The sequence below is a fragment of the Arvicola amphibius genome, chromosome 11 (genome assembly GCF_903992535.2).
Source record: "Arvicola amphibius chromosome 11, mArvAmp1.2, whole genome shotgun sequence".
Lineage (NCBI taxonomy): Eukaryota > Metazoa > Chordata > Mammalia > Rodentia > Cricetidae > Arvicola > Arvicola amphibius.
In genome coordinates, this window is record NC_052057.2 from 31,458,139 (window position 1) to 31,602,317 (window position 144,179).

A 144,179-nucleotide genomic window follows, 5' to 3' on the forward strand; every position below is an offset into this window, starting at 1 on the left:
CCATTAAAGTAATTTTATGAATTATGGTCATAGATGAAATATAAATGAGAATTCTCAGAAAATATATTAAATAACATTGGAGCAGAAAATTTTCATATCTGAGAAAGAAATGGCTATGTACTATTAAGAGGCATTGAGAACACTGCATATAAGAGCAGACAGAAAAAACCTACATTATATTATAGTTAAAATATTGAGTATATGTTACAAAAGAAAGATATTGAAACTTATGAGAAAAAAATCACATATAGAGGCAAACCCATAAAAATAACTACATGTTTTTCAATAGAGACTCTAAAATCCAAGAGATCATGGAGAGATATATTTCAAATGTTGCATTTTTAATATTTTACATATATTTGGGGAAAGGCAAATGATGGTAGGTCCATGACACAAATGTGGCCATCAAAGGACAACATGTGGATGTTGGCTCTCTCCTTCCACCATGTCAGGCTTCTGAGATGTTAAGGAGGTGACCTTTTAGTTAAAGCAGTTATGAAGGCCAGAGTTAAGTTCCCAGAACCAAAACATCAGCATTGCTTGTCTTCTCTTATTTATATATCCTGGATGTTATGGAGATAAAATTAAAAACATAAATATGGGCCTGAAAGTAAAGCTGAGACTGGGGAATGAAGAGGTCTGTTGAGTTGTGGAAGCAAGAGAGACAAATTTGAGAATGGGGGTGATCATGCTGATAATAATAAGGTATCTTTGTGTTAAAATACCTCTTGGAAACTCATTGTTCAGTACAGATGAACTTACACAAATGAGCTAGCTTGTTAGTGCCTGTTCCCCATGGTGAGATGCCAGGTTCAGCCTTAATGAAGTGGAGAGAGAACCTTGGTCCTTACCCAATTTAATGTGCCAGACTTTGTTGACTCCCCCTGGGAGCTCTTACATATAGGAGGGTGTGGATGGGCAGTGGACTACAAGGGAAGCTGGGGGCACAGGAGGAAGGGTAGGGGAAAGAACTCTGACTGGAATGTAAAATAAGGAAAAATAATGATAAAAGAGATTAGGCAGGGTAGTAATGGCACACGCCTTTAATCCTGGCACTCAGGGGGCAAAGGCAGGATGATCTCGGTGAATTTGAAGCAAGCCTGGTCTACAAGAGCTACTTCCAGGACAGGCTCCAAAGCTACAAAGAAACCCTGTCTCTGACAAAATATAAATAAAAAATAAAAACAGAAACAAAACACAACAAAAACAAAAAGAAAGAGAGAGAGGGGAGAGAGAGAGAGAGAGAGAGAGAGAGAGAGAGAGAGAGAGAGAGAGAGAGAGAGAAAGGGAGGAAGGAAGGAAGGAAGGAAGGAAGGAAGGAAGGAAGGAAGAAAAAGAAGGGAGGGAGGAAGGAAGGAAGGAAGGAAGGAAGGAAGGAAGGAAGGAAGGAAGGAAGGAAGGAACAACAGAACTATAGATCATCTAGGCACAGGTTCATGGCAAGGAGATACTCAAGAGTACTGAGGATTGCAAGGAAGCAGCTCCACCGGGACAGAAAAATGGGGGCCTGGGGACTGAAGGCTGTCTGTGGGGTGCACATGTCAAGTGCATGTGGGCATAGGCATTTCTGGGCCAGACCCCATGCTGCACTGAACTGCAGAACACAGAGTACATGTCACATGGTGACCCCACATAACTCCAAAACAGCTAGAGTTTGAAACCGCGACCAGGATTCCAGAACCTAAGGCTCCCTCAATATTTTTTTTTCATCTGACGAGTCTAGGAGTCCTTCTGATGGGGCCACAAACAGTAGAACACACAGTCACTTAAAAATTGGTCCTCACAAAGATATGCTCAACTAGCTCCAAAGGCTTCTAGGTCTGCACACTAGGACTATCCATGTTCCTCATCAGACAGTTCCTTTCTTTTAGCAATATTGTCCCTGATCAGTTAACTCTACTCATCACACCCTCCAGGCTGTACTAATAAAAGAATTTAGGAAAGGTCAGGTGCAATTCCATAATGCCACCACTCATGAGGAAGGAGAAAGTCTGTGAATTTGAAGTCATGTGATCAGGGCTAAAGGGTGAGACCATGACTGAAAACCAAGCAAATAAGGTGGACACAGTGACAGGCATTTTAAATCCATGCTGTTCTGAGACAAGGAAAAAAAAAAAGAGAAATGTATATAGAACTCAAATAAAATTCACTCAATACATAATGTACAGAAAATACCAGGTTTTATTATTTTTCTTCATAGTAATATTATCAACAAATTTTAACATTTATATATTTATGTTTGAACGTACTTTGCTAATATTCTTAGCAGGTTTGGAGAATTCTGATTTTGAACAAGAAATGCAATTTTAATTTTGAGGTTCAAAAATAATAGTACATATATATAGTAGGTGCCCCCACGATGTAGTGGTTTTCAACCTGTAGGTAGTGACTTCTTTAGGGCTCAGATGACCCTTCCACAGGGCTCTCATATCAGATATCCTTCATATCATATATTTACATTATGAATCAAAACAGTAACATAATTAGAGTTACAAAACAGAAATCAAATAGTTTTATGGCTGGAGTTCACCACGTATTAAAGGGTTGCAACATTAGAAATGTTGAGAAGCAATGACGTGCATAAAATTAACAAGGGTTTCTGTTTTATTGCCTTTGGTCTTTATAATACTTGATGTCTTAACTAAATTGCGATAATAAAAGAAAGAAATAAAATGGATAGACACATAAGGGGATGATATTGAATTAGCATTATTATGGCTAATTGATGCTATATGTAAAAGATCCTATACACTTCACCAAAAACTGTTTAGTACTGAATATTTCAGGAATGCATGAGTATAACAAGTTCAACATACAAATATCAGGAGTTTTACTATATGTCAATAATGATCATGCTGACAAAATAATAAAGCAATTAAGTCTTTCAAAAGTTTAAAAATACATTGAAATGAACTTACTCAAGGAAGCAAAAGACTTCTATGATGATAATTAACACTATAAAAATAAACAAGATAGCAATAAAATATGAAAAGACATTCTACACTCAAAGAATTTGAAATCTATTATGAACATTACTATTGTACTGATCCACACACTCCTATTTAAAATGTTAAAGTTCTTATGACATTTTTGGAGAAAACAACCTCCCAAACTAATTGGGAGTCTCAAAAGATCCCAAGTACACAAAGGAATTGTAGATTAGAAGAACATCACTGGATGTATTGCTCTATATTGTTTCAAGTTATACTACATAGCATAGTAAGAAAAATGGCATATTACTGGCAAAAATATCAACATGTAGATAAATGGAGTAGAATATAAGACCTAAAAACAAACTCAAGAAGCCACAGCACACTGATTTTTAATAAAGATGCCATGCATTGGAGGAGACAGCCTCTCTAAATGATGTCTCTAGGAAATTTAGATATCCAATTTTAGAAGAAATGTTCAATATCTCTCAAGTTCTAGGTCCTTAATTGGAAGTCTGAAATTCTGTTAGAAGAAACCACTGCAAGATATAGACATAAGCAAGGAATGTCCAATTGCTGAAGAGCACTCCAAAAACTCAGGAAATAAAACAGAATTGACAGATTGAATTTATGTGACTGAAAATCTTTTATACAGAATATGAAATTACTAACTTAGTAAAGAAACTGCCCACAAAATAGGAGAAAATATTTGATAGCCATATATTTCAAAATGATTAATATACAGGATATATAAAATACACAGACATGAATATTTTGAAAACCAACTTAATAAATAAACATAATAATAAATAAATATACAATTTGCAAAAGATAAAGTAAAAATAGTCATTCATCCAGAAAAATGATAAACATTCTAAAGTAGAAAGGAAAACCAACACTGTGATCCAATTTCTTCAAGTCATAGTGAATACCATTAAGAAAATAAAGAATAACCAAGATTGGCGAGGATGCTTAGAAAAAGAAACTTTCTGTTGTAGAGAAGGTAAATAAGTGAAGGTTATATGTAAACTAACACCGAGCTTACTTTTTTTTTATTTTAAACTATTTATTCTTTGTGCCTCTCTCTTCATGCATCTCAGCCCCATTCATCTTCCCATCCCTTTGTATCCACTCTCTGCTCTTGCAGCCTCCCCTTCCCCACATAAACCGAAATTTAAGAGGGAAAAAATGAAAGCAAAGAAAAATCTCATTGAAATCCTCATTATTGAAGCTATATTGTGACAAGTAAATCATGCAGTACAACTTTTTTTTTTTTCATGGTAAATTTTTTATTATTTTTTTTTCCTCATGGTTTATTTTTTTTATATTTAAAAATTTCCATCTCCTTCCCTCCTCCTCCCCCGTCGCTCCCCTCCTCCTCCCCCTTCCCTCCCCTCCTTCTCCCCCTTCCCTCCCCTCCCCTCCACCCATACCTCCCCTCCCTCCCTCTCAAGGCCAAGGAGCCATCAGGGTTCCCCACTCTATGCTAAGACCAAGGTCCTCCCAACTCCCCCCAGGTCCAGGAGAGTGATCGACCAAGCTGAGAAGGCTCCCACAGAGCCCGTCCATGAAGAACAATCAGAGCCCAGAGCCATTGTCCTTTGCTTCTCAGTCAGCCCCCGCTGTTTTACTTATTATTATTGTTCTACAGCATTTCCCCCTTATCTAATTAAAAAGGAAGCTTTTAACTTTAATATACTAAGATTATATACAACAAAAACAGTTATCAAGAATATTGCACTTACAATATCCAGTCTATTCGTATTTGGCAAAATAAAGAAAATAATTTATCATCTATCTTATCATTGTGTGTACAAAGTTTTATATCTCATTTACCTTTTACTAAATTTCTATCTAATTTACTAAAGAAGACTATTATTATCTAGTCTTGAACTTCTTCAAAGCCCCCAACAGGGTGAAATGTTACCTAATGACAAGGATCTCAAGCTTGCCGGAAAGTCACCCAAAGACCCATTGTAATTTTGTGGAATAATTCTTTTGTACATGGTAAAAAATTTGTCAGTTGAATTTATTTGATAAAATGCTGATTGGCCAGTAGCTAGGCAGGAAGTATAGGTGGGGTGATCAAACTAAGAATGGTGGGAAAGAGAAGGGCAGAATCAGGAGTTGATGGCTACACTTAGAGAGAAAAGACTGACACATCATACTGGGAAAAGGTACTGCCACGTGGCAGAGTATAAATAAGGATTATCGGTTATCTTAAAATGTAAGAGCTAGTCAAAAATAAGCCTGCACTATTAGTCAAACCTTTATAAGTAACCTTAAGCCTCTGTGTGGTAAGCAACTGCCTGGTATTTGGTACTTAGATAATCTGAGACAGGAAATTTCAGCCTACTGTGGACCTACAACTGTTTGTGAATGCGTGTGAAGACCACCTTGATATTGAGTAACATCTTTGATCACTTTTTTTTCTGTATATTTTGAGACAGGGCCTTTCCCTGATCTTGGTGCTCACTGTTTTGCTAGACTGACTGGCCAGGTAGAGCAGAAGATCTTTTTCTCTACCTTTACCTTTGGTAAGAGAATCTTTTACGTGTGTCAAGGCTCTTTTTTGGTGAGTAATGGGAATCCAAATTTAAGCTTTTAATCATACATGCAGGCACTTTACTGGCTGAGCCACTTCCACAGCCACTAATAACAAAATTATTTCATGACAGCAATAGCCAACATTTTCCCATCATGCCTATCTCAGGAAATAATCTATGTTACAAACTTAAAACATTATATAACTACAAAATCTGCACATATAAGCATAATATAAAAAGAAAGAGCTAACATTCTTTCATTTAAAACTTAAAGTAGTTATAAATTAAAAAATTATAAATTTATATATAATTATAAAAATAATTTATGCTTTTTTTGACTAGATTTATATTGCTAAGTACAATTCTATAACCTAGATTTTATATAGATTGTCAGTGACCAAAGTCATCAGAGAAAGGGGTAGCTTTCTATAAATAGCATGATGAAGAGAATGGCTGTCGAGACTCAGGAAAAAAAAAAAAAAAAAAAAAAAGGTGGTTTGGAAAATGGTGTTGTAGTCATTAGCGAATTTACCTGAATAAATTCGTATCTGCAGTGAGAAAAAAGTTTGGAGATTTCTGGAAGATAAAAATATGTACACATGTCAATAGGTAGAAATATACTTGTTTTCCAAAAAAGCAGGAAGATAACAGAAGATACATCACTGTCTCCTAGTGAGACACGAAGCGGTGGTTTGTGACCAGGACTGGTACTGATAGGCTACTGAGCCTGTGTTTCCTAACGACATAACGCTGATGGTCTCATGGAGTGGGAATATTGTTAATACATGTTGAAACTTGACAAAGGCGATCAAAACGTAGATGACTGCTTTAAAACTAGCTTACTCTATGGCATAACTTAGTCTCCAGAGCCCTGCTTTGTCAGACTTTGGGGTAGTAGAGACATCCAATAAGTGTAGAGGACAAAATTTAGTATGACATTGTTCCTATTGGAAGTTAAACTTAATTATTCTGTAAACCATATTTAGACTTCAGTTTGACCTAAACTTTATTTTAGCATCTGTTTACTTATTAATAAAAAGGAGTAATAAAGTCCAATACATGGTTTGTAGTTCAAAAAATAGAGAAGATGAGACAATATGTAAATGTTCTTAGTGGATAACTTAGGGTACGTCAATTCTCAAATAATCAGTAGCTTTAGTAGTTATAACTGTCTATTTCTGACGGTGAAGATAATGAAATATTGTACAAAATATATTTGCTTGAATATAAATTCCCATGTAGCATTCTTGATCATTGATGGAGAACATATAATTACAGTATAAAGCAATTATAGATAAATAAAATAATCACTCCAACTACATTTAGAAGTCAATGACTTCATAACATAATGAAGTTGGAAACAGTAGAAGCATTGAACTGATGAACACATCCACATTACTAAGAATTTTTTGATTAACAAAAATAATTAAATACACACACCATTGCCTTTTAATTAAAAAGATAATCATGTTATTTCATAGGCCTCTTGAATTACAACAAACATGATAGTTTTATTTGCCCACTAATGATGTCTGAAATAAAATATTTAACAATTAGAAACATAGTACAAATACCTGTAAAGGGAACAGAATATAATTTGATGTCATGTACTTAACACCTAATTTGTTTTAAGGTTTATAGATGGAGTAGTGATAAAAAAAAACCTCTCCTCTATGTTACTAATATCATCTTCACATCTTTATCCTTGTTTATAATGTCTTGTAAGTGATTTGTTTTAAGGTTTATAGATGGAGTAGTGATAAAAAAAAACCTCTCCTCTATGTTACTAATATCATCTTCACATCTTTATCCTTGTTTATAATGTCTTGTAAGTGACATTACAAACATTTGTTGGAAAGAAGGTTCCAACAAAATCAGGACTTGAAGAAAAACGTGAATTCGGACAAAGTGAGCTGAGATATCATGACGTCTAATTCACTCAGGTAAATACAAGAGTATCTGAACATTCTAGGCAGGAGGAGAGGAGGAGAAAACAGCAGGGGTGGTACTAAATGACTTAGAACCTATTACTATATAAATAAATATTGACCCTACCTTTAAGACAGGAAATGTGAGCAGAATTGATGCTGTACGTGATTCTAAGTTCTGTTAGCTGATGGTTACCTCTATTCACTACTTGGAGAGAGATTTCAGTATTTCACAGGGAAGGACAATGAAGGGAATATGCTTACTCTCATAAGTCAAATTGCTGGAAGTTAGAGAGACCAGTGAATGCTATTGTAAAATAATGAATATATTTAAAAGATAGTTGCCTTGAGAAAAAAAAAACGGAATAAATAATGAAAAATTCCATTCACACAAAAGTGTAGAGACTACAAACTACACGATATTGTAAGATAGGTAAACAGTGGTTGGCAAACTGTCAGGAGTAGGAAGGTTTCAAGTGTGAGATTGCTAAGAGACACGAATGAGCAAGACGTGGTGTAACATTTCTATTCTTTTATAATTTTTCTTGGATTTATATATGAATAAAAAGTTACCAAATGATTCAAGTTAAGTTTTATACTATTTACTGTATTTCTATACATACCTTCACAACATAATTCTTTTTCCAAAAGTATAATGGTGGATGAATAAATGGGAATATTGGTAAATAGTAAGACATCAATCTGTAATATGTATTTCATATTTTATATTATGTTAAATTATTAAAATAAAACATCAACTGTAAATTTTTTATCAGGCCCAAATCTCTTTCAGTGCTGATATATTGACACATTTAATTTCCAAATACTGTCAAGATTTTTTTGCTCACTTCTACAGTTATACAATGGTTCATGCTTTAAATTAATTTTTGTATTTTAAATTTATGATAAATTCATATTTTTCAAACTGTAAAGATTGTGCAGATACTTCCTTTATTTTTATTCAATATTCCTTTGCCATAAAATTTGTTTAGTCATAACATATTGATTAATATTAAAAAATTAATTTTGGTACACTGTTCCAAAGTAAAGCATGCACTTTAGTTAGATTTCAACAGTCAATTTTCCAAGAATATCTTCTTTATACCATTCCAGGTTTCAGTTCAAGGCCTCATATACCCTCCACATTTCTGATATCTTAAGCATCAGTTTGTTCGAAGCCTTGGTTTTTGTAATTATGAGGGTAAGGATTGCTACTCGGGACTTGGTTGAGTGTCCTGCAGTTTGGCTGTTTGATATTTTCTCTTTTAACAGGTAATATGATCTGTGGGAGAATACATGAGGTTTTCTATTTCATACTACAGTTTGAATGACTGCACGGATTTCTACTGAAGACATTTTCCTTTGTCCCTTGGAAAAACTGACAACTCAGCTTTTCCTCTGATAAGTCTGTTCCTTAGATTGGAATTTAATAAATGTGAGAACTACATGGAAATACTACAAATATTCTGTTTTACCTAAAAATTCATGAACAAATTTAAAGTTTACTGGTAGATTGTGTTAGTCTAAGGACACTTAACTACTTTCTGTACTTATTTCACATTTTATATGTATATTTTTTCTGTAAAGCCATTGTTCTTACCCATGCATTGGTTTATTTAGTTATTTATTCAAATTATCGAGGAATCATAATTGTCTATCCTAAATGAATGACATCATTATTTAGACACATTCTCAAATTGTCAGAGTTAATATTGACTTTCCCAGGTGTAAATTTGATATATCTCAATCTTTCTGTGTTTTCTGTTGTTGACTTATCTCAAACTCCTGAGACCATAGATTGTTTCAGGCTCATTTTATTTTTTATACAAAACAGGCTTGGGCTCAGCTATATCAACTATATCTCCAGTTTATTGTCCCTTCTTTTGAAAGTTTGTTCTTAGAAGGTATTAACTTGACAGTGGGTACACACTTTATTCTTGGGATTCCATCATTTCTATTTCTAGCTAAGCAAACAGATGGTGGAAATCCATGTATACACTCTAGTGACTTGAATAAAAATAGTTCCTATAGGCTCAAATATTTGAATACTTGGCCCTAAGTTGAAACTTTTTAGGAAATATTAAGAGCTATGACTTTGTTGGAAGAGGTGTGTCACTGGTGGCTAGATTTGAGGTTTCAAAAGGCTGGAGTCAATCCCAATGTGCCTCTCACACCCTCTTTCTCCTAAAAAAAGATATGCACTCACAACTTTTATTCCTTCTCCCATGGTTTTGATCTGCCATCAATATCTCTAACCCTCTAAAATAACAAGCTCTCTTTTATAAGAACATTAATCATGGTGTCTTGTTACAGTAACAGAAAAGCAATTAATACATGTATCGATTAATGTATTTGTTAATCTTTCTGTATGTGGACACTCTAGGCAGTGTCAGGGTGAGCTCCCTTTTGTGGTGATGGTCTGAGGTTGGAAATCATTGGTTGGTCACTCCCACAATCTCTTTTCCACCCTTACAGGACACACTGTAGGTGAATGGTTATGTGACTGGGTTGGTTTCCCAATTCTTCAACTGGATATCTTGCCTGGTCATAGTAAATGGCCAGTTCAGGCTACATATCTGCTATTGCTTAAAGTCTTAGATGGTGTTATCCTTGTGGATATCTGGGTGTTTTCCTTTTACCAGGTTTCTACATCACCCAGAAATGTCCCACCCCACTACAATCATCTCTTTCAGTACTCTCCTCTATTCTTTCTCCACTGGATCCATCATGTTCCCATCCTCACATTCCCCCAATTCATACCGGAAATCTGTTCTATTTCTGCTTTCCACAGAGATCCAAGTATCCCCACTTAAGCTCTCTTTTTATATAGACTCTTTAGGTCTTTGGATTGTAGATTGATTATCCTTTGCTTTACAGCTAATATCTATCCACTTATAAGTGAGTATGCCATGCTTGTCTTCCTGGGTCTGGGTTACTTTACTCCAGATGGGTTTTTTTTTTCAGTTCTATCCATTGGCCTGCACATTTCATGATGCCATTTTTTTTAAACAGCCAAATAATCCGTCATTGTGTAAATATCCAACATTTTCTTTATTCACTCTTCAGGGTGTTGGCTTGGCTTCTGTTTTCTTATTTTTACAAACACACACACACACACACACACACACACGCACGCACGCACGCACGCAACACATACATATATATTTACACTTTCCCTTCATTAAAGTTTTGTTTCTAGGTTTGACAATGCTTTATGAGATAGCTATATGTGTTCTGCACAGAATCATATTTTTACCCCAATTATTTCTTGCATGCAAGTCTCCCAACCCCAACTTATAGATTAATTAATCCTTATTGCTCAGGTCTAAAATAACATGTAAATAAAATCATATTTTAAACAGCCTTTGGGAGCTGATTTCTTTCCCTTAACAGAGTTTATTGAAGCTTTACGCATCCTCAGTGGGAATCAATAGACTACATTTTTATGGCCTGCCTAGTTAGGACAATCATTTTGACGTTATCCAACTTATATTCTGAATGATATTGGGCTATTTTCAGGCTTGAGTATCAATAAATAAAAGAGGAATAAGCTATGGTACGCAAACTTGCATTCAGTTGTTTCTAATTAACTCAAGAAAATTCTACGGAATAACATTTATAGTTATATGATGAGTTCCATTCATTTTTAGTTATTCTTTTCTACAATCATCATTTTAGTGAAAATTAAATTTACACAAACCATCATGCATTTAATGGGACTCAATAAATTTTGAGATTTCACTTCACCATATAACAAACACTAAAATCATAACTTAAAATATTTCATGCACCCTAGAGAGCACTGTTCTCGTCGTCTCCTCTCGTTTCCTCTGCCACATGTTCACAGTTCAATCACTGTTCTGACCTCACACCTCCCTAGATCAGCTCTACAGCACCATGCACTTCATCAAGCGCAACAAAACCTGAAAATCTGATATTTTCTCTTTGGTTGTTGCTCCTCAGCATGGTTTTTTTTTTTTATTATTTTGATTAATTTGACGTGTGTGTCAATTCCATTCTTTTTTGGTACTTTTTTTCTGAAAAAAAAATCTAATACAGTCAAATACAGTCATTATTAATCCCTTTGTTCAGGTACTTTTCCTCAGATTTTCTTCTTTTGTTATGTGAAAAAAGAAATATTAGCAAATGTATACATAATTTCGTAGATAGACATTATAACTTCCTCTAGATAAAATAACAAAAGCATAGTGGTTATGGTACAAGGACTATTTTTTTAACCTACAGCTAACAAAGGTCTTATAGTATTTTACACAACTTGGAGAAGTATTTGATGCTTCAAGTAATGCTCATGCTGCCTTTCCTTTCTACTTATATAGTGGCTGTAATATAGAATCTCATGGTGACCTCTGGTACTTTCCACATAGGTTCAGACTTAGAGCATCTCTCCATTTCTTTGTCAGAGTGTCACATGTCTCTAAAATATTTGTTGAAGATTTTTCTCAGGTTTAAATTATAATGAGCTTTTCTTTTAATATTTATTAATAATTACTTATACATTTCATGAATATGTTAGATGTATATTGGAAATCAGTTACTGATATGATGAAGCTTTTTTAATGCATTATATTTGTGAACAGACAAAATTTTTATAATTCTGACTTAAAATGATTTATATTATATATAACTATTTTTGTCTTCTCTATTATTTTTTACAATACATTCATATTTGCAGACAAGTCATTATCATGCTCATGACAATAATCGGTCTCTCAGTACTGAATCCCTCCAGTTCCTCGGAGCTTCAGTCCTCCAGTGCTCTGCCAGGGCCCTCTGGCAGAATATTTTAAGGACTTTGCTTATTGACATGTTCTGATAGCCTTTCTTCCAGAAGAGTTATAGTTTTAAATTTCACATTTAATCTTAGGTCCATTTTGTTGGTCTTTCATCATGGTATCAAATATATTCTATTACCGTCCTATTCTCTTTGCTTATATTCATTCTAAATAAATATGTGCTTCAGTCAGCCTTTGACAAATACCTAAGACTACACCTCAGCTCTTCTTACTATGACGTAGGCTCATGGAAGAACTGGATTTTATCTTTCAATTTGCTTGTTTTTGTTTTGTTGATGCTAAATTGTTCTACGTTCTCAATTCCTTAATGAGATTTCAAAAAAACTTTCTCAGTTTTTATCGTCATTCACGTAAGCAACACTTAGAAGAAGAATATCAATCCTACCATTTCTTCGTAAAGTCACATCAATAGATACCGAGCAGATCTAAAAGTAAACTTTGATAAAACACGGCATCCCGTTTTATCAAATCAATCAGTGGGTTGAACAAGTTATAAAGGTGCTGCTTTGGGTTAGGTAGTCTAGTGCTCAAGCTTAAGGTTCTCCTTGATTCTCCTGGTGTATTTATATTCATAGTTTTGATTTTTTTTATATGTGATTCTATATACAGCATGTTATCCTTAGAAAAGGTAATTATCCTAAGTAATACTTTATGACCTAGTGGAAGAATATGGATAATTCGTCTAAACTGGAAACTGGCATCCAGTAAGTACATACGGTTGTGTTCTATAGATCCTATCTTGGTAAACTACAATGGAAACCTCTTATGAAACATTTTATGGACAATGTGTCTTTTCTTCAGTTCTAATAAGTCACATTAAGTTATTTATTTCTTCAAAAGTTTAGGAAAAGATGATTTAAAATATAAGAAACAACAGGAACAAAAGATTTAAATCATTGCATTTCATTTCTAGAACATGCTAGGGCACTCTTTTTTTTTTCTAGTGTTGTTTTCCATAGAGTTATGGCAGTATTGTAGATATAAAGATGCCAGGTGAGCCATATAGGTTCCTCTAAGACCGCTACTTGCTAGGCAAAAAAAAAGAAAGGATTTGATACACAATCATATGCCGCTCATAGTGATTTTTATTATATGCTACAAAAGTTTATATTAGAATTCCTTCTCTTAAAATAGAGGTACACAGAAGTCTCCCTCAACAGTGTTCATTTTTCACACAATCACTAGGTTGTCTACTCACTACAGAACTATATCTGGGAAATGCTTATTTTTAAGATTCTATTACAAGCCGGGCGGTGGTGGCGCACGTCTTTAATCCCAGCACTCGGGAGGCAGAGGCAGGCGGATCTCTGTGAGTTCGAGACCAGCCTTGTCTATAAGAGCTAGCTCCAGGACAGGCTCTAAAGCTGCAGAGAAACCCTGTCTCGAAAAACTAAAAAAAAAAAAAAAAAAAAAAGATTCTATTACAAACTCTGAGACAATATACAGACAATTTTTCCACACCCAAACACCCACACATCCACGAACAGTTTTTGGAAGTGTGAAATGGGACTTCCTGGTGATATTTTAACATTTTATTATGTAACTGTGTTTGAAACCATTGCTGATGCTGTCACTGCTAAATCTTCAGACTTTATTTTTTCCAGGAAATAAGTGTTATCCTATTATTTGCTCAAAATGCCAGCACTATCAACTAACTGAAAGAGTGGTATCTACATCAGTTTAGATCTTTAAAAAATACTTAACTCTCAAATTTGAGTCAACTAGTTCAGAAAAGCTTTTATTAAAGTATTTGAGAAGGTAAATTAGGGTGTTTTGCTCATCTATGTCGTAAGAAACATCTACTCAGAAATGTATGAAGAGATAAGATTCAAGTCAGTGTTCTGTGGCTGCTGTTGGGCTTACTGTGTGCAAGGTAGTTTTTGAATAGTTGTGTTCTTGAATGCTTTCGTAAGAAGTTCTGTATCAGTTCTAGAGAACCGAGGTTTTAGGAATAGTTCAGTGTAAAAGGAGACTTCTTGTTCATTTCCTGGCCTCTCAGACCCGAATAATCACACAGAAACTATATGTTTAGCCTATTAGCCCAGACTTCTTAACTAACTCTTACATCTTAAATTAACCCATTTCTATCAGTCTGAGTATCATCATGGTGCTGTGACCTACCAGTAAAAAATTATAGGTATATGTCTCCTTTGGCAGCTACATGGTGTCTCCCTGACTTCACCTACTCTCTCCCTATACCTCTGTTTGTATTTCCTGCCTGACTTTATTCTGCCTTGCCATAGCCCGAAGTATTCATCAGCAAATAAAGCAATACATTTACAGAAAGACATTCTACCTCATTTCCTCTTTTCTGTTTAATTAAAAAGAAAGTTTTTAAGTTTAACATAGTAAAATTACATATACAAAACAGTTATCAAGCAAGAATTATAGTTACAATATTTATTCCATTTACATTTAGCAAAAACTCTATCATTTATCCTATCTTTGTGAGTCTAAAGCTTTATATCTAATTTATCCTTTATCATAACTAAGGAAAGCACTATTTGTCTCTAACTCTTTATACTCCAGAAGAATATAATATTATCTAAGTAAACAGAAAGTACATTATAAGCAACTTCCAGAATTCTGGAATTGACAGAGACATCTTAATGCCTGGACAGTCATCCAAAGTTCTTTGTAAGTTTGGCACTTCCATCTTCAGCTTATAGGCCCATAGTATCCAGCAGACTTTTCCATGAAGCAGGAAATTTGTAAACCTGTTTTGCTTTTTACTGGCAAATTTCGTTAGTTGCTTTCTTCTTTGTCCTAGAGAATTTCTGGCAGTTTTTTTTCTGTGATGCAGGAATTCTAAAGGACCATCTTGTCTTTTGGAAAGTTCATCAGTCATTTATCTGTGGGTCCTGCATGTATAGTTCATACAGCATACCAGCAAGCAGTCCAGGAAAAATGCAGTTTCTTGCCCAAATGGCTAGCCTCCCAAGTGCTGGCATTCAATGCGGGTAACACCACTGCCTGGCTTAAAGGCAAATACTATAACAAATTTCTTCACTGCCCATCAACTCCTCTGAAGTAATTGTTGCTGCCAAAAACAGACATGTCTCATTGTCGAGAAAAGTCTAAGTTCTTAAATCATTTTAAATGTCATATTCTTTAGGTCTTTCAAAGGGTTGAAGAATACCTATCCATCTGAAATGTATCTCTGTATATCTAGAAAAGCTAATTAACATAATTACAAGTTTGATTATTATAGATGGCTATCTATTAATCTTTATTTCTTAAATATACATTACCTTTTTAGATGAAGTGCACAAACATAATATCTTAAACAAGAGCAGAAATACATAAACAGAGTGTCACAACATTGAACTTAAACCTGTACCAAGAGAACAAGATCCATTCCAATGCAAAGTATTTATCTCTATATCATATCCTCCTTACTTTTCTAATAGAAATGGACTATAACCATTAATCACTTACAATTAACCCCCTTTAAATGAAAACAATGATTTATAAACAATATTCTGGAATTTGGGCATCGGTTTTTAGACCACTTTCTGCTGATTGAGAGTGCTGTTAATCAGGTCTTTCATGGGAATCCTGTGTGGTTAGTCCATCTCAGCCATCTGTTCTGAAGCTGTTGTGGATGCCAGACCACCAAGGCCTTCACTTCAGGGGCTTTTGTTTGATCAAACCATATTATCCTGGAAGGAATTCACAAGTTCCCTTCTTCTGTGAAAGCAAAAGCAGAACCACTTTTCCAAAGCAACATATCATAAAACCCCAAATTTGCAGTCATGATACCTTTAAAATATATATGTTGGTTTAGCTTAGCAGCCCCTGCAAACAAATGTCTCTCTGCAGTGAAAAATTTTAAAGAAAACACAATAATATACTTAATCCAGACTCTCTGTATATTTTTCATCTTTACATGGCTTTTAAAAAATTTCTTTTACTCCTTTAATCTATGTCTGTCTGTATCCTTTTATAGTACTTACTATCTCTTTAAAGAATTTGTTTTATTTTCTAACTGTTTATACTTTTTCTTCTTGTTCCCAAGCCTATGTGCATTTACTTAACCATCAGTTTCATTTTTACAGGATCCTATAGAAATAAGATCGCCCCCATGACAACTAAAATTAATTCTAAAAGATGATATCTCCTCTCCCAACCAAATTTATCCTCAGGGTTAGGGACATCTATTGGGGTTTGTTATAAGTGTTATAGTTTTAGGGGTAGAAATTAAGTAGGCTCAGGGATCTCTTTCTAAAAATAAAAAGGGATTGTATGGGATAATAAATAGAGTAGTGTGAGCTTACACTAATAATAAAAGTAAGTATGAGAATACTTGTGTCTATTATTTATAGACAATTTACATTGGTATAGATTCTTGTATATTGATACAAATTCTAATTATATATGTTATGTTTACTATGCTATTTCTTTTGAGAAAAACCTATGCAAAATTATTTTGTCATATTGTATACATACATATTTCTACCTCTGCTGGATCTATATTGTATCTTGATGCAATTATAGTATTTGTCATATTGCACTATGCATTTCTACCTCTGATCAAGATACCTATACATTGTTTACATTTTGTGATCATTGTCCTCATTTGCTGCACATTTGTTTAAAGACTGTTTAATATTTTAATATGAAGTTTTATTATTCTTTCCATCTATTATTGGATGTAGGTTCTAAGATGACAATTATTTTACTCACTAATCTGATTATAGGGGAAGACTAGTTCAAGCACCCTCTCCACTATTGCTATCAGTCTTAGCTGGGGTCATCCTTGTGAATTCCTAGGCGGTTCCCTAGCACCTGGTTTCTCCCTATCCCCATAATGTTTCCAGCCTGCATGATATCTCATCTAATCATAACACAAAGACATTTGCTCAGTTATGTTTATAGCAGCATTATTGGTCATAGCCAGAACCTGGAAATAACCCAGGTGCCACTCAACTGAAATATGCTACATTTACACAGTGGAGTATTCTGTAGTTCTCAAGGCATTTTATTGTTCATAATATATGGTATCTGTGCTCAGTTTCACTTTTTCTTATTAAATGGACTTCTATGTGCGTGGGCCTCATATGCAAGTATTTTTTTTTTTTTTGGTTTTTCAAGACAGGGTTTCCCTGTAGTTTCTAGATTTTATCTTTTAATGTGGCAACTGATTGTTTTCTGTGTGTAGTCTTTCTAGAGCATTTAGACTGCTTCACAAGTAAGACTGGCAAACTGAGCCTGTTTGGGTATATGCTATTTAGTAGTAGTTTTCTTAGCCAAGGGTACCTTGTGGGATATGTCATCAGAAAATATCTGTTATTTTGCTTTCCTAAACCTTTTAGAATGCTAAAGGGCTCCTATTTGCTCTTATCCCTTTCTTCTCACTTTCCTCTATCTTGAATGCAAAGACAATAATTGGAGTCTAATCATCCATCTTTGACTATGATGTCACCCTCAGGATGAATTTAGAGAGTCTGTAAGCAGCATTAGAGAAGTGCATTCAGTTTCTGAAGATTATACAGAGAAAACACTCCATTACAGTCCTAGATTTTCTTTTTTAAAAATGCTTATGTGCGAACGCAATGGACTCCAATCTTGGCTAATGCACTATTATTTTGTGTTATATGTTACTCACAGGCAAACTGAGCTAAAAGTTTCCAAATGCTCAGACCAAGTTGTATTTCTACACAAACAGAGATTGATGCTCTTCTGAGTCAAATCTGAGTGATGTTGCCCATGCTTCCTGTTTTGGAAGAAAATGCATTTCCCCTACCTGTCATTAAGAGGGTTGTTGGTCTTCTTCATTACACAGATGTGTTCTGGGTGAGCTAATGGTGGCATTCATGGAGTTTACTAAAATCAGAGAGATACCCATTAAAACTTTCCTAACCATACTTCCTCTCATTGTCACCTCACCTCCCCAAACGCTCATCCTTGATTCTGACTCTTGTTTATTTTAATGGAGTCTGTTTGTTTGTTTTGTTTTATGGATTCACTATTCTCTGAAAGATGTTAAAGTCATAATGATAAATTGATTTACATGACTAAATTGTCTCTGACCAAGGTAGATGCTGTCTATCTAGTCAGGATAGCAATGAGTATTTTGAGATGATATAATATTAAATTTAAATGTAGATTGTATCCAGAGGTTTACCTTTTACAAAAAAAAAACTGAAGGATGTGAGGCACATGTGCCTTTGTCCCTTTTAAAGCTTAAATATCAGTAACAGAATTTAAATAATTATTGTAACATATTTCATTCCTCTTCCCTCTTATAAAGCAAACATTTAATATAGAATAGCTGTGAAATCTGTGCATATATATCTTGTACAAAGAAGACTAGAACATGGATTATGATATACATTTTAATTCCTAGTTCATAATTAATATGTATTTTTCCTAACAGGGATATTTTCTTTATAGCAAGACAGCTATATTAATATATATCCAAATATATGTTAAATAGTTTGGAAAAATATCTAGCTATGGCATAGATTATTTTTATATTTTAAATAAAATGGAATTTTCTGGTGCAAAAATAACTTTCATTATATGTGTTTGCATTACAGAATGTATTGATAACATTTACACTTATTAAATGTTTATATTTTTATAATGTTCGCACTTATCAGAATTATGTGTACTAGATTAAGAATGGAAAATATTTCTCTCTGAAATAACCAATATGCTAACATATGCCAATGCAATATGCTTATCAGACTAATTAAACTTATCATCTAAAACCCATGTAGGCAGTTAATTAATTGGTTAATAAGTCAAATCTTTCAGAGTTTATGAAATTGAAAATTGGTCTTAGTTCTGTTGCTCAGAAGTGAGAAAGTACTTAGCAAGTAATGCACCATGATACAAACTCCAACAGCAAAATAAAGTTAAATAAATAGTTGAAAATGATTTAATACTCAATTTGAAATTTTTATATTAAAATTAATAAGAAAAATGACACAATGAATATTTGGTTCACACTTAGGTAACCAGACACAGACACAAATGTGTAATTTAAATATACAATTGTCATCAAGTTCTTTTTTGGATTCACCATCCTCAGAATCTCTGAGGACAGAACTCAGACTCCATACAAACTACAGTGAGAAAGACAGGCCAAGTGGAACAAAGCACATTCTCAGGTTGAATGCAGACCATTGTGTCAAAATACATTTTAGATCACTACTACTCCTGAAAACTTGAGAGCAGACAGATCTTCATGAGCAATGTTTTTATGGTCCGGTGATTGACAGGTCTCTTTGACTTCTTTCATGGAGGGGCAGTAATATGCCCTTGCTTGTTTCAGAGAGAATTCATCTATACCTTCATCTTATAATGATTATGTATCTGTTAATGACCTAACGGGCACTTCAGAATGTCATATCTCTACCCAGGAGCAGAGATATGCATCACATCTAATTCATTTTACCTATAATCGGAAACCTGGGATTTCAGTTATTGGTTTTCAAAGCTCTGTTCTGAGAAAGAGGCCCATTCATTATGAGTTCAATCATACCAATATATAACTAGGTATATAGTAGAGTGATAATAATTGTGTAATTTCAGAAGTGGTGAGCGGTCTTTGGTATAAATTCAAGTGATTTGTCTAGTAAGAACTCTACAACTATGATATAATTCCAGTCCTGTTCAGTAGTTAAAAACACAAAATGCCAATACTATTTAATATCACAAAAATATTTATACTATATGTCTGTCTTTTCTTGACAATGCATTGAAATGATTATGCTCTTATAAATATTGTTAAGTTGAACATTTTTAAATTTTAGGGATGTGCTGTGGAATAATCTTTATGTAAATTTTAAAGATTTGTTACTTAAATTGGTTTAATAAAACTCTGATTGTCCAGAAGTCAGGCAAGAAGTAGAGACAGGGTGACCAAACTGAAGATAATGGGAATGAGAAGGGCAGAGATGGAAGTTGTCACCTAGCCACAAAGGGAGCAGCAGATAAGCGTGCCATTTTAATAAAGGAACCACTATGTGGCAAAGCATAAATAGAAATATGGGGTAACTTAAGTATAAGAGGTATCTAGTAACAAACCTGAGTCATTAACTGAGCAATTATAAGTAAAATTAAGCCTCTGAGTCAATTATTTGGGGAGCAGCTACCAGGTATTTGGGAATAGGTGGGTATGAGAGAAACAAATGACATCTCGTTATAGGTATGTGAGATATTTTTCTTAGAATAGATAGATAGATAGATAGATAGATAGATAGATAGATAGATAGATAGATAGATAGATAGGAAATAAGTTATACTTAAAGATACTTTATCAGTTTTATATACTCTTTATAAAAGTCAACACAGAGAGGAAAAGTTACCGGCAGGGCTCTAGAGGGGATGCATGACTTACCCTAAAAAGGGGAAATAGAATCATAGATTTTGCCAGTGGACTGGAAATGAGTGGAGATGAGAACAGGAAGGATCAGGTGGGGAAGAGATAGACAGAGAGGGGGGTAGGAGGGGGTAGGAGGGAGGGAGGCAGGGAGGAAGGGAGGGAGGGAGGGAAGGAGGGAGGAAGGGAGAGAGCATGGGGAGAGATGACTGAAATTTTGGGTGTTTGGGGGCAATATGGAAACCTAGTATAGTGGAAGTTTATTGGAACCTAACAGAGTGATCCTGGGTAGAAATGGAAGATATAAAGCCTGAACTTAATCACCTTCTGTATTCTGTAACTAGTCAAGACTTCTAGTGGTGGGACTGATACACCAACCCAGCCACAAAATCTATGACCCACAACCTACTCTGCCTTCAAGATGTGCTAGCACACAGTTGCCTCAGTGTTTGTAGGAGAGATCAACCAATGGCTGGCTATCTTGAGGCCCATGCCATGAGAGGGAGCCAACACCTGATATTGACTGAATGGCCAGGAATCAGAAGTTGGCTGGCCCAGAGACCTAAGGTAGAACCAAACATAACTGGAAAAAAAATCAATGAAATGTTACCTAATGATGCTCTGCTATGCACATAAACTGATCCCTTGTCCAGTCAGTTTCTTCCAATATCAGATGTGAGCAGATACAGATACCCACATCAAGGTAATATTCAGGGAAAGAGTCTAATTTTGAGGTCTGCATTGGGTTCCTCTACTCAGAGATTAGGGGACCCCACAGAAGAGGAGGGAAAGATGGCAGGATCCAAAGCTGGGTTCTGCTTGTACATTGTGGTTGTTTAGTTTGGTGTTCTTTTGGTATCCCTAACAGTGAGAATGAGGGTGTCTCTGACTCTTTTATCTGCTCTGGGGACCCTTTACTTCTTACTGGGTTGCCTCATCCAGCTTCGATATGAAACTTTGTACCTAGTTTTATTGCATCTTGTTATGCTGTATTTTTCGATATCTTTGGTAGTTCATTGATATCCTGCTCTTTTCTGAAGGGAAATGGAAGAACAGTGGACCTGGGAGAAAGGAAAATGGGGAGAGTGTAGAGTACTGGAGGGAGGGGAGACTGTGGTCAATATATATGGTTTTAGAGAAGAATAAAATATCAATACATGGCTTATGTTGCATTTTTTATGATTGAAATTCTTTAAAAAGACTCATACACGTAAAGTACCATGGAAGGAGAACAGCTATGTGTCCGGATCCTTGTGCTGTGTAGGTCACCACTATGAGTATACTGAAATTTGTATCTGGTAGGAGTACTTTCTGTGATTCCATGGTTATGAGTCAGACAAGGAACACTACATTAGAAAATAAGAAAAGTTATATTCAAAAGTGTCTGTTTGACACCCATGACATTAAGAGAAACCTTGAGTTATACCTCTGCATTATCATACTTAGTTGTCCAATCCTATGACAACTGCCTTTGTAACTGAAACAACAAAATGTGGCTTGAACAATCAAGGTAATAAGCAATTTTTAGCTGTAAATTTTCATCCAATTTTAATTGCATTTTTTTTCATGTGTATGATATGATAAATGTGATAAGTGTTCATGTGTGTTTATCTGTACATAAGTTCTTCTATGTGAGTACAGATAGGTATGTGACATAGCATGTATGAAGAGGTCAAGACAAACTAAGATGTTGGTCCTCACTTTCTGCCTTCTTTAAGGAAGGGTCTATTTGCTGTTTTGCCTGTATATACCAGTTTAGCTGAGCCACTAGCTTCTGAGGATTCATTTGTCATAAGTTCTCACCTAGGACTGCACAGTAACGTAGCATTTTGCTTTAACCTGGTTCTGAGGATGCAAATGAAATATCCAAACTTTATACTTTACCCAAATGTGTCATATTCACACCATAGGTTTTCTTATTATAAACAAAAAAGTCATGAACATGATTGCTGCTATATTGCTTTGTAAGGAATATTAATTTAAAAAGGTTAAATAAAAATAAAATATTTTGGAATGTTTGATTAAAATGTTCTTTTAGAGTCCTCGGTGTGATATGGCCCTTTCTCTTAAAACATAAAGCAAAGAAAACGTTCTTCAAGAGTTAGCAAAATACCATTGGCATTGTCTAGAGTTTCACACACCAGGCATGTAAATCTCAAATGGAATTTACACTTTGTAACATTTTAATTTAGTATTAGGAAATTTTTCTTGTGATTCCTCAGTTAAATTTTAAAATTATCATTTGGCTCTTATTAGTGTTATTTTTACTTTTTCTTATCTATACATCTGAATAATTTTGTTTCTCTTTTTCCCTGTTATTCTTGACCTATATTACATTTGAGATCTATTATCTCAGGGTTTTTTTCATCTTCCTTTAAGACAGCATCTCACCCTGTGATTAACAAGCACTTTGGGATAAAATGACCCTTTCACAGGAATCTCCTAAGACCACCAGGAAATAGATATTTACATTATGATTCATTACTGTAGAAAAATTATATTTATGAAGTATCAATGAAAATAATTTTAAGGTTGAGATCATAACAACACGAGGAACTGCATTAAAAGGTACATCTTTAGAAGTGTTCATAACCACTAATATGATGGGAACCCTTCTTCCTTAGTAGTCTGTGGTGTCTTCAGTATTTTCTTTTCCAAGGAATAGGATAAGAATTTCCATCAGAATAAAAATGAATGTGATTTAATAATATTTCACTTCATTCTATTTTTCCAAATCCTATGTATCAGTGGTTCTCTGGATCTTCCTGGAGCTTTGTGTGTAGGGACTGTGTTATATGTAGATGTGTCTGTCAATTTAGATTGGCCATCCCACCATCAGATGATCTCTGCATTTTGACTAGTTGTGGTTTTCTGGTAACTAATTTTAATAATAATAAAAATATAAACAACAAATAATACTGACCTATGATACCCCAACTTCAAAAACTTGAAATTAGCAAATTCCATAAGTTTTCTTTTTAAATTATTCAACACTTTAAAAAGGGTAATTGTTAACATATGTGCACAGTGACTTTACCTAATATAGTAGAAATTCCAGTAGCTCCAGACTTTTAATTTGGAAACTGGGTTCATTGTAAGAAACAAACAAACGGAACTGTTCATTTATATTTAGAAGAAAGTGTTAGCTTATTTATATGTAGCCAAGTTACACTTTGCCCTGGTACCAATATAATTCTGTTTAAAATATACACAGTGTGTGGTAAAGGCAGAAACCTGTTCTGCACCCAGAAAAGTAAAGTGTGAGTCGCCTGTCCAGCTGGTCCAACTCTAGTTTTCAAAATAAATGAAGCCTTGACCTTTTCTGCAAATTCCTGGCTCAATAACGAAAAACGAACACATTATTCTTGTTTTGTATAGTGCTGCCTAAAGCGATAACCCTGAGAGCTAGGATTCAAGGACAAATCTAGGGGAGGACTTTTCAAGATCATATCCTTACTTATTATATATTTCCAATTTAATACATTAATTTACACTAAGTATATGCACCATATATATAGACTCCTCCCTCTTCCCAAGGTGCCAGTACTAATCCTCTGAACAAACTTCTCTACTTAATTGCCAAAGGTATTAGAAATCTTTTATTTTAAGCTGATATTCATTGCTATCTAGCTATTATATGCTTCTACCATTTTGATTTTTGACTGTTTCTTATATTTGATTTTTCTGTCTGTGTCTTGTGGTCTTTTGATATATTATACTTAAGAAGTAGAGAAACAGTTGTTCATTGAAGGCTGGAATGTATCGCTGGGAGTTGATGACTACAGCATTCAAAGCTATGTTATAGCCTGCAAAGGTCTCGGCTCTCTTCTTTATTATTTTGCCAACATTTTTGTTAAAAGAATGCATTGCTTTAGAGTGTAATATACAATAATATTAAGGAAAAAAAGAATTTTCTCAAAATGTCACTAAGCCTCATGGAAGGTCTCAGAGGATGTGAACAAAAGATACGAGAGACAATGAATTAGAATGCCTGCTGGAAATTAGTCTATTCAAGACATGACAAGGATGCTCACCCATGAGATTTTAATAATTCTGTTGCCTATGTACAACCTGCATAATGACCAAACCAGTTGACATGCCAATGTTAATGTGGATAGTTTCATAAAAACACATCCCTAGAGAAAGTGCATCCAAAAATCAATGAATGCTGATATAGAGAGAGTTTTTTCTAGGGATAAGCCCACTTATAGGTTAAATGGATTCAGTGGTGTGTGTGTGTGTGTGTGTGTGTGTGTGTGTGTGTGTGTGTGTTACAACCACAAGTATAGAAGGGGTCATGGTTTTGTGAAGGAGTGTTTGAGACATGGGAGGAGTTGAAATGGGAATGAGAGGAGTAAAAAAATATAAATGTGAATGTAATTCACAAAAATTGAATTGGTAAAAGTTTTCAAAACAAGTTCAAATGCAGCTAAGAGCCATTGTGAAGAGGTTTTGAGCATCAGAAATTCTGCTCAGATCATGTGATCCCATGTGGAGTACTGTGGCTCACAAAAAGTGAACTTGGGCTGATTTTCTACTTTTTAAAATGCACATAAATACATTTTTAAAAATCAACTACCTCTATTTCATAAGAAATCTTTAGGTGTCAAAAATTAAGCAATCCCAGAGTAAAGAAAAAAAAGGACCAAATATACAAAATGAATTTGAAGAGTCCTAGAGACACTAAAAATCTCACATTGGTAAAAAGCCCATTATCCCATGGTTGATAGATGTAGACTATTCCTTAAATCATGTAAGTTAATTTCTTCAACTGATTTTCATAAACACCCCTGAAGAAAATCATGGGAACTATACAAAATAAAGATTAAGAATTAAAAGACTCTATAAACTTGTTGATGAAGATCCAGCAGCCTAAAAGACCGAGGGCAAAGTAGTCAGTGTTCGACACAGGCACAGTAGTTCTGAGTTCTAGCTCATGTACCTGACACTCCGTGATTCCTCACAATTCCTGATGATATGGTGCTTGGAAGAAAGCATCAAACCTGGAGATACTGAAAGTAAAAGAGGAGTCACAGCCTTGATGAATCTTAAATATTCTACATTGGCATGGAAGGAAGCTTTATGAGGAAATAAGAGTCAAAGAGTGCATTAACTGTCATATCTCTCAGACCTTGAAAAGAAGGATGCTGTCTCAGAGAAAACTGAAACTATTTTCTCAGAAACAAAGTCAGATACTGGAGGGCATACAGGAGTTTAATTAGAAATATAATATTATAATAACAAAGCTGAATATAAAGTGACGACTGGGTTTCTGTATGCTTAGGCAATTTGAAGGGTTGAAAAGGAATAGTAAGACACTCAGGTCCATGAGCAGAATTTCAATTTTGAAGGATATGAATACATACACAATAAACTGGAAGTGGAAGTTTGATCCATGTAAACCCTACCTCTATCAGCCACCTTTGTGGAAATTACTACACTATTGTCCCTCACACAGTGAAAGCCCTGAGCCTCATGTGCACACATTGACTGGAGCACAGAGCAAGTTCTGTGACATCGTTGAATTTTGCCACTTTGTGGGAAGACATATTTATCTGAGGGTTAGGGTTTTGGATGCTAGAAGCTAGGCTCTATTCTGTGTCAGTTTCTAGGGGCCAAGGTTGAGGCATTGACTATGCCTCAGGGACTGTGCTTCAAGTGACAGGAGAAAAGATTGAATAGTGTGGATAACGAGAGAACCTTTGTCAGCGGAGACAGTCACACTGGTCTCCACTTTCTTCCTTGTATTTGCACAGGAAAATTTCACAGTACAAGAATGGTATGTATTATAAGGTAATTGGAAGCTAGTGGAAAACTGAATATCAACTTAAAGAACACCTCAAAGACAAAGACTGAAATAAACTTTAAAATATTCCAATAAATCCAAGATACAAAAAATATCTAAGAGAAATTTCCCCCTTGACAAATTATGTGTATGCTTACAACCAAATTATTCTATGAAAAATACTTGAAAAAGAAGAATTTAAAACTTATTCAAAATAATTATCCACAATATTGCTGGTAACAGAGTTACAACACATTATTCTAATAGCATCCTGTCTATGACTTGCATGTAAACAAACCATATTAAGTGTTAACCATGAACTAAAAAGCAGTAGCCATACAAATATAAATAAGTTTAACTGAAGGTTTAATATTTATGATTCATTTGATTACCATGTGGAAAAATGATCATTTTCCTAGCAGAGTGATAACTAACATCAGTAGCTTATTATTTGTGGCATTAGCAATCCTACTGAAAATAAATTAATATATCTCATGGTCTAGTTGAGAATGTAATTTGGATGTAAATAATAATTGAAACCAAACATGACCAAAAAGACTGCATTGCACTTCTTAAAACAACACAAGGATGGATCACACTTTAAATGCACAGAGCTCTGAAGAACAATGATGTGAAATTTTCAATGTCAATCTTTTGTTGGATTGAGAGAACTTTCTCGGCTCTGATAAGGAGAGCAGAGTTAATGTTCTTGTGAGGAGTGTGGGATTCTTGGAGCAGAACATCACGTTTGTTGATGTATCAGACAAAATGAGGAACTTAAATGTAGGGGATGGAGAGATGACTCCTTCGAAAAAGGTAAATAGTGCTCTTGCAAACAGCAGATTCGTTTCTGGCACCCATGTCAGGTAATCCACTGTAGCAGCAGCACCTGGGTATCCTAAGCGCTCTTCCTTCTTTGTGGATGCTCACATACATACTCATATTGAATGAACATACCTATAAATAAATGATAAAATAAATCTTTCAGAAATTAAACTAATGGTAAATTTTAAATCAATAAGGTAAATACTAACATGTAAATCACTCTTGTGGGAATGATATATGATTGCATAACAGTTGTGTAGACTTTTAAGCTTTTATTTACAATTATACACCAAGGATTGATTATGGAAATGGAATTGAATTATATTAGGAACATAATTATGAACATGTTTTCTACATTATATGTTTAATTTATCAGAACAATTGGGTACTATGTTTAAAAATATTTAATAAAAACCTACATTTGACAGATACATTTTTTAAAAGTTTATTTATACTTATTTATATGTATGTATTTATCCGTTGTTCATTTGAATGAATGCCTTTTTGTGCCAGTGCCCATAGAAGGCAGAACCCCTGGAGATGAAATTACAGATGGTTGTAATCTGCATAACACAGATGTTAGGAACTGACTTTAGATCCTCTAGATGAGGTAATAAGTACTTTTAGATATTGAGCCATCGTTCCAACCTTTTTGATGGATGTTTTCCAAACATGATTAAACAGTAGCTAAATAACTAAACTGATACAAAATATTAATAACAAGAAATTAATCTTTCATATAATAGTTGTTTCACGTTCTCATGTTGTAGTTAGAAGTGCAATGCAATACTAAAGTATAACTTGAAAACGAGTCTACACAAAAATATGTGTTCTAAAGAAAATTAATATTCAGATAAATAGGACAGAATAGAGAAGAGCCTAATTTAACGATAGCCACAGACCTTCTGGAACAAAACTAAGCTGAAACACAAAAATTAATAATTCAATAGGAGGAAATGACAGGAGCAAAGGAATAAAGGTTTATGCATTTTAGGAAATAAGGGCCAGACTTTGGAGAGCAAAGGAAGAGGTGGCAGTGTTGACACTGAAAATTACTCAGAGACATTGCAGAGTTTATATATTCTTGCAAGTTCTTTAAGTTTTATCCATATATCATATGAGATTGTTAGTGCTGGGAGAAAGCTTTAGAGCAGTAACAAGACAGGGATGCCCGGTCAAAAGTTATCCCGAGAGTGTAAAGGATCAAAGGACCACTAGTTCCAGGGCTGAGGCAACAAGGGCAGATGCATATGCATTTACTTTGCTTTGCAATCAAATTCATGTGTCAGCTAAGAAACACAGATCTCTGCATCCTCTATAATAAAATTTCTACACACTGCCTCCGAAGACTTCTTTGTGCTGGATTGTAAATGGTCACCTTTTAGTGCTGTGACAACAAAGCTTGGGCAGTTAAATGTGGGCACACTAAAAGCAGGACAAATTTAGGCCCTACTTTATAATTATATTTTTTGATGCTCACAAAGTTTATCTAAGAGGAAAAGGAAAACACAACAACAGACTTCCTCTAAGAGGCCACTGTCTTTTCTGGACATACTCTAGGAGTGGGGTGACAAGAATAGTGTGAAGGTACTCGATGGAGAACTTCAGTATGAAAACCATTCAGTTGGGGTTACAGGTATCACCTTATGCCTCTCAAGAAGGAGGAAGATCTGCCAGTAAAGACACTATGTAATCCAGTATTTGAGTCCATATTGGGTAAAAGGATGTAACTCATCTCCCTCCATACTATTCTAGCAGTTTGGGATTAAATGTCAGGTTTATTGATGAACTTCTAGTGTAGGTGACATCAATAATATCTTTAAAATGTAGTGATGTGAATAGGAAAGTTTCGAGTAGGTTTTAATTGGCAGTTCATGGTTAATGATAAAATGATGGATTAGAAACCTCTGTACCTCAGAAACTGGGAAGAGTCAGAATAATGGGGCATAGATACTCTTTCTCTAAGAGGAGTTGGAGAATGATGGACATCATAAGGATATTAAGGAAAAGAAGCACAAGCAGAAGGGTGTCACAGGCAATATGAGAGAACAGTATCACAGCTTCAGCTACAGCATCAGAGCCACTGTTGGGGGAGGAGCAGAGGCTCCATTTAGAAGGTCAGTAGGGAATGCGGGTGTAAAGAAGATCATAGTTCAACTCATAAGCAAGAGGAGTGTTTTCCAATCTCTCAAATTCAGTTGTAGGTTTTGGTATAAAATGATCACTATTCATGTTTGATTGGTTAGTAGTCAAAAGGAAGCCCATTTTATTATGCCTACAACTCAAGTATTTCTCGTGAGCAATAAAAACAGTGGACTTAGGAGGGAATCAATTGTTCAACAGGAAAATACCCTGGAGACTGACAAAGAAGAATCACTATTCAGAGAGTCTGGAGTCAATGTGCAACCACCCTAAGAAGAAAGAATCCCTTAGTGTCAATTCTAGGTAGCAGAAGGGCAAAGATGGATGTGGTCATGGGACGAAAATCAGGTTGTAATATAGTATACAGTGGGCACAATCCATGCCCTTAGTACCTAGAAAGGGAGTCTCTCATTTAAGGATAATGATGAATTCTGATTGCCCTGAGCCCAAGGTCAAAGGTGATCCAATCTCTGGAGCAAACTATTGACTGTCAGTGGGGTTGAAAATCTGAAACTACAGTTTCTGTTGAAAGATCAAACAGCATTTCAGTTTTGCTTCTCTCAAGGGATAAAAAATAGCCTGCAAAGAACCGATGTAATAAAGTACAGATGTAGACTGAAATTTGCAAACCACATGGTCATATTAATAGCTGAAGATATTTTGAAACAAAGGTATATACCCTTTATTGTACAAGTCCTCAAGAAACTAGGAACAGATGGATTATGTCCCAATACAAAACTGGTGATAAGCCTATATAGACGGCATTACACTGAAGGGGAAATGAAAACATTCAATAAATCCAGGAACAAGACGAGGTTACCCAGTGTTTGTAACCTTAGTTAAGGCAGCTTTTTGGGTTTTAGTTACAGAAATATGGAAAGGAATTGAAATAAAGAAATATCAGGAAAGGAAAATGTCATGGTACCTCTGTTTACAGAAGATACAATCCTATGTTTAAAAGATTTTATCAGAGAATTCTTAGATGTGGAAACATCTTTGACAAATGAGCGGGTTTTTAAAAATTAACATATGAAAACTAGAAGCTTTACTATATACTACAAGGACATGCCACAAAAAAATGATGAGGAAAAAAATTCCAATCACGATATCTCCCAAATATTGGATATATACAGTAAGGGAAATGGAAAACCTCTAAAATGAAATGTGTAAAGGAGAGAGGAGTAAAAAACATAGAAGACACGAGGAAAAAGAGCAAGCCTCCAAACTCACACACTGGTTACACTAGAAGACAGCCCAAAGACTGAATGGAATCTCCGATCCAAACTATGATTTTATTTTTTCACCAAATTCTAAAAATTCCTGAAATTTATGTAGAAGCCAATGTAATGTGAATCATAAAGAGCAATACTGGAGTCATAACTACTTCTTACTGAAACTGTATGACAGAGACACATCACCAAAACAGCGCAGAAGCTGTTGGAACCAAAACAGTCCGATAAAACAAAGTAGAGGAGCCAGAAACTATGCTGCTATGGCCACCTGATTTCTGACAAAACTGTCAAAGTTCATGATGGAGAAAAGGTGGTATCTTTAAGAAAACAAACAAGAAAAACCTGCTAGGAATTCTAGTTGTTCATAAATGGAAGAAAAATAAATTTGGATTCTTGTTTTTCACTCTGCATAAAAATCTTACCAAGTAGATCAAATTTTCAGAGTGTCTGAAATTCTGAAACAGGCAGAGTAAATTTCCACGGCAAAGATTTAAAGATTCAGGCAAGTGTAAGGCTTTTTGGAAAGGCTACCAATAACTCATGAAATATTTCTGAGAATTATGAAGTAGGAGAGCATAAAAAATCCATTTCAAGGACAGGAACATCTATGAGAATGAAGAGACAACCTAAAAAGTGGGTGAAAATTTGAAAGTGTACATGTTACCAGCAATGAATTTGTTGAATACATGAAAAAAAATCAGTCAATGAATACTTTTGTGGAAAACATGAATAGAATTTCTCAAAATAAGAAATAAAAATGACAAAATATATGAAAAAAAAATGAGAGCTCCTCGTCGGCAGGGAAATTCAGGAAAAGTATGACACACTGACTGATTATTTCGTCCCATCCTGTTAAGAATGGTTATCATTAGAAGACAATCAACAAATGTTGATGAAGATGTGGAAAAGAGGAAAATATTATATATTGTGGGTACAAACACTACAGAAACCAGTCCAGAGGAATCTGCCATATGACTCAGGTAGATTGCTTCTTGATATGTAACAGCTTGAATCTGTGTTTGTCAGCAAGCCATTAGACACATACAGTCCTTTTTTGTGTGTTAGAGTGTTGTCATTGCCATGATAGGGAATCAGTCTAAAAGTCTGACAGCTGACAGCAGAATGATTAAAAATCTCTCTCTCTCCCTCTCTCTCTCTCTCTCTCTCTCTCTCTCTCTCTCTCTCTCTCTCTCTCTCTCTCTCTCTCTCTCTCTCTCTGTAAGCCAGACACTTAAAACCAGTGATGTTTTCCCATCATATGGTAGTAGAAATAACAGTATGATAATAAGCCTAAAGAAAATGAGGAAAAACAGAAACAGAGACTACAGCTAGAGAAATACAGATTTCTCATGACTGTCAGATAGGGAATCTATCTTATGCAACTATCAACCGGCCATACATACAAACATGTATATCCACTTACATACATAAATGAATTATCCATGCATGTATACATTCACACATACATACATGCACACTTCCACACTTATATGGATATGTATACACATACATGCTTGCGTACATACATCTATTAATGAAAGGTGAAGGAGCTAAAACATCTGTTTGGAAGAAGGAAAAAGGCCTTTAGCAGGGGAGGTAAGAAAAACCCATATGCATTAAGAGAGAAAAAAATCTATTACAACAGAAGTATGAAATTCACATATGTGTAAGAGCAAAACTATAAAACCGTATCTGTTAGCAAACTAGCATATGAAAAGACAAATTTTCCTAGATTTTTGTAGCATATCATGGCTGAGTAATATAATTAAATTAAATGTTCACACATATACTGGTATGTGATGTGTGGTTAGAAATTTGCTAAGGGAAGGAAACAAGCTTAAAATAATAGTATAATTTGGTTACACTTACGTAAAATCTAGAAATTTCTAAGGGAATAACTGGCCTCAGCCATATTAATTTGATGTTTATTGATAAGATGTTTACTTAAGTAGTAACAACATATTAGTGTTGTATATGGATATTGTTCTGATCTTTGTGACCTGCCTTTGATGGTGACACTATATGAGACTTCTCTCCCTCAAAAGAAATAAGGGGTTTCATGAATTTTATTTATTTTAATTGCTAAAGTGAAAAAACCCCATTGCATAACAAAGAATCTGCATTATATTTGTTCCTACAGGCATATTTAAAGCTAATATCTGGGGGAAATATGTAGCTCAATAAAAACAATAAGAAATAGCATAAAAAGATACTCAGAGTGAAAATGTGAATGTTGAAATAGTACTTACTCTTACAAACAAAGTTTAATTTATAAATTAGTCAGAGAGATTAAAAAACATTAATTAGAAACCAGCACAGAATAAATGTCAGTGTACTTAATACCAGTTTGATGTGAACAGATGCTCTCCCCAGGTCCTAGGAGGAGGCAAAGATACAGTATACTGTATGGATACTGTGAAGTGAGAATGTTTTCTGTGCTTTAGAAGGAGCTCAGCAGTTAAGAGTGTTTGTTACATTTTTAGAGGACCAGAATTTAGTTCCCATATTAGCAACCACATCAGGTAACTAAAAACTGTAATTTCTTCTCCAGGGCCTCCAATGCCTCTGCTGACCTTCTCAGGCTTCCATCATGCCTGGCACACACTCACACACACACTCACACACACACACACACACACACACTCACTCACACACACACACTCACACACACACTCACACATACTCACACACTCACACACACTCACACACACACTCACACACACACACTCACACACATTCATACACATACTCACACACACACTCTCACACACAAACTCACACACAAACTCACACACTCACACACAATCACACACACACTCACACACACACACTCACACACATTCATACACACACTCACACACACACTCACACACACACACACACACGTACTCTAATACATACACTCACATAAACACATACACCTGCACAGAAATGAAAACAAAATTTAAATTAAAAGTAGTGTCTATTTTTTAGATTCATTGCACTATATGGTATGCAATTTTAAATTTATGAATTTTTTTCTAAAATTTTTCATGGAACAAATATAGAATCAGATTTTAATAATAATAAAATGAAATTACAGAAGGCAAAATCTTGTGGAAGAGAGAAGCCACACATTGAGAGTTCCAGCACTGAACAGGCTATGATTTTACAGTCAGTATATAAATGTGCAAAACATATTTCATATAGTCACTCTCTTCTAAGGAGACAAACTTATAGTGATTATTAAATATAAATAAAATGAATTCTTCTTTGGATCTTCTTTATACCATTTCCAGGACCAAAAAATTAACATTTCTACTTTTTCAATAGTTTATCTTGATTATTTACAAATAAGTAATAAGTAAAAAGAAATATAAATGCAATAGCATTTAATATGGGAGGTGATAATTGTCATAGAAAAAATGTATCATGCTAGGTAGATACACATCATTCTACTAATTAACAATAAGAACATGCTCCATTAATCCAAGACATTATTATCACTATCACAAAGAACTGTATTTTACAGTTTGCCTTAATTTTATTTAATTACAGTTCAGGCTTTGTCCAAGAGTCAATAATAATTTTGTTTTATTAGTCTTGCCCTTTACTCCTACATATTATGCAAGCATAATGGTTGTTGATTAATTTAAATCAATGGCATCGTGTAATGTCTGAACATTTGTAAAAATTGATGAGTCAGAATCATCTAGGTAGGAAGATACTTAGGTTATAATTCAGTTGTCAAAAGCATGCAATTTTATTCTAGGTCTTTGAATGCTGCTAATCCATGTATAATATATTTGACAAATGTCAATTAACAAGGATGTTCAATTAACCAAAAAACTCAATTTTCCAATTATTTCAGGATAAATGGATACATATTATAGTTCTTGTTAAGAAGTAATTACCATAAATGTAACTTTTATTGTTTATCCATGCTTAATGGAAACTGAATATCTTCGACCTAGATTTTCTGTCTTTTGACCACAAAGGCAGGGCCCCCTCTCATATGTCAATAGTGTTGAAATACAGGATTCAATCAAGCATAGGATTTGAAATACAGACTTTTACAGCACATTTATTATTTCATACCTCTTTGTTACTTTAAAGATATATTACATTGAGATCCACTCATGAATGTGCTACATGTTATTAAACCACTTTTAAAATTTATTTTTATTTTCACTGAAAATATTTTTTTTTTCTCTCATACAATACTTTTAAACGACAGCTTCCTCTCCCTCCACTCCTCTCAGGTAACCCCATATCCCCTCCCCGCTCTGTTTCCTCTTCAGAAAAAAAAAACAGGCCTCCAAGAGACAACAGCCAAACAGGATGAAACAAGATACAATAAGATATGTATGTTCTCCTTCTTCCTTCCTCCCCTTCTTTTCTCTCCTCTCCCTTTCACCGTCTTTCTCCCCCACCTACATGCTCCCAATTTTCTCAGGTGATATTGTCAATTCCCTCTTCCTTTGGGGATCCATGTATGCCCCTGTTAGTGTTCTCCTTGTTCCCCAGCTTCTCTGTGGTCCTGGACTACAGGCTGGTTGTCCTTTGCTTTACATCTAATATCCACTTATGAGTGAGTACATACTGCGTTTGTCTTTCTGGGTCTGGGTTACCTCACTCAGGATGGTTTCAATGATATTTATAAATCAGTCTTATCAGAAATCAAATTATTGTTCATTCCAGTATTGCATTGCCATGAGGTTCTAACCTGTTTAACTTTTACTAGACTCCCTTTGAGACTCAGTGTTTCCACAACATACATTTCTGTCTTGCAGTCTGTCTTTTCTTTCTGCACCCAAAAATCATACATTTCTCCCTGTTATTCTTTCTTGATTTTTCCTCATATGGCACAGTCACAACCCTCCGTTTTCCTGCTCATTTGTCGCTACTAATTTCTCCTCATCTAACTTCTAGTATAGTTGTATTACTTTTTCAATCTCTATCTTAATTTTGGGGAGGTTCCCTTGTAGCAAGTTATATCTGATAAAATAAAAACATTTGTTAGTTTTGAAGTTAGTTTAGACTGAATGGCCATGCTGCTTTATTAAATATTACCTCTTCTAATCAAGGAGTGCCTCTTGGTTATTCTTGGAAGAGGGGGGCACAGTTTCCCCTTTTGGCTCCCCAGGGCCGGTCAGGATGTCCCATTTATTGATTGATGCTATCAGTGTCTGTGCCAAGGGGGTTATATTTAGAAAGAATTCTCCTGTGTCATTGTGTTCAAGTATATTTCCTACTTCCTCTTCTATGGGGTTCAATGTAGTTGGTTTTAGGTTGAAGTCTTTGATCCATTTGGACTTGGATTTTGTGCATGGTGATAGATATGCATCTATTTTCATTCTTCTACATGTTGATATCCAGTTATGTTAGCACAATTTGTTGAATATGCTTTCTTTTTTCTATTTAATACTTTTTGCTTCTTCATCAAAAAGCAGGTGTTCATAGGTGTGTGGATTGATATCCTGGTCTTTGCTTTTGTTCCTTTTGTCTTCCTGTCTGTTTTTATGCCAATACCAGGCTGTGTTCATTACTGTAGCTCTAAAGTAGAGTTTGAAGTCTGGGGTTGTGATGCCTCCAGAAGTAGTTTCTTTCCTGTAGAGGATTGTTTTGGTTATCCTGTTTTTTTTTTTTTTGTTTTTTTTTGTTGTTTTTTTTTTTTGTTTTTGCTTTTCCATAGGAAGTTGAGCAATGTCTTTTAAGGTCTGTGAAGAATTTTTCTGGGATTTTGATGGGCATTGCATTGAATCAATAAATTGGTTTCAGTAAGATTGCCAGTTATATTATGTTAATTCTACCTATTCAAGAATATGGGTATTTTCTGATACCATGAAATGAAAATATTTCCATTTTCTGATATCTTCTTCAATTTCTTTCTTAAAAGATTTAAAGTTCTTGTCACATAGGTCTTCCAACTGTTTGGGTAGAGTTACTTCACCATATTTTATGTTATTTGTGGATACTGTGAAGGATATTTCTCTGATTTCTTTCTCAGCCCATTTATCATCTGTGTAAAAGAGAACTACTAGTTTTTTTAGTTAATCCTGTATACTGCTACATTACTGAAAGTGTTTATTATTTGTAGAAGTTCCTTGGTAGAATTTTTGAGTTCACTTATGAAAACTATCATATTATCAACAAATAGTGAGAGTTTGACTTTTTCTTTTCCAATTTGTATCGCTTGATCTCCTTTTTTTGTTTTATTGCTCTAGGTAGATATTCAAGCACTATATTGAATAGATATCAAAAGAGTGGACAACCATGTCTTGTTCCTGATTTCAATAGGATAGTTTTGAGTTTCTATTCATTTAGTTTGATGTTGTCTCTTGACTTGCTGTATTGCCTTATTATGTTTAGGTATGTTCCTTGTATCCCTGCTCTATCCAAAACCTTTATCATGAAGGGGAGTATTTTGTCATATTTTGCTGTATTTTGTCAAAAGTTTTTTTGGCATCTAATGAGATGATCATGTGGTTTTTATTTTTCAGTTTGTTTATATCTTGGATTACACTGATAAATTTTTGTGTGTAGGACCATCCTTGCATCTCTGGGATGAAGCCTACTTGATCATGATGGATGGTTTTTCTTATGTGTTTTTGGATTCAGTTTGCTAGTGTTTTATTGAGTATCTTTGGACTCATGAGTAAAATTGGTCTAAAATTCTCTTCCTTAGTAATGTGTTTGTGGGGTTTGGGTATCAGGGTAATTGTAGTTTCATAAAAAGAGTTTGGGAATGTTTCTTCTGTTTCTATTATATGAATCAATTTGAGGAGTATTTGTATTAGTTCTTCCTTGAAAATCTTTTGAATTCTGCACTGAAACCATCTGGTCCTGGGATTTTGTTAGGAAACTTTTGATGACTCTATTTTTAGCAGTAATAGGTCTAATAAACTTGTTTATCTGGTTTTGATTTAATTTTGGTAAGTAATATTTGTCCAGAAAATTGTCCATTTCCTTTAAGTTTTCCAATTTTGAGGAGTTCAGGTTTTCACAGTGTGACCTGATGATTCTCTGGATTTCTTCCATTTCTCTTGTTATGTCCCCCTTTTCATTTCTCATTTTGTTAATTTGGATATTCTCTTTCTGGTTTTTTTTTTTTTGGTTAATTTGGGGAAATTTTTGTCTATTTTGTTGATTTTCTCAAATAATCAACTCTTTGTCTCATTGATTCTTTGAATTGTTTTCTTTGTTTCTATTTTGTAGACTTCAGCTCTCAATTTGATTATTTCCTGCCATCTATTCCTCCTGGGGTAGTTAGCTTCTTTTTGTTCCAGAGTTATAAGGTATTCTGTTCACTGATGAGTATGGGATTTTGACAACTTCTTTATGTAGGCAACTAGTGCTACGAACTTTCCTCTTAACACTTAACACATTTGTGTTCCATAAATTTGGGTACATTCTGTGGTCATTTTCCTTGAATTATAAAACTTTAATTTTTTACTTTATTTCTTTCTTGAACCCATTGGTGGTTATGTGAGCATTGTTTAATTTCCATGTGTTTGAGGGATTTCTGAAACTCGTACTCCTGCTGAATTCTAATTTTAAGTCTTGATGATCTGATAAGATACATGGGGTTATACCAATGGTTTTGTATCTGTTGAGGTTTCTTTGCTACCTTGTATTTGGTCAGTTTTTGAGAAGGTTCCATGAGGTGCTGAGAAAATGTACATCTTTTTATGTTTTGATGGAATGTTCTAAAGATGACTGCTAAGTTCATTTGAATCATACCATATATTAGTTCCCTTATTTCTCTGTTGGTTTCTGTCTGGCTGACCTGTCCAGTGGTGAGAGTGGTATATTGAAGTCTCCACTAATAGTGTATGGGGTTTAATATGTGAATAAAGCTTTAGTAGTGTTTCTTTTACAAATCAGTGTGGCCTTGTATTTGGGACATTGATGTTAACTTCTGAGATTTTCTCTTGATGGATTTTCCTGTCACTAATATAAAAAGTGGTTTTGTTGTCTCTTTTGATTGATTTTAGTTTTTAGTCTATTTTGTTAGATATTAGCATAGCTACACCAACTTTTTTCTGAGTTTCATTTGATTGGAAAATATTTTCTCAACCCTTTACTCTGAGGTGATGTCTGAATTTGAGTTGGAGGTAGCTTTCTTGCATTCAGCAGAAGGATGGATTCTGTTTTCATATTCAATCAGTTAACCCGTGTCTTTTTATAAATGAGTTGAGTCCATTTATATGAAGGGATATTAATGAGCTATGATTGCTGTTTATGTCACTTTAGTTTTTGTTGTTGGTGATGTTATTGTGTATGCCTTTCCCTCCTTTGGGATTTGCTGCTATGAGATCACGCCTGTGTTTTTTATTGCTGTAGTTAACTTCCTTGGGTTGGAGTTTTCCTTATAGTATTTGTGTAGGGCTGGGTTTGTGATTAGGTATGGCTAAATCTAGTTCTGTCATGAAATACCTTGTTTTGTCTGTCTATGGTGATTGAATGTTTTGGTGGGTATAGTAGTCTGGGCTGGCATCTGTGCTCTCTTACTGTCTGCATAACGCTTGAGCAGGACCTTCTGGTTTTCCTTGAGGAGTCAGGTGTAATTCTGATAAGTCTGCCTTTATATGTTACTTGTCCTTTTTTCCTTTGCAGGTCTTAATATTCTTTCTTTATTCTGTATATTTTGTGTTTTGATTATTATATGAAAGGGGACATTCTTTTTTGGTTTGGTCTATTTGGTGTTCTGTAAACTTTTTTTTTTACCTTCATAGGGCCATCCTTCTTTAGCTTGCAAAAGTTTTCTTCTATAATTTTGTTGAATATATTTTCTATATTTTCTGTCTTTGAGCTGGACTTCTACTTTTTCTTCTATCCTTATTATTGTTAGGTTTGGTCTTTTCATGGTGTCCCATATTTCCTGAATATTTTTGTTATTTTTTGTTAGATTTAATGTTTTGTTTTGTTTTGTTTTTTGACTGATGAGTCTATTTCCTCTATTGTATCTTCAGCATTTGTGATACTGATCTTCCATCTCTCGTATTCTGCTGAGGTTGCTGACTATGGCCTGGTCCCTCAGCAGTGACTGGCTTAGGTCTGCTCCAGCAGAGGTCACTGGCTTGACCCAGCTCCTGCAGAAGTAGTTGGCTTGGGCCTGCTCCGGCACAACTCCCTGGCCTAGGCCTGGTACCATGGAGGTCTCTGGTTAGGACCAGCTGTCTTGGCAGTCACTCCCTCATCCCTGCTCAGGTGGCTTAGGCTTGTTCCCACAGATGGCCCTGGCTCAGTCCTACTTCTGTGGAGGTCTCTGGCTCAGGCCTGCTCCCTCAGTGGTCATTCCCTTGTACCTGTTATGGTGAAGATCACTGGCTCAGGCCTGCTCTGGCAGAGGTTGCTGGCTCAGGCCTGTTCCCATGGATTTCCCTTATGCCCACAGGGTCCCTGGGTTGGAGCTGGTCATGCAGAAGTCTCTGATACAGGCCAGAACATTAATTCTTAATGATAGAAGATTCTTCTTTAATCAGAAGAGGATTTTCTGTCCTGAAAGATATTGGTTCATCTACTTTCCTCTACTGCAATGGTTCTCAGCCTTCCTTAATACAGTTGTTGTTAATAATGTATATTGTAGTGACTCCAACCATAAAATTATTTTTGTTGCTACCCCAAAACTGCAATTTTTTAATGTTAAGAATCATAATGTAGCCAAATGGTGCATGTCTTTAATCTTAGTACTTGGGTAGGTGGATCTCTGTGAGTTTGAGGTCAGTCTGGTCTACAAGAGCTAGTTTCAGGATAGGCTCCAAAGCTACAGAGAAACCTTGTCTCAAACAAACAAACAAACAAACAAAAATAATCATAATGTAACTATCTGATATGCAGTGATATTCAGGTTAGATGATATGAGAACTCTATGAAATAGTCATTCAACCCCAAAGACCCACAGGTTGAGAATTCTTAGTCTAGAGCTGTCGAGGAAATGTCTTTCCATCTCTTGGTTATCCCTAGGAACCAAATGTCCAGCATCATGCAGATCGCAAATATCTTCCTTATCAATCAGACATCAAAAACTTTCTATTCCTCTCTTTTTTGTTTGTTTGTTTTTGTTTTGTTTTGCTTTGTCTCCTTTACACATTATATTTTCCGTGATCTCATTTCCAATAATTGACTCAAGATCAAATCCAGTCTGAGAACTTCCATTCTGTATCTTGCTTTACATCATCTTATTATATTCTATTATGAATTCTGTTTATGTGATACCATTATTTTGGGGATAGCTTACTGAATATAAATGCTTGGTGCTGTAAGTACAAAACAAACAAACGAAACTGAAGAGTTCACACTTTTTCCCTTTTGTATTTCCAGCGCCAAGGGCTTTGAATTGTACAATCAACTAATTTTCAATGGATGTTTAGGCTTTATCAGGGCTTAGTTCAGAACAAAAGCAGCAAGAAATATTGGCTCCAGAAGATGTATAATGAGCAATAACACATTACTGTTTGCTATCACTTCACACAAATGTGAAAGTTGACCTTCATTGTCTGAGTAGATTTAAGATAACTATAAAGGGACACATTTCTGGGTGTGTCTGTGGGGTGTTTCTTTATAAGTTTAAATGAGAAAGGAAACCTCATCCTAACTGTGAGCACTATCATCCCATGAACTGGGGACCCATGATGAATGCAAGGGGAAAAAAGAAGAAAGTTAGCTGAAAACCATCATCTAGCTCACTCTGTTTCCTGAGTGCGAATGCAACATGCAGAGCTGCCTCATGTTCTGGTAACTGCAGCTAGAGATGCTATCACCATCATGCCTTCTTGCCGTGATGGACTGCATCCTCAAACTACAATCCGTGGGGATAAAAACTTCTTTTTATTTTTTTTATGTATTTGTCATAGCTATGAGTAAAGCAACAAATTCTCAAAACAGTCATCCATACATATTTTAATGAATTTATAATTAATTCTTGTGGTGTTAATCATAATTTCCTAGCATAATAACCCAGCAATTGATATTGCCTGTTCCACAACATGTCAGATACCAGAAATAACTCACCACCATCTAGAACATAGCATTTAAGCTTGATAAATGAGAATAATTTTAACACTACCATCCTTACACACAAAAAATCTCATACACGAATGATCTATTTGTAGCAAAGTGATATACAATGTTTTGAGAGTTTTTAATTTTGTTTGCACAAAAGTATTATAGACTTGGCCAGAACTTCAAAAAGAATACTACAATGATGGTTTGTATATAGTAAGCATAAAACTAATCAGATTACTAAGTATTTAATTAGTATCCTTACAAACAGGGAGGTAAAATTTACCAAACATTCATTAAGTGTGAAACATTAAGAATTTAATAGTTTATATCTAAAGTATCACCTTTAACACAAGAAGTGTCTATAATAGTTAATTTTTCCTTCATTTTGTATAATTCAGCTTAAATGCACTATATAACTGTTATTGACATCTCCAACTTTCTTGCTGACAGTAAACATACTCAGATGCAGACCCAGTGTCAAAGTGCAACTTGCATTTGTATAAGATATGCAAAGCTATAATGTTATCAATAGCAATTAAATTTTAAGCAAGCAAGTCCAGGTTTCCAAATACCTACTTTCTCAATGAGTTGTCAGATCACCCTTCAATTTGTTTAATAAGCACCTCTTGAGTTTGCTCTCCAAAAATATTGAGGATGAAGAACTTTTGAATAATTATAATGTTTCTAAAACTACACTAATATCAAAGAGGCATAAAAATGTGCTTTCTGAACACCAAGAGTGGGAGGAAGAGGTCCAGTGATATAAGAGGTCCTGAGATTTCAATTCTTAAGTGAGCACCTACAGGTTATCTGCTTACAAAGGCAAATGTTTCAACTTTAAATTCTTTCATCTAATTCTACAGACATTGGAGATTTTGTCCAACTATGTACAATACACAGAAAATAATGAATATGAAGAATTTAAATAAGGTATATTTTGGAATGGCTTTCTATTTTGCTAGTTTGTCTCTAATAGGAAATAAAGAATACTTTTGAAAGAAAAGATCTGCTGTGTGATTTTCATCATCCCCTGAAAATTTTAAGGTTTATAAGCAAAGACAGAAGAAGCTGCAAAAAAGGTAATGCTTATGCGATGTTATTACAATAAATTTGTTCAGCTGGGAAATGAAAACAGGAAGCCTTAAGGTTAAGGGTGGAACTTAAGCATTACAATTAAGCTCAGACTGTATATTAAACACATAACACTATATCTACTTAATTAGTCTGTTAATTTGATAAGCACGGCTGACTGCAATTTATTTAGGGCAAACTAATAATGGCTTGCTTATTAAGGATGGTTTAAATGTATACAGAGTAAAAAGGAGCCCATGATATAGAGACAAGATCAAATCAATCATGGTTCCTTGTGACAAAGTAAATGTAAATCAGATTCTAAATGCATTTAGGAAGAAAACTAATTCATTATACAGGCAGCATATATTTCAAAGAACTTGCTGCTGTGATGAACAAGTCTGGCTTAAAATGGTGCAGAGCCAAGAAGCATTGGTCACCATGTAGCCCTTGGTAAAGTCACACCCCCCAATTCTAATCCTCTCTACAAATGTCCCAGAGGCAAGTATGGAAACCACACCGCACCTTGAACTCAGTGTGGAAAAAGAATTTGATTATTTTCCAAATATTAGTTTATATTAATTTCAGAATATTAGTTTTAGGCTAATATAACATTTTAATATACCAAATAATATATTCTTAAAATTAATTATGCAAACCTCCGCCATCAAGCAACAAATATTTAGACATGTTTATTTTTATTCCTTCTACTGTGGTTAGAAGAAATTTTAACACTAGAAGTGTTGTTTGTGTTTGTATCTTATTTGATATTTCAATATCTTAGCTCAGCCTTGGAGTAATCGCTGCTATCATGAATGTGAATGGGTGCATATGTGTTTTCCTAGGGTGGGGGGGGTCAAGAATTGTGTCAAAATATTAATAATCAGGTGCATCAGTGAGCTATTATTGCATTCTCTTCCCTCAACTCAATGGTAGTTTTTCTGTTCGAAAACTAGAAAAGATGAGAATAAGAGTAAAATAACTTTAAAATAAATGATAACCAAACTACGGTCTGTAGTCCCAGAGAGGTTACAGATAGAGGAAGACACTATGGGACACATTAGTCTCTACCAGAGAGGGAAGTAGCATTTTTCCTATGGGTGGACTGGGGATAGAGGAACATAAGTTGCAGAGGGGCATGGGAGATGGGGATGATGGAAGGAATGCAAGAAATTGAGTGGCATTTGAGGGGTGTTACGGAAGCAGTGCGGTGGAAACTTTCTAAAATATATGTAGGTGATCCTAATAAAGTCTGCAATTAAGGAAGGAGACAGAGTTCTAACTGGTCATCTCTTGTCACCAAATGAAGTCTTTATTACAGGAACTGACCGACATCAAATTGAGTTGTTGGCCAAAGATGTCCTAGAGAATCATCAAACAACCCAGGTGGTTGCCAAGAGTATAGATCGTTCTTTGCCAAGTGGACAGCAAGGCCCCTTGTTCAAGACTACATCTCCACAACTCATTGAGCATGAGCATGTCACGCTGGCGTCCACATAAAACTTTCATCCCTATCTTCTAGTGGCTTTCATGTCGGAAGAAACTTTGCAGGTTAGCAAAGATAACTCCTTCCAAAAGAGAAACATCAACACCCACACAGCCATAAAACCCTGAATCTATAATTTTTCCTCCTGAAAATTATGGTATATGGCAATTGTGGCACAAAGTTAGGAGCATATCTAACCAATGTCTGACTTATGTTAAGGAAGACTAACTCCACCAGATGGAACCTATACCCAACACTGCTTACATGACCAAGAACCAAAGAACTGATATCTCAGGAATCAAGGGCAAAAGCAAATGCTACTGGTCTTAAAAAATATATTAGTGATACAATAACTCATAATCATTTAATCAGTGGCTTATTCAGCCACCATCAGAAAAGCTTCCTCCTGCAGTAGACAGGAACAAATGCAGAGACTCACAGCTTGATGACAGAGAGAGAGAGAGAGAGAGAGAGAGAGAGAGAGAGAGAGAGAGAGAGAGAGAGAGAGAGAGAGAGATTTAGAACACACAGTTCTAAATAGGACGTCTTCATCATCTTTTATCTCACGGCTCAGGGAACTCACATAAAAGGATGCAGAAAGATTTTCAGAGCCAGGAGGGAAGGAGGACACCAGGAAAACAAAGCCCTCTTAATTATCTAAGCAAGATGGCTATGAATCTACAGAGACTGAAACATCAAGCACAGGGGGCTACACATATAGTATAGCTCCTAGTTTAGTGTTTTATGTGACTCCTGGGTGTGTGAACAAGTGGGTCTCTGACTCTAGTATCTTGCCTTGGTGTTGTTTTTCTTTGTTGGCTTGCTTTGTCCAAGTTTTATGTGTTGGTTTTTTTTTTATTTTGTCTTATTTTGCAATATTTTTTTGTAGAGAAGCCTGTTCTTTTCTAATTAGAGATAGAAATGGAGTGGGTTTCATGGGTGAGGAAGTGAGGAGAACTGGAGGGAGTAGAAGGAAGAGAAATTGTAATCAGAATATATTGTATGAAGAAAAATATCTGTTTTTAATAAAAAATGAGAAAAATGAAAAGATTAAATAAGCTTAAAAAATATAAAGCTTAATATGAAATAAAAAATAAAATAGCTTTTGGAGAAAGCAAAGAAAATAAATTGTCAATATTATAGAGAAAAAGAAAGATTAAAGTATTCATATATATATATATATATATATATATATATATATACATACTTTGAATAGTATACACACACACATTAACCAACTTGATACTAGGGAGATTCTGAATGTTCACGGCATAAATCAGAATATAAGGAAAACGTGAAGTAAATGGGATAATTTAATTTATGCACTACAGTAAAATAATGGATTTATTAATCCTGTAATATGTTAACTCATAAGAATATATGAAGAAAATTCAGCATAGTTCAGCTGAAGAGGGGAATATTTCATTCTTGGTTAGTGGCATCGGTGTCTAAAATTCCAACTAGCATACAGAGTAAAAGAACCTTTTAAGTGCTAGCATTAGAAAAATCACATTTTTTTAAGAGCGGCAATAACAACATAGAATGCTGACCCACTCTTTCACACAATGCAGCCCAGTGCTTGTTAGGCTCATTAAGCTAAGAATTGCTCGAGAATGCAAACAACTTACAAGGGACAGAGCTCATCTGAATTCACAGTGTTGCTTCACACACCAAAGGGAAGGAAAACCCTTTCTACACTTTCTAACCTTGCCAGGTTTTGTCTTGTTAAAAGGGACCTCTTCCTTGAGCAATCCAGTTGCTGTTTTGATAATACTGAATACCTAGTCATCAGCTAGTTTTCTAGAATCAGATTTGAAGATGACTGTTAATGCTAGCAGCAATTTTACAGAAAATTGATTATGAAAATATAAGATAGAAATTCCCAACAAACTGCCTTTTCTTAAAGAAGTCTGAAACTTTTCAGTGTAAAAGTTAGAACACACATAAAATGATGGCCTTTGTCATGTGCTTCATGGCTATAAAATGCAGCAGTGATAATATAAAAGGATCTAAATTAAATTCACTCAATAGATATGAGTTTCTAAAGAGTAATGACTACCGAGTGCTCTGTGATTCAAATATTCTCATCATAATTTACAGCCAAATAATGACCGAATTTACGCTTTGCCTCTGACTGTCATATTCACTAGTTTAATGTTTGTAATCACATAGATGTGAAGGAAAAGCTTGTTTCAACATTGTATGTACAATTAATATAATCAGAGCAATGGAGCTATATATAATGCATTATCTGAATGTATGGTTAACCTCCAATATTCCATATCACTAAGAGTTCTGTGAGGTTTACTTATGGACAACGTTGTGAATCACCATAGTCACCACAAATGAAACTTGCAGTAGCCAAGTTATCTGAAGAGTCCGGACAAATTCCTCTCAAATATCAAAGTATGTTAAGAGCATCAATTAATTGCATAGTAGCTCCCTTAACCTGCTCATCAGCAAATATCTTGAGTTCAATGTCTATGAGTTAAAAAGAGATTCCATAAGTATTTGTTACCATCAATAAGCCTTAATGTATTATTTGCTTCATTACCATGACTAAAACCCTGACAAAAAGGTTTATTTTGGCTCACAACTTCAGAATGGAGTCTATCATTGTGGAAGGGCGTGACATCAAGAACTTGGGGCAGTTTCTTTACACTGCATATGGTTAGGAAGTGGAACAAGGTGAATCAAGACATCAGATCGCTTTCTCCTTTTGCTTCAGTTCTAAACCATATCCAATGGAATAGTAACTCTCAAGGTTAGAAAATGTCTTCCCTTCACCTCAATTAACTGAGTGGGTATATAATCTCTTATTATAGAGAGTTATATAGATTAACTCTGTTGCGAGCATTTGCTGGGGCTTGCTCCTCAGTTATTTTAGAGCCTGTGAAGTCACCATTCAGTACAGCAATCTCAGGGTTTTACATGTAGTGTGTAAAATTAACCCCAGAGACGTTTGTAGGAATTAAATAAATACTGCTGATTATCAGTTACTTAATTTCCATAGATGTCTATTACACACCTAACATGTTGATCTCTTAGCATAACTTGCTTCATCTGCAAATCTGAGAGAAAATTCTCACGTTTCCGTCATTATAGATAAACAGACTAAGACTGGAATTGAAAGCACACCACAATTTCTATATCTCTATTTGTAGTATAACATTTGGTATATTTTAAAGAAACAGAGTAAAAATTGATGATAGACAAATGAATAAGTAAATAAAAGAATGCACATAGAAATTAACTAGTGGGCACACTTTTACATTTTTTACTTGTTTCTAATAGATTGAGATCAAAATAAGTTATACCTTGATATACGTAACTACGAATTTTGTTATATTATGATGCTAATTGAAGTAGTTTCAGCTATACAGACTGGAACAACATGGGGAGAAAATACCTTCAGTTGTTTAGAAAATGCATAGTGACCCTTAAAAAGAAAACAATATACTAGCTAATGCATTCTCCATATATGTTAAGAAATGTCAAAGGTGTGGAGGACCTATTCTCACAGATAAGCACTAGGGGAACTAGAGATTGTTTCTTCAAAGGACAGGATGTGTGATCTGTTATCCACTCTGAAGACTGGGAGCAGATGTAGTTATTAACACTATCTATGTGGCCAAGACCACACTGGATCCTACCCTAGACTATTAATCATTAGCTTCTTTTCCTTCTCCCATAGACCTTTGTCATAAGCTTATGTTTCTCAGTCAATCATAGAACCCATCTTTATTGAAAGTGTCACATGTACTTCACAAAGAGTTTCCATGTTGTCATGCCTGACATTTATTTAGCTTACTCTGTGCTTTATTGTACACATGGGATTGAGTTATTATCACCAGGAAAGTTTGCACTGAATTGGCTGTGCTAATATGTCTAAAATAAGTTCCTGGTTGCCAAACTCCCCGTTTTTGAGCCAATTTTGACAACTTAGTTGACTTGAAACAGGTTACCTTCTTGCCTCCTGTGGCTCATTATCCTGCTTGCCATCATGGTCATAGAGACCTCCACAGAAAAATAGTAGAAAAGTTAGTTCAATATTTATTAGGCTTACTATTTGACTTACAGATTATTATGACAAATACTTTCAATTTCACAAAATTACCTTTTCTGGTATAAAATACAAATCCATTAGAATTTAGTATATGTGTGTGTGAGTGTATGTGTGTGTATGCACCAATATAAGTTTCAGATTACATCCTGTAAACACGCTTAGTGACAAGAAAAATATGCAAGATAAAGTACTTGCAATGAGAACTTATTAACACATCTCTAAATACCATGGTATAATCAAAATATAAATAGGAAGGAGTAACAGTATTTTCCAACAGTATTTCTTGAAATTTCTTCTTATAGCTGTGGAAAGGCTCCAATACTTACATTGGGCAGTGAATCCAAAGTAATGAAATTCAATAAACATGTTTGCTTTTTGGTTCTTATGGTAAACTTAACAATTTAAGTCATAGCTTAACCTTTTGGTGTTAATGGAATATTAATTTATTTTAACCTAACCATCTTGTGGAACAGATATTTTAAGGTGATATTTTTACTACTTCTTTCTAAGTGTTACCATATTCATTTTAAATTAAAGAGCATGATGTTTTTATGGTATAACTAAACACAAAATAAGCTAACTTTACTAGCATATTGATCAACTATTTTCAGGACAATTCTAAAAATTTGAACAACTCAACTCTGAAGGGTTGTAATTGATTACTGCAGACTGTATCTTTCTCTTTCTAGGAAGTTTTAACTAATACTTTTCTGTGTGCTCTGGTTTGATGAAATCTTCCTGACATAGTTAAGTGGGGGAGTGATTCATAGATTTGTAAATATTCACAACACTGGCAACTGTCCTTAAGAATTTATCGGTCACAGGACTACTGACACTGTGTTGTCAATCCTGATCGAAAAATATTGCCCTGTGCTTGACAGAAATAACAGAAAATTGAAGCACATAGTTCAACTTTAGGAACTGAAAGTTTCAATTTCCCTATAAAATATGTTCTTACTGATATTAAATACTTCGAGAGACAGATGAACAAAATGTGTTCCTTCATTATTCAGACATTAACACTATTTGCTTTTGTGCCTTAATACTTGTGAACCTGCTAGGTATGGTGATACACTTCTCCAAACAGCTCCTCGGGGGCCTGAGACAGCATGACTTCTAAACTCAGAGTACCCTGGGCTACAAAGTAGTTGGAAGGCAGTCCTTAGAATGTAATGATCTCATCACCATAAACAGAAAGCCTGTAAATTCACAAAGCTCTGAGTTCAAATGCATAAAGTTTTGATTTCAAACAACACTCCTGTACATGCGCACTCGCACGCGCACCCCCACAGACAAAAGTTCCTAACTTTCAATCAGTTTACAAGTTGACTCTATGCCTCTTAAATCTGTTTTAATTATCAAATAAAGGCTTTTTATCAATAGCTCATCTATTCTTTGAGTAAGTTCATATTCCCTAAAATGATGTGAAGTTTAAATTTCCCTCACTTTCAGAAGCACATTAACTGTGTATTTAAATATATTAAATCTGTCAGTTGATTTATCTGTCCACCAGTGAACCTTATGCATTCAATAATAAAAGGATAATGAGGAAAACTAACTTTCATGAGTCAATTGCTGTAAATGCATTATTCAATAACAACAAATCCAAAAGGAAACAACAAAAAATAAATAAATATGCGATTTCAAAAAATATCGCAGGAGGTGGTACAGTCCCTTAACCTTAATACAACTTTAATTCCAGCACTCAGGAGGCAGAGGCAGGTTGATCTCTGTGGCTTTGAGTCCAGCATGATCTACACAGGGAAGTTCTAGGAAGGGCTTTAGAACTACATAGAGAATAACTGTCTCAAAAAGCAAACCAAAACATGCAAGTCAAAGACTTCTCAAAGACACGGAACTAAATGCAGCGTGCCACCGCTTGCTGGGTGGGTGTCAGTTTTCAAACATACCCACAGTGCTTGCTTGCATCTCTGGCTACTCAAGTGTTGTTAATATGTCCAGTAAGACTGCATTAGTGAAATTTTCCTATTGAAATGGTACATGTTTTAAACCCTAATGCTGAGTAAGTGCAGACAGATTAAACCCTGCACTTGATTTCCCTGAAAAAAAAAAAAAAAACTTGTTACAGAAATAAAGTTTGTGTTATTTTAGGTATATTGCCTCAGCTCTTTAAATCTATGTGCACACATGTATAGTGTGCATCTGAACACATATAAGCATGCACCTAGGCACAAATATAGACACATACACATTTGCAAGCATAAAAGTCAAATTTGGAAGTGTGGAAACCAAAAAAACTCTAAACATATTTGATGAGTCCACTTTTCCATAACTGCTACTATTACACTGGGCAAGAGCCCTACATGAAGAACAGCATACCTGATTGGTTGACTTTCACCCTTCTTGACGTGAGGAATAGAGGGATAATTTCAAGCATGCTATGAACTCTGTTGTATTAAGAAGTTTTAAAATGAGAAAAAATAGACAGAAACCAGAAGATTACTGTTGGACATGGAGGTTGCATTATGTAGCTATTAATACTCATCATGCTAATGGTGTGCATTATGTTAAAGTTATTGTTATGTTAAAACAACTGCATTATTTATGTATTTTGAGAGGAACATTATAATAATACGATGTTAAAGGATTTTTTATTCTGGTGGTTCAATATTCAAACAATACCTTTTCTGCTAAGGATAGAAAAAAGAGAAAAGTAATTGAATCAAATGAGTGACATGTTTTAAGATAAACATTTAAACTGATTTGATTTCCAACAGCCCAGAAAAACAAATGAAAATTAACTAAACATTAACTGGGTCCTCTTTAGGCAGTGGACTCACCATAAAGTACATACCCAGAAATATGCTTTGCACACACAAACTTACATTGCTTGAAATACAAAGATAATACAAAAATAAAATATCTGATAGTGCTGAGCAGAATAGGTGGGAATACATGAAACATAATGAAAAAGAGTTGGTAATAGTCATGTTCTAAAAAAAAAATGTGATTTAATTTTCATGGTTCATGCAACAAGCACCATGCTATTTTATCCTTTAGTGGTGTCATAATCAGTTAGTTTTCCAGGGATTAAAATGTTCCTTATCATTTCTTTCCTTTTCCCAGGTGGCAGATGGGATGCATGCACTGGCCTCCAGTACTTAGTGCTGAAATTCTAGTCAGTGCTGATGGCCCATTAGCCATTGCCTTCTGCCCCATTTGATAAGGCATTTACCACTTTGATGCCCTCACAGTACAAACAAGGTCTGTTAATCAAAGCTTCCCTGTTCCAGCCTGTGAGAACCCATCATCATTGCCACAGTTTCAAATCTGGTGCACAACATTACCACTTCATCTTGTTCCCTTTGATCCTATCAGCCTGACACTTTGATCCATGCATTGCACCAACTGGATTCATCAAAGTTGTTGCACTTTTAGTTTTGAAGGGAAGTGACAAAGATTTCTGCAAGATAAAGGACTGTAATTTTTTCCCAGTTTACTTCTGCTGAATTCCTATTACCAATTATTTCCGATATAAATTTGGCTCTGTAATATGTTTGTTAATTTTATTAGTGCTGTATTTAAAAGTGTGTTTTTAACTAAGGCTTTCCAAAAGCAATTAAATACATCCAGAGTGGAGCTGTATATCTCATAATTGTTTAATGCACCATGAGTGTTTAATCAAAGCTCTCAGTATGCCAGCATCTTAATGGAAACATTTACTGATGTGTAAAGCAGCTAAAGCCACTGTACTGATATGATACGACCTAGAAGATTCCAGAGTTCCATGTTAGGAAAGCACTATTCATCTAAGTTTTCTATTAAAATTATTATTATTTTTTTGGCTTCACCATGACAGTTTTAGGAAAGTTTTTGTGTGTGTTCTAAATATACTGACTGTTCAGTAAGAACTGAAGAAGTGCTCTTACTTTGAAGCCAGTTTTCTCAAGCTTCCTTTCTTACATTTATTTGTTTTATAAAACAAAACAGAAATAAAAGTCACACAAGAATGCCAAGACTCTAAGACTCTAACTTTTTTAATCTTTAATGATTAAATACTGATAATGTACATTTTTCCTTTCTTAAGGTGGCTTTATTCACTAATTCTATAGTCCATGGATATACAGTGAGATAGAAGTTGGCCCCTTGGAGGGGAGCTATCCAGTAGTCAACATGAGAAGGAAAACCATTGTCAGTGAATTTGCTACTTGAAAGAAATATTGATAACATTCTTTTTCTTTTTTAAATTGATTTATTTATTTTGAAATTTTATTTTACTTTCCAACCACAGTTCTCCCTTCCACTCCTCCTTGTGCAGCCCAACCCTCATCTATTCCTCCCAACATGGGGAGTCAACGAAATCTGGCACATTAAGTTAGAACAGGACCAAGTCTCTGTCCCCTGTATTAATCCTAAGCATGACATACCAACAAAGCGAATGGGTTTCAACAAACTAGCTAATTATTTTTTGTAACGATGGAGGAAAGGTACAATTAAATTGCAGTTCTTAACTTCTCAGAAGCTCCGGTTATGAGAAGATGTATGATTAGAAGAGAAGACAGTAACAAGGAACATAGCCAAGCGATCACTCTAACATCTTGATGGCTTCGATGCTGCATGGACAAAGACAACAAGTTAATGGGAAGTAAGGGACGTTTCTCGCTCAAAAAGGAGAAAACTAAGGAAAGAAAGATTCCAAGACATGAGGCTCGGATTGTAGCTCAGCTGGTAGAGGGCATGCAGGACAGACATAAAGGTCTAAGATCAATCATTAATATTGCCAAGCCCGGCCACTGTGGTGCATACCTATAAACCCAGCACACAGGTGGTGTAAGCAAGAGAATTAAAAATTCAGAGTTGGGCCGGAGAGAAGGCTCAGAGGGTAAAGGCACATGGAGACAATCCTGATGACCTGCGTTTAATTCATGAATCAGAAATGGTGGGTGAGGATGACTCATGCAAGTTGGCTTCTGAGTTCCATAGACTCACTGAAGCAGAGGCATACACACACATATGCAAAGTCATGTGCAAACACACAGGCACACTCTCAATTAGAGCATGCAAATACAATAAATTTTAGCACTATTTTCTTGTTTTTAATTGCAATAGAATTGTTATCAGTTTACCCCATTCTTTTCTTCTCTCCAGTTCCTCCAATCTACCCTACCATACACCCAGACTCCCAAGTTTCCAAGTTGATAGTCTCCTTTTCTTTATTACTGTTACATTATATCTATTTATACTTGTGTGTTTGCACAAGTATATATAAATACACCTGTTGCGGCATTCTTGTTGTTTATGTGTGTATGGTTTCACAGTTGATCATTCTCAATTGGCCAGCTAATAACAGAGCTCATCCCTGGGAAAGACTAATTTTTCTTCTCTCAGAACTTATTAGTTGCCTGTAGTTCTTCATTTAGGGGTAGGACCCATGAAATTTTCTCTCTGCCGTGGTAACATGTCCATTAGTATTGTAATTGCTTTGGTTTTGTTTATAAAGCTGTTTCTAGGACAGACTGTTTTGCAGCACACTTCTGGCTTTCTGGCTCTTATGATCTCCCAATAGCCTCTTCTGTGATGTTTCCTAAGTCGTACATGCAGGAGATGTTATATAGCTGTATCCACTGAGGCTGGCTCCACTCTTCCATTGATGTCTGCATTATATTTAGTTGCAGCTTTGTGTATTGGCCTCTATTTGCTGTAAAGCCAACCACTCTTGGCTTTCAAGAGGCAACCAATTGCTATATCAATTGTTTTGGCAGTCATTTGGATTTCTTTGTTCAACCAATTGAAAAGAAATTGCTCTTGTCTGGTATTAGGGGTTTTGTTAGTTCTTGTGAGGAGTTTTGTCAGTCAGAGTGCTTTAACTTTAAATATATATATATATATATATATATATATATATATATATATATTTATATATAGGCACACACCATTATATATAGGCACACACCCATAGTCCCATTTACATGAGAGGCTGAAGAAGCAAGGTAATTTCTTGAAGACAGAAGATTTGAACTGCAGTGCTCTATGCAAATCTGGTATCCCAACCAGGTAGGGGTGGCATATGCCTTTAATCCCAGCACTCAGGAGACAGAGGCAGGTGGATCTCTGTGAGTTGAGGCCAGCCTGGTCTACAAGAGTTAGTTCCAGGAACAGACACCAAGAGAAAACTTGTCTTGAAAAAAAAAAGCACAAAAAGCGGCAAATCCAGTATCTCACTAACTTCAGCATCAATATGGTAACCTCCTAGCAGTGGGGAACAGCCAGGTTGCAGAAGGAGGAGTGAATGGGTCCAGGTCATGTGTGTTATACCGGTCTCATGTTCAATTAGACAGCTGTTGATTCTTCCCAAGTTATACATGCCACTATTGCTACATTCGGGTATCTTGCTGGGCTTGTCTTGGTGTGGTTCTTAGTCTTTACAGTGAAAGAAATACAATTTTTGTGGTTCTAACTGACTCCGTAGACTCTAATGGTGAGACAGTTCCTGATAGCATTAAAATCTGAGTCATTTGTGCAATACTAACCTTTGTAAGATTGCTAATAAGATATTCAAAACATAGTACTATCTTCCCATCTTGAAATAATTCAAGGAAACAATGAGGCTCTGTCTTTAGATACATCTCTAAGAGAGAGAAGTGAGAAAAAAACATTTTATTCAGCACTCAATTGCAGATCTTCAAAGGAAGGTGGATAATCACCAAGCAAAGGTAATCTATGGTTTCCTGTTCAGTTATCTTCAGGATGAATGCATGAGCAACAGATGCCTCATCTTTGCTCTTGTCTGTTGAGAGAGGAATGTTCTTTATTTGTCAGTATAAATTAATATCCCCTCTATTGCTGAAACATTCTATTTTTGTTGTTCTTTTATTGGAAATAGAATTTTAATACAATATATTCTGATTATATCCTCCATCACCCAAGTCCTTCCAGATCCTTTACACCTTCCCATCTATGAGAATGTAAATCCACAACATTTGTTGAGCTCTCATTAAAATAAAAATAGCCACTTAGAGAATGGAAAAAAAATTAATAAAATAAAACTAAAACAAGTCAAAATAAGAAAAACAAAGAAACAAATAAGAAGAAAAGGAGTCAAGAAAAAAAGCACAATGTAAACACATATATATGCAGAGAAACACATATTGACAAACACAAGACCAAAAACTATAATATATAACCATAAGACGTATAGGGTGAGAAATGAAAAAGAAAACAAAAGCTCAAGTCATTAGTGGGTAACAAACCAGCAAACTACAATAACTTAACAATTTCAAAAATTCCATTGAGATTGTTTCTTGTTGGCCATCTGATTTACAAACCCAGTGACACTCCATTGGAGAAAACAACATTTTCATTTTTGAATGGTTAACAATTGGAGATGCCTTCTGGGATAGAGATGCCGGCTTGTGTTGACTTACATTTTTAGCACTGGAACCCCTACAGGTCCAGACTCATGAAGGCCTTTACCTGCATTATTGTCTCTGAGACATCATATGTGCATTGCTGTTGCTGAGTTTAGAAGACCTTATTTTCTTGGTATTCTCAATTAACTTTGACTCTTAAAATATTTCTGCTGCCTCTTCCATAAAGTTCCCCGAGCCAAGAAGGGAGGGTACAGATGAAGGCATCCCACTTAGGAACAAGTGTTCCAAGGTCTCTCACTCTACATCCTCTCCAACTGTGGAGATCTGTAGTTAATCCTCTGTACAACAGGAGAAATCTTTTTTGACAATGGCTGAGAAAGACATTGACTTATGAGTATAGCAGAATGTCAGTAGGTGTCATTGTTGCTATGTTCCTTTAGCATAACGATAGTATTTGGTTTTTCCCTAGGTTCTTGAAGTATTCCTCTTGGGTTCGTTTCAGGATTTCTCTGCAACTATGGAGCTTGTTTTGGAACTAGCTCTTATAGACCAGGCTGGCTTCAAGCTCACAGAGATCTGCCTGCCTCTGCCTCCTGAGTGCTGGGATTAAAGGCGTGTGCCACCACCGCCTGGCTCATTGGGCTAATTACCCAGCAGGCAGTGTTGATGTTTAACTCTGTCTCAAGAAATGGGCAATAACATTTAGATCTCTTTCCTATTTTAATAGATTTGTACATATTCTTACAGTTCATTAGGTTTCTGAAACACTTCTCAAATGAGCCTTAGTGTAGGACCCTCACCCTTTATTCTCAAAGGGGCGAGAAGAAATTTCCTAGCAGAGTGTTTTTCCCTCGCCCACCCTGGAGACTCTGAGCACAAGGTCACTTAGCTCAGCCCAGTCAGACACCTGGTACAGGCTGATCAAGATGGGCTAACTCAGGAATAGTGGGCTTGCTCTAAGAACAAAGAAAAAGCAGACTTAGCAGAATGGGAGGGAGGAAAAAGTCCTTGCACCCGTGCCAAAGCAGCTTCAAAGATTCTCTTTGTAATTGTGCCTTTAAAAGCCTACCCCACAGAGGAGATACAACTCCTCACTACCTCACTACAACGGGGATGGAGATGAGTTCAAAACATGTTTGTATTATGCTGATTAAACCTTGCTTATTACAGTCTGAGCCTCTTCTGGTGGTCTCTCTCTGGGGCTTGTAATCTGGGCACAACATTAGTTTTAGCTGTCCCTCCACATTTTCTCTCCCTATCCCACTTCTTCATTCTCTATCCCTGTTTGATCCTCTCACTAACCTCTCCCACCCATCCATAGTGTCTATTCTATTTTCCCTTTATGGTGATCAATCCTCCTGCCTTTACTTTACACGTAGCTAACCTCTTAGGTTATATAAATTGTAGCCTGATTATCAAAGACCCAGCACCTAATATCTCTATATAAGTGGATGTATATTATATTTATCATTTGGGTCTGGGTTATCTCATTCAGCATGATGTTTTCTAGCTTCACTCATTAACCTGAAAATAAATTTATTACCATCTGATTGACAACCAATGTATAACAGTACCATATTTTTTTGCTCATTTATTTGTTGATGGAAATACTGTCTGTTTCCATTTTTTTGATATTATGAACAGAACAGGCATAAACATGGGTGAACAAGTATATCTGTGGTGGGATTAGGAATCTTTTGTTTATATGCCCAAAGGTGGTATATTAGGGTCTTGAGGTATATTAATTCCCAGCTATCGGGAGGCACCTCCACAATGATTTCCACTAGTTTGCGGTCCTACCAGCAATAGATCTGCATTCTGCTTACTCCACATCCTCGACAGCATGAGTTGTCATTTGCTTTATTGATCTTGGCCATTCTGACAGGTGTAAGATGAAATCTCAAAGTAGTTTTGATGTGTATTTTCCTGAGTGCTACGTGCTTCTCAGCTCTTTGTGTTTCATCTTTCGAAAATATTCTTCTCAGGTCTGTACCCCATTTTTATAAATAGGTTTTTTACTTGATGCCTATATTGTTTAGTTCTTTATATCTTTCAGATGTTTGCCTTCTTTTTTGGGGGGGGTAGTTGGTAAAATACTTTCCCTATTCTAGAGCCAGCTTCTTTGTAGGCATGATGTCCCTTGTCTTACAGAATCTTTTATGTTTCATGAGGTTCCATATATTGATTTTTGTTCTTAGTCCCCATGATAATGATTTCCTAAACAGAAAGTCTTTACCTGTGCAAATGAATTCATGTTTCTCTTCTGTCTCTTCAGGATACTTGATCTCTTGAGGTTGAGTGATACTCAAGGTGGTAAGAATATGGAATATGGAACTATTTGCATTCTTCTATATGCCACCATCCAGTTTGATCAGTACCATATGTTGAAGGTGTTTTTATGTTCTACTATGTATTTCTGACTTTTTTTATTGAAAGTCAGGTGTCCATGAATGCATAAAATTTTGTCTCAATCTTTCATTCAATTCCATTGACCAAGGTGTCTGTTTTTATGACTATATTATACCATGTTTTTTTAATAAATTTTTTTAGACTATAGCACTGTGATAACTCCAACGGTTCTTTTGTTATTTAGGAATTTTTTTAGCTTTCTTGCTATGATTGTGTGTGGTGTGTGTGTTTCCATATGAAGCTGAAAATTGTCCTTTAAAGTTCTGTGAATATTTATGTTGAAGGTTTTTTTTGAGATTGCATTGACTATATAGACTGCTTTTGGCATGGTGGTCATTTATACTGTTAATTAGACATCTATGATTAGGGAAGATCTTCCCATCTTTTGACAACTTTTTCAATTTCTTTCTTCACTGTTTCAAAGGTTTTGTCACAAAAATCTGTCACTTGCTTAGCTAGAGTTAGCCCACAATATTTTACAGGATTTGAGGCCATTGTGAAAGGTATTATCTCCTTGATTTTGTTCTCTGTTTGTCATTTGTGTATAGAAGATTTCTCATATTTGAGTATTAATTTTGTATGCTGCTATTTTACTGAAAATGTTTATCAGTCATATATATTTTGCAAATACAGATATTTTAGCTTCTTCCCTTCCTGTAGGTAACCCCTTGATCTCCTTTTGTTGGATGAGATTGCTTGTTCAATTCCCTGCCTCCCAGACTCCCAAAATAATCACACAGAAATCTGTATTAGTTGCAATACTGTTTGGCTATAGCTTAAGCTAGCTCTTACACCTTAAATCAACCCATTTCTATTATCTTATATTTTACCACGAGATTCATGGCTTACCGACAAGTTTCCAGATGACAGCTGGCATCTTCCTCCTTTGGCAACTGCATGGCTTCTACCTAACTCTGCCTATTCTCTCTGTATATATCTCTTCCAGCTATCTTCTGTCAAGTCATTTATCAAAAGCAGATTCTGTATTAACCAATGGCAATAAAACATATTCACAGCATACAGTACCTCCTGCATCATCCCTTTATTGTCTTATTCCTCTAGCTGGAAATCCAAGTAGTATATTGAGAAAATAAACAGAGAGATGACAGCCTTGTCTTGTTTCCGATTTTAGTGGAATTGCTTTGAGCTTCTATACATTTAATTTTATGTTGGTTCTTAGCTTGATGCATGTTACCTTTATTATGTTTAGGAATGTCTCTTGTATCCCAAAGCTCTCCAGTATTTTTTCATGAAGGGGTGTTAGATCTTATCAAAGGCTTTTTAATATGTATTGAGATAATTATGCATTTTTGTCTTTTACTTTGTTTATGTGTTGTATTAAATTTATCTATTTATGTATGTTGAATTATTCCAACATCTCTGGGATGAAGCCTAGGTGATCATGGTGGATGCTCTTTTTGATGTATTCTTAAATTTATTTTGTAAAAATTTTATTAAGTATTTTTTGCATCTATGTTCATAAGGAAAATTCATCTTCAATTATCTTCCTTTTTTGAGGCATTATGTGGTGTATGTAGGGTAACTGTGGCCTCATAAAAATATATGATCAAGTTTTTTCTGTTTCTATTTTCTAACTATTTTGAGGAGTATTGATGGTAATTTTTCTTTGGAAGTCTGGTAGAATTTTGCCCCTGTCCTTGGAAGATAGTTTGGGGGGCATTTAATAAATGGTTCTATTTCAATATGAGTTATATGTCTGCTAAAATTTTGTATATCTGATCTTGGTTGTACTTTGTTAGGTGGTACATATCAAGGAAATTACTCATTTAATATTTAACAATTTGCTGGAGAATAGCTTTTTAAAGTATTTGCTTATGATTTTCTGGATTTCTTTTATTTCTGCTGTTATGGTCCCTTTGTCTTCTGTAATTTGGTCAATTTGTTTCTTCTTTCTCTGCTTTCTGGTAAATTATAACTTTTTATTTTTTAATTTTTTTATTTTTTTACTTTTTTTGTTTTTGTTTTTTTTTTAAATTATCACATTTTTAATTGTTAATTTTATTGATTTCCCAAAGAACCAACTGTAGTAGGAGGCTGCTTGTTAATTTTCTGGCCACCCAGACTCCTGAAATAACAACACAGAAACTGTGTTAATTAAATTACTACTTTGCCAATCACTATGGCATATTCTTAGCAAGCTCTTATATATTAAATTAACCCATTTATATTAATATATTTATTGCCACGTGTCTGTGGTTTACCTGCAAAATTTTGGCATGTCTGTCTCTGGGGGCAGCTCCATGGCTTCTCACTGACTCTACTTTCTTCTTCCCAGCATTCAGTTTAGTTTACCCAGTCTACCTCTGTTCTGCCCTGCTATACGTTCAAAGCAGTTTCTTTATTCATTAATGGTAAACACAACATATAGAAGGGAATCCCACATCAATCAACACTTTGATTCATTGATTCTTTATATAGGCTTTTGTTGGCTTGTTTGTTTATTTGTAATTTATTGAAATCATCCCTGAGTTTGATTATTTCTTGCCATCTACTCCTTTTGGGTGTGATTCTTCCTTTGTTCTGGATCACTTAGGTGTGTATTTAAGTTACTAATATGCAATCTCTTTAATTTTTTCTTTTTTTATGTAGGTATTTAATGCTATGAGCTTTCCTCTTAGATCAGCTTCCAATGTGTTCCATAAGTTTAGAAATGTTATATATTCATTTTTATTCAATTTTAAAAATCTTTAATTACTTTTAAAATTTCTGTCTTGACCCATTTTTCACTTAGTATAAGTTGTTTATTTTCTATGAATTTTTACAGTTTCTGCTGTTTCTTTTGTTGTTTGTACTCAGCTTTAATCCATGGACAGGATGGAGGGTGTTACTTCAAATTTCTTTTTTCTGTTGACTTGTTTTATGTCAACATATGTGGGAAGTACTGGAAATATTTCCATGTGATGTTGAAAAGAAGGTATATTTATTTTTGTTTGGGTGAAATGTTCTACAAATATCTGTTTGGTCTATTAAGTTTATGTATACAATTAGCTCTTGCATATCTTTGGTTGTTTTTTACCTGGATGACTTGCCATTTGGCAAGAGTTGCATATTGAAGTCACTCACCGTCATTGCATTAAGGATCAGCTATAGTAATGTTTATTTTATGAATTTGGGTGCCTTTGTGTTTGTTAATAGATGTTTTGAATTTCAATATCTTCTTGGATTTATCCTTTGATGAGAATATAATGCACTGCTCTTCGATATCTCTTTGGATTAGTTTTGGTTTATAGTCTGTTTTGTCAGACAAAAAAATTGTACATTCACTTGTTTTTTGTGTCTTTTTGATTGAAATACTTTTTTCATAACTTTACTCTGTGGTGATATATTAATGTTAAGGTCTGTTTATTTGAAGCAGCTGAAAGTCAGAGTCTGTTTTTAGAACCATTTTGATAGCCTGTGTCTTTCTATTGATGACTAGAGACCATTAATTTAAGTAATATCAATAAATCATGGCTGTTGACTTTTGTTAATGTGTGTGTGATTTCTCTTCTTGGAATTGTTTAAGATTTCTTAGATTTTATTGGTCATGAATAACATGTTTAGGTTGGACTTTTCTTCAAGGTGGATTCGTAGACAGATATTCTTTAAATTTGGTTTATCATATATATATTTCTCCATCCACAATGATCGACAGGTTTGCTGAATATACTTATTTGTATAGGTTTCAGTGGTCTTTGGGCCTTCTCTTTCAGAATACTATCTGAGCCTTGGTGCTAGAGTTGTTTTGTAGATATGTCCTATAGAACTGAGTTCTACATTTTTGTGTTTTGCTTGGTTTTGCTTTTCTTTAATGATCTCCATTATTGGCAAGGAGATGTTTACTTGATGAAAACTGTAAAATATACATATCTGTGGATATCATGGTTTATGATTATCACATGATCTCTATAATTGGAAGCTCCATTCTTGTAATCATCAAATGTGAGTGTATATTCTTGAGTAGATGCATAAACCATTTCTGAATTTGGGGTTGGGGAGCAATACAGAAAGAAATAACAAGGCAGAAGGGATTTGATTGGTGGAATGAGAAACTGATTGGCTCTATTCAGGAGGAGGTGAGGCAGATAAATATAGAAGAGAAATAATTCACTTTAAGATTAACTAAAACCTCTGGCATTTAAATTGCTCTTTAAACTTCAGTCATATCTGCCAACTCCATCTCCTGATGATCTTATATATCTTCATTGGGTGTTGTTCATAATTCATAATGTTTTGTAATTGCTACAAGCAACATTGAAATGTTAGAAAATAATGATTTGTGCTGTTGATACATACTTGGGATTTCATTGTTGCTGTCACAACAGCATAACAGCCCCAGACATAAGGACATACAGAAATCTTTTTAAAGTCATAAAGAGTTGCTCAGATCAAAATATTTACAATTAGTCTAGGTATCTTAACATCTAGTTAGGACATGAAAATTGTTTTAAAATCTCAGGAAGCATGCAAGCAATTCTAGTACACTCTGCATGTATTTATACCTTGGTAGATTTTGATATTACTTATTTTTATGATTTGGACCACTTTTACTTAAACTCACATAAAACTCTTTATCTTCAGAATGTTTTACTGTCATGAGCAGCTTAGTACAAAGACTTTTGGCTTCTATTGTTCCCACTCCTGGATGATTTAAGCAGTGTCTAGGGAATTGGTCCCTATCATATGGCAAAGTGCTATGTTACATCTCTGCTGGAGTCCACCAGATGCTGAGCTGGAAAACTACTAACAAGAGAGATCAGTGCTCTCCCCTAGAAATTAGATGTGTATTAAAAAACCATCCAGCTGCCATCAAGCACAGCATATTTTTTTTTTCTACAGGTACTTCAAAGGTCCCATGAGCAATGAAGTGCCAATGGTTTCTGCTATCACTTCTGAAGAAATACTTGTAAGGAACATCTTGGGACCTTCATACTATTACCAAGTGTTTGCTAGCTTCACTGGAGATCTCTCCAGGGCCCCTGCTACCACTTCCCAAAGATGCCTTGTGAGATCTTTAGGTTTAGCTCTTCTGTTATTCAGATATTTTCTTTCTAGTGCTGCTTTTCCAGAAATGCATCTGAGTTAGAGAGAGGGTACAGAACTACTAGATTGTTTTATTAGTCAATTAAAGCAACTATCAAACATGGAAGAAACTGTTGAGAATTTAGGTACTCAATAGTGTAAAGAGGGGCTAAAATCAGGGAAAGCACTAAGTGCTGCTGTTTTATTTCCTCCCCCATCACCTGGAATGAAGTACTGGCAGGGATCCCAGAAGGTAAAAGTATTCCTGGAGGCTCTTTTACCCTGACAGCATTTAAGTGTCTAGTTTTGTTTACTCAGCCTCACGGGGCATAAAGACAGAAACAACAGCCCTCACTCATCCAGACTCGATGAGTCTATAAGGAGAAGCTTTCCCTAGAAAGTTAGTACATAAAGTTTTATTGGTCACTCTAACAGGGAGCCAGAAATAAACTCTTGAGCACCATGTCACACCAGGAAAGTGATCCATAAACTCACCTGTTAGCTAAGCAGTCTAAAGTCATTTCACCTCTGAGCAGAAAAACATTTACAAACAAATAAGCAAGAGAAAAGTAGCACCACTCTTATATTAGCCCAGACACTTAACAGAATATAAACAAAAGCCTCCATGGTTATAAAGCAAAAGAATCAGAAATATGTGAAACAGTAGAAAACCAAAATAGGCAAACAGACTGATTAAATCTTTTAAGTGTTGGTTCATCATACAATATCTCATTCTCCTTTCTTTTTCTAAAATATTTACGGCAAGGTTGAAGATTTTAGAAGAGAGAACATATAAACTTTTAGGTTTCAAACAACAAAAGAAAATGAAGCTATTTTAAATATATTAATCAGATAATTAAATATACAAATTTAATAATACATACTTGTGAACATTGTGAGTTTTTAATTTTTTCTATGATTCAAGAAATGAATATCTAGGAAGATAGTGACTATATCCACAAATTTTAGAATTTGAACCACACAATTTACTAAAACTGAAAAAAGAATAATATTTCTCTTTTTCTCTGTCTCTTTTTCTCTGTGTGTGTATGTGTCTGTGTCTCTCTGTCTCTCTCTCATAAACTATTTGGTTGAGGTAAGATACAAGAGAGGAGCAAAAGAAGCATATGCAGACAAGCAGAAGACTGAAATTACATTAACATTCTGAAATACTGAAGATAAAGAAAAGAGAATACTAGAGTTATAGATAGAAACAAATGAAAAAAAGAAAAAAGTTACCATAAGCAACTCTGACAAATCAATTTTGAAACATAAAAATAGACATATTTATGTGTAAAAATATAACTGATTTAGTTAATAATCTTAAAACATTATAACAAAATATAAATAGAACAAACTAAAATAAAATCAGTGCTATAAAATGAATCAGTGCTATAAAATGATACCACAAAGACAGTATGCCAGAAACAGAAAACTTCACAAATTATTGAAGAGTTTCACCAAACACTAGAGATATAAGTAATTTAAAATAATTTTGTTGCGGGAGACCACTTGTTGGTTCCTGGCTGCTCGGCCCCTAAATACTCACACAGAAATTATATTATTTAAATCACTGCCTGTCCCATTAATTAGTTTCTTATTGGCTAACTCTTACATCTTAATTTAACTCACTTCTAGTAATCTGTTTATCACCACGAGGTTGTGGTTTACTGGGAAAGCTTTCAGCATGTCTATCTCCCTGATTCTGCCTCCTTTCTTCCAGCATTCAGTTTAGTTTTCCCAGCCTAGCTAAGTTATGCCTTGCTATTGTTCCAAAGCAGTTTCTTTATTCATTAATGGTAATCACAGCACACAGAAGGGAATCCCATATCATAATCTAAATATTAGTCAGCCTCAAGTTGTGCAGACAGTTCCTAGTTAGCCATAGGCAATGCCTGCCAGGAGACCAAGGAAGCCGCTCAGGGACAGTGCCAATTCTATTACCGCAGACTCAATGATCTAGTGCTACAATTACACCTAGTGATACAATAAGACATCATGGGTAGCTTACCTTCCCCACTTCATACTTCCGGCGAATCCATCAGACCATCTTCCCCTGTCCTCCCCTTCCATCAGCCACCATGAAGCATTCCCTGTAAACATACCAGCAAAGCAGGCCAGTAAAACAGGCAATACTCGGACAAAACACTCTCTGGAAAACCCAGAGAGCAAAATTCCCACCTGACAAAAACAAATCTGAAAAGCATCACCTAGACCTATAACCACCCCCAAATCAGATGCCCTGGTGCCAATGTAAGAAGACAACAAAAGTCAGGGCCGAATGTCAGCTTTAGGGCAGAGCTGTCAGGGCCCATGCACCCCAACATAGAAACTATTTTTCCCTAACTCGATCGGTATGGAGGCACGAGAAATAACCAAGACGTGGTTCACACAGTCATAACGGAAGGGCATCTCAGGTTTCATCCATTCCTGAAGATCTACCCGCGTTTATTATACAAAACACCTTTTATCCCCCCAGGTTTACCAAGGTGGATATTCATTAATATTCTCTTTCTGGGGGACTAGAGGCTATCGAAACACCTGTAACTTCAGTTACCAGCTTTGGAAACAACAACTCTCCCAAGGCGATCTACATTTTAATAAAGTAGAAAGAGCCATACATCCTAGACTTTGTCAGGTGGCTAGCTTGTTTGGCAGGATTGCAGCTGCCTGGACAGTCATGTCCTTTATGTGTATAGGAAAAACGATTAATATACAATTATATACAATTAAATAGTAGTCTGATATGCCATGTTTCCCAAAAGAGGATTTGTGTATATAAAATCAGGTGTATTTTCCAAGAAAATTCAGACAGGCAATAGAGTGATTTGTTAGACTTCTGCTACAAATACATTGAACTCTAAATGATGTATTGTTAGGGAGGTTGTTTCAGACCTTTTATGACTTGCCTCTTTTTCTCAAAATTAAGATTTATAAGAGTTGTCAGTGTTTCTCTATGTGTGTGAGTGTGTGTGTGTGTGTTACTATTTTTGTTCATTTGCTTCATTCATGTGCTAGATGTCAAAAATCATAATAGTCTTGGGGGTTACACATATGCTAATCCTCTAAAGGACATAATATAAACAAAATTTAAGGCTATTCACTTAAGATTCCCTACGTATATGGAAAATAATAATATTAATTATTCTATTTTGTTTACTGACTTGGAAACTAGGAAACCCTATGAAAATTTAAGTAGTCTAAAAAAAAGTTAATATAAAATATCAAAAGGACTTTTGAATGCAATAGATATGTTTTTAAAAAAAATACTTTTTTCAAAAAAAAAAACCCATAGCTTTCTCATTAGAAGAAATTATCACACCAAGGCTAGTAATAGTTAATAATGAAATTATTCACAACTGGACATATTTAATATCTTTAGACTCTTATTATTTTTGCCTGTATAGATATATGCATATGTGGTAGCTTTAATAAAATGGTCCACATAGGCCCAGAGAGAATAGCACTATTATGGGGCACTGCTTTGCTGGGATAGGTGAGATCTTCTTGCAGAAAGTGAGGGTGGGCTTTGAGGTTTTGGATGTTCAATCCAGGCCTGTGCCTCACATTCTCTTCCTGCTGTTGACAAGCGGTAAGTAGAACTCTCAGCTCCCTCTCCAGGACCATGTCTGCCTGTATGCCACCATGCTTCCTACCATTACAATAATGAACTAACCCTTTGAACTGTAAGCCACAAGTAAGCATTTTCCTTTACAAGCCTGTCTTGGTCATGCTGTCTCTTCACAGCCCTGGAAACCGTAACTAAGGCAGTATGTGTGTGCACTATGTGTATGGAGTGTTTTCAGAGGCCAGAGAGGACACTGGGTTCCCAGGTCTGGAAGTCCTACAGCATTTGTATTGGGAAACAACTATAGTACTCTGCAGAACAGCCAGTGCTCTTAACCACAGATCCATTTCTCCACCCTGGAACTGTCACATTTACTCATCACATGGCTACTTATCTCACTGAGATTTTAAATCTCATTATTTAAGAAAAAAAGGTATATAAATACCACCAACAGAAAAGCTCTATATCCTTTCCAATGGGACACCAAACAGCCTATTTACTATTTCTCTATATATTAAGTCAGCATTGCTGTGAGTTTGTAAACAAGCTGAGTGAATTTTATATCAATCATTGCTTTTCATCTCTGTTAACTTTCCCATGAAACCTTCTAATAGTAACTATGCACTTTTTTGCCATTGATCAAGAAACAAATCTCATTCTCTTTAAAACAACATCTGTTGAGACAGATTTGTCTGCAGAGAGGGCTTCCAGATCTGAATTGCACTGTTCAAGCCATTGCCAGTATTCGACTAATAGCTAGTTCCATTTCTGGGACTATATTTAAGTATTCATTCTTGATTCAAGTTGTCTTGTTCCAAACACAGAAGCGAATTTTTAGATGTCCTAGCTAATTTTCAAGTCAAATTTGTAATAACCCACTGTCCCATCCTATCAGGATTGACCGCTAGGTTGTGACCTCTATAATGTGCCTACATGTTGTTTTAAAGAATTGTTTCCTGTTGCTCACTCACTAATCTTTCATACCTGAAATTATTGTGGGATGCTTTGATATGAGAAATCTTCCTTTGTTTGTGATAATATGCAGTGATCATTTTGTTGTGTGTGAAAATGCTACATACGTAATGAATATAGTACTGGAGCATTGCCTAACATTAGGAGAGAGACTGCCTCTTTCAATGCCCTAAGTTCCATCCTCAGTACCCATATCAGGCTGTCCTTGCCTGTAATTGTTACTCCAGGGGATCCATATCCTGTTCTGGCCTCCATCAGCACTTGAACTCATATGCATATACACCCACATAAATACACATAATTAAAACTCATTCTTTAAAAATAATAACTGCATGAATTAATTCAAGGATTAACTAAGATGCTAGTAAATATTACAGAGGAAACACTGAAATGATTGGTTTAGCAGCATGTCAGCTAATTTAATCTGTGACATGCTAACTTTTTCATCATGTTGCATAATGTCAGAGTAATAACAAACGGACGGTAAATATAACTGGGAAAGAAAGGATTGTTTAAATTTATGTAGGGGGAGTTTAATGGACTTCCTGAATAATCATCCTATTAAACTTAACAGCCTACTTGAATAAGGTAATTTATTCTAATGGCAAATACTTTCTTGGTTCGTCTGCCTCATCTGTTCATTCTAAGGCAAAAATTCATATTCTTATTTTTCTCATAAATAAAATATAAATCAAAATTTTGCAGTGAGTTCCCATATTGGCATATTCAAAAAATGAGTAATTAGGATGGTAAAAGGAAAATGAAGTTCAATATTCAGTTCTGGAATTTTCTGCACTCAGGAGCACTTGTATTGGTATGTTTTGACTGCCCTAACAAAATACAGACTGGGAAGTTTACATAGCAGAAGTAGGTTTCCAGGAAGGCTGATGCCTGAAATCAGAGCATGAGAGGGTTTGGCCCTCCAGAGGAGTCTCTCCCACATGCAGATGGCCACCTCTCACGGTGTTCTCACATGCACTACTCTGAGTTTCTGTCAGAGGCTTCTCTGCATCCTCTTCCCTTAGGAATATGAAATTACATTGGACTATCTATGACCCAACCCCATAATCTAACTTTAACTGAGTCTTTAAAAGTCTGATCAGCAGGGTAACAATGTGTGCTGTGAGAGCATATTCTGCTTCGTCAGCCAATAGCCTTTAAGATACCAGCCCACTTGGGCAAGGTCACTTATAGTTTAAAAAGCAGCGGGATTAGTTTGGCTAGGGCTTTGTCAATCTTGTTGATTTTCTCCAAGAACCAGCTTTTTGTTTCATTGATTCTTTGGATTGTTTTCTGTGTTTCTATTTTGTTGATTTCTGCCCTCAGTTTGATAATTTCCAGTCTTCTACTCCTCCTAGGTGAGTCTGCTTCTTTCTTTTCTAAAGCTTTCAGGTGTGCTGTTAAGTCTCCAATGTGTGCTTTCTCCGTTTTTTTTTTTTTTTAAATGGGCACTTAGTGCTATGAATTTTCCTCTTAGCACTGCTTTCATAGTGTCCCATAAGTTTGAGTATGTTGTATCTTTATTTTCATTAAATTCAAGAAAGACTTTAATTTCTTTATTTCTTCCTTGACCCAGGTGTGGTTCAATAGTTGACTGTTCAGTTTCCATGAGTTTGTAGGCTTTCTGGGGGTAGCATTGTTGTTGAATTCTAATTTTAATCCATGGTGATCCGATAAGATGCAGGTGGTTACTAATATGTTTTTGTAACTCTGGAAGTTTGCTTTGTTACCGAGTATGTGGTCAATTTTCGAAAAGGTTCCATGAGCCGCAGAGAAGAAGGTATATTCTTTCCTATTTGGGTGGAATGTTCTATAGATGTCTGTTAAGTCCATTTGGTTCATTACCTCTATTAAGTCTCTTAATTCTCTGTTAGGTTTCTGTCGAATTGACCTGTCCATTGGTGAAAGAGGAGTGTTGAAGTCTCCCACTATCAGTGTGTTTGGTTTGATGGCTGTCTTGAGTTCTAGTAATGTTTCTTTTATATAAGTGGGTGCTTTTGTATTAGGGGCATAGATATTCAGGATTGAGACTTCATTCTGATCGACTTTTCCTGTAATGAGTATAAAGTGTCCCTTTCCATCTCTTCTGATTGATTTTAGTTTGAAGTCAACTTTGTTAGAAATTAGTATGGCCACACCCACTTGCAATTACAAACTTGCAATTCTAGGTTCTCCCCTAAACTCATGAATTCATCAAACCTGGATTGTTTCTAGATTACAAGTATCAGGTATGGCTTCCTTCTTGTTGAACAGGTCTTAAGTCAAATGCCTCAAAGTATGTATGCTGCTATTGCAAGGTTTTGGTTATTATTTCATGTTATTTATTGTTGCAGCTTATCAGAGTCAAAAGTAAGTAAGACTGATGTTAGCTTCCCTCCTGTATCAGCTTGGATGGTGCCTTCTGGTATCATAGAAACTTGTCCTCTGGGAGGAGGCATTCAGGCTATCCTGAACACAAGTACATACAAGTAACATTATACAGACTTACCAAATTGTATTTATTTTATATAGGTAGGGATACATATTTATCATATTTATGCAGTTAAGTATATATATATGAGTATATATATGAGACATATATATATATCAAATATGATATACATGACCTACCTTTCCTCTCCCTGTATCACATGTATAATACTATTCTACTCTGAAGCCACACTGCATATAAAAATAACTATATTTTCCTAAATCCTTTGGTTACTCTATGCTTTATACTCCCAGTTGAATATTTGGGATAAGAAACTCAAATAAGAGAGAACAAAGAGAGAACACATGATATTTGTCTTTCTTGGAGAAGGAAAGGATGGGGAAAATGTTGTAACTGTATTTTAATAAAAATATATTTATAAATTAAAATACACACACACACACACACACACACACACACACACAAAAGGTTCATATCCACAACCTGGGTTTGTTCTCGTGGTAAAAAAAAAAAAGAAGCTGGAGGAAGTAATTGCAGTTTTGAGCCTTGTACTGTGGTACATGCCTGGAACTTTAACCCATGGAAGACTGAGGAAGGAGAATTGCTATAAATCAATGGTCAATCTCGTCGGGATGCACAATGAGATGCTTCTCAGAAAAAGAAGAAAAGGAGCAATAAAACAGTTGCTGTGCCCAATGTACTCCATAAAATCCCCTTTTAGGTAAATTTTATAAGATCAATATTTCATTTCCTTCGTAAATTAACTTTTAAACTGATTCAGATTTTAAGTAAACCTATCTGCAAGCATGATTTCTTATGCAGCTTATGTTTCTTTAGTTCTATCCATGATTCTTTATCATTTAATATAGTATAATATAATTTTGTATCACCCATTTTCTTAATTCTCTTACTATATGTTTCAAATATTCTTATTTGGCAGACATCCAGTGTCACTAACAAATGACACTGTATCTGTCAGGCTAACCATAATAAAACCTTTTCTTATCAGTGAATTTCACTAATGGTTTCAATAGAAGCCCATTAAAGTGAGAATCTCTAACAGTATAGATAAACATATACTATAAAATATATTCCATGTTATAACACAAGTTTCAGAAGTGTTGATCTTAAAGTATTTATCATCACTGATGGTTTATAGATATTTAACAAAGGGATATGAATCAAATAATACAGTCTTTTGCACCTTAAAAAGTATTTATCATTCATTTAATGACTACCCCCAAAGAGCATCCTTGAAAATTATTTCTATCAAATATCTTAAGTATAGTTAGGGAGAAGATGTATATGCCCCTCACATTTTTCCTTTTAGGCCATAATAGGCCTTTAATTATTTTTTAGAAGATCTTTATACTGAAAATTTATTTATTTATGAACAATTTGGTTTTCAGACAGAAAAGAACTTAAAGAATTAGAAAGAATACTAGATTTTATCAAGACTCATTTTGCCTGTGCAAGCCCAAAGTTTTAAATAAGGCATGTTTAGAAAAGAGATAAAAGAAAAAAATATATATTAGGGGTAAGGATTCTGAGAAGGAAAAATACAATACCTCATTGGAGGACTAATAATTCTGCCCTTTTAGCATTGTTTGAAGTGGGTTGCCTTCCTCTGGATAGTATCTTGGCTAAATAATTGACTCATCCCACTGACATAGTCGCAAGAAATTCTATTCTTGTGATAAGAAATTTCTGTTACAGCTGTTAGCATTTACTTTTTAGCATGGGGGATATAATGTTGCTCACTTTATCATAGTCCCATAAATGTGTTTAAAATTCTCAGTATCACAATTATAAGTTGTAGGAATAGATTGCAGAATACCAAGTATTAAGTAAACAAATGACTAATTTCTGTAATGATTATTTTCATAAACTATTCTTCCTGCATGATGATTAGCAATGTGTAGCTCTATGTACACACAATACATACTAAAGTGAAATGAGTCACCAGTATATTCTGTTCTGGGAAAATATAGAATGTGTTTGTATGATCAAGTCAGATTCTGTAAACTGTATCATGCAACCCTCTTATGAATGACAATATATTGATAACCATGACAACATGGATGTGGTAGTTGAGCAGAAGGATGACAGGAACAAAATTTTGCATTTATGCAAAATGAAGAAAATAAAAGTGTATGCTGGAAGTGATAGAGTTTACATTGGTTTAGGCTCCATCGGCAGAGTCAGAAAGTATGGAGAAATTTATAAAGAGAACCTGGAGCCTACAAGCAGTCATACTCTTTGTGCAGTGCAGGAAGGTAAGGGGTGAGGAGCATGATGTGACTTTTTTTTGCTATGGACTCACTTTCCTAATGAGGGTGGAATTCTGGGATTCAACTGTACTTTATCTGGGACTCATAATTTACTGTAGGGTGTAAGCAGCATCCTGAAAGAAGTCCTGTTCAAAGGGTGAATTCTTATTTTCCTTTCTTAAAATTCCATCTTCTATTTCTCTAATCTGTCTTCCTCTGAACCACTTCTTGATGATAAGGTGTGAATTAAACCAAGGCAGCCATGAGGAGAAAAATACAGGTCCATTATTCATATATTCATATTCTAAGAGAATTCTTCGTAACTGCATGGAGGTGTATTCTTTTCAAATTGAACAACTATTAAAAAATGAAGCCCACATATTAGCAGAAAATATTAATGGAGATATATAAATTGAATCAAAGTTATAGCACAACTGATATATTTTAGTCATTAACAAAATTCCAAGAAAAGGGACTTTAAGAACATTTTTTAGTCAGGTGAACCCATTCATTGATCCAAAATAGTTAACAAGTATCTATTGTTAAATTTTACAAAAGACACTTCATCTTCAAATGGAAGAAGGTAATTGGTCTTTACTTTTCTTGAAAGTCCCACAGTTTGAATACACCAAAGCTATTATTGGAAGTAAGTTCTAAAGATTGTATAAAAATGATGGGGAATTCATTGTGTCAATGGAGCTTATTAAACTTGGTCATGGTAGGAATGTGGAACGAATGGAACTGAGTGTCTATGAATTGAAAAATACTCCTAAAAAATCATTCTATCACTGAGAACATGGTTGTGTAAAAAGCTGTATGTAAATTTAAGTGAGATTATTTGAGGGTAGTGTAAACTTTTATTTTATATATATATATATGTAATATATATATATATATATACAAAATGAAAAAGTACACTTATCCTCATTAATTAGTTATTCTATAATACTTCAGAAAAGAAATTTGGGGTGGGTGTATGCTGAAGTAAACTGGATGTTTATCGCTTGAAGTTGCAGTTATAAGAGTTTGCTATATTTAAGTTAGAGTAGTGAATGCGGGTATAGCCACATTTGAATTGGACTTTGATTCTCATGTAATTCAGTATTGGCTGTTACACAGCTAATGTAAAAAGGTACCGTTGGAGCTGGGAGACGACTCAGAAGTTACAAGCACGTGTTTCTCTTTCAGAGGGCCCAAGGTGAGCTCACAGTGTTCTTTAGGAGGTTCATAACCACTTCTAAGTCCAGCTATGTGGCTTCCAGCACTCTGAGATCCAAGGTCATCCAAATGCCTAGGAATACACAGACAAGGGCACAAAAACATATACATACATGAATAATCAAGTAAATCCTTTTTGAAGAGACAGAAAAGAGACGAACAGATTAATGTGAAATTTGAAGCCAGAAATAAATGAATTTCTAGAATTGTGAAAGAGTCAGCTTTAAAATTTTCTCTTAGAGTAATTCAGTAAGGAAATGACAAAATCTGACTTCATGAATTAACCACAAGAAATGAAATTCGAAAAGACCAGTCTCAATGAAGTGGTAGCAGTTGGCTGTGACAAATTTTCTTTAGAGTCAGCTTAAGAAGGCTTAGGTGCAGGGCGTTTGCTTATTTATTTATTTATATTTGATTCAGTAAACTGTTAAATTGAATTCATATGGAAAGTCATTCTTGGGAAATGCTCCCTGATCAGACAGGCGGGGTTGTAAATTGTAACTTTTATTTTCTCATCATGAAAGCCCTTGATATAAATAAAAGCTTCATTGATCAGATATAAAATTACAACATTAAATGTCAGGTTCAGTTAAAAAAAATGTTCTTTTTTTTGGACAGGCAGAATGGAATGAAATAAAATCGCCTTTGCCAGGCATGCAGATCTCTCGAGTAATATATTTCCCACAATATTGTCTCCCATATTTCATGATTCATCTAGAACCATGAAATTATTTCTGGGTTTAAAATCTAGGGAGGTCATAGAAGAGTAATGAAAAACTTTAGATCTATCTGGGAATTCTTAGTACTGTGTTGCTGAAATATGTTTTCTTTCAAAACTAATTGTCAATTTTCAATTTTTTAAGAAGGAAATGAGGACATTGATCTGGATTGATCTGGTGTCCAGGAAGTATCAGCCCTCCTTTGCATGTCCTCAGTCTTAAAAATCTGCAGAGATTCCCTGACCACACTTACATACATTGTCAGCAGCCTTTGAGCAAGCAAGGAAACTACCTTATTAGAAATGAGGAGCACTTATTGCTGCTGCTGTTTTGGTCAATCCCTTCATTTGTCCCCACTTGCAGATTATGTCACCTTTTCCACAATTTTACCTCTGATACACTGGACAAAGATTTTCTTTTTTCCTATTATTTTTATTGAGCTCTACATTTTTCTATGCTCCCCTTCCTACGTGTCCCCTTCCCTTCAACCTTCTTCCAAGGACATATATTTTCTACACAAGCTCTTAGTTTTGTGGTTCTCAAAATACTGTTTTGAAGAGAACAGTGAGTTTCTTGTAAAAGAGCACAATCTCCATTATGTTTTAATATAAAAGTGAGTATTAATAACACACTGCTAATAGACACAATGATTAATCCTGATCAATAATTTGAATAATTCAATCTGATGTATTATAATTACATTATTTGGATTAATGTATAGTTTGTACATTTTGGTAATTTATTGACTAAATAAATTTACTAAATGTAAATGTTAAAATATTATAGATCTTTAAATTTATTTTTAATATGTCTATTTTGTAAAAATAACATGAATAAGAATTATAAATTTTTAACTGAAGAGAGAAACAAATAAATTAGGATTTTTCTTATTAACTTGGAAATCCTCTTTCCAAATACATTACTACTTATTAGTCATCTTAAGCATATATCATCTTTTACTTGCGATGCAAAATTAAATATACATGTGAGTCCAGATTTTATACAACACATTTCCAATTTAACTATTTCTTTTCTTTATGTTATTCTGTTATTTATAAAGGACGTACTTATGAAGACTAATAATTTCTCACTCAAATTATAAGTACTTAGATTGTTTAAGTGATTATGTAGGTTTATATTTATTTTAAATTTTTAACTGTGTATTGAATATTATGAGCCCTCTCCATAAAAACAGTGATTCTGAAGCTCTGTGGTTGAACAATGAATAAAGCCCAAGCATATATTTTGCTATAATATGTTTAATCATGCTAATATTTAGTATTTATTTGACACTGAATAGTATCCATCATTTTTGCGCTACTGTGCCTTTCTCTTCAAAAACAAAACTTTGTTTTCTCATTAAAACTTATGTATTTTAAAGAAGTAAACTTATACAACATATAAAAATCATTAAAATAAATATTACAATAAAAATAAAAACATGAAACAAGTTTACTTGTGAAATCTATAGAATCTATTCACACATAAATATATAATGCTAAAGGGAGTAATTACAATATTTAAATACTCAAAAAATAATTATTTGAATGCCACAAGTTTCTTATGATTTATAGATGCATTCTTGGGTGAATATGTTTGTGTTTACTCACATAAATTTTTTTGAGAAATATATAACTCTGTACCCTAGACTCTTTTGAAACAATATGTAGCTCAAGTCATTTGTGAGCATACAATGATTATTTTGCCTCAGATTCTGAGCAACAGAATTATAAGCAGGAACCATAATATGATTCATAATATTTTTAATATCTTACTATGATATTAATTTTAAAACAATATGTAAAATTATTAGTAAATAATTTTTCAGGCTTGGAGTTTCTTAAAATCTTATTTTAATCAAATTAAAGCTACTAATCTTTCCTATTCTCCATAATTAGGCTTTGTAGCACATAACATGGGGAATTTATACAACTTTTTATAGATCTTACTGATGAAAGTGTATTTTATCAAAAGTTGATTTTCTGTGTTTTTTGAGGGTAATTCCTTTTGCTCTCTAAGCAACATTATAATGCTATATCACACTTGTTTTTAATCCCAGTAAATTCCAATTCTAATTATCACTTACTCCATTACCATAAGAACATAAAAATATATCCAAGTGCCTCTGAGAGCATATTATTCAGCTTGGATAAATATCTAGGATAATGAGAAGTGAGTCATACATAGGATTATGATTCATAGTTATCATGTGACTGGGGTATCAAATTAATGTACACATGATATCGTAAAATAGTACAGTATTATTCATTTTGGAGATTAGAAGTTGTATAGACTTTCTACAGGAAGTTCAACAATCATCTATTCATTGCAGACAGGGAAAGGATTGTGACCAGACTAAGTTATAAGAATATGATTGATGGATTACATACAGTAGCATGGGAAACTAATAGGACAGAACACCACTAAAAAAATCTCCCCTCAGCAACTTTAACCATTCAGATATCTCACGGAGAGGTGGAGCCTCAAGAGCTGTCAACTTTCATGATCATGTTATTAGGCTTAATCTATGTGAGTCTTGTATGTGTAATTATAATTAATGAAGGGTCTAGAGACAATAAGCAAGTCAATGTTTTTGAAATGACATTGCACATCAGGAATCGAAATATTTCTTTGTTGTAGAATACTATTTTAACTAGGCAAATATACGTTACATATGTTTATGTCACAGAATATTTAATTTTAAGGTTAAACAAGTTTACTTGTTTCAGTACAATCCTTTAGATATACCCTCATGTGCTTGTGATGAATTTACTGAAAACATCCCTATGCAATCCCAGTATATATTTGATGACCATAAAAAATATTATATTGCCTTTAATATACAAATTTCATCAAGTCAGCAATGCTGTTACTATTTAACGTAACTATATTTTTACCGTGTTGATTAGAAAACCTATTTTCACAGATTAAAAAGCAACAAATGCATGTAAAATTTCTCAAATAAGATTTTATTTAAACTCAGTGAAATTAAATTATCTAGCTATGCTATATTTTCTATGTTATGTTTTGATGGTTTTAAATATTCAAAATCTCTATACATTTAAAACATTCATTAAAATTTCACAAACTATATGCTAAGAACTCACTGACCATGGAAAAATAATAAGCACATTTCATTTATCTGTATATTTAACTTGCTCCTTTATAATACCTACTGTCAGCATAAATGCTATGCAAATAAACTCTGACAATTAATGTATCAAGGAGACTATCATGAAGAGGTTTTTGTAAATGACACTCGTAATTTTAGCTTCTGTTAAAATTTCCCATAGTATATAAAAATAAGGTTCTTGTAATTTAAACTATTTTTTCTGAGTGTGTCAGCAGAAGTGGAGTTCATTAAGTTGATATAGATCTTTTCCCAACCTTCACCAGACTCACAACTATAAGTTTAGCAGACTATTTATGTGGCAAGTTCACTGAAACTGCTTACTTAATATAATGTGCCGTTCATGCTCTCTATTTCAAATTATATGTTTGGATTCCCACACATTCTTAAACTCCATCTCCTTAACTACAATTTCAGCAAAATTTACCTTTAAATATAAACCCTAAAAAAGAAATAGCCTGGATTTTGATTTTGCAGTCCCACAAGACAAAAAGAAAGTGATATGTGATATGACAGTCACCACAAAAAAATTAACCAATTAGAACAGCGAATAAAAATGGTAGCTTTATTTAACATAGGAAGATTTCATGGCACTAAGAGCACAACATAGAAAATAATGTTCATATGTGAAGAATTATATTAATAACAATGGATATATAATTTACAAATGTTCTACAAAATGTTTTTATATTCACACATTTATTTTCAAGCTGTATTTTTTTTATTTTACTTGTTACCTGACCATTACCTTCTATATTTTGTCTAATCATCCTGCTAAATGAAGTAAAAGAAAGCAAATAGCTAGACCAACACTACATTACCTCACATTATCTGTAAGCTTCCTCATTGCCAGTTATATTTCTTAATTTTTTGTCCTCCATTAGTTAACGCAAAGTTGTTTAGAATATTCCTACAGTAATTTTTGACACAAACTTCTCTTTTGACTAAATGCTCATTCTTTGTGTTTATTCCAGTATCGTGAATATTTGAATATTTTTAAACAAGTTATGAAAACATGTACTATTAATGATTTTTCTCTCTCCTGAACATTTATAATTTTTCTGTAAGTCTTGTACAATTGACTTGGCTTCTACCATTATTGGAAAAAGTGAAGACATTGCAATTATTGGAGAGCTACAAAGTTTCTTGTCCCTGTAAATCAATCAATGTCTATCCAAATCTCTCCATAATGTGAAAGCATTTTTTTTCTATATTTCTTACATATATAACAGTTACTTTTAATTCTTTCATGGCCCGGAAGGTAAATATGCTTGGTGAGGACTTCTCCATGTTGGTTATCAATATAGTGATTTTCTCCCCTGTGAAGACTTTCATGACATTAAGGAGAATTATGATATATAAAGGCTAAACACCAATATTTACATTTTTCTTATTTTCCATGTTTCTTATTGCCAATCTTGTCATGATATTGAAGGGCCTGTGAAGAAAGATGGCTTTTATCACAGAGCTTACAAACCCAGGATTCTCTCCAGTGTAAACCCTTCCAAGATTTTGAAGGAAACTATGGAAAATAAAAGCTCCACAATCAGTTTTTAATGTATTTGAAAATTACCCAAAGGAAATAAGGCTTTCTGACATAGATGGTATTCATAGGACTTTTTACCAGTGTGAGTTACCCTTCCCCAGAGATATGCACTGTTGTTATTTATCCAATGCAGACTTGTCAGCCTTGACACCATACACCCATAAACCAGTAAAACAGACTCAGTAGGTTATACATATATACATATACGAATACACACACATATGTGTAACAATAATAGAGGAAGAGGCTATCAGTGACTGTCAATTTAAGAATTCTGGGGACATAGAGGGGTTTCATGGGAAGATAGCTGCAGTTACTAGATGGAGAAAATGAAGGACAAAGTGAAATAATTCAAATTAAATTAAAATAAATTAGGATTGTAAGAGCAAAAATGGGTAGAGGAGATTTACATTGGATATGGTAAAAAGTTAGAGGAAGAAGCAGTGGTGAATATGAACAAAATATAATGCTTGAAATTCTCAAAGACTTAATAAAAATTATATTACAAAATGATTTATCAGTTGCACTGGAGGGTCAGAGGGGTCCTGCAAAGGAATTGGGTGATTTAAAATAGTAACGGCAACAAAGGTGTTGACATAGTCTTAGGAGACAAGCAGAAGGAAAATGCTGGGAACCAAGATAATGGGGACAAGATAAGCAAAATTATGGTAAATGATAAAGGTCATGATGAGAGATTAGAAAACCGCCAGTGGCTTCAACCATGGCTCCAGAAGGGAAAGAAGACAAAATATCAATTATAAGGTCCCAGAGTAACTGCATATTAGAAACATGTTTCTGCTCAAGATGGCCCTTGACCACAACTACATGAGGTTGATAATAACAACATGGAAGGCTTCTCCAATGTTAACTCATCATGCAGAGTCTCAGTTTCTTACCTAATACTCCTACTGACTCCAAGAAGTCTGTGACCTTTGTGGAAATTCAACTTGCAAGAGTGATTTTCTCTAGATCCTTTGGCTTGGAATATTTTTTTTTTTTTTGTACAATGTGAAGATGTATCACTCTGATTGGTTTACCAAAAAGGTTGAATGACCAATAGTTAGGAAGGATTTTGGGGACAGAAACTATTCTGGAAAGAAGTTAGTAGATACTTCAGGAGTTGCAGAACAAGCTGCAAGGCAGAAATAAATTAATAGAAATGGGTTAATTTAAGTTATAAAAAATAGTTAGAAGCAAGCCTGAGCTATTGATCAAGCTTTGATAATTAATAATACATCTGCATGTCATTATTGTGAAAGTGATAACCCTGATCCACTTACAAATGGTACCCAGCATAAGTTACTTATTTTCACTTAGGACCTGAGAAAGGTTGTAAGAGTGATCTAAACATACAAAACAGAACCAAATGTGGCTTCCTAGTCCCAGAGTCACTCTTATGGGCCACATGTCTCCCGGCCACTGCCTGGGGGCTTGAGCCACCAGTGAACCATGTTATAATCTGCACAGCAGTTTAAATATTTGCTCAGATTACATATATGCAGCAAAAACAGGTGCAGATGGAAAAAGAAAACTCTAAACAGATTACAATGTTTTTAACAATATACGCAGGCTTTAGAAAAAAACAGAAAAACTGTATAGATAGCCATAAAAATAGTTTGAATGTAAATATGTCTCTAAAAAGAGGAGCAAAGTAATAAAAAGAATAATAAGCCATGTAATGATGGGAAATATTAAAATACAGGGAGATTGGACCATATATTGTACTCTCTTAATCTTGAATATTTTGAATGCTAAGGAACAGACAACAGCTGCTGAAAGTCATTGGATTGTGAAAGGGACAGAACAGCTTCAAGAATACTGCCTGAGATGGTCCAATCTCACAAACTATTTTAGTAAGGATGGTAAATAAACCTTGTGCTTTCTCATTGCACGGAGACTGAAGAACAAAGTTATGGCTAGTTTTTCTAGGACTTGACCATTATTTCCCAGGTTCCCTAAGAACAATGCCTTTATCCACAGCAACAGGAAGCAGTCTAGAGAACAGGATGCCCACATTCCCAGGATGAGGTATGTAGCTTTTGGTCATTTGATGGTTAATGGATGTTTGTTATCATTTAGGGGTATTGGTTAGAAGTTGTTATTAATCATGGTCAGAAAAAAAAAGCTGAACAAAGGAGCTTAGATTCAGGGATCTCTTTCTGAGTTTATAAAAAAGAGACATAGTATAGAAATGATTGAATAAAATGGTGGATTTTTTAACTAAAAAACAACTACTGGTCTAAATATTTTACTTTGATATGGAATTTTATATATGGATAGAAATTTAATGTTTTTGTTATACTGTATCTATTCTTGCTTAAGATATAATACCTATGCAACTCATACATTAAAAATGCAATGTGCGGTGGCAGCACATTCTGCTCCTTCAGCCAACAGCCTTTAAGATACCAGCTAACTTGGGTGTGGTCTCTTATACTGTAAAAGCAGCTTGTAAATGTGTACCCATTCTCTCTTGCTTCTAGCTCCCACTTCTGACTGCTAGACTCTGTTCCGGTTTGCACAGCGTACTGTTAACTAGAACAGTGATATGCAAGATTTTCCCCTTAAATAAATAACCCTTTTATTATTCATAATTCTGAACTGATGTGGGATTGTTTTGTGACTTATGTCATCAGTAATGTAAGTTCTAGCCCTTGAAACATATTATTATAAACCATATAGGATAATTAAGAAGCACAAACACAGGTTAGTAGTTAGTCATCTATAAAAATCAAACTTAAAATCATGTTAGGTATCTTTTCAAGGTCAGAAATATATTTTAGATAGACAGGTGGTCTTCACACCCTTAGAGATTGACAGAATATGACATTTAAGATGTTTTAATAAAAAGGGTTTTTATGACAAAGAAACATGTCTACTCCTGGCAGCACCAATCTGCTTCAGAAAAGATGATGGGCATTGAAGAGCTTTCATATGATGTTTACTTTCTTTGAGGCAAAAGTTAGCCACTGGGCAAGAAACTTCCCTTGCGTCAACTGCTGACAGTATGCTGTCCAAATTGGACAAACAGGATACAAAAGAAAACAACTGTTGAACTTTGTCAAGACAATGTGGGACCACCCTTCAAATTTTCTGCTTCACAGAAAATGCTATCAGATATTCTTGACATAGTCCAGTGATGGATACCCCAATGTTGCAGAAGAACTTTGGCTGACCATCCAGACAGCCAGCTCTTTCAGTCATTTCTAAAGTTTTGGAAGATGTTCATGCTAACATCCTGCTTACTCATGTAATGTTATACCACTCTTGGGCCTCTGATGGAGTTGAAGACTAGATAGTGATAGTTACAGTTTTTTATATCAAGAGGTATAAAGTATATAAGGTTGAAAGATATAAAAGTTTAATGGTTTAATCTAAGAAAATGTTTTTAGATTTAAAAGTATAGTTTTAAGATGGTAATTCAAGTTATGATAGAAAGTATTAAGTTCATCAAGATAAGGTAGATAATCGAGTATTTTCTCTGAATATTTCAAATACAAATGGTCTAGGCATTGTGAATACAATTCTAACTTGATAATTGTCCTTATTGCATATAGTTTTATTTATTAAAGTTAATACCTTATTTTCTATTTTGACAATATCTGATAATTGTTATTATTGTATATAGCTTCAATATGTTAGAGTTAAAACTTTTGTTTGTAATTTAGAAAAAGGGGTGAAATGTGGAATATGTCTTTTCATACTCTATGAAGATGTATTATTCTAATTTGTTTAATAAAAAGTTGAATGGCCAATAGCTAGGGAGAATTTTAGGGTCAGAGGGGAGAACAGGAAAGAGAAAATGCAATAACAGAGATGAAGAGTAAGCAGAATGGACAATCTGGAGATGAGGCAATAAAGCCACGAAGCAGGATGTAATTTAATAGAAAAGCATTAATTTAAATTATAAGAGCTAGTTATAAACAAGCCTAAGCTACCAGCCAAGCTTTCCTAATTTCCTAAGTCTCTGTGTCATTATTAGGGAGTGGATGGACCAATGAAAAATTTATATACAATTGTTCCCAAATGAAGATACTCAGAGATATGACGCTAGAAATCTTTATGGAACATGTCTGATTTAAGGAAAGTAAAAAAGACTAGAACATCACAAATGACTACAAAAATTCCAGAAGAATTGTAGGAAATCAGACAGTAATGAGATTCTGCCAATATAAATCATATAGCCAATGTGGAAATAATTGTATCTGAATTCTAGAATATCAATACCTTACCACAATAAATCCACATTTAAAAAAACATGAAATGCATGTGCTCATTCTAGGTCAAATTATAAACAAAGCAGAGAAAATTCAGGAATGTAAGGCATAGTTATGTTAAAGTACATGAAGAACTTATATTAGACAGAAGGCATGTATTTGTAAGCAGCATGGAAAAAGTTTTCAGACATTCAGGGAAAAAAAAAAACAACTGCCTAGTGAAGACTTATCTTATACTCAATTTACTCAGTAAGGACTTTATCTGTTCTTGCACATTTTTCACATCTGAGAGAAGCTTTCTCCATGTAAGAAATGTGGTAAAACCTTCAGTTTGACCACTTGCCTTCAATGCCATGAACAGATTCACCTTGGACAGAAAACCTATGTATACAAGCATCGTGGGTTCAGCTTGCCATAGGCACTATTAAAGGATCAGAGAGAACAGATTCACCATTTGTTCAAAAAGCATGCAGAAAATTTACAATTACAATTCCTTGTGATACAATGAAAGAATTTGCAATGGTGAAATGTACTATGGAATAACCAGGGTGGGAAAGGTTTTACTAGGAATACTTCCTTATGAAGACAGGACAAACTTCACAGTAAAACCCAGTGAGTTCAATCTAATGGTAAATCTTTAAATAATTGCAGCTCCTTTAAAAATTATCTCAGGGAAAGATGTTTTCAAGATCATTTTCTTTGTCAACATAATATAGCAAATAATATAGAAATGAATTGAGTAAAAGAAATGTAAAGCTTGGGCAGGCATTTAGGCACAAGATCCAGAGCCCACCCTAAATAAGTCTTTCACCTTTCTTTGGGCGGTTACAGAATGCGTTTGAAAGCTGACTGTTAGGGACAGTGTGGCAGGATGCAAGCTGACAGGAAAACCCAGAACATCTGACTAAACCCTGCTGCAGGCTGTGCTCATTCAATACAGGACAAATGTGCACAAGACAACGAAATGGGCTTTTTAATCAAGGAACAGAAAGAGTGGAGAGTAAACAGGAGAAAGCCCAAATTGCAACACCGGGGACTCTCTGACCATCAGCTCATTGATTCATCTATAAAAGCATAAACGGAAGCCCAGTCTGTTGGCCAACCTCCAACTTGTCATTAACAATGAAAAGAGCTGCCTTTCATTAGAGATTAAAAGGTAGGCTTATTCAGAAATAAAATGAGTCATTTGAAAAGCAAAATCACTATGAAACAAAGATGAAAAATTGAACAATCTACAAATGCGAGGAAAAAACAAACCTGAAAGACCCTTTAGGAGAAAATTAAACAAACATAGTATATGTAAAAGCTTGTTAAATATCCCAAGGAATAATAGGTGAAATATGACAAATATGTAGTTATAATAGAAACTCAGACACATTAGAAATGAGTCAAAATAATAAGAAAAACATACTTAGGTTGCATAATAAGGGAATTTGTGTGCTTATATAATAAAATATTGTAAAAGAGAAATTAGTCATGGAATTTTATGAACTTTGAAAATATAGATTTATGTTAGTAGTTCTTAAAAGTAGATGAAGATTCCAGGAGTGGCACAAGGATGCATTTCATTAATTCTAGCACTAAGGAAGAATAGGCAAGAAATCTCTGTGGCTTTTAGACCAAAGTGATCTACAAGGGATTTCAGTCCAGGCTTGGATGCATAATGAGACCCTATTTCAAAATAATAAAGAATATTTTAATAACTACAGAAAACTCATATGCAATGTGGTATGTCCTTCTGTATATGTGTCGCTTTTATTAGTTGATGAACAGAGTTGTTTTGGCAAATGGACAGGCAGTAAGTATATAACTAAGCAAGAAATCTGAACAAACAGACAGAGAAGAAAGACAAAATGAGGAGACATCATGTAGCCTCCACAGGACTACCATGCCATACCAGTTAGCCATGACTTCATGGCAATACAAAGATTAATAAAAAAATCGGTTAGTTTAATAGTTAGAGATAGCCAATAATAGAAGCCTAAGACATTGGTCAGACAGTTGTAGCTGATAATGATCTTTAGAGTGATTACTTCATAAGCAGCTGCAGGAACTAGTGAGGAGGACCCGTGAGTGAAAAGAAACCAGTCCAGAGGGACCACGCAGAAGGAGAATAATTCCAGTTACACAAGTGACCATACTGAAACATATAAATAGATCTCATTTTTATCACATCATTAATCTGTTAGAAACATATGGATACTAAACATTCTGGCTTTTCATGGTGCCTTTGGTCAGTCAAAACAATACTCTTAAGTTTCATGCAGGTGGTGATTAAAATTGAAGTTGTGATTTTAGAGACCAAACATTCTTATCAAAAGCTGTGTGGTGGTGCACACCTTTAATGCCAGCACTCAGGAGGCAGAGGTGGGTGGATCTCTGTGTGTTCAAGGCCAGTCTGCTCTACAAGAGCTAGTTCCAGGACAGGCTCCAAAACCACAGAGAAATCCTGTCTCAAAAAACCAAAAAAAAAAAAAACAAAAAAAAAACAAAAAAAAAAAAACAAAACAACAACAAAAAACAAAAACAAAAAAAAATCAGCTGTGTGTAGGGGTAGGGGTATAACAATTTATAACCCAGTACTGTGATGCACAAATAGGTAGATCCTGGGAGATTCTTGGCTATCTTATAAACTCCATATTCACTGAGAGACCCTCAAAACATAAGGTGTGGAGTGATAGAGACGACACACAATGCTGATAATCTGGACTTCAATGAATGCATACAGTTATGTAACTCACAAACACATGGGCACGTATCCCACATACATGCACACACCCACACACAGAAGAAAACAAAATTCAATTTATTTCAGTTGTGCCACAGTAAATATATTTTATTTATTAATTAGTGTTTTATCATGATTCTTTCCCTGATGTGTTTATGCAGTCATTTGTTCAGAGAAATCTCTGGTTTCTGTACTTTAGGGTTACTGTGCAAGATTTTCTATTCTTATTCATTTCTTTCTGTAAACAATAACATTTTACTTCCTATAGTTGCAGAATATATGTTTTGTTATACAAAAGTTTTATTAGAAACATCCAGACTTTCTTTACTTGGTATGCTATAATATGGTGGTTATTTATTAGTGAAAAATATCTTGCTTGCATCTGTTTTAAAACAATAGTGCTAGAGTATCTATCGTATCTATGCATATATATCCGTGGCTTTTGTGTGGGAACATGCTTTATGTTTCTTTATATGAACGTGAAATATTGTAAGTGACTAAATCAGTCACTAATAGTGTTCTTAGGTCTTAATGAAACTAGCTGTATCTTTTTTGTTGTTTTTTTGAGACAGGGTTTCCCTGTAGTTTCTAGAGCCTGTCCTGGAACTAGCTCTTGTAGACCAGGCTGGCCTTGAACTCAGAGACCCGCCTGCCTCTGCCTCCCGAGTGCTGGGATTAAAGGCCTGTGCCACCACCACCCAGCTAGCTGTATCTTTGATAATGATGTTACTATTTTATATTCCTACCAGCAATTAATAGACATATGAATTACTCTATATCATTTGCCATTCTCTTTCAGATTGTTTATGTTTTAGATTTTGCAACCTCTCATAGATATGCAGTTGGACCTTGCTGTTTCAAGCTGAAAGTCCTTAACACTGAATGATGGCAAACATGATCCACTTGGCTCATAAGCAATTTATCTGTCCCTTGATGATGATTTTATTCACATAAACTTACGTTGATTGTGTTAATAATCTCAACAAAACTTTCTGGGATATAACATTAGTTTCACTGAATCTATAGAACAAGTGTGGGCATAAATTTGGAAAACACAGAGTCTTCTAAATCCATAAATGCAGGTCACAGCTTCATCAAGCTAATTTGTTTCCTCATACATATTTTTTATTTTTCTACTATGAATTCTATGTAGGTAATTTCTTCCACATTTGTAGCTAAGTATATTATTTTGGTGTCATTATAAATGGCATGTATTTTTAATTGCAAATTCCATTTGTTCATTGTAGATCATTAGTAAAGCAATTAGCTTTTGTAATATTAACCTTGAATCCTGCGGTGTTGATATGATTAGATATTAGTACTGGGGAATTTTGTTTTGTTTTTATAAGTTTATTTTTTAATTTCAGAATGTTATAGGATAATTATGTCATCTATGAACAAGACAATTTCATTTATGCCTTGTGAAGCTACAGCAGTTTTATTATATCCTTTCTTTTGGACTTTCAGGAACTTGTTAACAGCTTGTGTGAAAGGAGATAGTATTGCTTTTATGCTGATCTCAGCAGAAGCACCTCTATTGTCACAGCTTGAAGTATGATGTCTCCAGAAACTATTTAATAAATATCCATTATGGAGGTCAGGAATTCCCCCCCTTAGTCCTTAGCAGCAGTTGAATTGACTTAAAAGTTTACAATAGATGGAATACATTATTCATTCAGTAAAAAAAAAAAAAAAGGTGTGTTGTATGTAAATGTGGTTTATTCCTGGCTGGTTATATTCTTCACCTTGCAGAGGAGTATACTGCAGGTCTCCTGAAACCAGATGACCACTGTTACAGTCAACTGACAATCTACTGTGTTACTCACCTTTGATGTTGAGTAAGTTCAGGGTTAAATGCTTTTTTAACAACACTGTCAACTCAGGACAGGTATTCAAAGTCAAATTCCATATGAAGTTGAGGAGTATTTTCAGAAAGAAGTGTCATAATGAGAGAAAGTGCAAACATTTCTTTACAGAAAGAGACACAGGTCTGGAGTTATGGGCTCAGCTTGGTATTAGTTTCAGCACTGGAAAAGCAAAAGGTAAAGAAAAATTCCATGTTTTCAGGTATTTGAGGAAGAATTTTGTTGGTAAAGACATTGGAAAAGAAATTTACAGCATCAGAGTGTAGAAAAACTGTCTTTACATTTTCACCTCATTCTGCAATGTCATAATCTCAACACAGAAATCTACAGAAGGCCTCAGAATTCCAGAAATGGGAGCATAGAGACTGTGAATGTGTGTCGGGAAGAGAATGACCAGCCACAGGGAGTAAGTCCTTGGCTCTTTCTTCTCCAAAAGACTAATGCAAATACAGAAAGACCTGTGAAGACCGAAAACATTGTGGTCCCTCCCCCATATGTCCTGTATAGAGTCTTTGAGTGGTTTTAGTTTGAGAGGGGCTACAATGAAACACCTTTTACCAGAGCCTGGCTTCTTAATGTATTATTAGTAGTGTCACTCGTGAACATACTGTGTGGCAGAAAGCAAAGCAATAGGAATTTCAGTATCTTAACCCTCTACCCATTCTATTCTGTTTGCTTTCTCCAGAGGTATACCTCCGTACTTCTGGCTATTCTAAAACTTCTGTGTTCCTATACAGGTGGAACATTTTCTTGATTTGGCCTCCCCCATGCTAGTAACCAAGGCATAAATATCATCAACCAGTTTCTTTTGACTTTAGATAAATATTGATTCCAAAATTGTTTTTTATTAAAATTACATTAAATTATTTGTTGTATATTGTTCAGAACAAAAGTTCAAATGTAGCTTTAAATTCTTCTCAAAGCCCTTTATCTGATGTGAACAGTTACAGAGAAACATTTAGCTATGTACTCCATGTATGTGTGGCCTTAAGAGAATGTCTCTGCCCAGTAACACTCTGAGCATTCTTTATATAAAGTGTCAGTATCTTCAGAATATCTTCACTGTATTCTGAAAGGCTATTGCAAGGACTTTGAAATGAGCTATACCAGCAACCAAATTCTCCAAATCTCTGTTATTTTTTTTTTTGGTGTTCTGGATTTAGTTTATATTAAGCTTATTCTATTACATTAATATTTATTCAAGGGAATCCTGATTATTTTCTTGTCCAAAGTTGTTTAAAGACAGTGTTATATTAATTTTTAAAACTCACAGGTTACAATAATAGATACTCATGCTTAAAGATGATTTAGATACTATGATATAAAACTCTATAAGATAATTATTTAAACTTTTGGGGTTACTTCAGAAAAATCTCTTTATGGTTAATATATTGAGAAAAACAGAGTCTAATGGAACCTTTAAAAATAAGATTATCTTTAGAGAACACATATTTTTGGAGCATCAAGCCTTGACTCATATTTTTTGTGTTGTGATACAATTTAAATGTTACTCAACTGCAGACTTAGTCAATAACATCTGGGTACAGTCTATAAAAATGTTCTTTTGAGTCATTGCCAGAACAATTCTTTGCAGGAAATGATTTGTCTTCATGAATAAAATTCTAACCCAAAGTTTAACAATATGCATCAAATAGAATCGTGCACTGAAAATGGCTTTCTTCTTCATTCCCGTAGGTACTTGTTTCCTTTGTTCTGTGCTATGCCCCAGCATGTAATTAAAACAGACACAAACACAACCCAAACAGGCTAAAATCCAAGCATGAATCTTACAGGAAATTCTATCCACCTCCTTAGCTGGACTCATGCAGCCTGTAAGTGAATATCATCTGTTGTTAATTTTCTGGCTTTTACATGCTATTCCTGTAATCTGCAAAACACTCTCCACCATAATGGATTTAAAACTTGGTAATTTGTGCTCAATCTGTTCCTTAAATATTCACTTTAAAAAAAACCCACCACATGTGTACACATGTGATGTGTGTACATCTGTAGAGATTAGAGGACAGGTTTTGGGGGAAATGTTCCTTTTCCATCTTATTTCAGGAAGGGTTACCTTGCATTTGTGACAGCCAGTCTTCCTGGTCCAGTAGTGTCAATGGGTCATCCCTTATCATCCTCTACTCTTCCGGTGAAGGTTGTAGACTTGCAGAAGCTTAGGCTGTTGCATCTAGCTGTTAGGTTGGTTGTGGGAATCTAGCAGAGTTCGTCAGATATCACTGCAATCACTTTCACCTACTGAGCTGCCCCCCCAGCACTGCTCCACTGTTTTTTACCACTTAAAAACTATGCATCAAATTGCGTATGCATTTAAAAAAATGAAAGGAACATATAAGAAAGGATTGCCTCTGGACTAAAGTTTAAAAACTGTCATAATTTACAAATTCTGGTAAATCACAAAAATACTTGTGTCATCCTATGAAAACCTGTTTTACACTTTACCTTGCTATTGCATTCCATTTAATGTTATTTTAATTAAAGTTATAACTAATGAACTCCCAGTGACAATTTCTTGAAAATGATTATCTGTTTCAGACTTGACTACTTAGTGTTGAATAACCAACTGGAAATGCTCATACCTGGCCCACTCTCCTTCTGCATTAGATGTCTATCATTAGAGGCCTACAGAGCATCATCTAGAGCTTGAACCTTAGGAGATATTCAGTTTCCATGTTAGTACGTCTGTTGGTCCCATTATTTTTTCAGGTTTTGTTTAGGCTGCCGTTGAAGGTGACACAATCTCAGGGAAGACTTATGGTTACTCTGGCTCTTTTCATCTGTGGCCTCTTCTTCTGTGAAGTTTATAAGCCTTGGGTACTGGAGTTTTGTTGTAGACGTACCCATTGGCACTTAGGTATCCCATAATCCATTGATCTCTGCATTTTGTCATTTGTTGGTCTCCATTTGAATAAATAGATGCTTCTTTGAAGAGGGTTAAGAGCTCCAATACTCTGAGCATATAAGGATAAGTTTTAGAATGTACCTGGGGCATATGCTGGTTATGTAAAGAGGTGGTAGTGGGTTTTCTTCCAAAATCCATATCCCTACAATCCCAGAGCTGACAGCCAGGTTTCTAGTACCAGGCATTATTTCCTTACCATTGAGCAGGAATTAAGTTGAGTTAGATGTTTGTTGGTTGGCATCTACAAATGCCACTATTGCACCATTGGAGATGCACTGCTCACCTGGGCATTGTTGTAATTCACAGGTCACAATTAGTTAGGAGTATTTGTTTATGTTCTCCCTTAGTTTCTTGAATAATGATGGACTCTGGTACTATAGAAAGTCGACCATATGCTTCCCTGCTCCCATATCCACCCTTCCTGTATCCCAAGCATCCCATTCTTCCGAGCTCCCCCCATTCTCCCCTTCACACTTTTCTCTCCCCATCTTCCCTTGACCCAGTCTCGCCCAACCCTCAAGTTCCCAATTTTGCCTGGCGATCGTGTCTACTTCCAATATCCAGGAGGATTACTATATCTTTTTTTGGGAGTTCACCTTCTTATTATCTTCTCAAGGATCCCAAATTTATAGGCTCGATGTCCTTTAATTATGGCTAGAAACCGATTATGAGTGAGTACATCCCATGTTCATCTTTTTGGGTCTGGGTTACCTCACTCAGAATAGTGCATATATCTTAATTTAAGGAGCCACCTGAGGGTTGTCAAGAACTTGACCCTAGAGGGGTTCCCAGGTTTCCAGGGAGATGCCCCCAGTTAGTTCCTTGGGCAGCTGAGGAGAGGGAGCCTGAAAAGGCCAGTTCCTATAGCCATACTGATGAAATTCTTGCATATCACCATAGAACCTCCACCTGACGATAGATGAAGAAAATGACAGAGCCCCACATTGGAGCACCGGACTGAGCTCCCAAGGTCCTGATGAGGAGCAGAAGGAGAGAGAACATGAGAAAGAAAGTCAGGACCGTGAGGGAACCTCCATCTGGCGACAGATGGGGAAGGTGACTGAGCCCCACATTGGAGCACTGGACTGAGCTCCCAAGGTCCTGATGAGGAGCAGAAGGAGCGAGAACATGAGGGAGAAAGTCAGGAACGTGAGGGGTGCGTTCACTCATGGAGACGGTGGGACAGAACTAATGGGAGATCACCAACTCCAGTTGGAATGGGACTGATGGATCATGCGACCAAACCCGTCTCTCTGAATGTGGCCAACAGCGGGAGCTGACTGAGAAGCAAAGGACAATGGCGCTGGGCTCTGATTCTTCTGCATGGACGGGCTCTGTGGGAGCCTTCTCAGCTTGGTCGATCACCTTCCTGGACCTGGGGGGCGTTGGGAGGACCTTGGTCTTAGCATAGAGTAGGGAACCCTGATGGCTCCTTGGCCTTGAGAAGGAGGGAGGAGAGCTATGGGTGGAGGGGAGGGGAGGGAAGGGGGAGAAGGAGAGGAGGGAAGGGGGAGGAGGAGGGGAGGGAGGGGGGAGGAGGAGGGGAGGAGATGGAAATTTTTAAATATAAAAAAATAAACCATGAGAGAAAAAAAATAAAAAAAGAAAGTCGACCATAACAAGGTTATTACAGCTCAAATCATCTGAGACTAATGTCCTAAGTAGATAATGTTCAATAATAAGGACTTACATTCAACATCTGTGAAACAACTAAGAACAATAGCTATAGCTATACTGTTGAGGAGTCATGTGGACTTCCTTAAAACCACAACTCAAATAAAATTTCTCATGTCTACCATGGGGTTTCTTATTATGTATTTTATGACTTTTGTAGGGAATAATGTCAGCTCAAGTAGTATAATTTTATTATATACATATATATGTATGCACTTATATTTTTATGTTTACTATTAGGCAAATATAAAATATTTCCTTGAGTCTTTACCAAACAACTGTGGCATTCTTTTCCTTTTTGACAATTTTTTCATCAACTTAATTAGATCATGCTGTAGGAATTTCTAACACAAGTGGCCTTTAAGTTACCTATTCACTTGGGTGTGGCCTCTTATACTATATATGCTGATGTAAAGTGAGTGTCCCGCCTCTTTTCCAGCTGCAGGAATTGGTTGCTGTTCCCTGTTCCAGCAGAGGATTGTGATCTCTTTATCTACCCCTGAATAAATAAACTTTTATTATACTCCATTCTGAGCTAGTGTGGGATTTCTTTTTTAGCTTCCTTCTTCATTGGCATCCCACATGGATCTGAACTCCATACCTACCATGTGGATCAGCTTAAAAGCCCCCACCTACTTGTCTTGCTTTTACCTCTGTTATTTTTTTTTTTTTTTTTTTTTGTAAGCCTCAGCCACAGTGGAAATAACTGCATGTGGTGACTTGGAAATTAACCAAGTGCATGCATGTCCCCCACCCCCACTGCCTCATTCCCTGCTGCATGGATACTTGTGCAAGTTCCAGTTTATACTCTTGGCTCCTGAGTTCTGGGCTTCTTGTTCCATGTACGGAATTGATTTAATTGTTCGTAATTTGTCAAGCAATTACTCAAGTAATATTATTTCCCTTCTTGGGTCTTCGATGGGGTTGAAGATAGTTGTAGTTACTTTCCTCTCATGACTTGGCCAAGTTATTTATAAACAAGATTTAAACTCATTAAAAAAGGATAATTATTAAAACATGTTCTTGTTTGATATTGTTTATTTTGTTTGTAATTCTAATCTTTATACCTGATATTTGTTATTATTGCATATAACTTTGTATTACACATAGAACTTTCTTATTTAAACAAAAGCAGGAGGAGCTATAGGAATTCCTACCACCTTTAAGTTACCCGCCTCTTGGGCATGGCCTCTTATACTGTGTATGAACATGTAAAGCATGAGTCTGGCCTCTTTTAAGACTGTGGTATTCACCTGCTGATCCCCATTCCAGCAGAGGATTGTGATCTGTGAGTCTACTCCTAAATAAATAACCTTTCACTATGCTCAATTCTAAGCTAGTGTAGGATTTCTTTTTGAGCATTCTTCTTCAAAAGCACTCACCACCTTTTTTTTTCTCCTTTCATATTGCTTAATATTCCCCTCTCAACCCTTAGGTATCTCCCATGTTCCCTTCAAACTTCCTTGGTTTCTTCATATTACATACTCATAACTGAAGACTTGGAGCAAAGAAATACAGATAAGTGAGACCAAGTAGAGTTTATTTTTCTGTCTGTGTTATTTCAGTCAATAAAATATTTCTAGGTCCATTGTTGCCCTGGCATGTGGATAACGTGGGTCACTAAAAGGAAGACTCGGAGACATACTGATAATGAACTTAGTCTCTGGGGCTGCAGGGGGCTCAGACTTGGTGAACTGAAGCGCGTTCCCTTTGCCACTCAGCATCTTATATTTTTTTTCTGTATTTATATTTAGCTAGTAGATCACCATAACTCAAAACAAACTGATAGAAACTTCTGACAATACAATGCCAGGTGCAAATACCTGATTCATGAGGTGCCATGGTTTTCTGAATTTCCTCTACACCAAATTTTGCATAGGCTTTGTATCAACAAAAAGTTATTTGTAACACAAAGGAAGGCATAGGGGCTGTTTGAAAACTTCAGAGCCAAGCAAGGAATAACTCAGCAGGGTTTCATGGCTAGTGGAGGTTGCTTGCTGTATCTTTGGCACAAGGCCAGTGGGACATTAGCCACACAGTACAAAATGTTTAAATGTATCACGCAGTATAAAAACAAACAAGACTAAATCAATGTGAAAAAAAGATGACTTCTTTTCTTTGTTTTATAATGTACAATTGCTGGACTTGGAAACCTATGGTTGGAGTGATGGACCCAGTACAATAAATAAAGTACTGAAAATTGCTATTCTTTTATCTCATGGCTTAAAGCTGTTCTCACTTAAATTAAGAGACTTTCCTTTTGTTCAACCAATGCTATTGCATCTCTTCCTTCTATAAAATTTGTTTTTCTCTTGTTAGCTACTTATGTGATTATTTTGTTATTTCACATCCCTTAGATTAAAATACTTCTATTTTTCTCTCTGTCCTACTATTTTTCTAGGCTTGATATTTGGGACTGATGTATAACTAAGGTATTAATGACAAAAGAATCTTCCAGATATAGGTGCGCATATAAAGAGTGTGAATTGTCTCTCTGTCCTTAGATAAAGGAAAGCCAGAGAAGACTTAAAATAACCAGGGTTTCCTGGAAACATCAGAGAATTGGGGTCACAGAGCAAACCACAAGCTCCAAACTGGAATGTCAGGCAAGCAAATAATCCCAGCCAAGATCTTTTCATCTAATGCAAAAGCGATCAGAGCCACAAAAGAGTAGAACCAGTTACAGGGTAATTTTGACAGAGTGGTGGAGCAGGAAAATGGGCCAGCATGAAAATAGAAACCTCTTGAAAGCTGTACACTTAGGGAGATCCCTCAAAATCTTACATTTTACACTCTATGAATTGCCCATCTGGTGGAGAACCAAATAATCTACTTTGCCTTTGGCTTGGAGTAAAAAGAAGTTATTTGAAATAAAGCTCTACCATTTTCTAGATCAAAGACTTGGTCTATTTGGAATGAAAAATAAGCAGAGTAACACTGGCTTAGAGACTGGGTGATAACGGATTTTCCATCAGGATAGTATAGAGAGGGTAACGATTGCAGCATCCCATCCTGATATAGATTTAGTCTCTTTGAGTACATCTCTTGGTGAACCTGTGCTTGTCACGACACTCTTCTCTGAATGGCAACCCCTTATCTAATATGTTCTACTTCTTCAGATAAACGTGTTAGTGTCAGACAGAAAAGTGGAATGATTCTTTAAAAGTCACATGAGAAACTTTAGAAAATTATCCTCACTGTCTAAAATCAACTATTGCTGCAGCATTGGAATTTAGGCTGCAAATATGGGTCAACATAGAAATGCTCTCAACACTAAATGTGCTGTCATGAGACTGAACGGCAAATCTGCTATAGACCTCACAGGACTTTATTACTTCAAGGTTTTAAATTGGTGAGTATATAGCATTATATGATTGAAGACACAATGTTAGGGTATATAACAAGGAGTATTTTTTATCACTACTTAAAGAATTTTACTAATGGCAAATATTGACTTTCTAAGAAATACCAATTAAATAGAGATGATATAAAAAAACCTTATTCTGCTGTAACTTTGCAAAATTTCAAATACACACACATTTCAGTTTTTACACTGAGGGAAAATATAGCCTACGTCATTGTCACCATTTCTATTAAATTCACTAATGTTGGAAAGGGATAAAACTTATTACTCTGCATCTCTTCATAATTTAACCTTAGAAAATGGACAGTTTCTTTGCATCTATGATGCTTGAGTACATAGATTTATGATATATACAGCATTGGCATTTGGTAAGGAACTACTTAATCAGGTACAGTAGCTGGAGGCTCAAATTATAGCATATTTCTCCATTACTTGCATTTAAGTAATATTTCATTGAATATATATTCCATATTTTTATATATGTGCTTACCTTTAATGTGCACTTGTTTTGTTTACTATTTTAACTAATGTGATCATGGCATCTATGACCATGAGTATAAAAATATATACTAAAGATCACACATTCAATTTCTTGGACCTAATATATAGTAGTGAACATGCCAATTTAATTAATCACAAATTATAACACAAAGAGTTTGTGTCTTTTCTAATCTTTTAAATTCGAAAAAAAAGTTTTGAGATACCAAGTATCTCAAAACACTGCTTAAAAAATAGAATTGTAGTGATGAGGCAAGCAGGCCTGCTTTTCGTCCTGTCCAACTCCCACACGGCTAGCTTTACACCTGAAATAACAACACACAAATTGTATTCTTTTAAACACTGCCTGGCCCATTAGTTTCAGCCTCTCATTGGCTAATTCTCACATCTTGCTTAACCCATATTTAATAATCTGTGTAGCACCATGAGGGGTGGCTTACCAGGAGAGATCTTAACCTGCATCTGTCTTGGAGAGGAGAGGCATGGCGACTGCCTGAGGCATCTGCCTCACTTCCCTTCTTCCCAGCATTCTGTTTTGTCTACTCTGCCTACCTAATTTTCTATCCTATCAAAGGGCCAAGGCAGTTTCTTTATTAACCAATGAAAGTAACACATAGACAGATGACCCTCCTCCATTATAGAATGAAGCAAACTGTATGTCACTTATTAATTAGTCTAAATAGTCTCTAAAATAATACTAAATCTATTTTAGATATAAAATTATTTTAGATTTAGACATGTAATTTGTAAATATATATTATGATCAATATTTCTTAAGTTAGGGTTTCAGCAGTCTCAAATATTTTATCATTTTTATTGGTTATTTATGTGTATATATGTGTATGAAGTATATTGAAAACAGTAGACTTAGTGCATTTGGGAGAACAATTGATATTTACCTCATTACACAATTTTAATCGGATACTTGAAAGAAAAAAAGTGACAGTATCTTTTTTTCAAACATCTGTGTTCCATTTTATGATTAATACATTTTAAAAGGTACTTTTTACACTAAAAATTAGATTTCATAAAAAGTTCACCTTTGTGGAGAAAGCAAGCTCCATTAGAGTGGGATCAGATCCAGTCCAGGGACATTGGCTGACTAGGACTGAGCCAGCGACCTAGGCCAAAACAGACCTGATACAGCGAACTCCACAGGAACAGGATCAGTGGAACAACTGCTAAACAAGTGAGCCAGAGCCAGAGACTGCTGAGGGACTGGACGTGAATCTGGAACCTTCAAGTGAGTAGACCTAAGCCAGGACCCCTGTGCATCCGAAGTCGAGTCTAGGTCCTCCGAGGAACTAGACCTGAGCCAGGACCTTTGCTGGTCTGGGTGAGAATCTGGGACCTCTGAGGGAGTAGGCAGGAACCAGAGATATCTGTAGGTCCAGGCATGAGTCTGTGACCTCAGAGGAAATATGCCTGAGCCAGGACATCTGGGGGTCTGGGCATTGGTCTGGGACATCAAAGGGAATAGGCAGGAACCAGAAAACTCTGTGGGTCGGAGCATGAGTCTGGGACCTCTGAGGGAGTAAGCCACAGCAAGGTCTGCTGCAGGTTTGTGCTCACCTGAGCCTGGGAAGTCCAGAGTGGACTGGAGTCAGAGACTTTTCCATGACCAACTCCAATCCAGGGACCTCTCCAGGAGTGTATCCACACCAGAATTTACAGAAAAGGTCAAAGCTGACAACCTAGGCTAGAGCATGCCTAAGACAGCAAACTCCAAAGGAGTGGAGCAAAGCCTGGGAGTACTGAGTAACCTCCAGGAACATGGAGTGACCAAAGGGATAACTAGAACCGTGGCACTAACTGTACCATAAGGAACAACCATCTGAGCCTTTGATTCACTGTCACTTAATCAACAGAATCACCAACAGCCCCAAACACCTATTATAGGAAAAGATGAGTAGAAAAGGTAAAAACATATGAAACACTACAAAGAGCAACACAACACCAGTAAAACCTAAAGTCCCTACAACAGAAAGACTTGAACAACCAAATATAGATGAAGCATAAGAAAATGACCTAAAAATAACTGCAGGAGAAGGTTTGAAACTCTTAAAAAGGAAATGAGAAATTCCCTGAAAGAAATGGAATGAAAGACATACAAAAATTTGGAAGACATCAGCAAATTTCTTAAAGAAAACCAAAAAAAGCAATCAAACATATGAAATAAACTATTCAAGACTTGAAAACTGAAATAGAGACAATAAAGGAAACACAAGCTGAAAGAATTAAAGAAACAGAAATCATGAGAAAAAGACCAGGAACCACAAACACAAGCATGAACAGCAGAATACAAAAGATGAAAGAGAGAATCTCAAGCACTGAAGATACAATAGAGGAAATAGACTCTTCAGTTAAAGAAAATATTAAATCTAACAAAAGCTTAACCCAAAATATCCAGGAAATATGGGACACCATGAAAAGGCCAAACCTAATATAATAGATATAGAAGAAGGAGAAGAAGTTCAACTCAAAGCACAGAAAATATATTTAATAAAATCATAGAAGAAAAATTTCCTAACCTAAAGAAAGATACGGTTATAAAGATACAAGAAGCTTACAGAACACCAAATAGACTGGATCAAAAAAAAATCCCCTTGTCACATAATAATCAGAATACTAAATATATCGAGTAAAGAAAGAATATTAAGAGCTGCAAAGAAAAAAAGCTGCAAATATATAAAGGCAGACGTATCAGAATTGCACATGACTTTTATTGGAGAGAATTAGAGCCAGAAGACATGTCAAACATTATGCAGATATTAAGAGACCATGGATGCCAGCCCAGCCTACTATACCCAGCAACACTTTCAATCACCATAGAAAGACAAAACAAGGTATTCCATGAGAAAACCAGATTTAACCAATACCTTACCACAAACCCAGTCCTACACAAGATACTAGAAGGAAAACTTCAATCCAAGGAAGTTGGCTATATCAACAAAAAACAGACAATTAATGGTCTCATAGCAGTAAATCCCAAAGAAAGGAAAAATGCACAAATTAACATCACCAACAATGAAAACTAAATTAACAAAAGATAGCAATCACTGATCCCTAATATCCCTTAATATAAATGGACTCAACTCACCTATAAATAGGCACAGGCTAACAGATTGTGTACAAAAATAATCCTTCTTCTGCATACAAGAAACACACCTCAACATCAAAGATGGACAAATTATGGAAAAATATTCCAATCAAATGGACCTAAGAAACAAGTGTATGTAGCTATCTTAATATCTAAAAAAATAGACTTCAAACTAAAATCAATCAAAAGAGACAGAGAAGGATATTTCATATTAGTCACAGGAAAAATCCATCAAGATGAAATATATATGCCGCAAATACATGGGCACCCTCATATGTAAAAGAAACACTTCTAAAACTTAAATCATCACACACTAATAGTGGGAGACTTCAACACTCCCCTCTCACCACTGGACAGGTCAGTCAGACAAAAAGTAAACAGAGAAATAAGAGAACTAAGAGATGTTATAACTCAAGTGGAATTAACAGACAACTATAGAACATTCCATCCAAATAGAAAAAATAAACCTTCTTCTCAGCATCTCAAGGAAGTTTCTCAAAAATTGACCACATACTCAGTAACAAAACAAACCTTAACAAATATAAAACAATGGAATAACCCCTTGTATCTTATCAGAGCACCATGGTTTAGAACTAGAATTCAACAGCAATATTAACTCCAGAAAGCCCACAAACACATGGAAATTAAACAATGTTCACCTGAATCATCAGTGGGTCAAGGAAGAAATAAAGAAAAGAAATTAAAGACGTCCCAAATTCAATGAAAATGACCACAAACATGTGTGGATGTGCATAAAGGGAACGAGCTTTAGTAAATATTGATCAGTCAGACCACCACAGATCACAGAGGAAAAAATTTGTCATGAGAATATGCTCGCTGTTCCAAGCATCATTTCCTCACCTTTAGTTCCAAGTTTCACATATCTGGCATCCTGTTTACTGTCATCCTGGAGATGCCAGGCATTTCTTTCTTGAGGGAGATAGGAAGACAGATGTCTAGGAGAAAAAATATTGTTATTGCCCATCTTGTTTGTATCACCAGAGATGAGGTAGGCCCTTCATTGTGGCATCTTGGAAAACCAGAGGGAGGAAAGTACTAACTGCCAGACAGACCATGTGTCCTGAGTAGGTGCCCCTTGACCCTGGAGAGGTGGTACCAGCATGGATGTCCCAGGAACTTGGCAGTAAAGGGGTTGGTGAAAATTACCATGTGATGTTCTGCCCATCATGATTCAAACACCTAGGAGATAACTGTTTGAGGAGTACTCTGTCCCCTGGGGAGAGTGGGGCAGGTTTAGGGGCACTAGGGTCCACTGGTGTTTGGGCAGGTAGACAACTGCCAGTTTGTGAATAGGGACGGGACCTCAGAAGGGAGAGGTAGGTAGATAACCCATCAGTTGAGAAGTTTGGACTGGGAGGTGATGGTTAAGGAAAAAGGGCCTGCCATAGAGCAGCTCAAAAGGGCTCAGGCCCACAGGGGAACGTGGAGTAGCCCTAAAGTGAGTAAGGGCAATGGGGTGAAGGGGGGCCCAAGATAACCTGAGTTCAATGGAGAGCTCGATTAGCTGTTGCTTGATGACTCCATTGGCCCTCTCCACCTTTAGGGGATGTAGAATTTCCAGGAAATGTTGAGAGCTTCTGACACAAGCTCCATGATTCTGGGAGTGAAGGATGGCCCATTGTCCATCTGGATAGTCCATGGGATGCCAATCCAAGGAATGATGTGGTCTGGGAGTACCTGAGCCACCTCATCTATCGTTTCCTTGGAGGCCGGAAATGCTTCTATAAATTTGATAAATGTGTCCACAAGTTTTAAGAGATAACACAGTTTTTTTTTTTTTTTAATAGACATATGTGTGAAATCAACCTGCCAGTCTTCACCTGGTTCGTGTCCATGAAGCTGGTGCAGAGACTGATATATGTGGAGAGCCCCCTGTGGCTTGGCCTGGGCACACATCTGGCAGGAGGAGTTAACTATGATTGGCCCAGACAAGGTGATCTTGACAGCCTCCCAAGTGAGTTCAGCTGCTGCCAAGGCTCTTAGGCATGGTTGCCATCCACAGATAGTGAGGTCCCGCTGTTTTTTTTTTTTTTTTTTTTTTTTTTTTTTTTTTTTTTTTTTTTTTTTTTTTTTTCCTGAGACAACACCAAGCTGTTTAATTATTTGAGGACTGAACAGTCTTAAAGAGAAGTAGGAGCCGCACGGAGGGTAACACTGTCCTGGGTGGCAGATGTCCACTGGCTTTAAACCTATCTCCGTATTTGAGAACTGCTATGACAACGTGCTGGGGAAAACGCAAAACCACAACATTCACCTTAGCAACCACCTCACATAAGCTGCCTACTCGGGAAGCAGCTGGCCTCCACTAGGTGTTGCCACGTACTGCTCAGGCCCATGCACAGTACAGCTCAATTCGAAGGCCCAGCCTTTTGGGTTAGAAATCCCGTGGCCACTCCTGACATCTCATCTGTATAGACACGGTAAGGCTTTGTGGAGTCTGGAAGTGCAAGAACAGGGGCTGTTAGAAGGGTATCTCGCAGTAGAGAGAAGTGGCGGTGGACTATGGCAGGGTGGGAGAGAGGGTCTCTCTGACTGCCTGGTACAGAGGCTTGGCTATAAGGGCAAAATTAGGGATCCAAAGGCAAAAGAAGCCTAGCAGGCCCAAAAATGAGAGGATTCGAACCCCTGTGGTTGGAGGCTGTAAATCCCACAAGGCCTGAATCCTGTCAGAGGTGAGTGACTTAGAACCTAGGCTAAGTTGAACACCCAGATATACCACTTTAGGAGAGCACAGCTGAACCTTAGTTGATGAGATTAGATATACCAGGGATCCGAGGAAGTTCAGGAGCTCAGGGGTGGCCTATTGGGACAGAGACAATGAAGGACTGCAGAAAAAACAGGTCATAGATGTACTGGAGGAACATACTAGAACCTGAGTCAAAGTTTGAGAGCTCTCAAGCCAGAGCTTGGGCAAAGAAATAAGGGCTTCTTGAAAACTCTGAGGGAGAACAGCACATGTAAGCTGTCTGGAAGACGAGGAGTCAGGATCCTCCCAGGTTAAGCCAACGAGGAAGTATGAGTCAGGATGTAAAAACAGTAAAGAAGGCATCTTTTAGATCCAGAACAGTAAGTAGGAAGTGGTAGGAGGGACGTTAGACAGGAGATTATATGGGTTGTTAACCAGTGGGTGAACTGGAATAACTGCCTCATTTATGAGCAGAGGTCTTGAACCAAGCCATAAGCGCCAGAGGCTTATGCATGGGAAGAATTGGAGTGTTGCAGGGTGAGTTGATGGGAATTAAAAGTCCTTGAAATAGGAGAGGGGTGATTATAGGCTTAAGGCCTCAGGGGTTGGTTTCAGAAATAGGAAACGAGGGGAAACAGGAAGCTGCCAACGTGACCACCAGAGAGGAAGAGGGAAAACCACGTTTTTATTTGCTAGGGAGCAGTTTAAAAAACCTATGGTAGTGGTCTTGACCTTTTCTGGGGAGTGGTCAAGGTTTGGTGGGCTATCCTCACTCTCCTCTGATAGGAGTCAAGAGTTGATAGGCACAGGGGAGTGGCCTCCAAAGATGGAGGCTGAGGCTGGGATTACAAGTATCTCTAAACTTTGTTCATGTTTCTATCAGTTCTTTGAAACCCTCAAGGAACTGATTTATTCTTCAAGTAATTTAAAAATTTTTGACCTCTGAGGATCAGTGACTCTAGGTTCTCAAGGAAATTGTATCTTCTCTGAGTAGATGAGTAGCTGTTTTTCCAATTTTATTTACCGGTGAGAATTATATTTTTTTTAATTACATGGAATGTGAAAATACACCTAGTTCACGGATGTGTACTATGGAAAAATATGAACTTTTGCTATGCAGGACAAAATTCAAAATAAGAAGCACAGAAACATAATAAAATAATTGACAAGAGTTTCCTGGTTATGAAAATAATCTAGACGTTGATGCATTTGAAATGTGTGCTGCTCTTCAGGATTATTTTCATGTATATATTTTGAGGCTTTTTGTGATTTTGTTCATCTTTTCAAACTTGTTATCATCTTGTGGGAATATATTACTTAGAAACATTTATTGTGATCACCTTTATAAATGTGTGTGCTTGTTTAGAAACACATTTTATCAAGATGGTCCTTGGGTTGCTTAAATTAAGTTCCAATAGCAAGCAAACATATCTGTTTTATATACATGGAAGATTCTGAGAAAAGTAAAAAAAAAATAGATTATTATCTTTTCTCACTAATTCTTTCGTGGAAATTTTTCGGGTACCTCATTCAGCATGTTCATGAAACATTACCACATGGAGTCAATTTCACTGTAGAGTAAAAGACTATAAAATGCAAAGGAATTGATATATATTCATTAATGTATTCTATAACTTAGACATATTTCTCCATCTATTATTCTAAGAGAATTTTAAATAAATTTTATGGCAAGTTTCCATTGACCAATAGAAAAATTCTTTTGGTGGGGAAAGAATGACTGGGATGCTTATGATTCAGATTGGATTCTTATACAGTATTTTCATAATAAACCAGTGAAGGAAAGCAAAACTACTCTTTTTAAATCTTTATTTAACAAGAGAATCACCATTTCCTTCTGCAAATTATTTTAATACTTCTTTATGTGACTGAAATGTCCAGTTCCTCTAACCCATCTGTCTATAAAGTATATAGATCTCCCATTAACTCTTCTCCCAGTTCCCCTTACTCAAAATGTTATTTTATTTAAATTCTACTGTTTTTCTTCATTTTTATAGCAATAAACCAAAGAGTATTTCTACCAAATGAACTTTTCATGGTATCTCTCCCACCCTTGGTGATATATAAACAAAATATTTTATGTCATCTGTGTTCATAATTGCTTGAGATGTGCAATAATAGAAAGCTGAGTGACATTACAGAGACATTGCTCAGACAATAAATTCTTAATTTAGCACTGTAGGGAAACTCACTTATTTCCCCTTTATTACTCATTTGTTCCAGCCTCCCACATTGTATCTCTAAAAATGAAGTCGTTTTAAAGCTTAGTTTCTCACAACTATAATTTTTTCTCCCTTTTTCTAGAAAGCAATATTTTATGCTGACTCCCTTTAATGCTTTATATAATTTAAAAAATAGAGCAAAAGAGATCATTTAAGAATGCCAGCTGCAGGAGATAGGAGTGGATGGCAAGAGGTGACAATTTAAACCATAAATAAGAGATCTTTGAATAAAGGCAAATCATATGTATTAACATGCATTCAATTTATAATTTATGGCAATTGTTCAGTTGTTAACTGTTAAAACAGAGTGTGAGAGAGATCTTTGTGGAAGTAATAAAGGCTTGCTGCTCAACAGAAACAAATGTTTTCAGGAATATTCATAAGTAGAGATGTATTCATAGGGAAATATAAACAGAACACTGTATTTATAACATACATCAAAATATGTATGCCATGATCTTGTTATTTTATACTGGATTCTTAACACAGCCCGAAATTATCTGAAATGAGACTTTCAACTGAGAGATTTTTCAAACATGATTAGCCTGTGGTAGATTGTCTTGATTATTTATTAATGTAAGTGGGCCCAGTCTATTGTGTGTAGCACCATCCCCAGGCTGGTTGTCCTGATCTGTTTCAAAAGCCAGTAAAAATGAATCTGTAAGAAAATGGATTAGAATCATTCTTCCACGGTTTCTGTTTTAAATCTTTGTTTTATCTGAAATTTCTGTTTGCCTTGACTTCCCTCTGTGATGAATTGGAACACAAATGACAAGCTAATCAAGCCATTCTTTTACATTAATTTTGCATTTTTTATTATTATATAGTATTTTATCACAACAAAAGAAAGAAAACAACAATAGTTTAAGTAAAACTCTTTCCTCTTGCCAACCATCAATATCCAGTGCTTTGGGTTCAAAACATGAATTTTGTTGAATAGAAGTTCTTATACGAAGGAGTCCTTTGAAGTCATTGCAACAGCTCCTGTTAACCTTTAGAACTTCATGGTAAGACCCTATTTCTGAAAAACAGCATAATTTTACTGTCAATCTCCAGTGCTGTGTCTTGCATGTGAACTTCTTGACAGATTCTGAGCAAATGGTTTAATTTGTCTTGTCCTGTGGGCTTATTCCATCTGTTAGGGAAGAATTGCACAATGGCGCCAAGAGGTGCCACTTCTTTTAATGCTTAGGAAAAGTTGGAAAGAAATATTTGCTTCCCAAATCCCAGTCCTAAGTCTGAAATTTATATTGGAATCTATTTGGGATAACTAAATACATGACGACCAGGTACCCAGGATTTCTCATTGTACGAGGAGTAAACTGATAACAGTTACTAGACAATGATAATGAAAATTATGTTATTGCTTTTGTGGCTTGGTATGTAGCTTAGAATGATGAAAGTGACCATATTTAAGGAGTATTTGATCTGACCCATAGATGAAGTCATAGGTTTTTGTGTTTGTTAGCTTCTAGTTGTCAAGAAAACTTGCAAACATACATAGAACGATTAAATTTGGAGTTCAGCTTGGATATTTTAAATATTATTTATATCCTTATTTTCATGAAGAAACTGAGGCAAGATTAGGTCTAATGGCTTGCTCTGTTTTCCAGAGTTTTGTGGAAAAGGTTTTAGGAAACACTAATATTTCTGCAAATGAATTTTTACTCTGTAAAACTCTTATGCTGACAAAGGTAGGCTCTGGAATAAGTTCCAATTCTAAAGAGATTAGAAACATCTTAGTAATTAAATTATTTTTAAAGTAATTATAATTATTCATTTTGTAGTCTACTTGGAACATAATCTGCACAGTCTTTATAAAATGTAGAACATTTACTTATTTTTTTTGTTGTTTTCAGAAATTTCCTCCGTTACAAACTACTTTTTAGCCTTTGTCAAAGCTGTTTTATTAGTCACTCTGATATGTTTTCAGTCATCTCTTGTTCAAGCTCATTCAGGTTAGTTTGAGTTCTGCAAGGGAGTGTTCTCTGCATATTTAAAAGCTCATTTGCTTCTGAAGATCGCACCCTTTCTTAGTGAGGCTGTAATGCAAGATCTTCTGAGTCCTTCAACATTTTCTTCTGACATAACACCAGCTTTTACAGATGACAGGGCATCGCTCCATTTTCATCTTTCTTCAAAAGATTTGCAGTTTTTAAAGCACTATTTACTCTGTTATGTGACATCATTTCTATAGGTCTTTATTAAACTCATATATTTTTTTCTTTAATGCTGTGAACCTTCTGTCATTTGGGCCAATTCTTTGAAAAATTTTGAACTAAATAGCTACTAGGGATTATTATACAAAAGAGAAGGGTCTTTAATCTTCTTAGAGGTTATTGCTAAGAGCTGATAAAAGTGAGTGTTTTGACTTTTTAGATATTTGGAAATACTGTTTCACACATTTCCCATCTGGCGGACATGTCATTAATCCTATTTATATGCCTCTTTTCTTGTGAAGGCCTCAAAACTTTTGGGACTTATTTAGTCTTAAAATCTCAAAGACCAAAGTACACGAGACATGTTGTTCTCACCTTGTAATCAGACAAATTGAGACATAGAAAAAAAACTAGCAGTCTCTATGACCCATATCCTTGTGGGTCATTTCAACATTTCCAGAACAAGAAAAGGAAACTATTAATATTGACTTCTAAATGCATTAAATTGAGGATATGTACGCTATCATGTTGCTCTGAAACTCATTGTTTGAACTACTGAGATAATGTGAAAGTAGCAGGGAAAATAAAAACAAAACAATATTGACCTTGAGATCCAAGGTTAACTTGGTCATTTCCTTGAAAATGTTTTGCAAGTATGAACTGTAAACTCTATCTGAGAGGGATATTAAGTTGATTACCCTTTCAAAGTCATTAACAATGTTAAAAGTAGGATTGTCTTCCTTTGGATTTCCCAAAGGCAACATTTTCTTTTCCAGAATTATGTTTAATATATGAACTGATTACAGATTTATTTTAAAAACTAATATGCAATATATAAGCAACTTATTTCTAAACACTGAGAAATTCACATATTATTGTGGAGCTGGTCTAATGGGAACTCACCAAGGCCAGCTGGACTGGGGCTGAAAAAGCATGGGATCAAACCGGACTCTGAACGTTGCAGACAATGAGGGCTGACTGAGAAGCCAAGAACAATGGCACTGGGTTTTGATCCTACTGCATGTACTGGCTTTGTGGGAGCCTAGTCTGTTTAGATGCGCACCTTCCTGGACCTGGATGGAGGGGGTTGGACCTTGGACTTCCCGCAGGGCAGGGAACCCTGACTGCTCCTTGGACTGGAAAGGGAGGGGAGGGAAGTTAAGGGACAGGGAGGGAAAATGGAGGTGGGGAGGAGGCGGAGAGGAGGCAAAAAAATTTTTAATAATAATAATAATAAAGAAAAAAGACTTAGTAGATGGGATGAATGGGAAAAGGGAAATGATCTAATTATAACTTCAAAAAGTTTTAACATTGCTTTATTGTTACCATAAAATGCTATTTCTGCTGCAGGAAAGAAAACATGTAACTTTGAAATCAAATCTTTATACCACTCATTTAAAATAAAATATTGTAGCATATAGACAACAAATTATATGGTTCTCATTTTTGTCAGAATTTAAGGAGAGTTACAGACTCATATCTAAATCAAAATAACAAAATAAGAAGGTGGTGGAGCTTACATGTACTTGTTCAGAAAATAGTTGAGCCAACGGTCTTGCTTCTAGATCAGCTTTAAGAAGAAATTTACAGTAAAACATTAGATTGCATAATTAAGGCACTACTGCAATAAACATAGAAAGTTTTAAAATTACATCATATATTCTCCTAAACATTACAGATCTTACTGGATTATGCCTTAAAATTTATAATAGTTTAAGGCAAAAGTTGCTTCAGAATAAACTTTCAAAAGGGAACTTAGCATTATTAAAAAAACTGAAAGTATCAGTAAAGTAAAAAAAAAACAGTAATAGCTCTTATAGTTTCTATTACACTTCTGTATTTGTGCAGTTTTGCATGATTTGTAAAACAGACACTGCAGGACACTGCATCACAATAGATGAGGCACTATTTGCTACAGTTAAGAACTAAATTTTAGTTGCTAATGTTGTTTTCCATGGAAGCCTTATTTATTTTATTTCAACTAAATATTGAGTGATAACTCAATAACTTTTTGAAGCTCATGGTAACTTGTAAATATTATTCAATTTAAAGCTAAAATTAGTGGATGCATTTTGGCAAATGTACGGTGTGTTAGAAAACTGTAGATATATATTCAGTAGACAGAAGCCTCTACTTACCTTTCCAAAAACCCGATATGTAGTGATCCTGTGATTTAGAATACACGTTTTTATGCAATCAAACATTCTCTCTCATACACCCTGTCAAGCCAAGCTTTCTTAGGAGTTAAAATTTTTATTCACCTCGGAGCTAAACTACTGACTAAAATGAGCTTAATTGTATCTCTTAATGTTTCCATCATGTATTTAGAGTTCAGAATTAAAGAATTAACACTTTTGCCTGCTTTATTTGGAACCAGATAAATTTATTCAAAAAGTTCATTTACATTTCATGTTTAAGAATTATTTTTAAAGAAGAAGTTATTTGAAATTAGAGATTTATAAGACATAGCTTTGACTTTCTACTCCAGAAGAGGTGAAATGTGAACTAAGACATGGGCTAGTGCCTCAAAGTAGTTAAAAAATCCAGGCTTTGCAAATTGAAAAATAATGAAACAATGCCTTTAGATAGTTCAGCAATACTTTTTATGTAGATATTATATCATATTTCAATAAATACCTTTTGAAATTAATATAGACTCTTCAAGTGTTATGCAAAAATATACACATATAAAAATATTGCTTGTAAAATATTTGGATTCCATATAGTAGCTGAGATATTGGTAAAGGATTTCTGGTAATAAATAATATGGTTATGGAAAATAACTGTAATATTTCATAAATGTGTTTATGCTTTTATTCATGAAAAATACAGTAGTTATAAATTGTTGTGTAAAGATTTGAATATGCAAAACATTAAAGTATATCAATTGTAAAATCAGATCACATTCTTCAAACTACTGAAATATTACTGAACATTTAGCCACCTTCCCCCTTCTATTCTTCCATTCAGTGAACAAATGGTAAGGATTTGTTTAATACCATTGCTAAAATTTTAACTCTATAAACCCTAAAAAAACTTTTCTATCAGTTTAGAAATATTTTTTTAGGATAAAATTTGGTCCTACCCTTAGTCATTTTAATTCTGTAATTCAAGTTTCTTGACCAGATTGAAAAGTCGAATGTTGATATGTCTTTATCAGAGGCTTGGTGGAGCCAAGCTAACTGTATTTGATTAATGGGAGGTATCCAATAATTTAATGTGGTATAAAATGAGAAAAATTTCAGCTAATAATCTGCCATGAATATAAACAAACAAAGACTGACAAAAAGGGAAATTATATGTGACAAAGCAAATTTTATCAGAAAACAAGAGAAGAAACATTGAAAATGCAGCTGTGACGAAAAGTCAGGCAAAGTTTATATGAGGAGAACTATCCAGAACTCTGAGTATGGCTTTCTAAAATCTAAAGTTATTAGAAAGCTATTTATGTTGTTGAAATCACACAGTCTCTATTTTTTTGTGTGTCATCAGAGGAGACAAACATTAATAAACAAATATAATATTATCATTATGTTTCTACTTTTTAAGCTTCTTTTTATTACAAAATGATTCAACAAATAGGTATATGTCTCAGGATTTTTGAACATTTTGGAATTTCATGTACAAATACTAAGAAATGAAAGAACATTCTCATTTAAGTTTACTAAATATTTTATACCTTAACAAATGGTTGCACCAACTCTACTTCTTCCAGAAATGACAGTTCATAAATGATATTGTTGCACATTTATCTCTACAACTTATGTTAAACCTTTGGTTTTCTGATGGGTATAAGATAGCTACTGAAATTTTAATATTTTTTCTTTTGATCGGTGTTTTTATTCATTTCCATTTGCTGATAATTTTCACTGATTTTTTATCTTCATTTTTTTCTATTTCATATTTTTTATTATTAATTAAATCTACCTATTTATTTTACATCCCAACCACAGTTTCCCCTCCCTCTTCTTCTTCCATTCCTACCCACAGCTCTCGCAGACCCTCTCCAAGCACACTCTTTGTCTGTTGTCTGTTTCTGTTCAGAAAGAGGTAGGCTTCCCATGGGTGTCAAACAAAGATTGACATATCAATTTGAGGTATGACTAAGCTCCACTCCTTGTGGTAAGGCTGGGCAAGGCAACCCAGTATGAGAAATAGGTTGCTAGAAGGTAGTCAAAGCATTAGAGACAAGTGTTACATCCATCACTTGGAGTACCACAAGTAGATCAAGCTACACAACTGTCACACCTATGTAGAGAGGATAGGTTGGTCTCATGCAGGCCACCTAGCTGCCTGGTCTAGAGTCTCTGAGCTCCTATGATCCCAGCTTAACTGTTTCTTTTTATTCCCTTATTATGACCTTGACCTCCCTGGCTCTTACAATCCTGCCTCCCTCTCTTCAAAAGGATTCCCTGAGTTCAGCCCAGTTCTTGGCTGTTTATCTAAGCATGTGTTTGTATCAGTCATTGGATTAAGGCTCTCTGATGAAAATTGGGGTACTTACCAGTCTGATTACAGGAGATTGCCAGTTCAGGCTACCTATAGGTAAAATTTTCTTTCCCTCAAACTCAGTCCCAAATATCCACTCAGAGATTAATAATAAATTCTCAGCCAATAACTTAGACTTAGATAACTAACTAGTTTTTGCAACTTAAATCAATACATATTTCTTATCTATGTTATATCATATGGTGGTATCATTTTTCAGCATAGTATGTTCATCTCCTGCATCCTCTGCATCTTTCTGGAAACTCTACTCACCTTCTTCCCAGTCTTTCCTCAGTTTGCTTTTCCTACCCAACATCTTTCTGCCTAGCTATTGGTCAGTTGAATCTTTATTAAACAAATGAGAGCAAAACATCTTCACAGTGTACAAAAAGATCACTCCACACTATTTTGTCTAATTAAAAAGGAAGATTTTAACTTTAACATAGTAACATTATATATAGCAAAAACAGTTACCAAGTAAGAATTACAGTTACAATATACAGTCCATTTGTATTTGGCAAATTTAGAGAAAATACTCTAATATCTACCTTATCTTTGTGAGTAAAAATTTTTATATCTAATTTATTTTTTATTATAATAACTAAGAAGATCCCTAGGTCTAACTATTCAGTCTTTAACACCATCAAAAAACCCAGAAGGGTGTAATATTACCAAGTGTCAGGGACCTCTGACTGCTTGGACAATCACCCAATGGGGTATCCATCTTTGGCCTATAGATCTAATATATCTGACAGACATTACTGAGAAGCAGGAAATTTGGAAGGACTGTCCTAACTTGTCTTCACAAAGTTTGGTAGCCCTTTTCTTTTGGTTTTGTTGTTGGTATTGATAGTGTATGTTTCCTTTCTTTGAGTTTTGCTGATGTGGGTTTAACTATTTTCTGTGTTTTTATACTTTCAGGTAATTTTCTTGGGTTGGTAATTTCCTTCTAGTACCTTATGTAGGCCTGAAATTATAGATAGGTGTTGTTTAAATTTGGTTTTGTCATGGAATATCTTGTTATTCTCTGTATATGGTGACTGAGAGTTTTGCTGGTTATAATAGTTTGAACAGGTATCTGTGGTCTCTTAGTGTCTACAAAATGTCTGTACAGGGCATCCTGGCTTTTCCAGTCTCCATTTTGATGTCACATAATAGTCTGATAGGTTTGTCATTATATCTTAATTAACATTTTCCTTTGCAACTCTTAATATTTGTCTTATATGTTTACTACTTTGATTATTATGTGATGGGTGCACTGTTTTATTTGTTTGTTTTGTGTTTTTTTTTTTAATCCTGTCTATTTGGTGTTCTGCAAGTCTTCTCATTCCTTTATGAGCTTTTCCAACTTTCTGTAATTAGGAATTTTTTTCTTCTATGTTTTTTTAAAATATATTTTTATGTCTTTGGGATATGATTCTTCTATTCCTATTAATCTTATGTTTGGTCTTTTCATAGTGTCCCAGATTTCCTAGATGTATTAGATTATGAATATCTTAGATTTAACATATTCATTGATGGATAAATCTGTTTTCTCTGTCATATATTCAGAGCCTAGTATTCTCTCTATTATCTCTTGTATGCTGTTGGTGATGCTCATTTCTTGCATTCTATTGATGGTACTTGCATCTATAGTTCCTGATTGCCTATCCAAATTTTCCATTTTTCAGAATTCCCTCAGTTTGTGTTTTCTTTATTGCTTCTATTTCAATTTTCACATCTTGTACTATTTCCTTTGCCTGTTTGATTGCTTTTTCTTGATTTTCTTTAAGGCATTTATTGATTTTTTTCCCATTTTTTTTTATTTTTCTCCATTTCTTTAAGAAAATTTTTATTTATTATTTAAGGGCCTCTATATTCTTCATAAAGTATTTTAAAGGTTGTTTTCTCTTGTTTCAGTTCAGTGGAATGTTCAGGTCTTGCTGTTGTAGAATTGTTGACTTCCTTTGTTCCATATTGCTCTTTCTTTTGATTAAGGTGTTCTTATACTGGTGTTTAGACATTTAGATTTGGGATCATTAGAGGTATTGATTCTTACTTTTGTCTTTACTGGATGGATGTTTTGTTATTTTATTTTCTGTTATCTCTCTTGTCTTCTGGCCTAAGTGGTAAAGGATTGTGGTGACTGGCTAGTATTCAGATCCAGAATGTATCTCCACTGATGTTTCTGGGCTATCGGTGGCCTCCTTTAAAGCTGAAGTATTCTTTCAAAGTAGACCAGAATATGGAGTCAAGAGAAGGAGGTGATGTTCTTCTGATTGGTGTGGGCTTTATCTAGGTCTATGTAGTCTACTGTTCTTTTGACTGGTGTAGACTATACTTGTGCCTATGACTTCTGCTGGAATTGTGGGGCAGTGCTGGCCAAAAGGAATGTGAAGAGGTGGGTGGGGTTAGGCAGAAGAGTGGTGCTGGAGGAAAGAGAATCCGATAATTAATGGTGGTCCATCTGATGGCATGTCAGTCATCTGCTAGGTGACTGATGGGGACTGTATCATAGAATTGGAGTTCCACCAGAGTTGGGGCAGGGCCCAGAAGCTTTGCTGGTGCTGAGATGGAAGTGGGAGATGAATGGAATATGCCCTGGAGTTTAGGGTCTGCAGATTGGGGAAACTAAGCTGGAAGGCCAGTCATTCATCTGTTCTTCCAACTGGTGTGGGCTAAATCTATGCCTATGGAGTCTGCCAAAATGTGGGGCAGTGCTGGCCAAGGGGAAGGTAATGAGGTGGGTGTGATTGGGCAGCAGAGTGGGTTTTCTGGGAGCAGAATCTAGTAGGTGGTGGTGTCCCAGCTGGCAGGCAGGCCACTTCCTTGCTTGTCTGTTGGTGGGGACTGCATAATCCTTGTTTCTTAATATTAAGATTACTAGGTAGTTGTTGTGATATTTTCCCCACTTTCTTGATACTTCTCTATCTCTTGATAATTTCTTGAGAATTGAGACTATGATTGACTATTTCTTAAACACTTTACCAGAACTTCTGAATAATAACAACCATAGAAGAAGGACAAAGTGTAATTCCAATTTCCAAGCTAATGGTATATTTTTTACTTATTTGATTAAAGTAATATGCATATTTAGGGAAATATGGCTTGCTTATCATGACACATTATTTGAGTTTTTTAATTTCTGATCCATACCATAACAAATGTCCTCTGCTGTCCCTTCTTATTCAACATTTAAATTTGTATTTATGCATGTATATATATATATACATATATATTTGTAGCCACTATGCAGTATACTAATTTTAAAAATTTTAATAATTTACCAATATATATCACTCTTGAAATAAAGAATTAGGAAAGCAAACAGTGAAGGAAGAGTTGTAAAGGAAAACAGCCTATTCTGATATATGTATGTTTAGAGTGTGGCATTAATATCATATATAAATTCAGAAAACAGAGAACCACCAGCAAAGAAGACTTAGCAAGGTGTTGAAAAGTACATCTATGTTGGAAAGAAAAACCAAGATCTGGGGAATATCCAGCAGCCCTAGTAACTATTTTCAGTTTGACTTCTATTCAAAGTAGCTCACATATCCAAGATGATCATGTTGGCAACCATGGTTATTAATTAGAAGGTAGTTAAAGCACAAAACATTAATTAGATGGACTCTAAAGTATGTGAGAGTTTGTGGTGGTCTGAAAATGAAATCTGGCAAATATATTTCTCTACATTATAAAGGCACAGAACAGGATTCAAATTTGGATTGGATTTAATGAGATGTGATGAAACAAAAGAAAAAAATTACTAGAAATATTGTTCAAACAATAGGAATAATAAAGCACATTTTTCTGTATTTGACATGAGAGGGATTTTTTAATGACAGAAACAATGATTTGTAAATTTGCTTATAGGTTCACTAAATAGTTATTACAATGCCCAAATATATATCAGACTTATGTGTAGAAATCCATTTAGTCTAAACATAGATGTCTTAACTGCAATGCACACATACACACATGCATGTGTGTTTAATTTCTAACACATGTCCATATAGTTTGAGGGAATAAATTGTACTTAAAGTAATCTGACAAAAATCTGTATTCAACCTGCAGCTTATAAACCACATATATCCCTGGATGACTGCAAATGCTGCACTAAATATCTGTAGACCAAAATGTCATGTTGTAATGTCATATGGTAGAGCAGCCCTCATGTTTATTGATCACAACTGGGTTCCATACTGGTTTTTGAACTCTCTGTTATATTAGAGTCACTTTTCTAAAGGTTAGAATACCAAAGAGTAAGAAATAGGAGAACATCAAGGTCCAGGAGAAAGGAAGACAGAGGAAAATGGACTGTGGGCCAATAGTGATGTAAAATGAATACAGGTGATTTGAAATTTGTCATTCATTTAACTATGTTGAGTTCTTGGAAACTTTGCAGGAAGATTCAGTGAAATAGTGTTTGAGATATTGAATGAGAAAAAATTCACTCCATTAAACAATGATTAGGGTCATTTCCTTTGGACTTGTGTTTATCCATCTGTCAGGAAATTTTAAAAGATAAAAATTACAAAATACCAATTGTCCAAATCCTGATAATTATGTGATAAAAAATGTTTTCTGAGTGAAAAGAACCATGCCAGATGAATTTGTCAGGCTTTGCATTCACATGAAAATTTCTAAACTGTTGCTCAACAGAATGAAACCATGGTAGTGCTCAAAACAGTCCCTGAGACGTGGGGTTGGGTATGACAGGACCAGGAAATGAGTCTCCCAGAGTCTCAACAGTGCTGGAGAGGAGTGAGATACAAAACGCAGTAGAAACTCTGTATACCCAAAGGGCCTACATTTTAACTTCACATCACGGTAATCATTGAAAGATGAAAAGGAGAAAAAAAAAGCAAGCTCCCAAGAACAAAAAATTACCAGCCCATGAGATTATTGAAGTCATTGCCAGGCTCTAGAAGAAGATAGTGAAAGTGAGTTGCTGTTGCAAGTGGGAATGGCAATTTTGATATCTGACATAATGTAAAACATTTTTAACAATATCACTGAAGTATAATAAACATAGATTAAAACCAAAATATTAAAACCCAAGAATCAATAAAATTTACTTCTTTCAGGGAATTTATATGTAAAAATAAAGTACAAATGCATCTCTAGGTAGATCAGAAACAAAAAGAATTTATTTCAAAGGAAGACAAAATTTGTCCTCTGATAATGTCGCAAAAATTAAGCAAATATACTATGAAGCCAAATTATCTGACCGTGGAATAAGCAACCGACAGGATCTGAAATCAACACACAAAGAGGATAGGATTGGTGATAAAGAAGCTGTTTTTAATATAATCTCTATTTTTCATGTGTTTTGTAGTAATTTAAGAAATCAAAATTGAAAAAATGAAATGTAAATGAGACAAGTCCTCAAGTGGGGGAATCAAGACACCAACCCAGTCACAAGACCTTGTTCTATGGTTTGCCCTGCCTTCAGATTACTCTGAGACAGGAGCCTAGCATAAAATTCATCAAAGAGTCCCGAGAGCCTTCATCTAGCAACTGGTGAGAGAATATGCAGATTTCCACAGTCAAACATTAGACCAAGCTCAGTGAGTCCTGTGAAGGAAGAGAAGAAAGCACCATTGGAATGAGAGGGGTCAAGGACAGCGGGAGAACACAGCCCAAAGAATCAACCTGGATTCGTAGGTGCTCACATGGAGCCCGAAGACTGTAGGTGTCTGACTTTGGTCCCTTACATACTGACTGAGTAGCTTGGTGTTCTTGTGGAATTCTAACAGTGAGGACAGGGTTTGTTCTGACTCTTTTGTTTACTTGTGGAATAATTTTCTTCATACTGGGTTGCCTCATTTCCACTTGATGCGATGATATATGACTAGTCTTATTGCAGTTTCCTGTGCTATGTTTGGTTGATGTACCTAGGAGGCCTGCTCTTTTCTGAAGAAGGCAAAGGGGGAGTGGATATGGGGAAGATGGGCGGCAGAAAAAAAAGACTGGAGAAGGGAGGGAAGGAAATTGTGCTCAGTTGTCGTATATGAGAGAAGAATTAAGAAATTTTAGGTAAAAAAATTAAATGGAAAACATATGTTAAATAAATTTGAGAATACATCAAAAATAACAAAAAGTTAAGGTATTTGAAGACATGGTAGCAGAATTTCTTTAATATGAAATGCACATATTTCAGAATAATTGCCAAAATATGATCCAAACATGTAAATTAAAATCTAAAAGTAACTAAGGCTCTAGAAGAGGAAGTGAGTAAAATTATTCAGAAACAACAAAAGGAATCAGATAAAATAAATGCTCCCAGCATTTGGAGGGCTGAGTCAGGAGAATAATTTCAAGATGCTTAATGCCTTTGAAAACAGCCTAGGCTACATGAGATACTATCTGAAACAAAATAATATAGTAACAAAGTATAGAGAATAGAGAACATTTTGATGGGAATAAAGCATATATAGAAATCACAGAAAAAATAGTTATAAAGAAAACACTTTAATACACATGATGATCATCACTCTCAAGATCATTTCTAAAAATGAAGTTTTTAAAACAAAACGAAACAAATTAATGGCATGTTTTGTATTTAAGTAACAGAACTAAGGCTAAGTACAGTCTTCTATACTATCATTCAGGCTATCCAAGGATAGAATGAAGATTAGTGACCACTCCTTTCTACTCAAGAAGAAACCAACATAGATGCGATACTTTTGAATTATTCTCCTACGGTGATAAGACAGAAAATGAGTGAGGTAACCCAGACCCAAAAAGATGAACATGGGATGTACTCACTCATAATCGGTTTCTAGCCATAACTAAAGGACATCGAGCCTATAATTTGGGATCCTTGAGAAGATAATAAGAAGGTGAACCCCCCCAAAAAGATATAGTAATCCTCCTGGATATTGGAAGTAGACACGATCGCCAGGCAAAAATTGGGAACTTGAGGGTTGGGCGAGACACGGCCAAGGGAAGATGGGGAGAGAAAAACGTGAAGGGGAGAATGGTGGGAGCTCGGAGGAATGGGATGCTTGGGATACAGGAAGGATGGATATGGGAGCAGGGAAGCATATATCTTAATTTAGGGAGCCACCTGAGGGTTGTCAAGAGACCTGACCCTAGAGGGGTTCCCAGGTTTCCAGGGAGACGCCCCCAGTTAGTTCCTTGGGCTGCTGAGGAAAGGGAGCCTGAAAAGGCCAGTTCCTATAGCCATACTGATGAATTTCTTGCATATCACCATAGAACCTCCACCTGGCGATAGATGAAGAAAATGACTGAGCCCCACATTGGAGCACCGGACTGAGCTCCCAAGGTCCTGATGAGGAGCAGAAGGAGAGAGAACATGAGAAAGAAAGTCAGGACCATGAGGGGTGCGTTCACTCATGGAGACGGTGGGACAGAACTAACGGGAGATCACCAACTCCAGTTGGAATGGGACTGATGGATCATGCGACCAAACCCGTCTTTCTGAATGTGGCCAACAGTGGGGGCTGACTGAGAAGCAAAGGACAATGGCGCTGGGCTCTGATTCTTCTGCATGGACGGGCTCTGTGGGAGCCTTCTCAGCTTGGTCGATCACCTTCCTGGACCTGGGGGGAGTTGGGAGGACCTTGGTCTTAACATAGAGTAGGGAACCCTGATGGCTCCTTGGCCTTGAGAGGGAGGGAGGGGAGGTATGGGTGGAGGGGAGGGGAGGGAAGGGGGAGGAGGAGAGGAGGAGATAGATGGAAATTTTTAAATATAAAAAAATAAACCATGAAAAAAAAAAAAGAAGATGTAGTTTTGGTGAAGATTCTAGGAACCAGATAGAATATTGCATCACCAATACAAATGTGCAGTCAATAAAATATCTCCAAACAAGAGGGAAAATATTGGCTTCTTTCCTGTGTTGGTGATCCTTGATGCTTTCAAATATACATTACATGTCTTGGCTTTCTCTTTGGATTGTTTTTCAAGAGATAGTCTAAAAATAGTGTTCTTTGCTTTGTGAGCCACAGGAGTGTTGTTTTGCATACCTGGTTGGAATGGCCGAAGGAATTGCACTCTTCCTAGATTACAACCACTGGAAACATACAAATAAAGAAAGACATTTTTCATCAAAAGGGGCAAAAAATAAATTTGGAGAAACTAAAACAGAAATGGGTATTTAAAAAATAATGAAAAATTAATGTCAAATAAATATCTTTAAAATCAGTTAGAAAATTTTATGTAAAATACATACATTGGCAAAGATGCAGAAACTGAACAAACAACATCACAGAAATTCTAAATTGAAGACTACGATAGCTCAATGGAAATGTTGCCAGAGGCATGCAATGAAAGACTTGCATAATCAGAAGAATCAGTAGACTTGAAACGGGTCATGTGAAATTACTAAACCAGTGAAGTAAAAGGATAATGAAAAAGGAAAATTAAAAATAGCTTCAGGGATTTATAAAACATCATCAACTGGACCCATTTGAACTCTTGGAAACTTCTAAGGAAAGAGAGAAAAATCTCAAGGAACCCATCCGAAGAAATAACATTAAAATATCTACCATACGCCAGAAAACTGCTGTGTATACAAAATAATAAACTCCAAGAGGAAAATCCATCAACCAAAATCATGATGTACAATGAAACTGTCAGAAGTCACAGATGGTTTCTTGGAAACTTCAGAAGTGATGTGACTGGTCTAGCAAAAGACAGTTTTTAAAAACTGATTTTTATTGAGCTCTACATTTTTCTCTGCTCCCCTCCCTGCCTCTCTCCTCCCCTTCAATCCTCCCCCATTGTCCCCATGCTCCTAATTTGCTCAGGATATCTTGTCTTTTTCTACTTCCCATGTAGATTCCATCTATGTATGTCTCTCTTAGTGTCGTCATTGTTGTCTAAGTCCTCTGGGATTGTGATTTGTGGTTTGCTTTGCTTTATGCTTAAAACCCACTTATGAGTGAGTGCACGTTTTTATTGGACCATCAGCAACTGTACAGGCAGAAATTTTACAAGTCAGAAGTATATACAGGGGATAGCAAGATGGCTTATGGAACAAGACCAAGTACCCAGAAGCCTGGTGACCTGAAGCCACCCCAGGAACCTACATGGTCAAAGGAGAGAACTGATGTTTTTATGTTTTGCTGACATATGCACTATGGCAAATTCGCACTCACACATACCCAGAAATGCAATAAATAAAAACAAATGTAAAATTTCAAGTTTTGTAATAGGGAGATAATTTATTCAAAGTGTTAAATGGAGGACAGATTTTTAAAAAGTATGCGTGTGTATGCATGTATGCATGTGTGTGTGCATGCACATGTGTGTGAGTGCCTAAAAGCCAATGATATTGAGTGTCTTTCTTCAGTTGTTCTCCACTTTTTCCTTTTGGAACAGAGTGGACAAGCTGTATAAAAATACAATGAAAAAAATAGAGAAAAACTTGGGGCAAAGTCTTGGCAGTAAAAAAATGTCAAGCAATATAGAAAAAGAACAAAAGCAACAATGGAAGATAAGAGACAAATAGATCACAAGATATAAAAAAATGACTTTTTAAAATACCACCAGAAAAGTTTTCCTCTCTAGTTTTTTAATGTTAAGAGAATAAATGTAATCAAAAGTCATAGGTTGTCTTAATTGATAAAAATTACAGGATCAGTCTATATTTTAATTAAAAAGACTCAATTTAGACCTGAGGAAGCACACTGCATAAGAATAAAAGAATGTAAAAATAGAGTCGATGGGAATGCAGGACAATGAAGAGTGTGTGAGTTTAAATTGAATACACCTTAAGTTAAAATAGTAAATATACAATGACCAACACTGGAGGGGTCATTCTCAGAGAAGCTATGATGAGGGGACCACAAATTTGATCAAGAAAAATTTTTGAGGGGCATGAGAAAATGTTACTACATTAAATATGTTTGCTATAATAATTTTATTTATATTTCAAGGTAATTTACGATATTGTATCATTTATTTGCAGAATTTAAATGAAGAGGGTTGAGTCAGGAGAGAAGGCTCAGTGGTTAAAAGCACCAACTGTTTCTGCAGATGACCCAGAATCAGTGCCAAGATGCCACATAGCAGCTTATAATTATTTGTAACTCAAGTTCCAGATAATCTGGCACGCTCCTCGAACCACCCTAAGACCTGGGCATGCATGTAGTATACACATATCTATGCAGGCAAAACACTCTATATATAAAAACTTATTTAAATGGATTCTGTTTTATACAAATTTAAATTCAGTTAAAAATAATGTGTGAGCCAGGGGGTGGTAGCACATGTCTTTAATACCAGGACTCGGGAGGCAGAGCAGATGGATCTCTGTGAGTTTGAGGCTAGCCTGGTGTAGAGAGTTAGTTTTAGGATAGGCTACAATGCTATAGAAAAACCCTGTCTCAAAAAACAAAACAAAACAAGCAAACAAACAAACAAAAAACCCAAAAGTGTGAATAACGTCAAAGAAGCAGTAATATATCTCTTTCATAGGAATTTTGCTGGAAAGAAGAATGAATAAAAGATTTTGGAAAATAACGAAAGGGATATTCCATCAAGACAGAATTTTCTGGAAATATATAGAGAATGTAGAAAAAAGAAATATGTGTGAAAGATTAGTCTGTACATGATGGTATTTATTTCTCATTTACCAACATTTCTCAAGTGCTTGTCTTTCCCAAGTGTTGCTACTTGTTTAAAGACAGTGAATTGAGCGTGAAGTTTTAGGGAAAAGTGGTATATATAGTAACTGATTTTGGAATGAAACTGTATTTTGTGTGACTTTTATTTTGGGAAAACCTGGACAAATTCACACCAGATCAGGCTTCACTGTACAACAATGAAACTACCTCATCTAGGTTTAGCTGGTCAACCAGTGAGTTTATCTGTGTTATTTACATGAGTAACATTTACATGTGAGGGTAACTCACGTACAGCTTCATCATCAACCCCCACCGCCAGCTACATACACACCATAAGATATATCTTTATGTCACTGCACAAAAGATTCAATAAATCATACTTATCCAAGTATACTAGCTTTCTATACAGTACTGCTCTGTGTCCTGGACAAAGCCTCTTGGGAACACATGTAAATTAACATTCCTTATCTTTGCCACAACCATCTAAATAGCAGAGCCTGTAAGTGTTGCATGTTGTAATAAGCCCCTTGGGTGACTTTATACAAAGTTTAAATGTCACTCTACCACACCACTCTACTTTACCTGATTGTATGTTCAATATGTCAGAGATTTCAGCTCTTTACTGGTGAAAAGATCTTTAAAAATTAAGTCATAAGCATATTCTGTTTTTAGGATGAGTATTTTGGTCCTGCTTAAAAATCAATGGATGAATTGGAAAACTGAACAGGAAGACACAGACTTTGCCTGGAGAAGATGCGAGAGTGCAGCATAAATAAATTATCTGCCTGCTAGGGTAGACTACTGCAGTGTGCTGATGCACAAGGCTCTTGTCAGGAGGTGCACTCAGCTACAGAAGTAGCATAATGGAGTCACCCAGAAGTCAAGCTTGATACCTAATGCAAAGAAAATAGAATTTGAAAGTGCCACCGGTCTCTCCAGTTCTGGTTTATTTTTAATGACAAGTCAATCTGGTTTGTGTCTGGCATGTCATACCAACCCAGACAAAAATCAAGCTAATGAAATCTTCATTGAGTGAAGAGAGGGACAGAACACCAAAATAACAAATCTTTCTGAACATCAACATGTTATTTTAGCTGCTCAAACAACACAGGAAACTTTGGAACATAAAAATGTCAGCATCACTTTTATCTTTATTTGTAAAGAGGAAACAAAATATAGAACATTTTAAAAAGCAAAGCATAATATAAGCAAAGAGTCAGGTTTGTCCTTTTAAACATTTACTTATGGGGTGGCAATTATTTACATGTTCTTAATGTTTAAGATAATATTTTATGATTTAGGAGACTTTCATATATAGATAGAATATATTTTGATCATTTTGAGCAGTACTTCTTAAACTCTTCTCGGATCACTCCAACACTATACACCCCATATTTATAATTTTTTTTTCTAGTCAGCAACATTCAATTGTTGTTGTCTGTGCCCTTAGAGATGTGAAGCCATTGACTAGAGCATGGTGAACCTCTCTGGGGTCTCACTCTTAACGAAAACAGATCTTGCTGACTCCCCATGGGAAGCATCACTATTTCTGAGGAGTAGTTGAGGGAGTGGGATCAGGGGAAGATGGGGAAAGCAGAAGTGGGGGAAAAAAGAAGGACTGGGATAGCTATGTAAAAATGAGAAAAGATTGTATTAAAAATAAAACAAATTTTTGCTTCCCTAAAAGAATGAACTGACAGCAGCCTCTCATGCTGCTATGAATATGGAGTTCATGGATCCACCTAACAAGCAAGTGAACGTGTGAGGAACATTGGGGTACTGTCTTTCCAATTGTATTCTTAACCTCTCTTCCTTCTTTTATGTCCTTTATGTTCTCCTTCAGGGTCTCAGGTCTCATGTAAACTCGATTCTCCTCAAACTCAGTAGTCTTAGACTCCTGATCTTCCTGGGATTGTAGGTGTGTGCTACCAAACCTTGCTTAAGCAATGTTAAGACTCTGCTATGGGCCTGTGTCTACAAGGTAAACACTCTACCCAAATCAGTTCTATTCCACAGTCCCTCATCACGGTATCTCTGAACTATTGAAGGAGCTAAATTCCTTAGCTACAGAGTAAAACTTACCGTGGTTTTCTTTACTACATAGTGTCCCTCTACCCAAAATGTCTCTTCTTGCCTCTCACTGAGATTTTTCCTAATAGATTTTTCTACTTCAATGAACAATATTGCATTTATATTCCAATTAACCTAGGCATTGATTTTTCTCCTCTATGAGCTATGTTCCAAACTTAACATATTATGTGCTTAATATTCTTGATATGAAATGCCCTATAATATTAATAGAATATACTTTATCTTAATCTTTACCCTTATATACCTCAGCTCATTGTGGTAAATATTGATTCTCACTCTGTGGTAGCACCATGCCTTTCAAAGTACAATTATTCTGGGACAAAAAAAAAGTTTTGGTTGAGCTTATTGGCTATGGATGAAGTAAAATTCTAAAAAAAGTTTAAGCCTACACAGAAAACCAAAATTTTTGATGCTTAACATCATTAAACAAATTAGGTGGTAACAACTTCTTGTTGTTAGTATTCATTATTTCATGGTTCAACATGAATTTTTGAATTAGAGACTAATAATTTTATTTATTTTTCTCTTTTTTTTATATTGGATGAGAGCTGTATTTTAAAATATCTAGTGACAGAATTGTAAATGAAATCACAACCTTCCCTAGAAATTTCTGTGAAGTTCTTCAAGTACTTAAAGAAAATATTAGGAAAATTTTAAGAAATTATTTCCATGCAGCAGATCTGAGGCTGGGAAACAGCAGATAGTAATAAAATATTGACTTATTGTTAAAAGGCATTTCCAGAACAGAAATAAAGACAGATATTAGGCATTTAACAATATTTTATATAGTTGAAATGTCAAGATATTAAATAAATCATAAAACTTAAATCAAAACATGAGCCTGAAGGGTAATTATGATACTGAAAATAATTGATAAAATGAATGTTTGTGAGACAGATGCAGCTGAAATAAGGATTATATGAAAACGTATGGAATTATAAATTATAAATCTTTCTCTCAAGATAAACTGTTTTCTTTTTTATATTCAGCTATTTTAAAACATCTTTGCTTATCAAGAGCCATAGGTAACCAAAGAAGTCCAATTTGATGATTACACTACTTTGCTGAAGACACCACACATTTGATCACATGATTTGAAGAAATCAAACTGATAGCCTCCCTGATGGCTAGCTCTCATAATACTAGAAGTTGTTATACAGGTTCCTGAGAGGAAAAAGCCATCAAAAGTTCTACGTAGCTGAGAATCATGTAACCTACTATAGTGACCAGCATAGTGTGTTGTGCTCATGGGCATAATAGTGCCATAAATATTACTGGTAACAAACTTGTTTCTGATTGAATTTAAGGTCTTCTCCTAGGAGTGAATACATGACTGGGACTGTAATCCTAGATAACAAACCATTATATTGAGCTCACAGCCCTCAACTGGTACCGACCTGGGAAGTCATGTATATGCTACATAGTCTCTGCGAATCCATATAAGCTTTGATTATGTTAATTGAAAGGACCTTGTGTTCTTGGTGGCCTCCATCCCCTCTTTTTCTTGAATTCGTTTTGCCTCCTCTTTCTTGGCATTTCCTGAGCTCCAAGGTGAGGAATTTGACATATACATTTAATATAGGGCTGAGTGTTCCAAGGTATTTCATTACTGCTGTATTTCATTCTCTTGCTGTGAGTCTATTCATCCCCGTCTGCTGCAGGGGCAGCTTCTCTGATGATGGCTGAGCAAGTCGTTGATATATGAATACGGCAAAATGTCATGAGTCATTTCATTGATACTTTCTTTCTTATTTGTTTGTTTAAAACAAATAATATTTGGTTTTACCCCAGGTCCCTACGTTAGATAGTCTCAAGTTCTTATTCACCCAAGCAGTGTCAAATATGAGTTCTATTACATGGAGTGGTCCTTAAGTCAAATCAGATATTTGGTGCTTAGTCCCACAGGTTTGTGCCACTATTGACCTATCATATCACGCTTGTAAGACACCATTGTAGATCAAAGAGTTTGCACCTGTGTTGATGTTTATGTTTCTCTTGTGGGAGTGTGCAGAGTACCTTCCTGTACCAAAGACAACACTCCCGAGTGTGTGGTTATTCAGTGGAGCATACTCTGCCTCTTAAATGTTGTTAAACAGATCATAGACACTAGAGGAGAGCCTGTTCCTATTTTTCTGCTAAAGGAACATAGGATTAAAATGGCTTCAAATGACATATTGCTTTATCCATAGCGTGCATCTCTCGACCCTCATCAGAGAGTCTTCTTGTTTCATTAGAACAATTGGAACAGAGACTTACTTACACTGATCAAGGTTCAGGGAAAAAAGTGTTCATGCCACAAAGGGACATTTATGTGGTTTGGTTAGGTTCTGTTTTTGTCATTTGACATGTGAGTGAGATCATTTGTATATGATTTTGTTTGCCCGGCTGATTTGACTTACCACAATGACTTCTGATTTCATCTATGTGGATGCATATGACAATATTTCATATTCTTTTGACAGAGGACATTCAAATTAATTGTGTACTTTTCCTTTCATCAGTACACAGAAGACATTTTCAGTCCTGAGAACAGTGGGAGTAAATTATGAGTAAACATTGATAATGTATATGTGATTTATGATTTTATTTACTACTAGGTATATCATCTTTGGATTTTCTGGGTCATATTGTATTTCTACATTGTGTGTGTGTGTGTGTGAAAGAGAGAGAGAGAGAGAGAGAGAGAGAGACAGAGACAGAGACAGAGACAGAGAGAGACAGAGAGGTAAATGAACATAAGTGTTCACAGAAACCAAGAATTGCTGTCAATTCCTGGTCTTGGAGTTACAGGCAGTTGTGTACCACAAAACATGGGTGTTAGGATCTGAACCCCAGACTTTCTCAAGAACAGTAAGTATTCAAACACTCACAGCCACTAGGCTATTTCTCTAGACCACAAATATGATTTTAAACAAAAGATTATAGGAAAATGAAAATTGATGTTGTAATATCTTTTCTGAGGAAGACAGTTTATATTCCTAAAGAATTCTTGAAGGAGATTAGATAGGTCTTTGGAAAATTTAGCAATACTAAAGAAAGCTAAAAATTATGCTTGAAAATTATGAACTACCCAAGAAGATAATAAATTTTACTGGTTCTATGTGCTTCCTTCTCAGTGAGCTTCAAATACCTATTGGCTTCTTTCAAAGAAATAAAACTGGTCACTGACTCTTTTTCTGTGTAAATTCACAGCTTTGGTTCTTATGATGAATATGACTAATTGCTTTAGAGAGTTCTTTCTGTGAGTTTTCTCTTACCATTGATTCTAGAAGGCTAAGAAGTATAGTAATTCCTCTATTGGAAGGTCTACATTATTCATTATGAATGAATAAACATAGATGATGGCTAAAAGGAGGTTTTAGAAAACAAGAACTTTTAGGGATTCTGAGGTAAAGTATAAAACATAAAAGAAGAAACTTCTTAAAATGAGTTCATGTTGTGTGGAGTATTCCAGAATTCAGCTTGATGGTTCAGGCAGTGCTTGTAGCAGGATCTGTGTATGAGATGAATGAGACATGCTACAATACACTAGAATATTGCACACTTTTGCTATTCATATGTATATGGTCAAGGTTAACCATATACACTCTGAAGAAGATATTTATCTTTCTTCCACAAATTGTTAGCTGCCTGTAGTTCTTTGTTGAGGAATGAAACGTGTGGAATTGCCCTGTTCCGTGTGTGTGTGTGTGTGTGTGTGTGTGTGTGTATGACAAGCAAAGGAGAAAGATTAACAACATTAGAATAGGGGAGGGAAGATGGGAGAAGAACTTACAGAAGGGTTTCTGGGAGGTGATAGAAAGAGAAAGGGAAGAGAAAGTATTGTAATTCTATTTCATTTAGAAATATATTTTAAAAATATCCTGAATGCAAAACAAAGAATAAAGCACACACTTCACACATCAGAGATATTCATGGGCCGAATTGTGGTTTATAAATAGAAAGCTAGGATAGTAAATGTTAAAAATAAATAGAATATCTAGACAATAATGAGGCAACATAAATTTCTGTGACAAAATCATGTATATTAGCAATCCCGCCAAATGTTTTTTGTAGTTCTCAAGAGCGGATGATATTATTGTTATCCTTGCCATATATCGCCTCTCAGATAAACTTTGACAGTACCTATACAACCTCACTCATGTCTCTTTGGCCATAGTCACTAGAGCATTCATTTCCCTGAAGTAGGAATATCATCTTTCAACGTTCCAGAATATACTCCTGGCCCCCAAACATGAGCTGTGTGCAGTCTTTTAACTGCAATGATTAGATTAGTACTTCAGGGCAGCATGATATCTGGTAAAAAGACAAAAAAATAACTGGCATACTAAGAGAAAGTTAGAGACTAAGGTGGAAAAACAATGGAGCTCCGCTTGTTTTCTTTTCTCCTTTTTTCTTTTCTTTTTCCTGTGAATTGATTCTGGCTGTAAGCATGCTTGAGATTGGCTGCTTAAGTTTCCCAAATTTTGAAGAATATATTGAGTCTTTTCAATAGCCATTTCTCCAAATATATTTAATTACAATTAATTTAGTCAGTTTTCTGTTTCTAACTATATTAAATACATATTCATGGGATTTAATTATGTCTAGTTATGATTATATTAAAACTACTTCAGTTTAAATTAGTTTTCGCAATTTTACTTTTAAAATGTTACCCAACATTCGCTAAACTAACATATCATATATTATTTATAGCTTATGTAAATACTCAATGTGCTATATAATTTATTTTTGATAATATATCTTTCAATGCATTCATTTATCCATCTTTAAATGAATGTACAATTTAAATTGTATGTATTTGATGTCAGTGTATGAAGTATGGAAATGAGATAAATGTATATCTTATAATTTAGATTTTTTAAAGATTGTTGAAATAAGTTATTTCACTCTTTAACTCAAATGTTCATCTGATAGTAAGGTCTATGTCATTAATGAATGAATCTTTTCATGTGAAGGAAACATTTCACAGTTAAATTTTTCAATCTACCTGCTTATCTTTATGTATTCACATTTCCTGCATTCATATTTCTAAAAGTCATTGTATCAGTTGACATAAAACCACACATTTATGCATTTTATTGATTGATTTAGATGATGTTGCACCCTGGTGATCTCAGGGCCCCTAAATCATAACTTGTAATGACATTCTTGATTTAATAATGAAAAATGACAATATTTTCAAGCAAATTTGTCCTTTCCACTTATTTTGACTCCCACTTTATGTGTATAAATATACTCAGAGGACAGTTTAAGCTCTGTTTCTCAAAAAGACTTTGTCATACTTTTAAAAAATAATTTTTTTATATTATATATTTGTTGTACCTATTAAACTGTAGCGTAAATGTCACTCTCCCAAGATAGTTTGAAAATGAAAATAAGAAAATAAGTTGCTCTATTTTTTTCTATTTTTTCTGTTTATTATTGAGACTTTTAAAAATACAATCTTTTCTCATTTTACATAGCTATTCCCATTCTCACTCCCCTCCTGCTCCCTTCCCTCCACCCAAGTCCCCATCCACTTCTCGGAAAGGGTGAGGCTTCCCATGGGAGTCACCAACATCTGGTGGTTTACTTTAAGACAAAATCAAAGCCCTTCCCACTATATATAGGTTGAGCAGGGTATCCCTGCAAAGTGAATGTGCTTCTAGATGCCAGTTCAAACACTAGGGATAAATACTGGTCCCACTACCAATGACCCTACATTCTGCTTTAGCTACACAACTGTACTCCACATTCAGAGGGTCTAGTATGGCTATTAACAAAAGAGCTTTTTCCTGAGATAGATGGATCTCACTGATTAACACTAAATATGGATGCTTGATATGTACTGAAGCTGATGCAACTGAGACACAAATTAAATGAAAATATGTATCTTTATGAAGTCATTTCTTTACTGCTTGACTTTTTTCTGTTGTTGATAATCTTTAGAATATCTTTAGAACATTTAACAAAATAAGTACTATGCTCAACCACTGAAATTATGAGCAGAATGATAGTTATATTGAAACTAGTAATGTAAATTGTGTCTCTTTTAAACATCCTTGGTTGATGATTCAACAGGCATGTTGACCAGTAAAACATACTATTGAGTTTGCCTATAGATTACAAAAATGGTATCTAAAATTGTAACACCCGATTCTGTGTTACCCCCTCGGTACAGTTCGCGCGCCACTGTACCTTAAGCGAGTAGGACAAGGGCCTGGAGATTGAAAGAACACACAAAGAGACCTGGGTCATTCGAAAGGAGATCAGCCGAATGCCGTTTATTTAGCCTTGGGGAAAATCTTAAATACCCCACTCCTGCCCAAGGAATTCCACCCAGGCAGGTGGGAAATTACCATATCTAACTGCTGCATAAGGACTCCCACCTAGGCAGGTGGGAAATTACCATACCAACAATAGAGTCAACAATGCCCTACAACAAATCACCAGGCGGGGCAGAGGGAGCACAGGAACAAACAGGATGCTTAGTCATCTGACCAGAAACCGTCCTCAAGGTGAGCCCCCAGGAACAAGGGCAGACCCGGGCCCTACAAAAATAAGTATATTAAAGCTACAATTGTAAATGAATTTTTGTAAAATGCAGTTCTTTTGTAATACATATCTTTATGGGATTTATTTTCTACTACTATATTTCTGTTCATTGTGAAGGATTTATTCATGGTCTATTTAAAGTTATATCAGTTCAAACAAAGAAGGATAAAACACTGTAAATTCTCTTATTCTAATTAGTTAATGAGGCACATTTGAGTTGTTTGGAGGTTGCTTCATAAGTATCAGGGACCAGAGGCTAAATTCTCCCAATAGTCATCCATCTGTAATCATCACCAACTTCATTGCAAGTTCATTACATAAATAGCCGAGAGCGGTATTTAGATCCAGAAAATAGGTCTGGGAAAATTCAGTTATGTTACCCCTGTTTTCCCTGTTCAACCCTTTAGCTATTAATTTTATTATGATATAAAGTATAGTTTCTCCTGTCACTAATTTTTTTTTTTTTACAATAGAGATAATTTTACACTTGTGTTATTGGGTCATCCATTATTTAGTAAAATATTTTATTTCTTTTTTATTTATTTCTTTCATTTTACATACCAAGCCATTTCCCCTCTTTCCCCTTCTTGTACCCCCTCAACCTCCTGCTTTCCTGCTTTGCAACTACTCCTCTAAGGGAATAAGGCCTCCCTTGGTAGTATGCAAAGTCTGGCATACCAAGTTAAGGCAGGACCAAGCCCACATTTCCCCCCTATAAATAACTTCATTTAAGGTGCGTTAAAGAGAGAATAAAAGTGTTAAACATATTTAATGGTTTCCGGTTATGGTAATACAGGTAGATATGATTAACATTTTTGTCTGTAATATTTTTAATTGTAACTTTGGTATACACCACTCATAACTCCACTGTCCATATTTATTTATGGTGCTGGAATATCTAAGTATATCAAGGGGTTATAGTAAAACTCCTAGTTATTTATCAAATGGCTTGTTTTAGTTAATAAGATTATTTCTGGAAATTATAAACAAATTAACATTTATTTTTTTTATCCAGAAGGATAAAACAATATATATATTTATATAATACATATTATCATTATTCTAGTTTTAAACAATAAACTAATGATAGACTCATTGAAAATGTAATCTCAGATATGGAAATCATTGTTTTCCTTCTTTGATCTACTGTTGGTGGTCATGGCGGTGCTGGTATTTGTGTGTGTCTGTGTGTCTGTATGTGTGTTTGTGTGTGCTAACACACTTTTATGTATGTGAATGAAGGCATTCAAGTGGAGAGTTGGTTTTTTTTTCTGTTTTGCCTTTTTTTATGCTTTGTGACCTTAGAGCATATGGAGATTTGCCATCTGCACTCTATGAGCTAGACCCCAGTTGGTAAGCTTCGGGCAAGGGGCTGGAGATTGAGAATACACAAGCAAAGACAGACCAACACACAGACCTTCAAACGCTGGTACCAAAAGCCCTTCTTTAATAGCACCATGAAGGCTTAAATACCCTGCAGTCAATGGCCAACAGGTGAAAATCCCATCCTCTGATCCTCTAGGCAAAGCACAGCTTTTAGTCACTTCAATTAGAAGGCTCTAGACAGGGAAGAGCAGCTGAAGGCCAGGACTCATTAGTCCCAACAGAGATTGTCTGAAATGTGCCTTCCTTCTCACTGGTGGAGTTCTGGGGTTGCAAGACAAATGCTGTGGGTCTCCATTTGACATGGGCTCTAGAGATTTCAACTTACATTCTCATGTTTTCAAGACAGTCACTTATACTCAGTGGAATCTCACCCAAACTTAGCATTTATCTTCATACAATATTTTTATGCACAAATTTGCTACATATGTATTGCAAGGGATAAATAAAATAATATATTTTTATATCTGATATTTCAAAGAAATTTAGAGTTTTTAATGCAATAATTTAGTGATTTTAATTTTGTATATTTTTCTCAGTATTAGATACATTTCAAAAAATTGTTCAATTTATTTAATATGTATATCGTTATTTTTTAATTAATTAATTAATTTTATTTAATATTTTAAATATTTCCATCTCCTCCCCTCCTCTTCCCCCTTCCCTACCTTCTCTTCCACCCATACCCCTACTCCCTCCCTCTCCAGGCCAAAGAGCCATCAGGATTCCCTACACTATGTAAAGTCCAAGGTCCTCCCAACTCCCCCCAGGTTCAGGAAGGTGATCAACCAAACTGACAAGGCTCACACAGAGCCCGTCCATGTCGTAAAGTTCAAGCCCATCGCCATTGTCCTTGGTTTCTCAGTCTGCCTCCACCGTCATGTATATCATTAAATAATAATTGCAATATTTGCCACTGATTTACTCTTTTGTTTTTCTATTGGTGTGATATGTTTGAAACTTACTGTTTGAAATTTTTCAGTATTTAAATATAGTATTGTTAACTATAACTGAGAAAATACACATTATGTTCCCAAAACATATTCATTGTGTAATACATATGAATATACTGTTGACTATTATCTCCCAGTTATTCTGTACTCTAACTCTTGTCAACTGTCAATTCCCTCTGTTTCTCTGTTTATTTATCTGAGTGTATATGAATATAGATATTTTAAAAATATAATTAGCACAATAATTATGTATAATATTTTGTTACTTCAAAAATAGAAAAAAATGCAACAAAAATATCAGATTGAATAAGTGAAGTTACTGGATGTAGATGATGGGTTTCAGGATTTTATTTTTATGTTACTATTTACACAAACCAGTATCTGAGTCCCTACATGCTGTATTCTTGTCATAGTTTCCTACCATTAATATTGGCTAATTCTTGTCAGCAAACACTATAAAGTTTTGTCTCTCAGTCTTGGGCAACGAATGAGTAATCTTTATTGCTATTGTCAAAACATAGTCTCCTGTCCGAATTCTTAAAAAATATGTGTTGGGATTAGAAATATTAATGCAAAAATACCCATTCTAGAGTCTCCTTTATAACTGTACAAAATGAATTGTTAATATTTCAAAACTCTGTGTAAGGAGACAAAAAAACATTTTGGTTTTGAATATAATTGAAAAGGTAACTTCATTTCATAATATTTCTTTAAATGATTTGTAACTTATTTTTAAAAATGCCAGAAAAGAGTTGGAAAGTGGAATATTAAAATGCAATTAATTGTCATGAGAGCAAAATTATTATAATAATGTTAAAACAAAACACCCGGTTGTGATAGATCACACAGGTGAAGTTAGCACTTGGGAGACTGAGGGAAAGGGAATTGCCACAAATTCAAGGCCAATTTTACATATAAAATGAGTTCTTAACAAGCTTGAGGCAGAATATGGTATCCATATTTATATAGATAAATGATAGGAATATATGTATACATATATGTATTTCTACATATGTACATTATACCCCCACACATGTGTGTATGTATGTATGTATGTATGTGTGTGTGTGTTTGTGTGTGTGTGTATAGAGAGAGACAGAGAGAGACAGAGAGAGAGACAGAGAGAGACAGAGACAGAGACAGAGAGAGAAAGAGAGAGAGACAGAGAGAGACAGAGACAGAGACAGAGAGAGATAGCTATGATTAACCTAGGAAAGCTGAATGTGTTTCCATAGTCAAAGTAAAGATTTCAAAATAGTACTCCTGTTAAAATATTTTTAGGGATAATATAGGGCCATTTTGGCTCAGAGGATTACTTACTATCTTTGATCAGGAATAAAATTTTTATATATTCTTTATCCATTATAGAATTTTATAGATTCCATGCTGGGTAGAATTGATTATGAACTTGATATGATCTAGAGTCCCTTAGGAGACAATCTGTGGCCACACCTATGAGGAATTTAGTCTGTGGATGTAACTATGAGGGATTATATTCAATAAGGTGATTAAGCCTAAAAAATGTGGTGCCTTTTCCTGCTCTCTGATCCTCTGCTCCATAGAAATTAGAAAAATTACAAATCACAAGTGTGAACATTTAATTCTCTCTGCTTTTGTGTATTTTCAGAGAATAGATGACATAATTTCTTCTTTTCCTTTTCAAACTCCAAACCCTCCATATGCCAAAGCCTCCTTGATCTCTTTCAATTTATGGCATTTGTTTTCATTAGTTGTGGATGGGGATGTGTCCATGTGTATCACACATACTCCTAAATGCAACCTGTTCAGTCTATATGATTTTACTTGGTATGTGTGTCTCCAGGGATGATCATGATTTGGTATTGGGTTACAAATAATGCTCTTTACTGGGGAATTTGATTTCTCTTGTGTTGGTGTACAAAAGAGTTCCACAAGAACCTGGAAAAGAGCATAACAAAGGTTTATTTATCTGGGGATAAGCTCACAGAAGGAGTAGCAATACACAGTCCTCTGCACGCATTGGCAACTGGAAGCAAATCCAAGCATCAAGGGGCCCTCACATGCACTTTATTTGCATTTATAGTACATGACACCTTGCCCAAAGTGGGCTGGTATATTAAATCCCACACCACCTCCCACCCACTTTTGACCTCTGAGAGGTACTGGCAATGCTGAATCCTTTTTTACAGTTCTGACAAGTTCCTCAATCAATTAAAAACTTTTTGACACTGTCTATAGTAAAGCATGAATCTCTTTACCTGGGAATTTCTGTAATGATTTCATCAAATCGATTAATTTTTGGTTCTCATTCTGCACAGGCGATCTAAGGTTTTATATTTTCCTATTATAAAAATATTAAGGATGAGAATGATATCTTCTCATCCTTAGATATTATTTGGATAGCATATGGATTGCCTTCATGGAAGGATGGTATATCTGTTAACTTATAACTTTTTAACAGATTTTGACTGTCAATTTCAACAGTATGAATCTTTTCAGATAATCTCTCATTAACCTTTTGTAAGGTTTTATGATCCATTGACATGGATTGAATTTTGCCTGTCAAATTAAGGTTATCGTTTTTAATATTATTATGAATAGTTTCAGTTAAACACTGTATCCTTCCTAAAAGTTTCTCTTTCTTTATTCTGTTATCACACTGTTTTTTAAAGTTATAATATGAAGAACAAAAATAATAGCTGCCCTTATCCCTTAAATATATGTACAAGGTAGCTTATATAGCTCCTGTAGATTTCCATCCATAGTAGAAAAAAAGAAGGTTGTTAAATTCCTGAATGGTAATATTGTCTGCAATTATCTTGGGGTCAGTTTAAAATTTTCAAATTCATGTATTTATTTGTTAATCAAATTAACTTACCTCCATTATATTTTTTTGTAAAATTGTTGCAGGTGTAATAATCTTGATCGGCCAGCAGATATTGCAGTTGTGGCAATAAAGTAAAGGTGTTAGATCAGTAACTGGATTACCTGAAACTTAGAAATGCTAACAAATTTAGTTAACTACTTAAAAACAGAGCATCCACATATGGAGGAGGTTTGAGTTGGGCATAATATCAAGAAATCTAGAGTTTACAGTCAGTGGAGCGCTGCAAGGTTAATGGCTGAAACTTGGGCCAGACATTTGTGGATCCAGACTGGGAACACAAGCTTGTGTTCCAGGTGCAGGATTGGAGGCCCTTCTTTAGTCAGAGCTCGGCCTGATTAAAGCAGGCCTGGCAGAAGCCATAGAAGCGGCAGAGGAGTTGTGGTAGAAAGCAGTGCATACCAATAACAGGCAGGATCAACCCACGGGGGCACAGGCCGTAGCAGAAAGAAGGATCAAGCCACAAAGGCATGGACTGGTGCGAAGTCGCCAAATTGCAGTGGTGGGCCAGTCAAGCCAACCTTCTGCTCATGCCAGAGGAGTAATACATCTGTGGAGGGGTAGTTCAGCTGTGCTTCGTGGGAAAAAGTCATGGGGATCTGGGCAGGGCCTGGCTGTGATATATATTCAGACCACTAAATACATAGTCCTATATAAAAAGAGTTCCTCAACAGCCCGGAATGGAGTATAACAAAGTATTATTTATCTTGGGATAAACTCACAGAAAGTATCAACCAACACTCCTCTGCATGCGCTAGGAATTGGAAGCAAATCCAATAGCCAAGAGTTCCCTGCCTTTTTTTTTTTTTTTTTTTTTTGTCTGCGTTCCTAGTACATGAGACCATTCCCAAAGTGGGCCAGTACTTTCAAGGCTCTTGGCTGAAATAGCCTTTATACTCCTGCTTTCAATAGTCCTTAGTAATGCCATAGTTTGTTTGTGTACAGTTGAGACCTCAAAAGAACTTTCTGGATCCACTTTGCAATATCATCTGTTCTTGCTCAGTTCATGTTGGGTACCGGTGTTGGTGAGACTTTTGAGGTGTTGGGTGTCATATTCCTAGGGAACACAGTCTGACAACAAACTGCTTGATCCTATTTCCTTACAAACTTTGTATTCTGCCTTCCTAGGTATTCCCTGAGCCTTCTGTGCAGGAGTGAGGAGTGTTGAGGTATGCACTGGGACTTGGCTTTACAGCTCTGCATTTTGGTTGGTTGTAGTGTTCTGTTATGCTAGCTATCTATTACAAAGAGGAGTGTCTTTGATGAGGGTTAAAGACTATGACTTTCCTGATTTCTCTGTTTCCCGTCTCTGAATTCAGTCTGTACAGCTGCCTCATGGTCTTTCTGCCAAGAAGGATTGAACTTTGATGTCTGAGCCAAAGTAAACCTTTCTTCAGTAAAATGGCCTTGTCTGCATTTTTTTTTTTGTAATTCTCAGAAGATTAATATACAGTATGGTTCCCAAGGTCACAGATGGGTGTTTGATAAGATGTTATGTGCAGTGTTTACCTTGTGCGAGTGTTGTCAAGTCGTAAACCCACTCCCTAAACTTCACATGCTTCTTCTGATTGTGAAGGTGGCAGCTTATATTTTGTTTAAACATTTAAGGTGATTCCAGTGTCAGATGACAATACTCTTTCAAACACATTAAGCATGAGAATACAATAAGACTAAGAGCACAGGATATCAAAGCAAACTATCGGAGTAAAGGAGCAGCAACTTGTCAAAATTGCCATGTCACAGTTTGTTCATTTCTAAACATCAATTGAAAGACCTGCCTCATATCTTTGTAATTAATTAACATTAGAATTATTTATGCAAAACATCTCAGAAAAGGTTTTTGCAGATATATTTAGCTGTTCCTATTCTTTCTAGATTCTCAAGTCTCTGTATTGTTTTTGCTCCATTACTATTATTGTCTCTCCAAGAGCATTGACCTACACAGTTTTGTGCATGTTATGTATAATTTGTCATTACTAGACCTCAGGGGAACAGTATGAGTAGCACAATATGTAGGTCAATAATTCTGACATCTACAACTCATTATTGTTTTTTGAAAAAAACATTAAAAATGCATCTCTTTTATTACACAAAATTGTTGTGTATTAAAATTTTGTTTCATATCTTCTGTTATGTTTTAGACTCTATATGATAATTGCATAATATCACTGGATGTTTCTGAGTCACTCATAAGGAATAACAACTGTTGTATAGTATGCCTCTGATATTCCCTCATTTTTTTAATATCAGGAAATTCCCAGAACATATCAAATACATGTTTATCTCTTTCCTCGAAACCATTTTACTATTCATATTATTTCAGCTGAACACACTTTCATGCATTTTTAAACAATTTAAATGAAAAAAAAGAAAAAGAAAAAAATTAAATAAAAATAAATTTAAAAAACCAATTTAAATGGATGAATAATAGAATATATGCAGAGTCTATATATTAATTTCACATCATTCTCATGTTTTGGCATGATTTCAACACAGCTAAAACTATACAGTTTAAGAACGTTCAAGGTCATGCTTATTGATGATGAATAAAAAGCAAGTGCCTGTCATTTATATTTTAGTAAATTACCGATAATAATTTTTATTTCTAGTTTTGGAAACTCTAACTGCTCAAAATAAATTTTGCTATTTTAATTTTATTTTTTATTAACTTTCATTAATTAAAATAGCACTATACTTATGGGATTAGCTGTGGACTTTTTAGAAATATATATCATCTTAATTCCTTCTTATTCACTTTATCCTCCACTGTCCCTTACTCCTCTTTGATTCTCTGATTTCACGCTACTTGTTCTCCTTTAGAGTATTTTTCCAAAACTCCTACATTGCAAAATCTCTCTGATCCTTCTCATTGTCACCTATATATACTTCCATGTCCTTATTAAACTAGATTTTACATATGGGAGAAAATAGTGACATTTACCTTTCTCTCATTGACTTAACTTTTTTTTTTTAACACAATGAACTTCAGTTTTAATCACTATCCTACACATCTGGTGTGGGACAATTCCATCTATTATGTTTTAAATAAATGCTGTTTGGCCAGTTGCCAGGCAGGAAGTATAGGTGGGCAAACCAGACAGGAAGTAGAGGTAGGGGTAATGAGAATGGGAGTATTCTGGAAAGGAGGAAGCCCTCTTCTGCAGTTCTGTCCAGACACTGAAGAAGCAGAATGTGACCTGCCCTGCTAAAAAAGGTACTGAGCCTATTCTTATCTATGGCTCAGAATAATGATGGGTAAATATAAGTTATAAGAGCTAACACTAAGCCTGAGCTAATGGGCCAATCAGTTTATAACTTATGGAGAGCTCTGTGTGATTTTCTTTGGGTTTACCAGCTGTGGGAACTGGGCAGGACAAAAACCCCAACAAGCAGGCCCTCATGTTACACACATCTTATGATTCTATTCTTTCTTCAGCTGAATCAATACCCTGTATGCTTGTTCACTATATCCCTTATTCATTATGTTCATAGATCTCAGATTATTATTTCTTAACATTTATGAATGTTGCAGCCAACTGTATGGGTATGGAAGTATGTCCTTGTCATGTTGGTTTAGGATAGTCTCTATTTAACCCCAGAATTGGGGTACTTGTTATTTGGTGGCTCAGTTTTAAATTTCAGTGGCAGCTCTATACTGATTTCCACCGTTATAGTTTAGGTGTATATTTTCACTCTATACTGATTTCCACCATTATAGTATAGGTGTATATTTTCACTCTCAGTACAGCAATTGTCTTCTGTCTTGAAATTCCTTATCACCCTTTCAAGTATATTTTTTTCTTGAAAGTATCTTTTTTGAAAAAACTAGGAAGGAATCTCCAGTGGCTTTTAATTTACATATTCCCGATGACTAAGAAGCCAAACAGCCTTCTCAAATATTTATTGTCCATTTGTAGCTCTATCTTTATTTTATTTATTTATTTTTCAGAACAGGGTTTCTCTGTAGCTTTTGAGCCTATCCTGGAACTGGTGCTTGTAGACCAGGCTGCCTCTGCCTTTTGAGTGCTGGGATTAAAGGCGTGCACCACCACTGCCTGGCTTTGTAGCTCTTTCTTTAAGAATAATCTATTCATTTCATTAACCCATTTACTGATAAGTTGTGAGAGCGACTTGATTTTTGCAGTTCCTTATATAGTCTATGTATCACTTCCTTATCTAATATTTAGTTGACAAGTATTTTTTCATTCTCTGATGATTATTCTTCAGAGATTTCTTTTTTTTTATACTATCTTTTTTTTCCAGTTTATTTTTTATTAAAAATTGCCATCTCCTCCCCTCCTCCTCCCCCTTCCCTCCCCTCCCCTCCACCCACACCCCCACTCCCTCCCTCTTGAGGCCAAACAGCCATCAGGGTTCTCTACCCTATGTTGAGTCCAAGGTCCTCCCAACTCCCCCCAGGTCCAGGAAGGTGAGCAACCAAACTGACAAGGCTCACACAGAGCCCGTCCATGTCGTAGGAAGGGTGGATATGGGAACAGAGATTTCTTGATATAATCTGTCAATTCTCAGAACAATTTTCTGTGCCATAGGAGACCAATTTATGAAATACTTCTGCTTTGTTCTTAGTTGCAGGTCCATTTTGTGCCAAGAACACACTGTTATTGTGGCCATTGCTCTATATGTAATTTCAAGTCACTTATGAACATGCAGAATTTCTCCTTCAACCTAGAATTGGTTTGATAATAGGATACATTTCTGATTCAATATAACTTAATGATTGTGATTCTGAAAAAGAAATTTGAAATTTTATAGTTTATACTAAATTCAAAGGTAACTTTCAGTAACATAGTGATTTTCAATCCATTAGATGAAGTTCATCCAAATAAGTGAGTGAGCAAGCAATAGAGAATGATGTCAGCTTTGCTCATCTACCCATTCAAAGTTTGACATTGACCAGAAACCCATTCATAGACCACTAAGAATGATGTTTAGCCCAGTTCTTTGTACCACATGACCCAGTCAGGTAGACAAAAGATAAACCATTGCATGGGTCCTCTCAGTCTATCACAATTATTCTGTGCATAATTCAAAATATTCTTCACAAAAGGTTTCACTTGGATGAGAAAGAATATTAAGAATAATTCACTGACACTAACTTATCATTTTAGAAGATAAAAGGCCAGCTCCAATTTTTCCATTAATGTAATATTTGGCATTAAATGCTGATTAATTAATTTTAGTAAATAAATGGCTTATAAAAAAGCTTTGCCAAAATTACATTTATTCAAATATATTGATAAATCTTCCAAATTTTCAGGTAGTCTACAAAAAAACCTTAGAATTACTACATTTAGCATTCCACCTACATTTAACATTTCTTTTTCCCTTGGTTCTTTTATATCCAGTATCAAACTATCATTTATTTTGAGGTATGTTGCTATTTTATTCACTTGAGAAATGTATTTTTTTTAAATATCATCCCATTTATTGACAGTAACTAATAACCTTTAAATACACTGAAAAGTATAAATTTACAAAAAAGATTATACGTATTAACTTATTTAGTTACAGAAATTTATTAATAAATAAAATAATACATAAATATAATTTAAAATTTATCCTTAGCATTCAATGATTTTATACCCATGTGAGAACTGACAAATCATAATTTAATTGTTTTAATTAATGTAAATTTTACTTTAAATTACCTACCGGCACAAGAAACTCTCACAATTGGCCTACTATAAAACAGTCGTGCTGTTTATGCTGTTTCCAATTTTTTTAATAATAGTATTTTAATTTAGTGAAACAAATATTTTAGCGATATATGAATTTCATAGTAGTTAATAGGGTCAACAAGCCACAGAATGTCTAGGGTATTTTAATTAACTGAGCAATTTATGAGGAAACACAGAAGATTTAGTTCTGCAGAATATAAAGTTTTTGTTAACATCTGACGGATACCATAGGCAGTGTGGTCCTAAAGGATGATAATGGAGCTGAAAAATTCCCTTCACTCAGTGTGGTGGTTTAATAAGAATGAGCACATAGGCTCATGTGTTGGAATGCTTGGCGCACAGGGAGTAGCAGTATTAGGAGGTGAGAGCTTGGTGGAGAATGTGTCTCATCATGGAGGTGGGTTTTGAGGGTTTATGTGCTCACACTAGGCCTACTGTAACAGTTTCCTTCTGCTGCTTGCTGACTCGGATATAAAACTTTCGGTCCCTCCTCCAGCACTATGCCTGTCTGCATGCCACCTTGTTTACCCCACCTGATGATAATGGAGAAAAACCTCTGAAACTCTATGTCAGCCCCATTAAATGTTTTTCTTTATAAGAATCACCATGCTAATGGTGTCTCTTCACAGTGACAGAACTCTAACTACAGCACTCAGTGATTGCATGGTTATCAAAAAGGTGCAGTAGTATATTACACATGTGATGCTGTATACAGAAACTAAGGTGAGGTTAGCAACAATATTATCAACATTTAATAGCTCTAAACCAGGGGTTCTCAGCCTGTGTGTTGCAAACCCCTGGTGATTAAATGACCATGCATAGGGCTTCCCATGACCATTGGAAAACACAGATACTTGCATTACAATTCATAACCCTGGGAAAATTACAGCTATGAAGACAACAAATAATTTTATGATTGGGGATCACCACAACATGAAGAACAGTATTAAAGGGCTATAGCATTAGGAAGATTGAGAACCACTGATCTACACTGTGATATTTGATAATAATAGTAAATGAGTATGTTACTATATATACCTCTTGTTTTAGTGAAGTGAATTCTTTCTACTTATATAAATTTTTACACTTGTAGAGTGTCTAGTAACAGACACATCTATGCATTTTCATCTATCTGCTTATAACATCAAGAGAACATGACAAGAAAAACATGTAATATGCAGGTTTGTATGCATACACTGTGAAGCTCAAACAATAAAACCATATAGCCCAATTTTTACATCAGTCCCTGTGGTGGATGAGTAGTTCTTTGTTTGGTCTTGATTCGGTTTTGGCTTTTGTTTGTATTTTTGGCAAAATGACACTGGTATGTTTGAAGACTTTTACCAAAATCTCAGGCAAGGCTACTTCCAGGTTTTCCCACTTATGAGCAATTCCTATACTGAATAAGTTTTTAAAGCTATTAATAATGATTTTTATGACAACTAGAATTAGACACAAATAAATCAAAATGGTAGAATACAATTTTTGAGGTTAAATCTTTAAGATGGTTTCTTCTGTCTCCTTCTCACACTTTCTGCTCTACTTCTTTCCCTAAGGAAATCTGCGGCAGCGGTGCAGCTGCTGCTGTGTCAAGAAACCTAGTTGCAAGGAAATATGGAAATGGGGGGCCGAAGTGTTAAAGAAAACTTTGCCAACCTTGGGATTTTGGGAAAGTATCGACCAGCAGTTGAGTTTGAGATTATTAACCTGTAAAGCTATCATTTTGTTGTGTGGCAAAATCCATCTAGAAAAATGACTATCACTAAAGTAATTGAAACACTAAAATTCTGGACTAACAAATCAAAATTATTTATAACTCCATACCTCAATCAATTCCTGTATTTTCACAGTAAGCCTAAACAACTAGCAAACTCCTTCTTACTTCACTTGCCACTATAGCTTCAGACCCTCTGTGACTAAGGATTGTACTAAACAAGGCACATAAAAAGAATATTTTGTCTTTGGGAATCTTTCTTACACACAGTAAAAGATTTTCAATAACTGTCCACAGTGTAATGTAATGTTTTATTCCACATTTTACTAAACAATATTCCATTGTATGTAGACAACACATTTTATCAAATTGGGTGCTTATGCATTTATTACTTGGGCATGACAAAGTTGTACAAATATTTGCCTGAGTTTTATTTTTCAGTTCTTTCCCATATATACTCAGAAATGTCATTCTTAAAAATTGTGCGAGCATTTTTAGATAAAGCGTAAAGCTATATCAAAAGAGAATACATACTTTATATTCCCTTCAGCATGTCAGAGAAGTAATTATTTACCCATACATTTTGTAGTAGTTTTTGCTTTTATTTTTCACTTTTGTTTTTATTATCCACATCTTGTTATATGGTTAGTATCATACTGTGATTTAGATTCCTATTTCCCTAATCATTAGCAACATATATTTTGTTCACCATTTGTATATCTTTGCAGAAATATGTATTTGTCTCACAATTTTCAAGTGTAGTTGGCTGTTAGATTTTTAATCATGTATTGTGGATATTAATACCTTAGCAAATATCATTCATAAGTTCTTTTCATTGTCTTGACAGAAAGCTTAATGTACAAATGTTCTTATTTTTTTAATCCTTTTATTAATTTTGTTGCTGCTGTTGATACTTTAGCCAATAAAATCATTACCACATTTAATATAGTAAAGTTATTCCAGTGTTTGTTTAACAATTTTATAATTGTGTTTTTTTCTTTTTATACTATAATTTCATTTTTCCATATAAACAACCATTTTCAAGCATAATTTTATAACAAAATAGTCCTTTATTTAATGTACTTAAGGCGTTGAAAATCAGTTGAGCATATGTGAATGAATTTATTCTTAGACACCCTTCCTGCCCTGCTGCTCCCTTCATATGGCTTCACGTCAGCGCCATCCTGCTTCTCTTACAACAGCTTTGCAAACGAGTTGAAGTCAGCAACTGTGAGACCCACAACTTTCATCTTCCTTTGCGACTCTGGTTTAGTTGATGAAGACACTTACAATTTTATGTGAACTTGAGAACCGACTTTTCTCTTTGTGCAAAGATAAAGTTTGCATGTGGCTATTGTCAAACACTTAATGATAAATCTTGCATACCATCAACTATAGAGGCTCAAAACTGAGATCTTATTCCACCTTGTCTGAAGGTCAGAGAGTCTGAGTTTCTTATGCTCATTCAAAGTTGTAGACATCAAGGGTGTCTACACACTCTGACCTAGGATGCGGTTACTTGGTGTTTTGGATATTAAGATGGCCCACAGGGTGTATCATCTCAGTCCTGACCAAAGACCATAGATTTCAAGCATATTTCTGCTTTTTCATTTGAAATAGGAGGATTGACCTAGGGA